General features: G+C 37.3%; 1 protein-coding gene and 1 pseudogene across 1 annotated transcript; both read right to left on the reverse strand.

Annotated features, from left to right (window-relative positions):
- Positions 1-358: 358 nt before the first annotated feature.
- Positions 359-81621, reverse strand: SCN7A (sodium voltage-gated channel alpha subunit 7). The gene is made up of 25 exons (XM_070357854.1): positions 81290-81621; positions 63205-63443; positions 59990-60102; positions 59556-59645; positions 58393-58521; positions 56551-56642; positions 51184-51390; positions 50710-50779; positions 47830-47971; positions 43035-43238; positions 34383-34479; positions 33467-33711; positions 30565-30738; positions 28630-28986; positions 24041-24481; positions 20898-21000; positions 18559-18713; positions 15865-16038; positions 14076-14183; positions 10573-10851; positions 9507-9560; positions 8646-8783; positions 6704-6808; positions 6120-6390; positions 359-3204 (listed from the first exon to the last, which is right to left on the reverse strand). The coding sequence occupies exons 1-25, from the start codon at positions 81297-81299 to the stop codon at positions 2138-2140; spliced, it is 5064 nt and encodes a 1687-aa protein (XP_070213955.1). The 5' UTR covers positions 81300-81621; the 3' UTR covers positions 359-2137.
- A 48443-nt stretch (positions 81622-130064) lies between these two features.
- LOC102275462 (DNA primase small subunit pseudogene) lies at positions 130065-130625 on the reverse strand (annotated as a pseudogene).
- Positions 130626-144179: the final 13554 nt, after the last annotated feature.

A 144179-nucleotide genomic window follows, 5' to 3' on the forward strand; every position in this document is an offset into this window, starting at 1 on the left:
GGTTGGGAAGATCCCCTGGAGAAGGGCATGGCAACCCACTCCAGTACTCTTGCCTGGAGAATCCCAAGGACAGAGGAACCTGGCACAGGGTTGCACAGAGTATGACACGACTTAGCATGTATGAATGCACATTATTGGAAACGTGAACAGACTGGTTTGATGGTATATATGAGACAGTCTATGCTATCAGAATTTTAGCACAAAAAGAAAATGAGATGCTATTTTCCATATTTTCAGGTAAAGTCTAAGTGAATAAGATTTAATTTACAGCTCATCTTAAACAGTTCTTATTGTACAAAGTGCCAAACTAATTTACCAAAGAAAAAGAACCAAAGCTTACATAGTTAACAAGTAGTATTTACTGTTTCTTTAATATCTAAAAAGTACAATATTGTAAGATTTGCTAAAAATAATTCTTTACATAGTTTTTGGAAGGTTGGTGGCAAACATGATTTATAATTAAAAGACATAACTTTCAAACCAAAATCAGTTCATAGTCTTTATGGATTTTACAGAAGCAAGTTAAGATTCAGTTTAAGTACCTGAAGCAGTTTCCACAATAAAGCTTTTCCAAGAAATAGAAAACTGAAAAGCTTAAACAAAGCACCATCTGTTACCATGTCACCAAATTAACACTGACTCCTCACTGGTCCCCATCACATGATGGAGAATGGGAGGAGAGAGGAAAGGAACACTTATAGTAAGAAACAGAACCCTGAAATTACATTTGCTTAGGGAATCCCCCAAAGGCATCTTGGTCAGGTTAATACATTTCTGAGGAGCAGAAATAGATTATAATAGTTAAGGCTCAATCAAGATCATGCACTCATAGTAAAATATAATTACCGATATTTAAGTAATATTGAATGCCATACAACATATTTAAAACTTGTCATTAAGCCAACAGTGTACGTATTTTCTTTTTGAATCCTTTAGCACTTTGTAGGCACAAAGAAATCAGTCTTAAGACAATGGAGTAAACAACAGAATCCCAAACTATAGAGATGCCTGTGACTAAATTTTATTACATGAAAACAACTATTTGTGCCTATCTTTAAAATTAATTTTACTAGTGAAAATTAATGCTTAGTATTTTAAAGTTTTTCAAACAGAAAGTATTTTACAGAGTATTATGTATGTGATGAAATAAAAGTAAGACAAAAAATTTGGAAAAATAAATGAGAAAGGAAAACTTAACTTGCATACACTAATGTTATAAAACACTACCACTAACAAACTCACATTTTGATCTCCTAGTTCAGAGTCCACACGGTTTTAGTGATTCATTTCTTTCTTAAAGTTATATATAAAGAAAATGAAGTGCCGTGAAAAGTAGTTAAAGTGATTACTATTTTCTAAGGAGAAATGAGAAAAATTTGAAAATGTAAGCCATAAATTTAGTTCCCTTTATGTTCTAGGAACCTGTTCTCTTAAAAGAGCTGGTCCTTAACTGAAACTGGCCAAAGAGATGAGAAACTGGGAACCCAAGAGCAATGAAATAACTAACTCCCAGACCAAATGTAAAATAAAAACAAAACAATCAAAAACAAAATCTGGGCTCTAATCAATATTTTTCCAAAATGGTTTGGATCAGCAGCCCAAGAGTCTCTCTGATTGATCTCAAAGGCACTTCTAAGAACTGCATTTTCCTTTCCCCTGACTGGTATCTGTCTAGGCTAGTTTATGATTCAGTGGCCTGTAGCACTGTATTATTTTTTAAAACACCACTTTAAGAAAGTACTTGTTTATTTGTAATTAAGTCCTATTAGTGGTGACTTTAATCTCATCAAGTTAAAGTAGACATAAAACATATAAAGAAGTTCCTTTTCCTACTAATTTCTGCCATTATTTCCTTCTTGTTCAAGAAGAAGTATATACCATATAAGCCATATAGAGAAACCAAGTATTGGAATATTAAACAACAATTTTAACCTAATTAACTCTGCAGTAATATTAAGGGGTTGTCTTGGTTAGATTGAATATTTAGGGGTAAATGTAAGTTGGACATGGGATCTTGTGAGCACAAGCTAATCTTTCATGGGTTATAAACCAGTTGATTATTAAGTGAAATCTTTACTTTCTTAAACTTTTAACATTTGGGGGACATGTAAAAAAGGTGAAAAGGAAGTAGGAGGGATTATATCTGGCTTTGAAGTATTGACACTCCCTCAGCTTTATCAATATAGGAATCTTCTTTGATAGCTTGAACTTCCCTGTCACCATCTATCATATGAGTATCTGAAGTATTTTTGTCATTCTGCCTCAAACGGTAGCTTTTGTAAGCACGCTGAATGATGGTTGCTGAGACTACCTCTTGTTTTCGTTTCAGAGTAGTTGTAATTGGCTCATATGTGATCTTAAAAGTGTTAGCTAATGTCAATCCTGATTCCATCTCTGAAAGAACTTTCTCCATGCTCAGATCTTTACCCAAAACTCTCTTTGTTAAAGCAAGTAAGACGTCAAGGCAATGAATTCTGTCTCCAACAGCCATGGGAAGATCCATGGCAACAAGCTGGCCCTTGTTGGGTTTTGCCATGAAAAGAGGAGGATCAAGAGCAGCTGCAAAGTCTGAAAGCTTGCTAGAGTCTATGTACTGGGTTCTCTCAGGATCGAACCTCTTCCATACCTGAAAGAATTTCCTAAAATCTTCCTCACTCAATGTCTTGGCTTTTTTTTTAGAAGCAATATTTAAAAACTCCATGACAACAACAATGTACATGTTTACAATGATCAGCCTAGTTAAGAGGATGTAACTGACAAAATAAATAATCCCAAGAAAGGGATTGCCACAATCTCCTCTAACCTGAGTCCCAGGGTTAATTTTATTAGGATCACAGTCAGACCATTTACTATTGAAAACTGCATTGAGCATCCCATCCCAACCAGCAAATATTGTAACTCGGAAAAGACAGAGCATACTGCTGCTAAAGGTTTCAAAGTTGGACATATCGTCAATTCCAGCTTCCTTTTTAACATAGGCAAAATTGTACATTCCGAAGATGGCGTAGATAAACATAATCAGGAAGATGAGAAGACTGATGTTCAACAAGGCGGGGAGGGACAGCATCAAAGGAAGCAGCAGATTATGGAACAACTTTAGTCCTTTCTCAGGATGCAGAATGTGGATGATCCGTGAGAGAAGTATCAGTTGCACAAGGGAAGGAGATACAAGGTAATATCCTACCATCAGAGGCAGAAATAGTCCTTGGTGTAGGAAAAAATAAAGCAGGCAATACAATTATTTAGAGGAATATAAATTATTTTACATTTGTTTTTTTCTACATGTTCAGATAATTAATCCTTCCCCTATAACATTTGGCACACATTGAAAGTTTGGCTAAGCCAAATACTAATAGTGGCAATATTCAGCATCTAACAAATTTGGATGAGGATTTGGATGAGAATTATTTCTACCATAATTTCCAGGGTATTAGGGATCAGACACTTCTGGAGTCACAGATGGCATATATCCATAATGTAGGACAGTAGTCATATTTTTTTTTTCTGATTGCAGTTAGACCCAGTAATTTAGTTCAAATCAACTTTTACTGGATACCTAACAAAGGTACCATGAAAATATGCAAAGATAAATGACATGACTTCTATCCTCAAAGACCATATGATATACACAGTAGAGGTAGACATTTAAACTAATTATCATGCAAAGCAGAAAGACCAAGTTGATAAATATAATTGAAAAAATACTTTGCATTCAGATTCATAGATTATAATTTGGTTTATTAACTTGATAAATACCATATGGACCCTTAGGAACTTTAAATGTGAATAAACAAGTTTCGGTCTAGAATTTTTCTTTCCTGCTGTGGTGAAAAGAGAACTATGAGAGTGAGACATATAACTATAAAACAAGGTGAAATTATAATTACCATAAAAAAAAAAACCATAAGGAAAGTTCTCTGGAAGTACGGAGACAGTGTGGTTCATTTTGAGTTGAAAAGATGGAGAAGGGGAAAATCTTATGGAGCTTCTAAATGAGATGGTATATTTGCTGAATCTGGAAGGATTGTGTCTCACATTTCTGTTGATATGGTTATATCTTACATATATCCCCCTCTCCATTGTGCTTTAGTAAACCTGCTGCTGCTGCTGCTGCTAAGTTGCGTCAGTCGTGTCCAACTCTGTGCTACGCCATAGACGGCAGCCCAACAGGCTCCTCTGTCCCTGGGATTCTCCAGGCAAGAATACTGGAGTGGGTTGCCATTGACTTCTCCGAGTGAACCTTCTACTCTGACTCAAATGTTCATTTCTCCTCAATCTTCCAAACTCTTACATTATGCAGGAGGTTTCCCTCTTTAATTGTAAACACATCTTTACTCCTTGTTCACTAAGATTTTAGATAAGAAAGGAAGTGAAGAAAATTGTCTATCTTGAGGACACTACTTCCCCTCAAGCACAGACAGCTCATTCTTTCCCACTCAACATTTCTCAGTGTAGAAAGATGGAACGAGCAAGCATCTTTCCTTCTTTCCAATGTGATTTCCAGATACTTCTCTTTCACATTAATTTTATAAAGAAAAAAAATTTTGACAGTTTGTGGATCATGCCATTCAACTATACCATCTCCTACCATTCCTTAGCTCTATGATCTGTTCATTCCCCCTCCTTCATATTCATTACAGACTTTAGTACACGGCTCAGTGTTGTCCATACCACCAGCACCCATCTTTCAGTCTTTGGCTTTGTTAACTTTAAGACTCTCCATCATTTTACTTTAGTTATACCTATCTATCAGTATGTTCTGAACCCAGGATAGCTGACCTTCTGAGATCTCAGATTTAAACATTTTGTCTCAGACTGCAATTTCCTCTCCTTCTATATGTCTGATTCAATTACTCACTCTCATTTCAAACCACATGGCTCCTTACTTTCATTTTCCTCCGTTTTCCTCCTTTCAGCTCTCTCCTGACTTCATGTACTTTTCTAGGAAGCTTCTTGCTACTGTCTATCAGTGTTGCCTGCACTGCCTCTATTACCTGCTGAATGAGTTAATTTTCTGGAGGTACAACTGGGCAGAAAGTTTATCCACATTTTCACTACTGACTGCACAGAATAGTACTTGACAGTAACACTGAGGTATTGTCCATACTCTTATGGAGATAACATTCTAGTATGTGTTTATGGGAGGCAGACAGTAAGCCTTTTCTGCCTAGAACACTTTTATCCTAGATTCTTGGCTACCTCCTTAACCAGTGGGTCTCCATTAGTTTTCTGCCTCTTCTGTGAAGCTTTCTCTGACCTCTACTTACTGATTATGTGCATCTCACTTTGTTGTGCTGCCGTGGCACCCTGTGCTTCTTCCCTTACCAATACCTTAATAGCACATTAAAATGTCCTATTTAATTATCTGTATCCTTTGATAGATTATAAACTATGTATATACAAGAATTATGCCTACCTCATTTGCTACTGAATTCTTTGCATATAGCATAATACCTATTCACAAAGAGGATAATCAAATATATCTGTTAAATAAAGGACTGAGATCTCCAGAGTAAGAGAAAACTTGTGACCATTTCATAAAAGCCTAAAACTCTAGTGTTGTGAAAGTAGTAAATGATTTTAGAGATTAGAGGAAAGAAAACAATGAGTTCGAAAGGTTCTATCACACTAAAACATAAAGGTCCTGCTGGTGTCATCTTAAATAATGTATGTGATATACTGAAGGGATAATTAAGCATTTATCGGGTGGTCTGTGTAATAAAGTCTATATATTAACTCAGAAAGTATTTTTCAGTATGTTATATATCTTTCAGGCATGTGTACATATGTAAATGTGAAAATGTAAGGCGTTCCCTGGTGACTTAGACGGTAAAGAATCTGTCCGCAATGTGGGAGACCTGAGTTTGATCCCTGGGTCAGGAAGATTCCTTGGAGAAAGGAATGGCTACCCACTCCAGTATTCCTTGGGGGAAGTTGGGGCTCTCCTGGTGTCCCAGATGGACTAACACTTTCACTTTTTTCAAGGCATTCCTGCTGGAAATAAAGAGTCTTCCACCTCCTGTGTTTATTAAGAGACTATACCTCAGAAGATGATTACTATAAGAGGTTGACTGAATTAATATTATTACAAGTGAAAATCTGAGTAAACAAAATCTTACCTGTAATAGAGAAAACAACCACCATGAAGTCAAAAATGTTCCATCCACTGGTGAAATAGTTACAATGGAAAACGATGAGCTTTAGTACACATTCTCCAATATATAGCATAACATAAACTGAGTTAATCCAAAACAGAGCAGTGTCGATTTTTGGGCTCTGTTCTTCACTTTGTATCATAATGGTTATTGCTTGGAAACATATAAGAGTCATAATGATGATATTAAAAACTCGACTTGTTACCAAGTCAAAGATGAATCGTTGGAACTTGTTCTGTGTATAAAGGAAAAAGGTGTAATATTCTTATTAATAAGATATTTATACACATTGTCTTTAGATTTACAACTTCCCTCCCAGCATAAATAGTAGAATTCATGAAGCCAAAGATGTTACCAAACTATAATTACAGCATATAGTCAAAGCAAATAAACAAAAAGACCATGAAAAGCTGTGTCAATGAACACTTTTAAAAAATTATGTCAAAGCATTTATTGTTAAGAATTTTAAAAACACATCTTCATTTGTAATACAGAACATATAAAGGAAACTTTTTCAGAAAGCTAAAAAAATCTAGATGTTTCCTTACTTCTGGGAGAGGTACTGGTTGTTGAGAGTCTTCATACATCAGCTTCTTCAGTGCACGATACTGTTTCTTCTGTTTCACTGTTATAAAGATATTTGAGCCTCCCTGGTAAAGCAATGAAAGAAAAAGATACTAAAATCATATTTAATCCACACTTCACCTTATATTAATATGCATTTTCTAAAGCTTGGCAATTATTGATTTAATCCTCTAAAGAATGCTTAACTGCAATGAACTATATAATGTTTAAACATGTCTGACTTTCTGCACAAAAATCCATACAAAATACAGAGTATACACTGGAAAAGATTGATATTCAATTATATTTTGCTGTGGTAGTCAACCCTATTTTAACTTTTTAGTTACTGGGACCTACCTCTTGTTAGAGACAAAAGAGAAACAGCAGAGGATATCTGGAAAGGTTACTAAGAATAGTTAACCTCAAAAGCTGACCTTGATTTGTACCTTTCAGTAATCAAGAAAAAATAGAACTGGTCATATACTTGTTTTTATATGTTCACAGGTTACTTAATTTTCAAAATACTATCAGAAGATATCTTTTCATTATTATTCCAAAAGCAGCTAGTACTTACAACCCTTCATAATACCTTCTAGGAATTATTCATTTTGTGTTTCTAGTGTTAATTTCAGTATCTTATATAGAAAAAGCAAAGTGAATAAGAGGTGAACATTTAATGAGTTAATCTAGGAGTTAGGAATTGTTACTGCCCATGTCAGGACTGCTGCTGCTGCTGCTAAGTTGCTTCAGTCGTGTCCGACTCTGTGCGACCCCATAGATGGCAGCCCTCCAGGCTCCCCTGTCCCTGGGATTCTCCAGGCAAGAACACTGGAGTGGGTTGCCATTTCCTTCTCCAATGCATTAAAGTGAAAAGTGAAAGTGAAGTCGGTCAATCATGTCCAACTCCTAGTGACCCCATGGACTGCAGCCCACCAGGCCCCTCCGTCCATGGGATTTGCCAGGCAAGAGTACTGGAGTGGGTTGCCATTGCTTTCCCCGATGTCAGGACTGGGTCACTTAAGTTGACGCGGTTCACCAATTTGAAGCCCCTGGGCAAATCCTAGGATGTTATTCCATTGGGCTGAAATCCTTAAGAAGCTGAAGTATACAGTCCAATGACCACTGATCCTTCTGCATGCATGCATGCTAACTAGCTTCAGTCCCTCTAAGCCCATCTAAGTACTCTAACCCCATCTAATTAGTGCAGACTCAGAATGGTTTGTTCACCAGATTCTACACCAGATTGATGACTTTGCTAAATACAAAATTTCAAGATTAAACTATTCTTTTCTTTGATTCACTAGAAGGCATTTCTACACTTAATAGAAAGTAGATCCCTGAGGTTAAAATAAGTGGATTTATATGACATTTGAGGCATTTGTATTAACAGAAGCCCTGAAGGGAGTCTTCATGTGGAGATGACACTGAATATGGGTTTTTGAATTCTGCCTCTGAATTTTCTTATTTGTTTCAAGGAACTCCTATTTAGGTCACCTAATTAGGATTTATGACCCTCTACTTCTAGCAGAAAAAGCCATTTCAACTGACAAAGATGTCTCTGCTGGGTACAATTTTGAACCACTTTGAGTACATCAAAGAATAAAAAAGTGTGGTTTATTTTTCTTGAACATCTTCACATATTTGTGCAGATGCAAAAGAATGCTATTTTTCAGCATGTCATGATTTACAAACACATACACGGAAACAGTTGTAATGTTTAATGTTTAAACTTGTCTGTGCTTATTTGAATATAGAAAATAATGTAAAGATAAACATTTTAGCAATATTCAATCTGCAGGAACATAAATAATTTTTAAAGATAAGTACCAGATAAAAATGCTATTAAGCTGAATCTAAAACCAATTATTTGAAGCAGGACATTTTCCCCCCCATGGGCACTGATTGAGAAAGAATATTTATACTTATCTTTATTTTATGCTTGTGGAAATTGGCAACAATAGCACCAATCAACATACTCAGAGGAAGAAATAATCCAATGATAATAAAGTCAATAAAGTAACAATACATATAGATGTTGTTTTCAAAATTAGGTTGCATATCTACCTAAAAATTAAAAAAAAAAAAAGCAAAATAAGGCAGAGCACAGAGGATTTTTAGGTCAGTGAAAATATTCTATGTGATACCCTTATAACTAAGGGTATATGTTATTACACATTTGTCCAAACCCATAGAATGCACAACACTGAGTGAATTTTGGGGATCATGGTGTGTTAGTGTAGGTTTATCTTTGGTAAAAAATATAGCATTGTGGTGAGTGATATCAATAGTGAGGAGGCTATGCATTTGTGAGGGTAAGGGTATATGGGAAATCTCTTAACTCCCTCTCAATGTTGTAGATCTAAAACTGCTCTGAAAAAAAAAATACGTGAAAAAGTGAGAAAATAGCAAAATATTGACACTGACTTTTTAAAACGTAAGATTTAGAAAACATTTTAGGACAAGAAAATCCAACAGTGAGGCAGTATTTCCTCTTTGTTCTTTGGTGAAGAGTTATCACTGCTTTTATTTGAATTTTAAAGTTTACTGCATTGGTTTAATCATTGTTATGATAATCTTCAAATGTGCCTACTGGGCCTCAACCATTGTATATAATTCTGGAAGGAGTTCATTGTTCATGAAATAGTCAGTCTGAATGAACTTTCTCTCTAGCACAAGCATTTGCTATTATCATGTTAATTACTCAATTATTGCTTGTGTCCTGTCCTTGAATTGCAAAAATGACTTTAGCCAACCTTAAGGATGGTTCTAGGATTGTACTGTACTTACATCAGTAGAATCAACTGCTGAATTCATAATAGTGATCCATCCATTAAATGTTGCCTGTAAAAATGGCATGTATTTAATTCTTATGGAAATCTTATGCTTTGAGGCAAATAAAAATTAAAAGTCAATGTTATTAATACAATAAAACATTTGATTAGTAAGGTTAATCACACTTCAAAATACTGTGTAACTGAGATCTTTACCACTTTCATTATTACATTTATATTGTCTATTAAAAACTATTTAAAGCTATGAAGTTTATTTGTAGTAACTTAAAATATTTTAAAACAGTATAAATAAAAAGAGAGAGCTGGTTAGATAGATGGATAAATGGTAAATAACTACATGCTGCCTAAGTGTCATGCTGCTGCTGCTGCTAAGTCACTTCAGTCGTATCCAACTCTGTGCGACCCCATAGAAGGCAGCCCACCAGGCTCCCCGTCCCTGGGATTCTCCAGGCAAGAACACTGGAGTGGGTTGCCATTTCCTTCTCCAATGCGTGAAAGTGAAAAGTGAAAGTGAAGTTGCTCAGTTGTGTCCGACTCTTCTCGACCCCATGGACTGTAGCCTACCAGGCTCCTCTGTCCATGGGATTTTCCAGGCAAGAGTACTGGAGTGGGGTGCCATTGCCTTCTCCGCCTAAGGTAATTGCTACATGTGTGCTTTACTATGAGGGAGGTAAGACAGGAAGGATGGTAGATGTTGGGGGACTGAAGAGTCATTCTTCAAATCACTGAGTTAGAAACACAACAGCAGTAACCTGAGCCGGATCTGAAATTGTGTACATATTGTCTGATCAGTGGTGGAGGTAATAGGTTTGGTCAATATTTGTCATTTCTTCTGTTCACCTACTTCTATCTTTATCTCCACTTCCTTTTTCCAACAGAGCAAGGACTATATTTCACTTTTGTCTTTCTAAATGAGCTTAGTATACTATGTCCCATAACCTGTATCTACTAACAATTGCTAAGATAATTTAAAACTAACTTTATTAAGCATCCACATTTTGTCCTTTATGTTCACCTACAATTTGAATACACATAATTCAAAAATTCAAACAGGTACTTACTACTTGAAGCAGTGAAAGAAAACTGATTCCAACATTATCAAAATTTAGTTTTGCATTCTCCCATGGCATGGATTCATTAAATACAAGGCTTTCACATTGACTTCTGTTCATGACTTCAGATAGAGGAAACCTTTCTCCACTTGTTGGGTCAATGCACTCATAGAATTTGCCAGCAAATAAGTGTACTCCTATGATGCCAAAAGCCAGCCAGATCATAAGGCAGACCAGAAACACATTCAATGTGGGTAAAGTTGTTTTAATCAAAGCTCTCACTACCACCTGGCATATAAAAGACAAACATATAAACTTTCAGTAAGAAATGTGAAAGTATTTTAATCAAATTGGGAATATTTATTAATGTAATGTCATATTGAAATAACAACAACAAAAAGGCCATCTTTGAAGATGTAATAGGTCACTTGCTGGTATTTGAATAACCTAAATAACAATTTATATTTAAAATATATATTAAAAATTCATATATTCTCAAAAAATTTTGCACTAAAATTATTAAAATACAATGGAGCTGATTAGTATAAATACTCAAATAAATAATTATTTCACTGATTTAACATGTTTATCCATCTCCTATATTGTACCAGAAATAAGCAAAACAAGTGAACCCGTATAAATGTATGAGATTATTTAGAAAGCACATAAAATGAGAGTGAAAAGAACCTAGGCCTAAGTCTTGGGGATTCTAACTTCAGGGATGATTAACCTACACAGTGGAGGGAAATTAAGAGGAAGACCAGAAGACTCTAGATCAGTGAAGCCAAGGCAAGTGACTATTTAAAGAAACACTGAGCGGGCACTGTGCTTCTCAAAAATCACTGACCTCTCTGAACCAGTGTCTCTGGAGAACCACTTCAGAGTAGGAAGTCTAGGAAATGAATCTACTGCCTAAACTTAAATAAGCAGCAATCTCCATTTTCTCAGGTTCCTTTATTCTTTATTCAGAATTTTATTCCTATCATTCCACTAAAGCTCTTATGAAAATGTAAACCAGCAGCTATACTCAATGCAGTATTCTCCGTCTTTGCCTTCTCTGTATCTTTATCATTTACACTTGACTCCCTTTCCACAGCCTCTCTTCCTTCTCTCTTTTCCCCCCACCCTGAGGCACCATTCTCTTTCCTATCATTCTAATCTTTCCTTCTATCAGCCATTACTGAAAATGTAGCCATTTGTCTGTAGTTTCTTGTTTATATTCCTTAGACTTCTGTCCTTGAATTAATATTTTTACATTTAATTGTACTTCTAATTACATTTAGTTTCATTTCTAAAACTAAGTCACAGATCCTTTGCTGACACTAGATATTTTGAAAGATCTGCTGATGCCTCTGATGAAAACAAGTCTGTGTCTATTAGAAAGTATACACAAATGTTAAGAATAAAAGAAAGAGATATGGTTGAAACAAATATTTAAAGAATAAGAAGACCTGAAGCTTATTAAATACATAAAACTTTAATTTTGTAATCATGTACCTTCTGATATATCTTCAGAATTAATTCAACTACAGAACTTCCAGAGGATGAGATGAAGATTAAGATCTGGATCTGACTTTGACCTAAACATAATTATCTGATCTCAAATTATCCATGGCTACTATTTCATTGCCATTCTAATTAATGTATGGCATCAAATAGTACAGGACTTGATTTCTGACAGAGGCGCTTTCCCTAGCAAATCATTTCCTAAAATTGCTTGTGTCTCTATAAATTGAGGGAAGACAATTTGCTGACTTTGAAACTCTCTTTTCCTCTCTGTGTATCTAAATTGATCAGGAAAAAAATCCACAGTATGTCGGAATGTTTTTAAAATTAAAAATGTTATTTTAGTTACATTTCTTATCTAATTTGTGTGTGTTAGTATATATACGTATATGTATTTCACTTTCAGTTCAGTTCAGTCACTCAGTCGTGTCCCACTCTTTGCGACCCCATGGACTGCAGCATGCCAGGCGTCCCTGTCCATGACCAACTCCTGGAGCTCACTCAAACTCATGTCCATTGAGTTGGTGATGCCATCCAGCCGTCTCATCCTCTGTTGTCCCCTCATCCTCTTGCCTTCAATCTTTCTCAGCATCAGGGTCTTTTCAAACAAGTCAGCTCCTCGTGTCTGGTGGCCAAAGTATTGGAGTTTCAGCTTCAGCATCAGTTCTTCCAATGAATATTCAGGACTGATTTCCTTTAGGATTGAGTGGTTTGATCTCCTTGCAGTCCAAGGGACTCTCGAGAGTCTTCTCCAACACCACAGTTCAAAAGCATCAATTCTTCGGTGCTCAGCTTTCTTTATAGTCCAACTCTCACATCCATACATGACTACCGGAAAAACCATAGCCTTGACTAGACGGACTGTTGTTGGCAAACTAAAGTCTCTGCTTTTGAATATGCTATCTAGGTGGTCATAACTTTCCTTCCAAGGAGTAAGCATCTTTTAATTTCATGGCTATAATCACCATCTGCAGTGATTCTGGAGCCCTAAAAAATAAAGTCTGTTACTGTTTCCACTGTTTCCCCATCTATTTGCCATGAAGTGTTAGGACCGGATGCCATGATCTTAGTTTTCTGAATGTTGAGTTTTAAGCCAACCTTTTCACTCTCCTCTTTCACTTTCATCAAGAGGCTCTTTAGTTCGTCTTCACTTTCTGCCTAAGGGTGGTGTCATTTGCATATCTGAGGTTATCGATATTTCTCCTGGCAATCTTGATTCCAGCTTGTGCTTCATCTAGGCCAGCATTTCTCATGATGTACTCTGCATATAAGTTAAATAAGCAGGGTGACAATATACAGCATTTACATACTCCTTTTCTTATTTGGAACCAGTCTGTTGTTCCATGTCCAGTTCTAACTGTTGCTTCCTGACCGCATACAGGTTTCTCTAGAGGCAGGTCAGGTGGTCTAAACTAAAATAAAAAATGTTATTTTAGTTACATTTATTATCTAATTTGTGTGTGTTAGTATATATGTGTATATGTATTTCACTTTATTTAGGCATAATTGAGAAAAATTGTGTATGTCTAAGGTGTACAAGATGATGTCCAAATATATGTATAAAATGTGAAATGATTCCCACAATCACACTAATTAACACATCTATCACCTCACATAGTTACCTTTCGGGATAAATGGTGAAAAACATTTAAGTTATTCTCCCTTAGAACACTTCAAGTATATAATGTAGTATTACTAACTGTAGTCATGATACTATATACTAAATTCCCCAGACCTTATTCATTGTATATGTGAAAGTTTTGGATCCTTTGATCAACATCTCCCCATTTCCTTCACCCACAGCCCATGTTTTAATAGGCTATGTGTAGTTTATAGCCCTAGAATATTGTATGAAATCTTTCTATCACTAAACTGAATGTGCATTGGAAATTTGGCTTTTGTATTAATAAAGACACAAATGAGAAGACAACAAAGATTATGAGTTTATGGACATTTATTAATCCCAAATAAAAACCTGTAGTTTAGATTAGAAACTTTTCTCTTACCTTCATTTTTTCAAATTGAGATAGAACTCTGAGTGCCCGAAGGAATTTAATGGAAACAAGCGGTTTTAGTTCTTCCCGAGATTTGCCTATTAAACTAAGACAGAACACCTGGATATATATAAATAAAAAATTGAATAGAATTTAATTTTAAATTTAATCAAAACAATCTGTAAATGAACATTTCTTACAGAAAATTACAGTTAAAGCCTATTAAAATTTTTAAAAGTATTCTAAAGCTATTTAAAAAAGTGTTTTAAAAAATTCAAAAGTATTTTTTGGTATGAATAATAAATGTTACTGAGATTTAAAAATTGTGTATTTGAGATTCTTTATGGTCAAAGATTAATATTTACATCATTTTTATTTTAAAATTAGACTAAGAATCAGTTTCATGATTATTTGCAATATAGTAATAGTACACAGTATATTCTTTAAAACAGAATTTAGAATATGTTTTCATATGAATCCAAATATATATATAATTAAGACAATATGCAAAATAGGGTTTCAGAGAAGAGGCATCAAGGAGGAAATGAATATTGTTAAGTTCAAATACTAATTACAAAAAAATAAGGATTCTAAGGTGATTTTTTTTAAAGTAAACATACATGCATAAATATGATTCAATATTAATAAAAATGAATGCTGATTGGGCAAGGTGGTATAGTTATGATTAATTTTGTTGTACCTTCATTTTTCTATATTTTCAAGGTAATATAAATGAAGAAAATTATTCTATTTTACCCTGTACTGAAGAGGCTCAAAGTGGGCTTCAAAGTAAGGATATCATTTATATACACATGGAAGAATGCAGATAGAAAAGAACGATAACCAAGAAACAGGAAGGTGGGTTGCAGGTATAGTGTGGTATCATTGAAATAGAAGGTTTTTTCAAGAATTAATTTAGAAGACAAAGGTCAGATATTGTAAGTCATTATTTATTGACTGAGAAGCTTCAATCATTGTTGATAGAATGGGGAGACATTTGTTCATTCAACAAAAATTAATGAGCACCTACTATGTGACATGAATGGTTCTAGGCATATAGGGTAAGGAGAGAACAAAATCGAGAAAATATTTTGGCTTAATGGAGCTTATTTTTCTTGTTATGTGGAGAACAGAATACATGTGTGCAGTGGTGGAACTACTGTAGCGATTCACATGTTCTGGTACCTTGGATCAGTGTGCTACTGGTGAAGTTTATGATGGAAAAGTGTTCAGATGCTCAGTTGTATCCAACTCTTTGCAATTCCATGGACTGTAGCCCGCCAGGCTCCTCTGTCCATGGGATTCTCCTGGCAAGAATACTGGAGTGCGTAGCCATTGCCTCCTCCAGGGGATAGTCTCAACCCAGGAATCGAACTCGTGTCTCTTAAGTTTCCTACATTCAGCAGGTGGATTCTTTACCACTAGGGCCATATGGGAAGCTTGAAGTTTATGTTAAGCAGTCTAATTTTAAATGTATGATTTAAAGGTAGAGCCAACAGAATTTGAATATTTTATAATGATGATATTTTCAAAATATTGTTCAATAAGCCTGTTCTCTTAGCAGCAGGTTTATAGGTAATGATTAGAAAAAACCAGGAGTTAAGTGCTGAACTGTTAAAATTTTAATATGAAAAAGATGGATGTTAAACATTACATATAAAGAAATATGGGATATTGGTGACTGAGAATGTATAGAGAAAGGTAAAAGAAAGATACACATAAATCAAAAAGAAAGTCAGAGTAAGAGTAAAGAAGGAAGAGTAAACAAATAGCCTTTAAAATTTTTCTTTAAAATACATACGATAACAACCATGAAGTCTAGTTTGTACCAGCCATTAGTGAAATAGGCTTTAAAACCATATGCCATCCACTTTAGAAGCATTTCCAGAATAAAGATGTAGGTGAAGATCATGTCAGCATATTCTAATAAGATTTTAATAGTCTTTCTCTGATCAATATATATATCTTCAAAAGCCTGTGGATAAAATATTTAAAGATCAGTGTACATGTAATTTCTAAAATCTCTTCTGGCAAAGTGGGGAATGAGATCCCATCTCCAGATGGTGACCACTGTCATAGACTGCAGTCTCAACGGCTTCTACACTTGATGTGAGTTTATTCACATAATCCATATCCATTTTCTGATCCATGCCTGTAGCAGACATCATTAATTGATTCCAGAACCTCTACTTATAGAGTCTGAACTTGACCTCATAATTGTTCTAAACAGTGAACTGAAAAGTCTCTCTCAAATCAGTTATTCAAACTTAGATGGAATCTTTAGTCATATCTGACCTGGTTCTTATCTCTTATAGCCATCTCATGCTATTGTGAATAAAGGAGTGAAAGTGAAGTCGCTCAGTTGTGTCTGACTCTTTGCGACCCCATGGACTGTAGCCTACCAGGTTCCTTTGTCCATGGGATTTTCTAGGCAAGAATACTGGAGTGGGTTGCCATTTCCTTCTCCAGGAGATCTTCCCAACCCAGGGACTGAACCCGGGTCTCCCGTATTGTAGTCAGATGCTTTACCGTCTGAGCCACTAGGGAAGTCTTGAATAAAGGAGTAGAGATAAGCAAACAAAGAAAACCCCTAAACCTGTGTTTTCAGAAATCCATACAGCTATTACAAAAAAAGTCACAAAGCGTGTCAGATAAACCAGTGGAAATAAATGAATATGAAATAAGACTATAATGTTTTCCCAACATTTCTCAGTTTTAATAGATCAACCTCAGTTTTACTGTGGAGGAAGCAAAGTCTGATAATGTCATTCAAATTAATTTCATAGTAATTTTTTAGCATTGAAAAAAGGCAGTAAAGTATCAATAACCTCAGGCAGACTTGTTGCAAAGTGCAATGGAGGTCAAAGATTAAACATGAATGAAAATAATCATATGTAAACAAAGGTGTGATTCTTGAAAACCTATTGTTAAATAAAAGTATATATAAAATAATAGAATTAACTGGCTCAATTGAACCAATTATGGACTAAAGTATCCTTTAAAACAGATTATAAATACCATCCAAAGTTATTCTAAAGTACTATTTATTAAATGGATTTACCTACTGAAAAGGTACATAATGCAAACTAATACAAAAAGATATGCAGAAGCCTCTGTTTCAATTAAAACATTGAAAGAATAGGCAATCTCAGGACTTTGCAGGTGGCTCAGTGGTAGAGAATCTGCCTACGAATACAGGGACACAAGTTTGATCCCTGGTCCAGGAAGATCCCACATGCCACAGGAAAGCTAAGCCCATGTGCCATAACTACTGAGCCTGAGCTCTAGAGCCCAGGCTCCACAGCAAGAGAAGCTACCACAGTGCGGAGCCCGGGCACCTCAGCAAAGAGTAGACCTCACTCACAGCAACTGGAAAAGCCTTTGTGCAGCAGCAAAGAGCCAGTGCAGCCATAAATTAAATAAATAAATAAATCTTTTTAAAAGTAGGCAATGTCAATATATGGCAGTTGAAGCCCACATGCTGGCTACCCATGCGGAACGGGGAAGTAACCGTGAGAGGTCAGAGTGTGGTTCTGGAGCCCTGGTAGTGTCCTCCTTCACGAGGCAAGTGATGGTTACGTGGGTATATTCACTTGGTGAAAATCCTTTATGCTGTACACTTACGATCTATATGCTTTCCGGTATGTGTGCTAAATGTCAATACAAAGTTTACTTTAAAAATATATGCAGTACAAAGTCTGGTTCCCAACCATCTCACCATCTTCTCTGTTTCGTGTATCTCACAATTAACTATTTCTTGTGTATCAGTCTCTGATCTTCTTTAATCAGACGCAAGCAAATATCAATATACATTCTATTTTTCTTCCTTTCCTACATAGAATGCAGCATGCTGTATACTTAATTCTTTTTTTTCACTTGTTGCCATATCTTGGGGAATTGCAATATCAACATGCAGACAGGTCTTGCATTTTCTAGCTAACTGCATAGTATCCCACTGGATGACTATACCATAGTGTATTTAAACAGTCACCTAATATGTATTCTTTTTGCATTTCAATTTTTTGGTATTACAAAAAGTTCTTCAGTGCACAGCCTTGTAAATGCACTTAACACGTGTGAAGATTCTAAGATAATTTTCCAGAATTAAGATAGTTGTGTCAATGAGTAAATATATTTGTAGTTCAAAGGTTCTTAAAAATATATACAGTATTTCTCTTTTCTTATGGAACAAGTACCAAAGTACTAGCACAATAGGTGCACATTATTAAACTTTATTAAAATAATATGGTATTTATTAACATTCTTTTTCCTGCTATCATTCACATATTTTGAAATTATTTATTTAATACTGAATGAGGCATATACGGACCTTCTAAGAAATTGCAATGTATATATTCCAAAACTAAAATCATAGAATATAAAATTTGGTACTATAATAAGTATTCTGGGGAAAAATAATTTGGCTTGGTGACCTTATGAATTAATAGACAAATGATGCATTTTTCCTATAAAAATATCACATACGCTCACTTACCAGAGCACCTGTGCTAAGCAGAGTGACAAGGCCAATAAAACACTTAAAGCAATTGTTTTCTACTATTTTGCAGCAAGTTTTCCTTATGTTCTTCCAGATTTTTCCTTTTTTGGGGCCTCTACCGATTTGAGCAGATGAAGATCTTCGTTCATAAACTGTCAAGAATGAAACTATTAAGAACAAAAATCTAGAAATCGTTGAAAAGTTAAACATTTCAAATGTTTTAACAATCATTTATTTACAGTATCTAATATAGATGTTCTCTGACTTATAAACATTAGATTCATACCCCTACTGTAGTGACCACTGCAATTGCTAAGGAAAAAAAAGAAAAACTTGTGAGTTCCATAATAGGAAGGAAGAAAGGAAAAAAACCTTGATGCTGGGAAAGACTGAGGGCAGGAGAAGGGGGTGACAGAGGATGGCATTACCAACTCAATGGACATGAATTTGAACAAACTCTAGAAGATAGTGAAGGACAGGGAAACCTGTTATGCTGAAGTCCATGGGGTCACAAAGTGACCCACGGGCACAAATCAGCGACTGAACAAGTAAGTAAGTGTATGTTAATCGTGTCCAATTCTTTGTAATCCCATGGACAGTAGCCCATACCAGGCTCCTCTGACCTGGAATTTCCCAGGCAAGAATATTGGAGTGGTTTGCCATTTCCTGTTCCAGGAGATCTTCCCAACCAAGAGTTGAAACCCATATGTCTTGAGTCTCCTGCATTAGCAGGGGGATTCTTTACCACCGCACCACCTGGGGACCATAGCCGGAAAAAAGAAACTGTGAAAGGTGCAGATGACTTAGAACACCCTCTTACCCTATTAGACAGAACTGAGAATAGAAGCTACCCCCACTCCTACAAAACAAACACACCCACACACACCATCTTCTGATTATTAGATTTTTTTGGCATAATGCCTGAAAATTCATTCTTTGAAGATTCACATGGCATAACAAGCATTTTCATTTAAATATACAAATATTCATGACATAAGAGGTATAATATCAATTAAGTAAATTAAATTTATCCCAATTCTTCAGTGGCATGGGATAGAAATTTTGAATAAGACTATTTAAGGAGCTAAGCTTGGATTATGGAGTATTTTATGGGTAGGGTACAGGTGTAATTCTATCTTCTGGTCAAGAGAGTTAGCATAAGGAAAACCTGAGGCTTGAAAAGGGTGTGATTAACTGATAAGAGAATGAAGCATGGAGTGGGTGGAGTTTAAAGTCAATACATTTTAACATTTTCCCTAGAACCAATTTATACATTCTTGGTCAGAAAAATATAGGAAATGTTTTCTCCCTGGTCTTGTATCATACAAGTCCTAGAACTCAGGCTACTGAGAGCAGAGTCTTATTTCTGAGTATAGGAATTTGAACATTAGGAATTGCCATTTTGATGATTTCAGTGATTTTAAATATTTAGAACCTATGGTTATGTGTCAGTCTTGATAGACTAATACACCAATACACCTAATACAGACTAATGCACAGTGGCTCAGTCATCTCCGACTCTTTGCAGCCCCATGGACTGTAGCCCAACAGGTTCCTCTGCCCATGGAATTTTCCAGGCAAGGATACTAGAGCAGTTTGCCATTTCCTACTCCAGGGGATCTTCCCCACTCAGGGACTGAACCCATATCTCTTGTGTCTCCTGCACTGGCAGGTGGATTAGTTACCACTAGCGCCACCTGGGAAGCCCCTTTAGGAAACTAAATTATAAATTATAGAGAGGTGCATGTTACATGTTTAATAACTTAGTCAACTGAATGAAGCCCTATATAATTCTTAATATTCATGGAGCTTAATATTCAATAAATGACTTATACATTTGTTTTCCTATGAGTATTTTAAACATTGACCCCATTCTATGAGGTATAAGCATGCGCACACACACACACACACACACACTAATTTAATCTTTCTATTAATCCCATGAAGTAAGTCTTATTCTTATCCTCATTTTATGTATTAGGAAATGAATCAGAGGAGGGTAAGTAAAAGCTAGCAAGTGGTGGGCTGGGATCTGAACTCAGTATGTCTGATTTCAGAACTAAAACTTTTAACTACTTCATGAGACCCCCTAGGAAGCAGCCCCTTTTCTCTGTTCCAAACATTGACTTTTTCTTTGACATTTATTATAAGTTTCTATTAGGATATATATGAGCATGAGTGCATGTGCACACGCACAAACACATCTGCATGTGTATATTCCTTAGTCAAATTAATAAACTCTTTAAAATTAAAAGTGTATTTAATAGTATTATTTAGGTTAAGAGAAATTTAGCTTAATGTTAATATAATGATTAAAATAACTTATTTTTTCTTACCATTTCTAAGATGCTTTGGCTTTTCACATTCGTAGACCATTTCTTCTTCAGAGAGAACAATATCAACAGTACTACATTCAGATGAGCTCGACTGCTTTACTTTCTGAAAAGTAAGTCCCACCAAGAAAGTTGCCATTAAAGTTTCATTTACTCACTATAGCTAAAGTTTATGTCATTTTCAGGAAAAAGAAAAATTATGTACAGAAAAACTACTGTCAAAGTAAAAGACTTTATGCCAATTTCATGATTGATATTAAAATGCATACAGAGACTTCCCTGGTGGTTAAGACTCTGAGCTTCAAGGCAGGGTGCAGGGGTTCGATCCCTGGTCAGGGAATTAAGATCTCACGTGCCATGTGGCATGGACAAAAAGTAAAAACGAAATTAAAAATAAATTTTAAATGTATACATATCTCTGGGAGTCGAAATGTTTAAAGATATTTTAAAAATTAATTTAAGATAAAATAATTTTCACATTAAAATGAATATATAGTGAATAACACTGTTCTAAAAGATGTATAGGCTATCCCAAATTTCTGAAAAATCTAGCTAGAATATATAAAAAACTACAAATATTTTGTTCTACCTCTGTCTTTTGCACAATAAATGTCAAAGAAATAAAATTAGCAAGTTTTGTTTGCTTTAAGCCATATATTGTCAATTTTAAGACATTATACTGCTCTATTAAAAACATAAAATAGTCAGCAGGATATTACTTTTAAACAAACAAACCTTTTAAAAGGTTATTTGATTTCCCTTTGTATTCTCTTTATTATTGATAAAATAAGGTATAGCAATGCATTGATTTGGGAGTAGATAATAAATTAATAGTATGTAATATTCAAGCATACAATAATTGAAAATCATACACTATATATTTAAATGATTCATTAGAGTATTTAAAACCCTCACACATAAATTATTTGATATGATTTTCTCAAAATCCTGTATTTATTATTTTAAATTTATAAATAAATCAAAATTCAAAATTATAAACCATTTTAGTAAAAGATTACTTAGTGACCAATATATATGGCTACATTATGAAAAAAAAAGTGTTTCAAAATCTGATTTAAGTTTGATGTTATTTTTATGAAATTTATATAATTATATATTTGTACTAAAAGATAAAAGTTCAAATACCAAAGGAACAAGAACATGAATCTCTGAATGATCATACCACTTGTAATTTTTATATTTTATTCTTTGCTTTTTTAGATCAACATCCTAAATACTCTTGGGCTACATAATCTGGAAAGTGATTAATTAAATATATAATGAAATATATAAATGATAAAATCTTCTTTGAGTAGTTAATCAATCAAAAGAACCAAATAATTATGCATCTTAAGTAATAACTTCTAAAACTTCAACATTTACAGTTATATTAAGTTCCATCTTTCCTATATATTTCATATCTCAGACTTTCTAATGAGACTGACAAGAAGTTTTTCAGATTGACAAGAAGTTTATCGCAACATATAATGTGTTGCGATAAATAGCAATTTTACCCAGAAATGTATGGTAGCACATGCCTTATAATGTTGTTATAGTTTAAATAAAATCTGTGTGCAAAAGAAGAATGTTTTTCATTTCCTAATAATGCTATTAATTGAAGGAAAATGGACCTGACAAGATTAGGTATGATAAGGAGTGAAAATGTTTCTCTGAAACAAAGATGCCTTTACCAGAAACTAGAAGGGCTCTAGATAATTGAAACTTAATTCCTGTTAGAAGGGCAATTTGATAAGCTATTACAGAGAGCAGCTGATAAGGTGGAAGAGGTCTGGGAGATAAGATGGTGCCAGAGACTTTGAGGATCTGGAAAAAGACATTATCTTCCCTGCCCCATGCCAGTGAATGAAATAAAACAATTCTTTAGTGAAGTTCAATGGAAGTGGCTTACACTGCACGTGATCCCTGTAGATTAAATGGCACCTCCTACTAAGACACTGTGCTACTTGCAAATGAAGACAGTAAGACTGGATTCACTAAGGTATACATTTTTAAAGCTAAGTGAAAGGCAGTATCTGCCCTTCTTTAAAGGTGATCCTTTTTTTTTTTCCTTTGGGTTTCCTGGTGGCTCATTGTAGGCAGTAAAGAATCTGCCTACAATGCAGAAGATGTGGGTTCAATCCCTGAGTCAGGAAGATCCCCTGGAGAAGGAAATGGCAACCCACTCCAGGATTCTTGCCTGGAAAATCCAACAGACAGAGGAGACTGGTGTGTTACAATCCATGAGGCCACAAAGGAGTTTGACACGACTTAGTGTCTAAACAACAACAACAAATTGTTTACATTTACAACTGATGTTTCTTTTACCCTTTGGTCTTTAAGTCCAACTCAACTGCTGCTGCTGCTAAGTCACTTCAGTTGTGTCCGACTCTATGCGACCCCATAGACGGAAGCCCACCAAGCTGCCGTGTCCCTGGGATTCTCCAGGCAAGAACACTGGAGTGGGTTGCCATTCCTTCTCCAATGCGTGAAAGTGAAAAGTGAAAGTGAAGTCACTCAGTCGTGTCCAACTCTTAGCGACCCCATGGACTGCAGCCCACCAGGCTCCTCCATCCATGGGATTTTCCAGGCAAGAGTACTGGAGTGGGGTGCTATTGCCTTCTCCCATGTTATAATATATGTTGCAGAAATAAACTGACAAGAATCTTAAAATATTAGCAAGTAGGAAAATATCTGTATCTTAGCACTCTTCTAGTCCCATCTTATATTTTAAAGATGATAAAGCCTAGGACAGTTTAGTGACTTCTCCAGTAGTATGCATTAATTATAAAAATCTAGGTTTCTTCAATATGCTTTTTATCACCCCATTAACTGAAGATATCACAATTATGTTATCTAATGTTTGCTAAGTGCCTCCATATTTTAGACATTATTCTATGCACTATTGAACTATTTTTCTTAATCATTCTATCTCTTCTGAGAAATAGATACAATTTTATCCTCATTCACAGATGAAGAAACTTAGGAAGTTTAAGAAACTGGATCAGGAGCAGAAAATCAGGAGAAGAAGTGCTACAGCTAGGACTGAATGGATAATAATCTAACTTTGGAACTTCAGCATTGCTTCACTTCCTTGTCAATAGTGCCATCAATCAACAGTACAAAACCATAATGTTAAAACAACTTACCTCTTTGCTGCTTCCATCACCTGACTTGCTCTGAATCTCCTTATTGTCTGGATTTTCTATATCAGATTCTTCTGAAGCAATGGGTACAGTTTCTGAGACACTGGGACTGGGGATTAGTGACTGACTCTCATTTTCGGTCATTGTGTTTTTCTCTGTGCCGCTGCTTTTTTCCTTATCCTTGAGGAAATCTTGGGTGTTGCTCAATTCAGAGAGAGTATGGTCAGAAATATTCTCTTTAACATAGACGTCACTTATATTGTCCATTGTTTCCTCTAGAACATTTTGTTTTTTGCATACTATTTTAGAAAGCAGATAATTTATTCCTTTTTTAATTCTTGCCATTGCACGCTGGAGATTTTTTGCTTCTTCAGAGAATTCTTCAGTTGTTGCAGGCTTGTATGAACTAAATGAGATGATCAACGCCAGAAACAGGTAAAGTATCTGAATGAGGAAGTAAATGAAGCTAAATGCATCTCATTTTTTGTTTTCTTTCAAACAACAACAACAACAAATATTTTTAAAAAGCTGGCCTGCAATCTGAAAACAGCATACACACTATGATGCTCTTTAGGCTATTCAGTTCTTCCTCATCTACAGAGGATCAGTTGCTGTGTTAGGAATTTGGATAGCCAGAAGGTTACAATGTTCTATGAAATATCGTTTGTTTCTCCTTTACAGATGAAAACCACAAAGCTTACAGATGCCAAGTATCAAAGATCACAGAGTCTGAACTTAAGTCTGTCTTACTCCAGTTTGTTTTCTTTTCTACTAAGCCAGGCAGAGTCTCCCAAGGTGAGAAAATCAATTGCTACTCCAGGTGGCTGAATTCACGTCAACCTAACTCAGAAAGATATGAATGACATCTTCATGGGTACTGCAAATTCATGAGGACTCTCCTGGGGAGAGAGCTATCCCTAGTTTTGAAGTCCACATCTAATTTCCTTGTGATGTGCAAGCATAGGGTTTAGGTAGGTTAGTTGATTCTCTGTGGTAATAAATTTGGTCAAATAAGAAAGAGATGAGTAATGGAAGGATCACTCCTAATATACGCAAATTATTTTGAATTTGAAGATAGTGTGTATTTTAACCTTTACTATCACTGAGAAATAAGATCAAGCCACGTCCAATTTCCAGAGAATTAGATTTTAATTTTGTTTCTTTTTGTAGAGTATAAATTATAACTTTAGATTATAAGATTGAGATAATTAGAGATACACTGATTATTCTTTTAAAGTAATAATTTAGGCATTTTGTCCATTCTGGAAGTTTTCTCTCTTCTCTTCAAATATTTGAGCTTTTGGAAATTTAAATTACTTTATGCTTTACATATTATTTTTAAAGGGAAAATACAGTAGGAATTCTTACACTGACAATTTATGTGTACATAAAATAATTAAGTATATGGAGATCTGCAACATTCATTTGTTAAAATATCTTACAGAATTTTGGATCTATCTGAAGAGATGAATTCTCAAACACTCTGATAATTGCTGAGTTTCTCATGCACATATACACCTAGAATATTATGAAGTACCCACCAAATTGTGTTCATTTCTAATGGATTACCTTTAAATCTCAATAACGAAATCTTTTTATCTCTTAGGAATATAGAAAGCTCAAATAAGACTCACTTGGGGAAAAATAAAAATACTTTTGCAGATAATAAAGTCATAAAATAATCTTAACTGCAACCATAGTTTGGTGTGTAAAATAAAATGGAGGGTTTAACATTTGGCTCAGCATTGGAAATTTCTTACAGGCAAGATCTCCGGAACAACTAACATATATTTTCTATAACCTACAATGACAGAATCTCAATGGCTGAAAGACTGAACACTGAAAACCAATGACTGAATGTCAGTATGGCATCACCAATGCAACGGACATGAACCAAGGCAAACTTCAGGAGATGGTGAGGGACAGGGAGGCCTGGCATGCGGCAATCCGTGAGGTTGCAAAAAGTCTGACACGACTGGGCGACTGAAAAACAACACCTACAGACTAGTTTGATTGTTCTCCCACTAGTGTCCCATTTTGCTATCAAGGTTTATTTACACAGAATCTGGGCAGGGGCTCCACGGGCCTTGTAGAAACTACCTTATAACATCTCTATCATTCTCAAAGGACAAAGAGCAAGAACAAGCATAATTTCAGGGTGGTGGGTGTTTTCCCTTTGTTTGGTTAAGTATTGTTCACAGTGAGAAAAAAGAAAAGGGTGTTAATTAAGAATTTCATGACTATAAGCTTCATATGAGTCGGAACCATTTTTTCTCTTCAGTAGATAACTAGCACAATGCAAAGCACTAAGTACATGATAAAGTATGAAATATTTGTTGAAAAATCAATTAATTATGGAACTAACGAAGGATTTCTATGTCAGAATTTGGAGAGGAAAAATTATAATACAACAATTATATTTTTAAGAGCCTATGATCTAACATTTCTTATATCTTAGACATGTGTATACACACTCCCTATCACGCATATATACATATGCAATGAGTGTTAAAAGACTGAAAATTAAGTTGAAAATGCCGTGATGTAAAGAAAGAACTGTGTAACACTGTAAAATGCAACCACTTTCTGGGACATGTGATCCCTTCCTTCATGGAAGTTCTTCATGGAGGTTCTAGCTTAATAAGGAAGATAGACAAGTACAGGAACAATTAAACACAGTGTCAGTACGTACTTAGGACAGGAGTAGATCCAGGGTAAATAAAAGCAATGAGAAATGCACTGATACAATGGATTTTACTCTGTGATTTTTTTGTTCCCGTCTTTTGGGAGATCCGCTTGATCTCTGTGACTTAGGAGTAAAAAGTAAATATTGAGTCTCTTTTTTTCCCAATAAGAACAAATATATCTTATAAGCCATTTTTTTTTCCTGAGAATTATGAAAGTGAAAGTTGTTCAGTTATGTCTGACTCTTTGCAATCTCACGGACTACACAGTCCATGGAATTCTCCAGGCCAGAATATTGGAGTGGGAGGCTTTCCCTTCTTCAGGGGATCTTCCCAACCCAGAGATCAAAGCCAGGTCTCCTGCATTGCAGGCAGATTCTTTATCAGCTGAGCCACAAGGGAAGCCCTAGAAGAAGTATAAGATACTTCAATTAATGTAATCACTCCAATTACTGGAAATTTAGGAGTGAAAGTGTTTCCTCTTGGTTAATGTATGATAGTTTCAAAGATCAGTGGGTTTCAAAATTTGCTGCACAATTTAATCAAATTGGATTTTTTTTTTTAATCCTGATGACTAAGCTATATCCACATAACAATAAAATCGGAATCTCTGGGGATGAATCCAAGACATTAGTTTATTTTTATTAGTTCTCCAAGTAACTCCAATGTGCAGTCAAATTTGACAACCAGTGCTACATTTAAGTGCTTCTTAAAATTTAATGTGTACACAAATCACTTAGGGATATTGTTAAAATGTAGATTCCACTTTCACAGTTCTGGGATGGGGTCTGAGAGTCTACATTAATGACTGTCTCCCACATAAAACCAAAGCTACTTTGAGAAGCAGGTTATAACCAATGAAAATATGATGAACATCATGTATGCAATTTTTCAGCAGCCACATTAAAAGTATAAACAAAAACAGGTGAAATTAGCTTAACTAATCCATTTTATTCAACTAAGTGTATAAAAATATTATAATTAAAATGTTTTCACTTCAGTCATTTCCAACTCCTGATGGCGCCATGGACCGTAGCTCACCAGATTCCTCTGTCCATGGGATTTTCCAGGCAAGAATATTGGAGTGGGGTGCCATTTCCTTCTCCAGGGGATCTTTCCAACCCAGGGATTGAACCTGCATCTCTTGTGTCTCCTGCACTGGCAAGTGGATTCCTTATCACTAGTGCCACCTAGGAAGCACTTTCAATATAAGAATTATAAATGAAATCATTTACATTCTTTTTGGGGGGAGGGCAGGAGGAGAGGGGGACAACAGAGAATGAGATGGTTGGATGGCATCACTGACACAATGGACATGGGTTTGAGTGAACCCTGGGAATTGGTGATGGACAGGGAGGCCTGGCGCGGTGTGGTTCATGGGGTCGCAAAGAGTTGGACACGACTGAGCAACTGAACTGAACTGAACTGAAGACTTCAAATTCAGTGGGTATTTTACACTTATGCTATGCTAAGTCACTTCAGTCGTGTCCGACTCTGTGTGACCCCATAGACGGCAGCCCACCAGGCTCCTGCGTCCCTGGGATTCTCTAGGCAAGAACGATGGAGTGGGTTGCCATTTCCTTCTCCAATGCATGAAAGTGAAAAGTGAAGGTGAAGTCGCTCAGTCGTGTCTGACTCTTAGCAACCCCATGGATTGCAGCCTAACAGGCTCCTCCGTCCATGGGATTTTCCAAGCAAGAGTACTGGAGTGGGGTGCCATTTACACTTTTAACATATCTCAAAGTGGACCGCTCATATTTTAACTGATTAATGGCCACATGTGGCTAAAGGCCTCCATATCAGACAGCACAGTTGTAGACCACTGGCTTCCACAAGTCTACATTATGAAAATGCCAGACTACAATACATAAGTTTTTCAAGGAAAGTTTTAAAGCATGGATTACTTACCAATAATTTTCCAATTAAAATCACCATCATGTAAAAAGGAATACAACTGAATTGGCCTGCTACCTTAAAGCAATCCCATAAAGTTTCTATCCACTCTCCACAGAGAATCCGGAATACATTCAGGAAGGAATGGAAGAAATCATGCATGTGCCAGTGTGGAAGCTGACAGTCTTCATTTATGTTGCAGACATATTTTTTATATTTTGAACCATACAGGTTAAGGCCAACCACAGCAGAAAAGAATATAAAGGTGAACAACAGCAGGACCAAGTCTTTCAGGGCCACAATTGAGTTACAAAGAGTCAGCATCAGAATCTTAAATGTTGGCCAGTATCTTCCCAGTCTAAAAATTCGTAACTGATAGAGCAATGTAAAGACAACAAAAATAAGAAAAAAATGACAAAAACTCTAGTCACTATTAATTACACTGTACATTTACAATTTTTATTAGCATTATACACATAAACGTGTAGTCTCTAATGTAATATTCACTCGTGAGCATTATTAATACTAAGCACTGAAAATTCAGTTTATATACAATTTTTAATACACTTACATATTCTATAGTTTTTTACACTAAATTGAAGTATACTTTCTATTGATCTGTCAATTCCCTTTTTTTTTCAATATTATACTATTAATAATTACTCCATTTTGTTTTAATATCTGGTAAAGCAAGTATCCACTCTTTATTTTCTTTTTCCAAAATATATTGAATATTTTCCCACATTTCAACATATAGATGATATTGGAAAAGTCTCAAGGGTCCGTTGAAGTCCCTTGATAGCTCTATTGTATGCATGAGTGCTAAGTTACCTCAGTTGTGTCTGACTGTGACCCCATAGACTGTAGCCTTGCCAGACTCCTCTGTCCATGGGATTTCCAGACAAGAATACTATTGTGTATTTACCTTTAAAATTAACATGAGAGACCAAATGAAACATTCTAGGTTTAGTCTAAATATTTCACTTAATCACTAGATTTAAAAATTTTTATTCACATGGCACAAAATCACTTTAATATTTGAGTCATTTAAAATCCACATATTGTTTTTGTATGTGCTATACCTTCCCCAACTTTTTCTGGTATGTAGTTGGCTTTTGGGACTCAAGGGTTAGGACTTAATACTTATCCATGTAAAACTTAATCATCTGAGGTTCAATCTGTTACTAGTCTTTCAGATATTTTGATACAATCTTTTATTATATTGTCTGTATTTCCCAGTCTTGCTTCATTTATAAATTCAATAAATACAACTTTTATATTTTCCTCTTACTCATTAGATAAGCCTATGGATAAAGACAGGGTTCTGAAGAATTATTTGGATAAGATTAAATCTACCTAATTGTTCTCATTTCTGCTACATTTCTTCAACTTGTTAACAGAATAAGACAGTAGATTATTTATCAAATACCCAACATTTACATAAATATTATTCTAATAACATTATTTCTTTGCTTAGTTTTCTGATGTTTTTACTACGACCTACATTTTATGCATATATTGATTCTGACTTAATAACCTTCATAGCAACATTCTATTAGCCTGACAGTCCTTCTTTTATAAAATTTTCAAATTTACATTTAGATATACTCACCTGATTCTAATTCTTTAGTTACACATTGGCATTCAGCTTTTTGGACTCTGTATTACTCTGTTTCTCAAAACTGACCCAGTAATCCTGACCCTGCTTTATAGAACTATATCTCAAATTCACTGTATATATGGCTTGTTTCTTTTAATGCCTGGGCCAAACAGCATTAGAGACTACTTACTCTTTTCTGGGTTACTTTCTAAGCTTGTTATATATGAATTATTTCATTTAACAGTTCCAACATACCATCAGGATAGGTATTACTATTCTTCCCACTTTATGCCTGAGAAAACTGAAATGAATTTTTATAAAATAAAATTTAGGTCTTGTATTCTACTTACCACCCTGAATGATCGTAAAATAGCCAGTCCATGAACATTTGTTAGATAAAGCTCTGCTAAACCATGGAACACAATTAGGCTATCATAAATGTTCCAGCCTACTTGGAAATATCCATATGGATACATGGCAATTATTTTAAAAATCATTTCTGCTGTGAAAATTCCAATAAACACCTAAATAAAACAAAACACAGGGATAAGAATATGATTCCAATAGCTCTATCAGAACCCTCATACACAGAATAAATTTTCACTGTTACTTTCTTCATATTTTCTCCGTCAAAATATGATTAGTTTTGGAGTCTACATCACAAGGACAGGTTCATATATTTTGTTTGGCAATCTAATATCAAACATTGTATATAGAATCTTCAATTACTTTAATAAAAGCCATCTTGGAAGAAAACAAAAGAATATTTGAGGGTGAAAATCTTTTCATTTTGAATAGTTCCTTTGGGGATAAAGAGTACATATTCAGTTCAGTTAAGTTCAGTCGCTCAGTCGTGTCTGACTCTTTTCGACCCCATTAATTGCAGCATGTCAGGCCTCCCTGTCCATTACCAACTCCCGGAGTTCACTCAGACTCATGTCCATCGAATCAGTGATGCCATCCAGCCATCTCATCCTCTGTCGTCCCCTTCTCCTCCTGCCCCCAATCCCTCCCAGCATCAGAGTCTTTTCCAATGAGTCAACTCTTCGCATGAGGTGGCCCAAGTACTGGAGTTTCAGTTTTAGCATCATTCCTTCCAAAGAAATCCCAGGGCTGATCTTCAGAATGGACTGGTTGGATCTCCTTGCAGTCCAAGGGACTCTCAAGAGTGTTCTCCAACACCACAGTTCAAAAGCATCAATTCTTCAGTGCTCAGCTTTCTTCACAGTCCAACTCTCACATCCATACATGACCACAGGAAAAACCATAGCCCTGACTAGACGAACCTTTGTTGGCAAAGTAATGTCTCTGCTTTTGAATATGCTATCTAGGTTGGTCATAATTTTCCTTCCAAGGAGTAGGCGTCTTTTAATTTCATGGCTGCAGTCACCATCTGTAGTGATTTTGGAGCCCCCAAAAATAAAGTCTGACACGGTTTCCACTGTTTCCCCATCTATTTCCCATGAAGTCATGGGACCGGATGCCATGATCTTCGTTTTCTGAATGTTGAGCTTTAAGCCAACTTTTTCACTCTCCACTTTCACTTTCATCAAGAGGCTTTTGAGTTCCTCTTCACTTTCTGCCATAAGGGTGGTGTCATCTGCATATCTGAGGTTATTGATATTTCTCCCGGCAATCTTGATTCCAGCTTGTGTTTCTTCCAGTCCAGCGTTTCTCATGATGTACTCTGCATAGAAGTTAAATAAGCAGGGTGACAATATACAGTCTTGACGAACTCCTTTTCCTATTTGGAACCAGTCTGTTGTTCCATGTCCAGTTCTAACTGTTGCTTCCTGACCTGCATACAAATTTCTCAAGAGGCAGATCAGGTGGTCTGGTATTCACATCTCTTTCAGAATTTTCCACAGTTTATTGTGATCCACACAGTCAAAGGTTTTGGCATAGTCAATAAAGCAGAAATAGATGTTTTTCTGGAACTCTCTTGCTTTTTCCATATTAAGATATTTAATTTTTAAAAATATAAAAGGAAAATTTAAAAATATAGATGATCTAAAAAAAGGTAAACCTATGAAAACTGTCATTTGAAAACTATACTGGTAGAAATAACTAAATTATTGTTTTGGTAGCAAATAAATATATAGTTCAAAATTCATAACAACTGACAGTATTAATATCAAGCAACTGTGCTGTGCTGTGTTTAGTCGCTCAGTCATGTCTGACTCTTTGCGATCCCGTGGACTGTAGCCCGCCAGGCTCCTCTGTCCATAGGGATTCTCAAGGCAAAAGTACTGCAGTGGGTTGCCATGTCCTCTTACAGGGGATCTAAACCCAGGTATCCAGCATTGCAGGAGGATTCTTCACCATCTGAGCCACCAGAAAAGCCTACTATTCCTGTTGTTTAATTACAAGCAACTAAACAACAGCAATAAAAGCAAACAAAATTGAATAATATAGATTGAACAAAATTGATTGAATAGGACTTGTTTTTAAACTCATGTAAATCTTTTTCTTTTGCCTTTTTTTACATGGAAAAAAAAAAAAAACAGGTGAATTTCTAAAATACCTTGCCAGAAAGATAAGCTCCAGTCTAAGGCAGCTTCAGTTGTAACAGGATTCAAAATTCAAGTGGCAGTGAAGTACTTTTTCACTGTTACTCTTTTATTTCACCTCTGCCCTTGTGATCTAGGGGCTACCATATTAAGACAGCGGATATTTGAGATGGGAGAGGAAATAAATAATTTCTATTTAACTTGACTGCATTGCAGCTAGCTAGAAATCTTAAATTTAAACAGACTCTAGGTAGAAATCTCGGAGAAGGCTATGGCACCACACTCCAGTACTCTTGCCTGGAAAAATCCCATGGACGGAGGAGCCTGGTAGGCTGCAGTCCATGGGGTCGCTAAGAGTCGGGAACAACTGAGCGACTTCACTTTCACTTTTCACTTTCCTGCATTGGAGAAGGAAATGGCAACCCACTCCAGTGTTCTTGCCTGGAGAATCCCAGGGACCGGGAAGCCTGGTGGGCTGCCGTCTATGGGGTCGCATAGAGTCGGACACGACTGAAGTGACTTAGCAGCAGCAGCAGCAGCAGCAGCTAGAAATCTATTCAAAGATAAGAACATTTACAAAGGAGGGCTTGGAGAGGTAAGGAAGCATGAAAACAATACTTCATTTAATACTCATACAATGTATTTGCAACATTTTGGAGTTATAAAGTAAAATAATGAGGATAACGGTGACTAAAGAAAAGCTGAAATTGCAGGAGAAAATAACTTACAATGAGAGCCTTACCACGTTTCCAATGCTGAGAATATTGCTGGTTTCCAGACTCATTGGATAGTGTTCCAAGGCCAAAAAATGTATGTTTAGAATAATGCATATGGTAAGGAAAAGATCGGTAAATGGGTCCATTATAATCCTGTGAACAAACTCTTTCAGTTTTAACCAACAGGGAGAACAATCCCAGATCAAGAAAGTTTTAGCAAATTTATACCAACAAAATGGGCATCTCTGCCTGGATTTTTTAAGCTCTGAAACTGAAAGAACAGAAAATTATACATGAGTTAATTGTTTATGTAAGCATTAAGCATCTAATTAGTAGAAAATTTTGCATGCAAAGGGAGGTTATAACGTAGACTTCTGATTTTGAAATAGCAAACAGAAATATTTTGAATTAATGAAAATCAGAGCAAAGTAAATTTCCTCTATTTTGCTCATGCTTGCTGAGTTAGACAAATGAAAATGAAAAAATTATGTACTAGAATTAAAATATAGAAGTACTTCTCAAGAAAAACTAATATGGAATATAACAGAGTACCATGTGTATAATTTTAGATTTATATGCTTTACAAAATAATGTCTTTCAATATTGTCTATAATAATGATTACTGGTTATATACATATTACATAGAGACAAGTATAAAAAGAGCCTTAAGATGTTAATGTTATATACCCCAACCTGTATTTTTAGTTAAAATGCTCATGTCACTTTAAGTGTTAAAGAAAATTCCTTGGCAGTTTTTGGTGGCCTTTTCCAGTGTTTAAAACATTATGCTTATGAAATTTGGAACTGTTAACCCTAATAGTCTCAGGTTCTTCCTTAAATTTTAGTTATTATCAAGTAAAATTCTGAAGAAACTGGAGGGTTTCTTGAAAGTGAGTTATACGAATGATACCTTTCATCACGTCTAAATATTTTTTACTTTACCTTCTTTATGGCTGATAGTAGCATCATCCAACACATCCAAAGAAGTAATCATGGAAGTTGATGATCTTTTCTTCATTTCTATTTGTATGGTCTTGGTCTAAAAAGAAATTTGATGAGTCTAATTCTGGCTTCTCCCTTTTGTAGATTCAAGACTAGAGTTATAAGAAGGTTTATAACCTACTTAAAAATGCCAATTCTTACTTACCAAAACCTTTCTGGGTTCCATAATTTGCCACTTTTTACACTATAGGTACTTTTTTTTTTTTTGGCTGTGTGGATGAGAGATCTTAGTGCCCCAACCAGGGATCAAACCATCGCACTTGCAGTGGAAGCACATGTCCTAACCACTAGACTCTCAGGGAAGTCCCACCATATGTACTATTAAACCGACTTAGGATTGTTTGGAAAATATATCTGCATTACTTGTAAGTCAACCAAATCACGTTATACTATGAGGTCAACTATAAAAGGAGTAAACTAGAGAATGTTAGTGCTATTACCCATATTTGACAAAGAATTCAATGTCCAGTTTAGAATTATTGTGGAACATCCAGTTGGCAGATATGCTACTGAATATTAACACTTTACATTTCTCTAACACCTTATATTTTTAAGGTGTTGCTGCTGCTAAGTCACTTCAGTCGTGTCCAACTCTGTGTGACCCCCATAGACAGCAGCCCACCAGGCTCCCCCATCCCTGGGATTCTCCAGGCAAGAACACTGGAGTGGGTTGCCATTTCCTTCTCCAATGCAGGAAAGTGAAAAGTGAAAGTGAAGTCGCTCAGTCGTGTCCGAGTCTTAGTGACCCCATGGACTGTAGCCTACCAGGCTCCTCTGTCCATGGATTTTCCAAGCAAGAGTACTGGAGTGGGGTGCCATTGCCTTCTCCGTTTTAAGGTGTTACTTGAAGATATGTTAACTATGACTTCATAAACTCTCTTGATTAAATCAAATTATTTGGTGTTGAAATGATAAAATATGTCTCATGTAATATTGGGTAACAGAATGAATTTTAAAGGATGGGTCTGATTAGAATACACATAATAATCCCAAAAAGAAATCATTTCTTTCTGTCCCTCTTGTCTCTTGTATAATGGTTTTAAGACATCCTGTTTGGCTGATACAGTTACAAAGTTTAAAAGAACCCTTGCACTGGAAAGGCATTCAAAACTCTCAGGTTTTGATGTAGGTGTTACAAGTTCTACACATTCATGATTATCACAAGTATGGCCCCAGAGGTTTCTAGTGATCATGAGTAAATTTTGTTTTTGAATTTAAACTGTAAGTAACTGACAAGGGGTGGATGATATTGCACCATAGAACTCCCAAGGATTTTTACATTCAGCACACATAAAGAATAATAATATTTGTATGTTTGTTAATTTGGTAAATAGGTGAGCTTAATAGGTGAAATAGTGTGTGTTAGCCACGCAGGTGTGTCTGACTTTTTGTGACCCCAGAGACTGTAGCCCACCAGGCTCCTCTGTCCGTGGAATTATCCAGGCAGGAATAATGGAGTGGGAAGCCATTGCCTTCTCCAGGGGATCTTCCTGACCCAGGGATGAAACCCGGGTCTCCCTCATTGCAGGCAGATTTCTTTGCCATCTTAGTCACCAGTGAATAAACTTACATAAGTGATGTACCTTTTGAATAAGGATAACTGGCATGGGCACTGAGGGAATTAATGGTTGAGGTTCACTGATAACCCAGAACACCCTGGCTGGCAGGCTCTGCTGTGGTCTATCTGAAGTCCCAGAAGAGAGATCAAGGAAATCATCAAATTCGTCTCACTCGGTATCAGTCAAGTTCCCCGTAATTTCAAAAATACTAGAGCTCAAAGAGGTAAAATCCAACTCCACTACATACTGAGTTCCATCAGAAAAATGACAGGTTCTTTAAGTCTACAGATCTCTGTTGCCTCACTTTTTTCTTAATTGAAAAAATAAGCAAAAGCTCAGGATGCAAAACTAATTTATTTATCTGGGCTTCCTTGGTGGCTCAGATGGTAAAGCGTCTGCCTGCAAAGTGGGAGACCTGGGTTTGATCCCTGGGTCGGGAAGATCCCCTGGAGAAGGAAATGGCAATCCATTCCACCACTCTTGCCTGGAAAATATCTAAACCATGCTTATTCCAGAAAGTATTTTCTTATCTGACTTACAAGGCTACATACAATATGTGATACTTTATATAATTCCAAATTTCTATGAATTAAAATCCAACAGAACTATAATTTTTCTCTTATTAAAGTCCAAGAGGAATTTGCCAGGTGTTTCTTCATAAAGATACTCTGTCAAATTGTTAATAATATCCTCCAGTATAATCTTAATACTGAATAATTATTTCTCACAGAGTAATTCTGCTTCTGATAGTGACAACGTTCGATGAATTTACATCAAAGAACAATCCAGTAAAGATAATCATCCGTGGTTGGAGGGCAGTGGAGTGGGGAGGGTAATAATATTATTGTTGATACAGTCAAGGCTCAATTCCTTACTGATTTAGCTTGAACTGCCGTCTATGGCGGAGAAGGCAACCCACTCCAGTACTCTTGCCTGGAAAATCCCATGGACGGAGGAGCCTGGTAGGCTGCAGTCCATGGGGTCGCTAAGAGTCACACACGACTGAGCGACTTCACTTTCACTTTTCACTTTCCTGCACTGGGGAAGGAAATGGCAACCCACTCCAGTGTTCTTGCCTGGAGAATCCCAGGGATGGGGGAGCCTGGTGGGCTGCCGTCTCTGGGGTCGCACAGAGTCGGACACGACTGAAGCGACTTAGCAGCAGTGGCAGCAGTGGATACATTTGGGCTTCCCCGGTGCTGTGTGGTAAAGAACCCACCTGCCAATGCAGGAGACTTAAGAGACGTGGGTTCGATCCCTAGGTCAGAAAGATCCCCTGGAGGAGAGCAAGGCAACCCACTCCAGTATTCTTGCCTGGGTAATCCCACGGACAGAGGAGCCTGGTGGGCTACAGCCCATATGGTCAAAAGAGTTGGAAACAACTGAAACGACTTAGCATGCACACATGCAAGGCTGTATTTTAGGATATAAAATGAACAAACTACATTATCAGTCTAGTAATATATTTACCTCAATTGAGCCTTTCAAAAATATTGAATAAGTGCCCAACTACTAAGTTGGCTAACTACTAAAGATATTGCTATTTTATAATGCAAATTGAGAGGACTATGATGGGAAAAAAATCTTTTTGAAAGTATAAGAGCTAATAAGGGCATATGTCTGAATTTTAGACAATCCAATGTTAAAATTAGACTGGAAGGGGCTAAGATTCTTCTCAGCACTGGTTTCAATTTTCTCTGGAAGGGAGCTATTAATAAGGAAGAACTCAGTCATACTTCTGGTGTTAAGCAATGAACACCTGGAGTGTTCTATCTTGGACTCAGGCTCACTCTCCTTACCGAAACCACACTGGCCTATTTCATTCTCAACTCATCCTGTTCCTGCCCACCAGAGAGCAAGGACTCATTCTTCAGATCTCAACTCAAGTGCCGGGACCTCATAAAAACCTTTTCTGACTCAGAGAAAACTTTATTAAAGGCTCTCAAACACTATGTTTCTCACTTTTATAGCAACTTCCACATTTTCATTTAATTTTCTTAGGGAAGAATAATATGCACCAGGTACCCAATAGGTTGCTTCAACCATTAATGGCATTATACTTTCCGTTTTTCATGTATTACCCACCCTACTTTTTTCCTGAAGTATTGTAAAACAAATTTCACACATCATAAAATTTCAGGGTAAGCTCTTTTAAAAAATAATCACAACACCATTGCCAAAATCAAGGAAAATTAGTAATTCCTTAATATTATCCAATACCTAGATCATGCTCAATTTTCTTTCATTACTCAGAAACATTCTATTATAGTTAATTTGTTCCAATCAAAATACAAAACAGGTAAAACTTTTTTTGGTTTGTAGTTCTGTTGGTTATCTTATATCATTTTATTTATCCTATATGATTTGTTAAAAATACTGAATCACTCATAGAATTTTCCACATTCTTAATTTGGCAGATTATATCTTTTTAGTGTAATTTAATGCATTCTTCTCTCCTATAGTCTCTAGAAAGAGATGGTTAGATTTAGAAGCTTATTAGACAGTGCAGATTTTGGCAAGAACATATTGTGGTATTTTATGTTTCCTATTTAAAAACATCAGGAAACATGATGCCTGGTGGTCCCAGTCACAGATATGCTATAATAATTTTATAGTTTATCTCCCCATTAGACCACTAGCTTCATGAAGATAGACAGTGCATTTGTATTCACTAATTTTTAAATCTCCAATGTTTAATACAATGCCTAATACAGAAAATTGCCAATGATGTTTTATTTAATTATACAGGTGAATTCTAAGATTGTCATTTTAGACGGGCAAATATCTTTTAATACCTACATTCTGCTGTTGTATATATCTGACTCTTTTCTGAAGTTTTGCCAATAACTGAGAATTCATAGACAAATTTCACCTAGAAACTGTGTAATTGATGGAATAATAAGGTTTCAGTGTTGATTCTCTAGAACAATGATGAAAAATGTGCTCTTTCTCACTGTTGAGAAATCAAATACCTATAAATACAGATCGAATTTTGCAACTGGAACTCCTCAATAAGAATTAAATTGAGAATCTGTGAAGACACTATTTATGTGTCCGGCACATGATGTTGTTGTTCAGTCGCTAGGTCATATCTGACTCTTTGCGACCACATGGACCACACCATGCCAGGCTTCCTTGTCCTTCACTATCTCCCCGAGTTTGCTCAAAGTCATGTCCATTGATCAGCGATGCTATCTAACCATCTCGTTCTCTGCCGCTCTCTTCTCTTGGCACATAGCTGACAATAAGTATTATATACTATTATTATTATTGTCATTATTATTATTTTAATTATCCCTAAAAGGGGGACACAGTCAAAGACTTGAGAATTTCATATTGATGAGTATTCTCCATATGGACTGCTGTGCCTTCTTGCAGTTGTCTTCCTGTGTTTCCTATAATTAATCAATACCATTTTTTCAGTTGCTTAGTATACTCTAAGCAGTGCTAAGTGCTTTATAAGCATTTATTTAATTTGAATCTCACAACTTATGACAGATATTATAATATACACCTTACAGATGAAGAAGCTGAGGTTTAGACCGGTTAACTTCAGATATGTAAATGATACACCCTAATGACAGAAAGTGAAGAGGAATTAAAGAGCCTCTTGATGAAGGTGAAAATGGAGAGTTAAAAAGCTGGCTGAAAACTCAAAATTCAAAAAACAAAGATCATGGCATCCGGTCCCCTCATTTCATGGCAAATAGATGGGGAAAAAATGGAAACAGTGACAGGCTTTATTTTCCTGGGCCACAAAACCACTGTGGCTGCAGCCATGAAATTTAAATACACTTGCTTCTTAGAAGAAATGCTTTGACAAACCTAGACAGCATATAAAAGGCAGAGATATTACTTTGCTGATAATGGTCCATATACTCAAAGTTATGGTTTTTCCAGTAGTCATATACAGATGTGAGAGTTGAACCATAAAGAAGGCTGAGTGCCAAAGAATTGATGCTTTCAAACTGTGGTGCTGGAGAAGACTTATGAGAGTTTCTTGGACTACAATGAGATCAAACCAGTCAATCCTAAAGGAAATCCACACTGATTATTCATTAGAAGGACTGATGGTAAAGCTGAAGTCTCAATACTTTAGCCACCTGATGTGGAAATCCAACTCATTGGAAAAGACCCTGATGTTGGGAAAGACTGAAGGCAGGAGGAGAAGGGGGTGACAGATGGCATCACTAACTCAATGGACATGAGTTTTACCAATCTCCAAGAGACAGTGAAGGATGGGGAAGCATGGCGTGCTGCAGTCCATTGGGTTGCAAACAGTTGGACCAGACTGAGTGACTGAGTAACAACAACAACAAAGAAAGGTTAACATACTTGGCAAATATCATAAATCTAGTAAGCAGCTAAAATGGACTGAAATCTATATTAATCTGACTGCAAAACTGTGATTTTAGCAAATATAATCTACTGTTTTCTTGTAATGTGAGAATATTAAACACATATGCAATTTCCCAGTAATTTCAACATAGGAATTAGAATTTGCTGAGTGTTACATCAGTCACCTAAAGAGTCCTCAGTATGTTCCATTTAAAATTCTTCATTCTCCAGCATTTTCTTATGTGTAAAAAAGGAAAAGAAAATATATCTTGTAAAAATGACTTTTACTCTCATTTTCCCAGAACACTTTTGCATGACAAAATGTTCTAGTACTCTTCCAGGAAAAGAAATCTTTCATAATTGAAAGACTTTATTTAAATCCAGAAAGGGTTTATGTGGTCCAGAATAGCTAAATGAATGGAGATATTGGGAAATTACAAAATACTCTAAGTTTTTCACAGGCAGAGTTAATAGGGCATCTCATCTGAAATAAGAGAAGAATCGTGCTCTTGGATATATCTGTGTGTAGCTCTTGTCATTTGAAATGCCACTTCAAATTATACATTCCACATATCATTTGGACTAAAATCATTCAATCTGTAGGATCTCAGACTCATTTCTACAGACAGAAAGCTTTGTAGTTTATCTGTGACTTCCTCATGAGTGATATAATGGCTATAGTCAATAGCTTCTTTTGATTAATATACATCCTTTCTTCATACCATCTACAATTGCTTCTTCTTTCAGGGGTATGCACTGACCTCGTAGATATATGTATCTATCAATAACTTGTCATTTGCTATGATCCTACATTATGTCATTCAGGTCCTACTTTTTAGTGGAGTGACTTTTCTTGAGTTTCTTCACTGACCACAACAACTTAATGAGAGAGCTAGTTAATAGAGAGTTATCATTTTTCCCTTTTGGTCCAGCAGAGGCCTTTGGGATTAAAGAACTTCTTAGCCAGTCATACCACACATGCCAGAGTGAATCATGGCCCTTTTCCTCAATTTTTTTTTAATCCTTTCTATATGAGGGATAAGCAAGATACAGATCTTTTCTATCCTTTGCTCCCTCAATCTGTCCTTTTTACATCTACTAGAAAATGTAGTTCAAATACTTATTCCCATGTAGACAATCTTCATTAGCAAGTCAAGAGTGAAAATAGTAACAAACCCAGAGGGATGGAAGAGAAGGCAAGGCATGGCTCCCTTCCCGCCCCTGTAACCAGGTCAGTGGGTGAGGGCACTGGACTTGGTTGTGACCACTCTGGGCCGAGCACCTTCCGAAGGACAAACTCTGAGGCAGTGGGGCACCTCACAACACCGGGGAAGACAGCAACACCTCAGAAGAGGCATGAGTGCCACCCCCTCAGGCTGCTCTGGCCCTTGCCCACCACACACCTGGACAGCTCTGGGGAGGGATACTAGGCAACTGAGCTAAGCCTAGGAAGAGGTGTGAGACAGCCAGGTCCCGTGGAATATAAGAAAGCTGCTTCTGGTTGCTTTCTGGGGGCCTGTTCTCCCTTTTTGCACACTTACAGCAGAATTCAGATTTTTTTAAAGACAATTTTCTGTAACTGTAGTATTACTTCTGCCAATACTTTTAGATTCATAGACCAGATCTTTTGCTGTGAAGCTAAACATCCAAAAGTACATTCAAACAGAACACCAGGGTAATTGAAAATTAGAGTAAAACTGCATTGTTTTACTTATCATGAACTTAATTACTGCACAGATAACATAACTTCTTATGCCAGGATGGACGGTGCATTTCCTCTTGAAAGAGCCAGAAAGTCATTATTTTTTTTCTCTTTTTACAACTTCTCTACTATACTTTGATCCATGGTTTTAGTACTTTCTAGCTTCTAAATTGTGGAGGGTGCTATCACTTGAGTTGAACACTGAAAATTTCCAAAGTCAATTCTAATGTGCTGTATGAAGTAAGTTTAAATTAATAAACTATGCCTGCGTTATAAGAAAAAAAAGTGTGTACTGCATTACGAGAAGTTCAAATACATATATACATATATATATATACACACCCATAGTTTATTATATATATAACATATTTTAATATAATATATATTGTATATATATATATACACAGACAGACAGACAGACAGACACACACACACACACATATATATATATATATATATACACCCGTAGTTTATTAGCAGTAGTAAAGGCAATGGCACCCCACTCCAGTACTCTTGCCTGGAAAATCCCATGGACAGAGGAGCCTGGTGGGCTGCAATCCATGGGGTCACTGAGGGTCGGACACGAATGAGTGACTTCACTTTCACTTTTTACTTTCATGCATTGGAGAAGGAAATGGCAACCCACTCCAGTGTTCTTGCCTGGAGAATCCCAGGGACGGGGGAGCCTGGTGGGCTGCCGTCTATGGGGTCACACAGAGTCGGACACGACTGAAGTGACTTAGCAGCAGTAGCAGCAGCAATATGCATTTTGGAACAAAAATATTGTATATATTAAGTGATCAAAAAATGGTCACTCTTACCACACCACACTCAGAAAAGAATGTTATGTAGTGAAAGTGAGCCCTTTTACTAAAATCACTTATGACCTTATCATGTACCATACATAGATACTGAACATCTATTAGAACACATATGCTCCAAGACTTCAGAAGATACATTCTGACTCTAAAAGAGCATTAAAAAAATCTATACCTCTGCTGTTATTTTTTCTTCTTGAAGTTCTGGCAAAGACTTCTGAAATTCCTGATCAATCGTAGCTTTTTCAGCAGCTGTCTGCTTTTCTTCTTCATAGGATATAGCAAGTAAGCCTAAGAACAAACTTGCCATATAAAAGGCAAACCAAAAACTTATCACAACAAAAAATATCATGTAGACCTTCCCAGAAGCATAAAGGATCTAAGGAGAGGTGGAAAAAAGACAGAGAGGAAATGTTATTTGTCTTACTGTGATCTCTTATTTTAAAATGAAGGAAAAAAAAAAAAGAAATTTTGTTAGAATTTAGTTACAAGTGGAATGCAATTACAAGGCAGTTAAAGTACTGGCTTTACCTGGATAAATAAGTGAAAAGCTCTTTAACTTTAAATTTTATTTTTTAAAAAATCACATGCTCCCATCCTGAACCCTCCTCCTCCCAACCTCCCCAAAAACTAATATACGGATACAAAATAAACCAGGAAGAATTTAGTAATTTAATTCAGGGTGAGCATTTGATGTTTTTGTCTTCATTAACAGATCAAACATAATGAAAGGAAAAAACTGTCATCTTTCAATAAAGAAAGCTGGATAGTCCAAATATGAATGATTGTTTTCTTTGCAATAGAATCTTTAAATATATGCTATGCTAAGTCACTTCAGTTGTGTCTGACTCTGTGTGACCCCATAGACGGCAGCCCCCCCAGGCTCTGCCGTCCCTGGGATTCTCCAGGCAAGAACACTGGAGTGGATTGCCATTTTCTTATGAAGTGTAATAAAGTCAAAGAATGAATGTCTGGATATTACTTTCCTTGGATCATTACTTTATGGAAACATCACAACAAAGTACAAAATCATGTCTGTTCAAAGAGAGGAGGAACAGGAATATTTGATTATCTGTCAGGATACTTGCTTTCGTGAAGAACCTCTAAACAAATCACATAGGAAAGTCATATAATTCACATATATTAAGTCATTTATGGATGCACGTGCATGCTTACCTGGTGGCCCAGACAGTAAAGAATCCACCTGCAATGCAGGAGGCATGGGTTCAATCCCTGGCTTGGGAAGGTACCCTGGAGGAGGGCATGGCAACCTACGCCTGTATTCTTGCCTGGAAAATCCTCATGGACAGAGGAATCTGTCAGGCTACAGCCCACGGGGTCACAAAGGGTCAGACAAGACTGAGACACTAAGCACAGCACGTGTGCCAAGTTGCTTCAGTCGTGTCTGACTCTATGACCCTATGAACTGTATCCTGCCAGGATGCTCTGTCCTAGGGATTCTCCAGACAAGAATACTGGAGTAGGTTGCCATGTCCTTCTCCAGGGGATCTTCCCAAGCCAGGGATCGAACCTGCATGTCTTATGTCTCCTGCATTGGCAGGCAGGTTCTTAACTACTAGTGCCACCTGGGAAACCCCATTTATGGATAGAAAAATATGAAGTAGTAGATTCCTAAACCGAGCATCGACTGGCTTTTATTTCAAAATAATTACCTAAGATATATCAGAAACTTTAAAAATTTGTAAGTAGATATTATAAATCCAAAATATAGTCCACTGATCTATCCTCACTGATTACAAGTAGATGAACAAATATCAGGAAAACATATGGATATGGAAATAGTTTTCATTTTTAAGCATTCATTTGAATCAATAGACAAGTATTACTTACAGAAAATATTGTGTTGATATAAGCTAAGAATGTTTACAAATTAACAGGAAGTTCTAACATTTAATCAGAAATAATTTCTTATTAATCTATAGTATGTTTTCCTTTAACAGTATTTTTAATAAACTCTATTATCCAAGTGAGTAAGCTATTTAGGATTTGGTTAAATATTTCCCCCACTAAATAACTGTTATCAACAATACATTTAGAAGTCAGTATTAGATATCATGAGTATTGTAGGATATACACATTAATAAATACTTTATGTTCATTATTTCCTTAATTCTAAATACTTTATGTTTATTATTTCCTTAATTCTATGCAAAATATTTACATTGTATTTACCATGTAAAAAGGAGATGAAATTAGATAAAGATCTCACAGCTGTGGGGAAATACCTGAATCCAAAATTTTTGCTCTTTCCACTAAATGAAGCTGATGGAGAATAAAAGCATACAATCTTGTAAGAATGAAAAAGGGTGCAAATTCAAGTTTTATTGTATTTTAGCAGAAAACAGGGGTTAATTATAGCCTGTTTACCATATATTTTTATGAAAATCAAATGAAACAATGTATGAGAAGATCTTAGATCATGGCAAGTATGTGATAAATGTCAACTATGGTTGAATATAACTCTACTCCATGAGGACTACGGAGAAGGCAATGGCACCCCACTCTAGTACTCTTGCCTGGAAAATCCCATGGAAGGAGGAGCCTGGTAGGCTGCAGTCCATGGAGTCGATAAGAGTCGGACACGACCGAGTGACTTCACTTTCACTTTTCACTTTCATGCATTGGAGAAGGAAATGGCAACCCACTCCAGTGTTCTTGCCTGGAGAATCCCAGGGATAGTGGAGCCTGGTGGGCTGCCATCTATGGGGTCCCACAGAGTCGGACACGACTGAAGCGACTTAGCAGCAGCAGCAGCATGAGGACTGACAACCTGCTTTGTTCATTTCTGTACCAATGCTACATCAGAGTACTTGAATTAAATAATGCTTGTTTAATGAATGGGGAATGATATTCTCCAAAACACAAGCTGTACTCTTTGGGAATAACTATTGAATTTACCTAGTCATAGTCGGTTCAATAGAGCAGTGCTGAGTAAAAAATTCAGTCCAAATCAAAGCAAACCTTATCTATACTAGTCAATAAAATCCTAGAGTGCAATAATGATAAAAGTCTTGAAAGACTCCAGAATCAGGGCACTCCCAGACTGATTTCTCATTTCCCTGCTGTGTGATGATATTTCTTTTAAACCGTTGCTAACAAGTAAATTAACTTATACACTTTGAAAGCTGTAAATAAAAGGCAAGACATTCACTATTATATAAAGTAAACAATTCATAAATATTCCCTTAAATTTTTTGTTTATTAAAATTTTATTAAGCATTTCTATATGTTAGATGCTGAGAATACAAAAATTAAAATCAGACTTCTTAGGTCGTTTATCTCCTAGTGGGCAGAAATGCTGAACAAGCAAATATGAATGCAGAGACTATATCTTAAAGGGAGCTATGGACCATGCATTTGGACACTGAACTTCATCCTACAGACATTTGGAAATCACTGGAGGATTTTGAAGAGGATAACATGTTAAGATTATTTCAGAAATAAGAAGTTCCTAGTGTTGTGGAGGAGGCATGATATTTGTCAAAAAGTTTGACAAATAACAATATACTACTCTTTCAAAATTAGAAAAATATAGTTTGCATAAAGAAAACAATCACTTGTAATATTTTAAGTACTTCTACTAGAAATATAATTTTCCTACAAGCATGTTTGGTTTACTTGATTTTCATTTAATAATATATTATGAATCTTTGTGCTAAAAATATATTACATTATTCTTATCATTATTAATGGCCTGTAAACACACACATATGCACATACACACCATAATTTATCTATTCAATCATAAAAAGTACAGTACATGTGTGTTTAAAAGAGTATTCTTCAACTGCACATACTTTTAAAATAATTATTTTATCTAATATCTTTTGATATTAACTGTGCTGCTGAAAAACACTGCATATTCCACTTTTATTTTCTTAAAAGAAAAGCTGAATCTACATTTTTAATGAGTATATATTATATCCTTCTGAGAAACTATGGCACACAAATCATCAGTTATGAAAGGAGACTCAGAATTTTTATTTAAAGTCTCATAACAGTAAGCTTTCTGTTACTATAACTGGAGCATGACTGACTATTAAAGGAGGATGAGAAGAAACAGAAGAATTAAAAAGTAATAGTACATTGTAGGCATGAATAATCTTTAGTTTCAGCATGTGAATTCTTGGTTGCAATACATGGGGTTCCTTGACCAGGGATCAAATTCACTCCCCCTGAATTGGGAGCTCAGAGTCTTAGCCACTGGACCATCAGGGAAGTCCCAACAATTTCTTAACAGATGGTAATATCATAGGTTCAAATTTTTTGTCTGGAGAATTAGCACCTAGAAATGCTCTCTGCTGCTGCTGCTGCTAAGTCACTTCAGTCGTGTCTGACTCTGTGTGACCCCATAGACGGCAGCCCACCAGGCTCCCCCATCCCTGGGATTCTCCAGGCAAGAACACTGGAGTGGGTTGCCATTTCCTTCTCCAATTCATGAAAGTGAAAAATGAAAGTGAAGTCACTCAGTTATGTCCGACTCTTCGCAACACCATGGACTGCAGCCTACCAGGCTCCTCTGTCCATGGGATTTTCCAGGCAAGAGCACTGGAGTGGGGTGCCGTTGCCTTCTCCGAATGCTCTCTAGTTAATGTCAAATATATAAGACCACAGAGTAGTACAGTGATCTCTGGTAGATACGTGTGTTTTAACTTTGGGGAAGTTATCTGCCTGCTTTGATCTTAGGGTCTTCATGTAAAAGCATATGCACATATTTATATCCTGACTTTGTAGGATTGTTTCAAAGATTAAATAAGATACCAATACATAAGAACACTGACGTGGGCTCAGTGTTTACATACAGTTTGACATTGAATAATTCTATTTCCTTCTGGCCTCAAATTCTTTTCCACACAAAAATTTAATAAAGTACATTACATTTGATCATTATTTTAGAAAGGAGGAGCATGGCATCATCCTTACGTGCAGTGCAGATTCTGTGTTCTTACCTGGTGATAAAGTGCTTCAGGGTAATCCTGCGTCATTAACCGAAATAGAGCTAGTAAGGCCCAGCCAAAGCTGTCAAAATTTGTGTAGCCATCATCAGGATTTACACCAGCTTTTACACACACATATCCTTCAGGACACTGACTAATTGAGATAAAGAAAAGAAAAACTGCTTACTCTTAGGTGACTTTCAGATCAAGGTTAAATCACAAATACAGAATATCTACCCATGAATAATAAAGGGCCCCCTCTTTCACGGGGCGTGGTTTTCTCCCAAACAATTTCCAGTGAAAAAAAGTTGCATATGAGTTAGATTTTCAGCTGATATAAGTGAACAGCATTAGTTAAGCTAAAAGACAACAGGGCCTCACAAATGGTTTTTGCCAAGTCTTTGTTAAAGATTTCTTTACGACCCAAAATCAAAGTGAAAGTATAACTGGTGGAAAATGACACTGATAAAAATAAAACTGCAGTAGTTGAGGGTTTAATTTTTAAATGATCTCACCTCAAACCCTTAGAAACCATTATTTAAAGAGTGAGAAAACATTGTTTATCAATAATTTATAAGCAGCTAACGGCACTTTGGTAGAAAGATCAGATTAAATATTTATTGCATTTCCTTTCATGGAGTCTTCATAATTTTACCTACTGGGGTTTGGTTCTTGTTGTCCATTATGAAAGTAGTGGCCCAATAAATCATGCTTCCTCCCTCATCACCTCTCTGTAGTTCCCTCCCACATTATTGGAGCTTTGGCCATGTGACTTGCTTTACATATATGTTAATGGCTAACAAATGTGATACAAACAGAGGTTTAAAAAGTACTTGTGTGTTGAGACTTGCTAATTGCTGACCTATAGAATCTGAACTGATGAATTTTTGTTCTTGTCTTAAAACACTAGTTTTTGGGATAGTTTATCATACGGCAAAGTATAATGGCTGCAGGTGAAACACTGACTTTCTCTTAAGGCCTTGATTTACTATATCATTGTCATTCTGACTATCCATGACTTGGTATCTTGAACATGCATGTCACGTCAAATCTAGTTTGGAATGTCCACAGAAAGGTTTAGCTCGAGTGGGATGGGGCAGATACAATGAGATGGATTCACAATCTGGGCTTGAAAATAGAATGGGAACCCAGCAGTAATGAGGTAAAAAGGTTGAATAAGCAATAAAATGTCCAAATCACCTTGTACGTGTTGTCGCTTCAGTTGTGTCCGACCATTTGTGACCCTATGGACTATAGCCTGCCAGGCTCCTCTCTCCATGGGATTCTCCAGGCAAGAATACTGGAGCAACTTGCCATTTCCTACTCCAGTGGATCTTCCCGACCCAGGGATTGAACAGAGTTCTAATTGGCAGGTGAGCTCTTTACCACCAGTGCCACCTGAGAGGCTCCCCCGTGTGTGTGTGTGTGTGTGTGTGTGTGAGTCACTCAGTCGTGTCCCGTCAAATGTAGCCTACCAACTTTTCTGTCCATCGGATTCTTTGGGCAAGAATACTGGAATGTATTGCCATGCCCTCCTCCAGGGATCGAACCCAGGTATCGAAATCCTGAAAGAGCGTCGGGTGGACTCTTTATCATCTCAGCCACAAGGAAAGCCTCTGGAAAGCCCCCTAAAGCACCTTAATGCAACTAAACTACATAACTCATTCTCCTGCCTCCATGTGCTTTTTCCCTATCTCGGGCCCAGAGTCTCTAAGAACTGAGTTTCAGATGGGTGCCAAGTCATTTCAGCTGAGGAAAGTAACACAAAGAATTAAGCCATTGTACCACTGAGAAGCACTCTGTTTCAACTTTATCTCTTCATTCGAAATTATCAGAAAATAAGTTTTTTCAATAGTCATGTATGGATGTGAGAGTTGGACCATAGAGAAGGCTGAGCACCAGAGAATTGATGCTTTTGAACTGTGGTATTGGAGAAGACTCTTGAGAGTCCCTTGGACTGCCAGGAAATCCAATCAATCCATCCTAAAGGAAATCAGTCCTGAATATTCATTGGGAGGACTCATGCTGAAGCTGAAACTCCAATACTTTGGCCACCTGATGTGAAGAACTGACTCATTAGAAAAGACCCTGATGCTGGGAAAGATTGAAGGCAGGGGGAAAGGGGGACAACAGATGATTGAATGGCATCACTGACTCGATGAACATGAGTTTGAAAAAGCTCCAGAAGTTGGTGATGGACAGGGAAGCCTGGCGTGCTGCAGTCCATGGGGTTGCAAAGAGTCAGATATGACTGAGTGACTGAACTGAACTGAACTGAAGACTTGAGAGTTCTGTCATCTCACTGAAGAATTATTTTAAGTCCTATTGTTGTTTAGTCACTAAGTCGTTTCTGACTCTTTTGAGACTCCATGTAGCCCACTAGGCTCCTCTGTTCATGGGATTTCCCAGGCAACAATACTGGAGAGGGTTGCCATTTCCTCCTTCCCGACCCAGGGATCAAGCCAGCATCTCCTGCACTGGCAAGTGGATTCTTTACCACTAAGCCACCAGGTTCCCATAAACTGTCATAATTCCAAGAATTGGTCTCAAGGAAATTGAAACCAACCAACCCTGGATCTGAAGATTAATCATACTTAAAACAATCAACATGATGCTGGTCAGACCATGGATGACCGACTTCAAGATGACTGTCAGAGCTGACTGTGCTGTTTCTGCATGTAGCTCCCTCCCTCTTGCCCCCTGATTGTCGGGGCAGATGGAGAGTCAGCCTTTGAACAAGAGTCTACCCTCCAGTCAGTTGCTAGCATCTAAAATAAAACAAACTTTCCTTTTCACTAAATGGCCTCTTATTGGCTTTTGAGCAGTTAAGGGCCCGACTCCACTCTCCATTACAATACAGATTTGATAGAAGAAAACATTAATACTACTTACCTAGCATCTGATCTGTTGCCACAAAGAAGAGCATATCTTTCTCCTTCCAAATAATAAAAGTTTTCTGTTTCTGGAAAAATAGGAAAGACATGAAATTTTGTATCTAGTTTTGAGTGAACAGCATATCTAAAACCCAATTACATCTGTACAGATGAACATCCTTCTCTACAGTAAGAAGGAAGGAGTTTGTAGCCTACCATTTTCTCTCAATCTAGGAGGCTTTGGTCATATTTATTTATTTTTGAAATGATAAAATTTGTGAGTTTTAGCAATTCCAAACTTAGGTTTCCCTGACATAACTGTCTGAAGACTTGGAACTTTATCATCCTGATAAAGGAAACCGATTCAAATTAGCACTTGGGCATAGTTAGGTATTTACATGAAGATTGTTCTGAAGTTGAATTTGTTCTGAAATTGAAGGTTCAACATTTCTGTGAAGAATGCTTTTTGATATAGATGGCAAGGGATTCTTACCTCGAATATAATATGGGTTTCCAGTTCTATTATTCAGCATGTCAGTTTCATTTTCTTGGGGCCATCGCAAACATTTATGCTTCAGATTGCCCATGAAGAGCCCCATCCCAATTAGAGAAAATACACTCAGAAAAAAGAGAGTTAGGATAATGACCACAGTGAGTTTCTTCAAACAATGGATGAGTATGGCTACAAAAGACTTCAGTCCTGAAAAGACAAAGGTTTGTTTTTGGTAAAATAAAATACCTTAGTAAAGCAGCATTAGCAAACTTCTCTCATGGCGAATGCAGATGCCATTGAAATTTATAGCTTTGTGTTTTATAATTTCATTTATCATTACCTAGATCTGATAAATAAAACAAATAACATGCTAAACTTTGAGATTTCTGTATTATTGCTAATCTATTACGTCTGGCAATAAGTCAGACATACTTTAGTACTCTTACTTATTTGTTTGTTTCTTTTTACTACATAAAGAACAGGCCTCCTCTCTTGGTTACTATTTTTCGTACTAATCACCATTATTTATAAGCACAGGTAAAGGCATTGAGTTACAAATCAATATCGGTTGCAAATGTTGTTGAAAAAAAGAAATAGTTTGAAATAGCAGTATTCTATACATTTTTATTATCTTTTGATGAACTCAATCTTTGAAGCTCATTAAATAAAACATTAAAAATTTTATGAATAGAAATGGAATAACATACAACTGTGATTATATATCACTGTATTTATACCAGAATACTTTTTAATTAAGAATTCAACTTCAATGTTAGTTTTATTTAAGGACACTCATTTTTTTAACCATTAAATAATACATGCTCAATTCTGAAAATATAGAAATCAAGAAAAAACAACAAACACCCTATAACTACACTTCATAGATAAAACTACCATAACTCTTCTTTCCTCCAATAATGGATGAAAATAAACCAACTCCATAATGTTGAGCAAGTTATCAACAGTTTAATGTTTCTGTTTAATTATTTTTAAGGGAGTTTAAATATACTTATTTCATACATCATTGTGAGAATTGAAAATCTATTTTTTAAAAAATGACACCCTCAAATGATTAGATTTCTTGAGTGTAACAGAAAAGTTATTAGAAAAGAGTGTCCTCAAATAAAACTAACTTTAAAATACTTGGGTGTGATCTCAAAAACAACAGAATTATCTCTATTTTGTTTCCAAGGCAAACCATTCAATATCACAGTAATCCAAGTCTATGCCACAACCACTAAAGTTGAAGAAGCTGAAGTTGAATGGTTTTATGATGACCTAGAAGACCATCTAGAACTAACACCAAAAAAAGATGTCCTTTTCATCATAGGGGACTGGAAAGCAAAAGTAGGAAATCAAGAGAAACCTGGAGTAACAGGCAAGTTTGACCTTGGAGTACAAAACGAAGAAAGGCAAAGGCTAACAGAGTTTTGCCAAGAGAACACACTGGTCATAGCAAACACCCTCTTCCAACAACACATGAGACGACTCCACACATGGACATCACTGAAATCAGATTGATTATATTCTTCACGGCCGAAGATGGAGACTATACAGTCAGCTAACAGACTGGTTCCAAATTGGGAAAGGAGTACGTCCAGGCTGTATAGTGTCACCCTGCTTATATAACTTATATGCAGAGTACATCATGCAAAATGTTGGGCTGGATGAAGCACAAGCTGGAATCAAGATTGCTGAGAGAAATATCAATAACCTCTGATAGCAGCAGATAGCACCCTTACGGCAGAAAGTGAAAATAAACTAAAGAGTCTCTTCATAAAAGTGAAAGAGGAGAGTGGAAAAACTGGCTTAAAACCCAACACACAAAAAACTAAGATCATGGCATCTAGTCCCATCACTTCATAGCAAATAGATGAGGAAACAAGGGAAACAGTGACAGACTTTATTTTTGGGGGCTCCAAAATCACTGCAGATGCTGACTGTAGCCGTGAAATTAAAAGATGCTTGCTCCTTGGAAGAAAAGCTATGACCAACCTAGACAGCATATTAAAAAGCAGAGACGTTACTTAGCCCACAAAGGTTTGTCTAGTCAAAGCCATGCTTTTTCCAGTAGTTATGTATGGATGTGAGAGTTGGACCATAAAGAAGGCTGAGAGTAGAAGAATTGATGCTTTTCAACTATGGTGTTGGAGAAGACTCTTGAGAGTCCCTTGGACTGCAAGGAGATCAAACTAGTCAATCCTAAAGAAAATCAGTCCTGAATATTCATTGGAAGGACTGATGCTGAAGCTGAACCTTCAATACTTTGGACATGTGATGCAAATAACTGATTCACTGGAAAGGACCCTGATGCTGGGAAAGACTGAAGGCAGGAGGAGAAAGGGACAACAGAGGATGAGATGGTTGGATGGCATCACGGACTCGATGGACAGGAGTTTGAGCAAGCTCTGGGAGTAGGTAATGGCCAGCGAAGCCTGGCATATTACAGTCCATTGATCACAAAGAGTCAGACATGACTGAGTTACTGAACTGCCTGAAAGTTACTCCTGTGATTAAAGAAATGTGATATCTAGAATAAACGTATAATTTTAATTGCTATCATCCTGAAATACATATTTACAGCTACTTTTGCCACTTATTATAACAATTATACTATGAATTGTTTTGCTATATGCAAGTCTTTTAAAAGTATTACTTTAAAAATGGAATTTCTGTGTCATGGTATATGAGATATTTAAGTATTAATTCATATATTCATAATTTTAAAGAAATTTTGAACCAATGCATAAACCAAAGACTATAAATATATAGTCTTTATATATTATATAAATATATATAAACCAAAGACTATAAATATATGCCTTTACTAAAGGTAGGACATTTTTAAAAATATCACTGCCAACTTATTAGAAGAAAAATGGGATATTTTAATTTGATATTATTGCCGTGATCACCATAAAAATCTTTTAAAATATGTGTATTTGAACTGTGTATTTTTTATTTGGTCACTGTCATGAGTCCTGTGTATATTTTGTACTGAAAAGAATTTTCACACTGTTTTATTGAAATTATCTTTAGGAATGGAAATTCTTAAATATAAGTAAGAAGGTATGTGTGCATATAAACATAAACTCATGCAAATATTTTATCTATAATAGTGATATTATAGAATATATATAAATTAAAATATACATGTATAAATACAAAATATTGTTATTAATATTGCTATGACATAAATATATTCTATACAGAATATATAAAATCAAGCTTCTTATGGAGCTTTAATTTTAGTGTCAATTTTTTTTTTTAGTGTCAATATTTTAATCGATGATAAAAAGAAGTCACCATCACACTTTATAGACTCAAATTTATTAATAATTTTCATTGCTATCTTCCATTCACTGCTACCTACCATTCAAAGCTCTGAACCATATGTCAATTTTGATTTTGATTTCCTGGTATAACTTTTTCCTTCTTTTTACTTTTAAACTTTCATTTTGTTTTAGTTTAGTGTATCTTTTGTGGATTCTAACTTATGTCTGGTTTAATTTTAAAGTCTATATGTTTCTTTCATTAATTAATGTTTAATTTGGCTCTGCTTGGTCTTTGTTTCTGCACACAGGTTTTCTCTAGTTATGGCGAGCAGGGGCTACTCTCCAGTTGCGGTGCATGGGCTTAGTTGCCCGGTGCCGTCTAGGAGCCTCCTGGGCCAGGGATGGAACCAGTGTCCCCTGCCTTGGCAGGCAGATTGTCAACCAGCACTTGGACCCCAAAGAAGCTCAAGTCTCTACATCTTGACAGACAATTTTAACTCAGTTATACTCACTTTACTCACTTTTATAAACTGGCTTACACTTTATGCCTTAGAGTACATTTTTAAGAGGAAAAGGATTATTTTCATTCTCTTGAATAGTGTGTTTTCCTTTCTTCCTTGTTTTCATACACACTTGTATAACCAGTATGTGCCTTGGTCGTTTTCTCCTTTGAAAAAAAAAGAGCAATTCATACCAGCCTGTATGCTCCCAATTCTAGTTACTATATTCTACTTGGATTTACCTGAATTCCTCTATAATCTTTACCTCTAATTCTAAGATGAAGATGAAGGAGATACAACTTACGTTCCAGTAATTTGTGGAGAGTAGTAAAAGAACTAAGACTGTGGAAATTCCTGCAAGGACATTTCTCATTGCTGGTTTCTTCACTGTGCTTGGTGAAACTACCATGCCACAGACCATTTTTATCAAACAGGTTTATTGAGATATAATTTATAAACCATACAATTCACCTGTTTAATGTGTACTATTCAATGTTTCAGTATATCCACAACTGAAGTGAAGTCCCTCAGTCATGTCTGACTCTTTGCAACCCCATGGACTGTAGCCTACCAGGCTCCTCCGTCCATGGGATTTTCCAGGCAAGAATACTGGAGTGGGTTGCCATTTCCTTCTCCAGCCTATCTTTCCGACCCAGGGACTGAACCTGGGTCTCCCACATTGTAGGCAAACGCTTTACTGTTTGAGCCACCAGGGAAGTCATATCCACAAGGTTAGGCATCTATTATCACATTTCCCCAATGTTTTTGCTGTTTTGCCCAGCCTGGACTCCAAGTACAGAGTATGCATTTATCTGGCCTTCTTCATACGTTCCAGTGGACGAACGTTGCTTGCAGATCTTATTTTTGGTGTTATCACACTACTTCGTGGGTTTATTCATTCAATTATTTGATAAAACCTCTGACTCATAACAGCCAAAAAAAAAAAAACTCTGAGTGAAGTTTCCTATCTTATTGTTTTTATTCATTCTGAACAACAAATCAGAAGGTATTAGTAGGCTTCCCCAAGACACATTCAGTAATGGGATGTGTAAATTACTCCTCTGCATCTTCCATCAATGTGGTCATGGCTGTACATTATTTAACAGAACCTTCTTGAATGTTGTGGCATGTGGAATACGTCCTATCCAAGCACTGAGAGTAAAAGGGTACTTATTTTATATAACTTTGTTCATTTCAACTGGCTCTTAGATTCAATGAGGAAAAGAAGAGGATGGATTAGATAACTGTCTGGACTGCTAATTCATTCAGAAGTCTAAGGACAATTTTAGTATTTCATATTTAAGACATAAAATTAAAGAAACAGGAAAAAATAAGGAAGTAACTTATTTTGATTGAGTTCTACATTTTGTTATCATAAGCATTGAAATCACTTCAAATAAGTAACAAATGTATTTTTTTCCTTTCCATTCCAGGAGTGACAAATAAATTTGATATTTGATCTTATATTCATTTATTTCAAAGATGAAATGTTGTTTAACAACATTTCTCTAAGCAATGGCAAGGCCGTTCAAACGAATACATGGAAGTACATGAAGCAAAATGAAGACAAAGAACTTGATACTTTTTCTTACCTTGGTTTAAAGGAATAATTTTCAAAATTCTCAAATTTCTCATAATTCTACATACTGAAATGAAATTTAGAGGTGAATATCTTGAAATATGCCTGTGGAATTAAATTAAAGTCGTTTATAAATCATATTGAGTTTATGTTACTGACATTTGGCTTTTTATAATATTTGAAGCTTGTTTCTAAAACCAGATATGCAAATATTCACTCGCTTTCATTATTGCATTTTGCAAACAGGTTTATTATTGATTGGAAGGCAAAGATTTCTACAGTGCAAGGTAATCAAGTAAACATTAATCTACAAATTATGAGAGTTTATAAAAGCTTGACACTTTAAGTGGTCAAAATTTCATCAAATACTCTATATTATGTTCATATTTTGCAATCTTATTGGTTTGAAAATATAGTTAAAATAAGAAAATACATAGCTTTTGAAAGGAATAAGATTTATTTTAAGTATTTAAACTCCTGGTGCTGATAATGATGGTGATGACGATGACAGTGGTGACGGTGATGGTCGCAGAAGTCAAATGTATGTTGGTTAAGGACACAGTCTCTAGAGCCAGACTGCTGGTAGAGAAATATAGACTCTACTATTTACTAGTTGTGTGATATGAAAAAATTACTTAACTTATTTTGCCTCAGTTTCCTCAAATGTAAAAAGTAAGGATAAGGGTACTTTCTAATTCTGAGGATTTGGGGGAGATTAAATTAGTTAATCAATGTATGCTGCTGCTGCTGCTAAGTCGCATCAGTCGTGTCCGACTCTGTGCGACCCCATAGACGGCAGCCCACCAGGCTCCCCCGTCCCTGGGATCCTCCAGGCAAGAACACTGGAGTGGGTTGCCATTTCCTTCTCCAATGCATGAAAGGGAAAAGTGAAAGTGAAGTCGCTCAGTCGTGTCCGACTCCTAGCGATCCCATGGACTGCAGCCCACCAGGCTCCTCCGTCCATGGGATTTTCCAGGCAAGAGTACTGGAGTGGGGTGCCATTGCCTTCTCCTAATCAATGTATAGTTCATAGCAAAGCATCTTCACATACTGAGAGCCCTTAGTTGCGTTAGCCAAATTTTAGCTAATAGCAATGGCAAGAAGAGAAATAATACTAGTGACTTCAGAAGTACTGATAATAATTTCAATGATATTAGATACTATTTTTTGACTGCTCACTACATGGAAGAAACTAATCTGTTCATTATAAAGGTTATTTCTTTTTTAAAAAAATTGACACTAACTCTACAAATAGAGTATTACTTTAAATTATGTTTAACAGGAATTTGATGCCTGTGACAATTTCTTTAGCCATAAAATAGAGTACATTAAATAGAAGGATTGAAAAAAATTAATACATGTGTAAATTATTAGAATTTAATGTATCATTCTAGAAAAATGTGCATGTATATAAAATATCTTATTCTGATAATTAGAATATTTCCTGTTCTTAAGCAATATAGATTAACAGAATCAAATATGTTGGAATCCTCTCCTAAGTCTCCAGGATATTTTCTGGTCACCGAACATAATCACCTCAAGTGCAAAAAATTCAACCTCTATTGTTTTTGCTTCAGGTAGAAAACAGAGATTATTATTCCTTTAATTTATTCCTCTATTGTTTTTGCTTCAGGTAGAAAACAGAGATTCCCATTCCTTTAATTTTCAATGCATAGTCAGGATTAGTTCAGTTGGAGCTGCCTAAGAGAACTCACTATGTCTATGATTTATGAATCGTTCTGTACTCATAGAATTTTACAGGCAGAAAATTCTGTCAACCTCAATGTTTCTTTATGAAAAGCATTTTCTTAGCAAGCAAATATTATGATGTTTGCAACTTAAAAGGAGTACTCACTCAAATAAAGTTACACTGAAATCAAGCCAGTTCCATGAATCACCAAAGAAATAAAAGGGTCCTGCCCAGATGCCTCTTGCAATGAGTTTTACAAGTATTTCAAATGTATAAATTCCAAGCAAAGTATTCCTGCAGAAAAAATTTCACATAATTTTCATATGACTTTTCATATTAAAAATGAAACCAATATTTCATAATTCTGAAATATATGTCTATGATAATTATTTGGCAATCAATCAACCAACCAACTAGACAACCATAGGATAGGGCTTTAGTTAGGGCTTCCTGAGTCTTAAAACATTAACCATGAGATTTGGCTATCAATTTTTTTTCAACAAATTTTAGCCCAGGGTTATGTTTATATATATTTAAGTAAAGAACAAACACAAAATATCAAATTTATCCCACATTGGGAGTCCAGCAATAAGTAACAAAATGTAGGCAAGTATGAAAGAACTTATTATCTACATATACAAAAATTTTTACAGTGAATCAGTATAATACATATTTACCTTCCAAAGTTAACTAATTTTAAGAATAGAAACCTTGAGGGGTGGCATCAAGAAGGTTTTCTTCTCTAGAAAACCTAATGGGCCTTTCCATTTTTGTATTCTAATGCAAGGTAAGCTACTCACACCCCCAAGGAAAGAGGAGTAGAACAGAAAGGAATAAAAAGATATCTTTCTAAAGAATAGACAGGAAAATTAGACAGGAAAATGTTATCTGAGTTTGAAACAAATTTGGTGTGGGACTGCAATAGTAAAGAAAATCTGAAGCACTGAAATATATCAATCATTAGAATAAAAATAAAGCCTCACTTACATGAAGCCACAGACATAAACACATATATAGCTAAAGGCTCAAGCATCTCTATCTTGTGAACCTAACATGCTGGGAAATAGAAGCATTTAAAATCCAATTAAGAGTAATGATGGGAAGAAAAACATTAAAATTGATTAACAACATGTGTATATATTTTATTCAGAAAATTTATCAATTGTGGAATATGTGTATTATATTATGTACAATGTATATTACATGTAAATTATAAATATTAATTTGTACCATGTCATAATATGTAGTATATAATGTACTATAACAATGTGTTAAATATAAAATATAATCATATATGCGATTATACACAATAAAATTATATAACTTACTGCAATGCTGGCCCCCATTTTGGCAAATCAGTCATGGACATATATATGCCGTCAGTCAGGACGCTGACCAAAATGAATAGTCGGAAAAAGGTAAGTTACAGTCAAGGAACAATAGTAATAAAAATAATGTTTAAAATACATTTCTATAATCTGTTTATATGTATGTACACACATGAGATCACACAGTTTCTTAAGTTTCAAAAATGTACTATTTATATTGAAAAGCAACGAGGATTAAGATTTGCTACCACTACTTGTGTGCACTAGAAAATATATTTTAAATGTATTTTCAAATATGGAACACACTGGATTTATAACCAAGATTTCAGTTTGACATAAAATGATATGTTAATTAAAAAGTTTACTGCAGCAATATTTGAATAGAATAGTTTCATTTGATGTTAGTACAGTTTAAAACCAACAGAAAAGGATATGGATGTACCAAAATCTTAATGGTTGCTCTTCTGATTGAATTGAAAGGAGACAATGTACACCAGGTAGCATTGAATCTGAATATTGTTCTCTTTTTATTTAATACTATGAAAGTCTATAAGAAGAAAAAATGAAAATCAAGTGAAATTAGAACTGAGAATTATGATCTTATCAATTATGCAACATTTTCCAATGACCATTTCAGTCATGAAGTCTAACATTTATACTTAAATTTTGATATCCATTCACAGATTAAATCAAATGGAAAGGTTTTTAAGCTAGTTTTATTCATATTTAGGCTTATCTACCACACATTTTTTGCCAGTGTTCTACCTAAGAAAACCATTTGCCACACACCAATCTGTATTTTTCCTGCAGAATTGATGTAATAGAAAGAAATCTATAGCTTGATGGCTCAAGAGTATCCACTTTAGCATACTAAAATTCAATAAATGTAAAATAAGTTAATTTTATTTTGAAGCAAATAAGGTATGAGACTGCAGTAGCAAAAGTGACCCACCCAATTCATGCAAACATTATCTTAGTCATCAGTAATTTTCTATGGTATGTAACCATGCTTGTATGTTATCATTGACATAAATATATTTAACACAAAAATTTATATCATGTAAAACTAATCTGTTGGTATACTGAAGTATTAACTGTCCAAAAAAAGAAAAATCAGAAATGTCTTAAAAAGCACTTATGTGTGTAAAATACAGATACACATAATATATGTGTGTATGTGTCTGCATATATAAACACACAGAATTGTATACACACACATATATGCACTTTTGTTATACATACATATCCATTTGGAAAATTCATTCATGTGTTGTATGCATAACCATATTATACATTGCTGTTGTTGTTTAGTCCCTAAATCCCATCCAACTCTTTTGCAACCCCATAGACTGTAGCCCTGCCAAGCTCCTTTGTCCATGGAATTTCCCAGGCTAGAATACTGGAGTTGGTTGCCATTTCCTTCTCCAAGGGATCTTCCTGACCCAATGACTGAATCCATGCACCATCAGGGAAGCCCTCATATTACACATTGCAAACATTATATAGACTACAATATAATAACATTATATAATGTATAGCATAAAAGGCATATAAGGATATTGGAATCTTTTTAATATATACACTTATACTGTAAAATGTCAACATGCTTCCACCATGCAAAGTATTTGAAAGAGTTGTGATTAACAGAATGATCTCTTTGCCTTCCATCCAGCATGCATGCTAAGTCCCTTCAGTCATGTCTGACTTTGAAACTCTATGGACTGTAACCCGCCAGGCTCCTCTGTCTTGGGATTCTCCAGGCAAGACTACTGGAGTGGAAGGTTGCCATGCCTTCCTCCTGGGGATCTTCCTTATCCAGGGATCGAACCCACATCTCTCACATCTCCTGCATTGACAGGTGGGGTCTTTACCACTTGTGCCACCTGGGACTGATTCATCTTCTTTTCACCCATTTGGTAAAAGTATTGAATGTACTACAATATCAAAGAATATCAAATTACATTTGTCCACAATGGGGTTAATTCTTACCTTCCCCAAGTTTGACCTTTTTTTATAATTACTTCATTTTTGTCAGAAGCTTTCAGTCATGTCTGACTCTTTGCAACCCCATGAATTGCAGCACGCCAGGCCCCCCTGTCCATCACCAACTCCCAGAGTTCACTCAAACTCACATCCATCGAGTCGGTGATGCCATCCAGCCATCTCATCCTCTGTCGTCCCCTTCTCCTCCTGCCCCCAATCCCTCCCAGCATCAGAGTCTTTTCCAATGAGTCAACTCTTCGCATGAGGTGGCCAAAGTACTGGAGTTTCAGCTTTAGCATCATTCCTTCCAAAGAAATCCCAGGGCTGATCTCCTTCAGAATGGACTGGTTGGATCTCCTTGTAGTCTTTTGAACTGTGGTGTTGGACAAGAGTCTTGTCCAACACCACAGTTCAAAAGCGTCAATTCTTTGGCACTCAGCCTTCTTCACAGTCCAACTCTTACATCCATACATGACCACAGGAAAAACCATAGCCTTGACTAGACGGACCTTTGTTGGCAAAGTAATGTCTCTGCTTTTGAATATGCTATCTAGGTTGATCATAACTTTCCTTCCAAGGAGTAAGCATCTTTTAATTTCATGGCTGCAGTCACCATCTGCAGTGATTTTGGAGCCCAAAAAGATAAAGTCTGACACTGTTTGCTCTGTTTCCCCATCTATTTCCCATGAAGTGATTAACCAGTCTTCAAATCCTGCTGTTTCTTCTCAAGTGTGTCACCTCTGTCTCCAAGGCACTCTTAGAATCCAGACTTCTTGACTTCAGGCCTGGATTAGTCTCTTTCCTATTTCATCTTTCTGACTCTATCATTACCACGAAATAGTCATGTAGAAGTCTCTAGATTAATCTTACTTAAACATTGCTTTGATCACATCAGTACTTTGGCCATCACATTAAAGCCATGTTGTCATCTCCATTCTCTCATCTTATTTCCCACAATTTACAACAACTACAGGGTTCCAGTTCTATCATCAGCCCACCTCTTCCTTATTTCAGAATTAATCTCTGCTCTTGACTGTTCACAGAAGATTTTTGCCTTGTAAAAACTGAAGTGTTCCTGAAGCTGTAATTCAAGATTATTCCAGCTTTGTCAGTCCGCACAGATCTCTGTCTTTTCTAAGCATAATCGTTTTTATTTTCATCATTTTGTGCTTCTTGCTGAATTGTCAAATATTTAGTAATTTTCTCAAATCATTCTGGGAATAAGATAGGATGTGACTGTATGAGTGAATAAAATTTATGAATGAAATATAGTTTGGTTTTATTTCCCTAACTACTGAGTAAGCACATCAAGGTGAACAGTTGAAACTGGTGTACATATAATTGAAATTTTATATTATAGTTATTTTAAAATCAATACCCTTAAATAGCCAACCATGATGCTCCCATAAAATGAAACATTAAGGTATGCCAGTATAGCTTATTACATACAAAGTACAGTTATCCCAAACAAACTAATCTACCAGGCAAATAATCAGTTTTGACAAAAATCTCAAATATATGTGAAATGTTTTGTCCAGTTTTCTGTAACTTAAAATTACCTCTTCACTTATTCTTCTGTCTTTTTTCATTCTTTCTCAATTACAGTTGTTTGCATGTCTGGAAAATAAATAAAAATATAGCCACAGTAAACCTAATTAATCCTTACCCTTTTATTAGTGTAGTATGGGTCCACATCTTCCAATGGCTCTGACACCATTGCTTGAGGAAGATTTCCATAAACAAATGGAAGCTCTTTTCCAACTTCCAAGTCACAGTTCGGTTTTAAATCTTCTTTGTCTTCCTCACTGGGCTTTTTAGCACTATGCTGTTCCATAACTTCAAGAGACTCTCTGGTGAAAGGGACCAGGCTCTTAGGTTCTGGGGAAGCCATTTTCAATTTTGCCCCTGCAAGAAAAGTATTTTCTTCATTTCTATATAAGATTTGGATATAATAAAGGAAAAAATTAAAGTACAGAAGGCTAGGATATGAATGAAAGGGAATGGCAAACAACGCACTCCATGAAAATTCCTGCACTTAAGAGAAATCTGAGTTATTAATCTTGGTTTTTTGTTTTTTTTTTTTTAATCTTGGTTTTGTTTCCCTTAATATTAGGATTTCCCTGGTGGCTCAGACAGTAAAGCATCTTGCTTACAATGCGGGAGACCTGGGTTTGATCCCTGGGTCGGGAAGATCCTCTGGAGAAGGAAATGGCAGCCCACTCCAGTACTCTTGCCTGGAAAATCCCATGGACAAAGGAGCGTGGTGGGCTACAGCCGACAGGGTTGCAAAGAGTCGGACACGACTGAGTTAAACTTGGTTTTGTTTCCCTTAATATTAGACTTAATTTGTAGTTTCATCAATAACTCATTCTATTTCATTTACTCATCCATTGAGTCCTCTTTCATCTGCTGAAATCTGCCTTTCAGTTTCTCCCCTGTAATGAAAAAGTTCTAAAGTGGCTACAGATTGTTGGAAGACCAAACCCAATCATTTCACTCTCAGCTGTATTTAGTCATTGACTAGACTTTCCTTCTCTAAACTCAATTTTCATTGGCTCTGTGACCCACTCTTCTGTATCTCTTCCTACAGCTCTGATCACTTCCTTTGACTTAGTTTTTCCCCCAAAATTTCAACTTTGATATCCTTTAAAGTTTTGCTTTTCCCTCTTTTACCTCATCTTTTTGGTAAATATATAGGCAAACACAGAGTTTAACTACTATAAATAGGTATTCACCAAGTACATTTCCCAAAACACTCCCTTCCCTCAATCATCTATGTGTCAACCCACCAATGACAGCAATTTAACAAGTAAAAACAAAATTTGTTGTTTTTTCCCAAGACTAAAACTACTTTTTAACCTAACAGTCATTGTAAAATTACATATAAACTCATTACTTTGAAAATTACTCATAAAATGTTTTTCTTTGTCACTAATTCCTTAGAAAAAAATAATTTTCTTACAATAGTTTTCCATCAGTTATTTAAATATTATCCATTGTTCATACACCTACATCAAGGTAGCCACTTTTGTAATCCTATCTGTGGATTGCTCCAGTAGTCTTTACAGGTTTTTCTCAATTCTAGTCTTTATCTATTTCAAGTTATTCTACAGGCCACTTGAATTAGCCTTCATTAAATATAATTTCATGTATCAATTCTCCATTTATGAAACATTATTTCCTTTTACATAGAAATATGTTCTTTTGCTGATTTTTTCCAGCCCAATTTCTGTCAAAACCAACTCTTCAAGTGACTCTACTCAGTGACAACTGACTATTCTTTATACATTCTCTTTAACCCTCACTGCAATTCTACTACTGCAAGCAGTGATCAGAAATTTTGTACTTGATATTGCAGCATTTTCTGTATATATAGTCTCTTATAGTGCCAACCTTAGGTAAATTTATCCTATTGATATGGTATGTCATAAGACAGAAATCACATACATATGTAACATACACACAGATACACTAATCCAGAATTTTCCTCTGTTGTGCAAAATTGAGTTTTTTAATAGTTGAATCCATTACTTGCTATTAGTGGAAAGTAAGGGAAAAAAATAACTTGGTTAACAATAATGGAGTATAAATCATTGTGAGAATCAAACTAGTAACAGCTTTAAATAAGTGGCTTGTAAGAGATATTTTAACTACACAGATGATAATCTCCAGACATCCAAGGAGAGGATACATAGTCCATTTCTTAATTCTGAAATGTAAAAATGCAAAATAATCACTGGGACAACTCCTTATACCTTTCATGACATCACAGTTTTCTTGGCTTTTCTTTTAATTCCTACTGCATTAGGTATCTAAAGAATGACTTTCTATGCTCACTTCTAAGAATGTATATAGAACAAAATGCTACCCCTGCTTCAACTTTATTTGATTTTTCAATTTAAACTCCCACCTATAAATTCTATTTCCAAAAATGTAAATAAAAAGATACTCAGTCTATCCAATGGATTTATTTTCCCTTGGTTCAGTCATTTGTGACCACAGAGAGGGACATTTTCATAATAGCAATGTCTGCTTATGCCCAAGACTCTCAAAGAATATTGCAAGGATGGGGTGTTAAGCAATTTTAAAGAGAGAAATATGGAATAGAAATATTAACATATATCAACTTGGAACCCTCTTTGTAAATTAGTGAAAACTAATAACTGCACATCAAAAAATTTACCTATTTTTCAAATAACTTGCTTCAGTCATGCACAAAATACTTATTAAAGGACCATTAATAATTGTTTATACACACCATATGCTCAAAATCCTTCAAGCTAGGCTTGAACAGTACATGAACAGTACATGAACCAAGAACTTCCAGATGTACAAGCTAGATTTAGAAAAGGCAGAGGAACAACAGATCAAATTGCTAACATGCACTGGATCATAGAAAAACTAAGGGAATTCCAAAAAAAACATCTACTTCTGCTTCACTGATTACACCAAAGCCTTTCACTGTGTGAATTACAACAAACTAGAAAATTGTTAAAGAGATGGGAATACCAGACCACCTTACCTGCCTTCTGAGAAACCTGTATGCAGGTCAAGAAGTAACAGTGAGAACCAGACATGGAAAGAGGAGAGTGAAAAAGCTGGCTTAAAACTCAACATTCAAAAAACAAAGATCATGGCATCTGGTCCCATCACTTCATGGCAAATAGGGAAAAAATGGAAATAGTGACAGACTTTATTTTCTTGGGCTCTAAAATCACTGCAGACAGTGATTGTAGCCATGAAATTAAAAGACATTTGCTCCTTGGAAGAGAAGCTATGATAAACCTAGACAGTGTATTAAAAAGCAGAGGCATCACCTTGCCAACAAAGGTCCATATAGTCAAAGCTATGGTTTTTCCAGTAGTCATGTATGGATGTGAGAGTTGGACCATAAAGAAGGCTGAGTGTCAAAGAACTGATGCTTTCAAACTGTGGTGTTGAAGAAGACTCGTGAGAGTCCCTTGAAGAGCAAGGAGATCAAACCAGTTAATCCTAATGGAAATCAACTCTGAATATTCACTGGTAGGACTGATGGTGAAGCTGAAGCTTCAATACTTTGGCCACCTGATGCAAAGAGCCAACTCATTAGAAAAGACTCTGATGCTGGGAAAGATTGAGGGCAGGAGGAGAAAAGGGTGACAGAGTCGGGTAAGATGGTTGGATGTCATCACTAACTCAAAGGACATGAGTTTAAGCAAACTCCAGGAGATACTGAAGGACAAGGAAGCCTGGCATGCTGTCATTCATGGGGTGGCAGAGCCAGGCACGCATGAATGAATGAACAGCAATAACATAGTAATACCTCACATATCAAATTTTGTTGAGGGGAATCAAAATGCTTTGAATAAGTACAATTTATGAAGACACACTACAAACAACTGAAGTTTTCTCTTACTTACATAGAGAATCTTCCTTTAAAAAATTTAAAAGCTTTCAAAATTGTACTCCTTACATGGAGTTCCTTGAATTGTTCCTTAATGGCTCATGGTTATAGGCTAATATAAACAAAATCACAAACTTAGGAATTAGACTTACATTGAAATCCTAAATTCTGTTACTAATTCTGTTCTGTTCTTAGAGGTTTCAGTTAAATTACTTATATTCTTGAAACTGTCAGTCATAAAATTGGGATCCTATTCACGTTAAGTAAGGATAAAATCAAATAATGTGAATGAAATGCCTAGTACAGTGATTGGCACATAATAGGTTCAAGTAAATAAAAATTTTTAACTGTGATATAATGTCATATCTTAGAATGATTGGTCAAATTTATTAGAATAATAGTATAGTGGCAATATGCATCAGGTTTTGAAATTTGAACCAAAACATCCTGTCTGCACAAATGCAGTCAGTATATATTTGCAGCAGAGAAAACTGCCAAGGGGATTTACTTAATAGTAATTGCAATATAAATCAATGCTGATTTTGTCTACCAAGAAAGTTAATATAACCTTTATTTATACTGAAGGAAAATGGAGGAGGCAGTTACTCTCTCTTCTGCTGTATTCCATGACCGCACCCAAAAGGCATGCATGTAAACTGGAAGGTCTTCAAATGGGATCAGAATGTTGATAAAATTCAAATCATTCCATCTATAGAAGAGTTATTCATTGACTGTGACCTTATAGTCTTAGAACTTTCCAATCCTAGAATCTTTGAATTGAATTTTCACAGAGTATCATATGACCTAAAAGTTTGGGCTAAATATTAGATAAACTAAACCTATGCAGCATTGAATGAACAAAATCAAAACATTTTACAAATATCATTTCATATTAAGTAAAAATGTTTCTTTTATATTTTTAGGGATATATTCTAACTACTAAGAAACATTATTAAGTTTATGTATATAAAAACTATTGTCCTTAAAAGTAGATACAAAGGGATGTCATAAACTTATTGCAAAGATGCCAGCATTAATGAAAATATTTTTGCCACAAGGCTTCCCTTGTGGCTCAGATAGTAAAGAATCTGACTTCAATGCAGGAGACCCAGGTTTGATGCCTGGGTGGAGAAGATCCCCTCAAGAAGGGAAAGGCTACCCACTCCAATATTCTTGCCTGGGAAATCCCATGGACAAAGGAGCCTGGCAGGCTATAGTCCATGGGGTTGAAAAAGAGTCAGACATGACTGAGTGACTAACATACACACACATATTCTATATGTATAGTCCAAATATAGTCTTCTTTTTCTTTCTGTTATCCCTTCACAGCACAACAATCTTTGATTCCTCAGTCTGCCACCTACTAGCTATGAGACTTTAATGGTAAACTTCGGAACCCCTCCTGTATCTCACAGGGTCATCAACATGAAACCAGACTATATATGTGAGCCTGCTCCACAGTACTGACTGCCACTGTTAATTCTCTCTCCCTACCCTGTCAGTGATACCAAAAGACTCCTTTAGTCATGATTTTGATGTTGAATGAGACTACATGGTTGTTGACTAGATGAATAAATAGATAGCGGACACTGGCTTCTATAGTATGACAAAGAAATGGAAGCACTTAATCAAATGAAACTGGCTTGCCTATAACTTTTAGACAGCTGAGTGCAGACTGTAAATTATTAATCATTAAATCATAATTCAGTAAAAGCATTTCTGTGGGGAATTTATGAAGTATGATCCAGGCACTGTGTTTTCTGGTGATTGATCTTAATATAGCACAAGTGCCTGGAAAATATAGAAAGATTAATAGTTAATCTGTCCATTAGACTGCTTTTCTAAAAAATTGAATTGCTAAAGTAAGATTTTGGCAAGAATTGTATCAAAGTCAACTCAAGTTTGGACTGTAACAAGTATAATTCAAAACATGCCACATTTATAACCTGATGATTTAAAGTGGCACAGCTAGAAATATTTCTACATATGAGGACAACAGAAATATTTCTACATGTGAGGACTGACTGAAAGGCAGCTGTTAGGGCAGATCAAACATCTGATGAAAATAGCTACTGTATTCCCATGTGTATATAAACTCTAGCTGCCAAAAACTGGTTCAGCCTTCACTCCACTTGCTGCATAACTAATATTCTTGGATTTTTCCTGTGTTGGAATATCTTTACTCCGGTATAGCTAACATTTTCTTTAATACAACTTTTTCTTGCCCCTGAGATTATTTCACCCTTTCCTGACTTAAATGATTTGATTTTTGGCTCTTGTCTTTATAATCTCTACAGTTGTGTTCTGCCCAGGGTTTAGCCAATTTTGGTTAATTCTCCTCATTGTGTGTGCCAACCCCTTCACAGATCACTGCCTTGTCATGGTGAAGGGGCTTGTATAACTCAATGAAGCTATAAGCCATGCTGTGTAGGGCCATCCAAAATGGACAGGTCATAGCAGAGAATTCTGACTAAATGTGATCCCCTGGAGGAGGGAATGGCTAAATGAAGCAGCGCAAAGGCTAACTGAATTCTTCCAAGATAATGCACTGGTCATAGCAAACACCCTTTTTCAACAACACAAGAGATGACTTTACACATGGACATCAAAAAATGGTCAATACCAAAATCAAATTGATTACATTCTTTGTAGCCAAAGATTGAGAAGCTGTATACAGTCAGCAAAAACAAGAGTAGGAGCTGACTGTGGCTCAGATCATCAGCTTCTCATAGCAAAATTCAGGCTTAAGCTAAAGAAAACCAGGAAAACCACTAGGCCAGCCAGGTATGACTTAAATCAAATCCCCTATGAATATGCAGTGGAGGTAATGAATAGATCCAAAGGATTAGATCTAGTTAACAGTGTGCCTGAAGAACTATGGACTGAGGTCCATAATATTGCACAGGAGGCAGTGAACAAACTATCCCAAAGAAAAAGAAAAGCATGAAGACAAAGTGGTTGTCGGAGGAGGCTTTACAAATAGCTGGAAAAAAGAAGAGAAGTGAAAAGCAAGGGAGAAAGTGAAAGGTACATACAACTAAATGCAGAGTTTCCAAGACCAGCAAGGAGAGACGAGAAGGCCTTCTTCAATGAACAGTGCATAAAACAGAAGAAAAGAGCAGAAGGGGAAAGACTAGACATCTGTTTGGGAAAATTAGAAGTATCAAGGGAACACTTTGCCCAAAGATGGGCACAATAAGGACAGAAACAGCAGAGACCTAGTAGACAGTGAAGAGATCAAGAAGACATGGAAAGAATACATGTCTTTCCTCTGTACAAAAAAGATCTTGGTGAACCAGATTACTAAGATGGTGTGGTCAGTCACCCAGAGCCAGACATTCTGGAGTGTGAAGTCAACTGGGCCTTAGAAAGCACAGCTATTAATAAAGCTAGTGGATGTGATGGAATTCCAGGAGAGCTATTCAAAACCCTAAAGGATGATGTCACCAAAGTGTTGCATTCAGTATGCCAGCAAATCTGGAAGACCCACCAGTGGTCACAGGAGTGGAAAAGGTCAACTCTCATCCCAGTTCCCAAGAAGAGTAGTATCAAAGAATGTGCTAATTATCCAACAACTGCACTCATCTCCCATGTGGGTAAGGTCATGTTTAAAATCTTTCATGCTAGGCTTTAGCATATGCAAACAAAGAACTTCCAGATGTCCAACCTGGGTTTAGAAAAGGCAGAGGAACCAGAGATCAAATTGCCAACGTTTGCTGGATCATAGAGAAAGCAAGGGAATTTCAGAAAAACACCTGTCTCTGTTTCAATGACTACACAAAAGGCTATGGATCATAAGAAACTGTGGAAAGCTCTTAAGATTTGGGAATACCACACCATCTTACCTGTCTCCTAAGAAACCTGTATGCAGGTTAGGAAGCAGTAGTTAGAATCCTGTATAGAACAACTGATTGGTTCAAGATTGAGAAAGGAGTACAACAGGGCTGTCTGCTGTCATGCTGTTTATTTAACCTATATGCTGAGCACATCATGAGAAGTGCTGGGCTGGATGAGTTACAAGCTGGAATCAAGATAGGCGGGAGAAACCTCAACAGCCTCAGGTGTGTGGATGATACCACTCTAATGGCAGAAAGTAAAGAACTAAAGAGTCTCTTGATGAGGGTGAAGAAGGACAGTGAAAGAATGGCTTAAAACTAAATATTAACAAACCTAAGATCATGGCATCCAGCCCCATTACTTCATGCAAAGAGAAAGGGAAAAGGTGGAAATAGTGACAGATTTCCTATTCTTGGGCTCTAAAATCACTGTGGATGGTGACTGGAGCCATGAAATCAGAAGACAACTGCTTCTTGGCAGGAATGCAATGACAAACCTAGACAGTGTGTTGAAAGGCAGAGACATTACTCTGCCAACAAGTGTCCATACAGTCAAGGTTATGGTTTTCCCAGTGGTCATGTATGCTTGTGAGAGCTGGACCATAAAGAAGGCAGAGTGCCGAAGAGTTGATGCCTTTGAATTGTGGTGCTGGAGAAGACTCCTGAAAGTCCCCTGGACAACAAAGAGATCAAACCGGTCAAGCTCAAGGGAAATCAACCCTGAATACTTGTTGGAAAGACTGATGCTGAAGTTGTAGGTCTAGTATTTTGGTCATCTGATGTGAACAGCTGATTCACTGGAAAAATCCCTGATGCTGGGAAAGATTGAGGGCAGAAGGAGAAGAGGGCGTCAGAGGATGAGATGGCTGGATGGCATCAACGATGCAATGGACATGAACTTGGGCAAACTTTGGGGGATGGTGAGAGGCAGGCCTGGTGTGCTGCAGTCTATGGTGTCACAAAGAGTTGGACATGATTGGGAGACTGAACAACAAAAACATGTGTGCCTAACTTAGCCTTGACCTACTTCAGGTCCCAGTTCTGGGCTTTTTGGTGGCTTCAGATTTCCTGATTGCTCAACTCTATCCTCCCTTAGTTTCTTTGTCCTAACCCATCTCAGACGCCTTGTTAACACATTATTGGAATATGTTATCTTGCAGAAGACTTCCCTGGTGGCTCAGATGGTAAAGAATCTGCCTGCAGTGTGGGAGACCTGGGTTCGATCCCTGGGTTGGGAAGATATGGCAACCCACTCCAGTATTCTTGCCTGGAGAATCTTCACAGACAGAGAAGCCTGGCTACAGTCCGTGCAGTTGCAAAGAGTTGGACACGACTGAGCGACTAAGCACAGCACATGTTGTAGAAAGTGTTTGCAAGCACTCTCAAAAATATATCTCTCAAGTCTCTCAAAAATATCTCTACAATCATATATGTTTATAATTCTATATTTTAGCTTTTTGGTTTCAGCTATGTTTTTAAAAAGTGAGCTCTAATTTTCCTTTAAAGATTGTTACTGCAGTTTGACATGTCATATAGGGCAATAAGTTTAACCATGGTATTTGCTTTTGATATTCATATATTTATCAGTCATTTGTGGAACATGTATTTATTAAGCGCCACTGAGCTAGGTATCAGTGCTGTAAATATTAATAAGTTATAGTTACTGAATTTAAGGGCAATGGGAGACAGACTTGTAAACAAATAAGAATCAAGTTATCTTGGTTATCTCTGAAAAATATTATTTCAAAGCAAAAGAGATGCAAATTCAAATCATCTCCAACACTAGTGGGTCTGGATTCTACAGGGAGTTCATCAAATTTTCCAACAATGAGAATTAATATCTCTCTTCTTGAAGAAAGAAGTACAGTCAAGGACCTTAAACTTCAGAATGACACAGTCAATACACACAATAGGAAATCCCAGCCAGCGTCAGTTAACAGTCTATCTGCATCTGATTGCAAATTGTCTAAGAACAATGAACAGGAAGCTTAGTGGCAGCTGAAATGCCAAGTGGGGATGCAGATCACTGGGTATAGGATCCCAATGAGCGTCTCCAAGCTCAACAAAAAATACTATTCTGACAGTGATAAAGGCAACAGAAAGCCCAATTTCCAGGAACATAAAAGGTTAAGCTAATTCTACCCTAACTAGTCTTACTTGAATCTTCTAAGAAAACAACTGCTTTGGTTCCCTACCAGTGAGTCTAGGAAAGTGGTCTAACTCAATATTCTAAAGCACTCAATGTTCCCAATTTTTCTAGGTATTCTCAAAATTTCCACTGCTTTGTGAAAGTGGCCTCTGGGATTTCTGAATTACCCCTTGTTACACTGAAAAAATGAGCACATTGTAATGGAACTGGAATCTTCCTAGAATTGTACTTCTCACGAACCCAAAGATCTATTAGATCATTAACCAAAAATTCCTGGCCAGTAGCCATATTAGGAGTTAACAATACAAAATAAAAAATAGTACTCTTTGCCACTTCCCAAAGGAATTCAAAGGGGCTCTGTCATGCAACTAGATTCTATATGCTGTCTTCAGTCCTAATGTCCTTGATGCAACTTGTTCCCCTGACGTATAAGATATGATCTCAATATTTGTTTTAAAAATACAGAACTAGAACTATACCTTGGCGCTTTTGGGATCGTTCACAACCAGTTGACCTCCTTAAGCATCCTCTCAATCTGAAGTGAAACTGTGGATTTTTTTTTTTTTTTTTGGCCCTTCATTTATGCTCAGCTTCTGACCAGTGGAACTAAGCTCATAGATCCACAAACAGTGCCCTAAATCTGCAAATCAGATGGAAGAGCTCTGGACCAGTTGTCATCTAAGGCCAACCATAAGCCTCCAGCACCTACTCTGGCTCTAGGTTAGCTTGAGATGGGCACAAAACTTTCAATAATGTGGTCCTGGGTGGTTGACTAGATGTGAGAGTGTCAAACATGCAGTTTATGAATCCTGAGGCCTCTGAGAAGAAGGGGAGAGGATGGTGGCCTTGGATCAACATCCCGATACTGAGTTGTAGGGAAAGAATACCTTCTTGTTGCACCTGATTTGAATTATATCAGCTCTTGACTGGATATTAGTGCTAATATTGAAAATGTAGGAGTCAGCAGCCCAACCCAGACAGACAATTTCAGAGTATCTTGGGCTAGGGCCCCTTGGGATGAACCTGATGCAGCCTGCTAGAGAGAAAGATTCCTTGGCTGATAGCCATGCTTCATCCAACCACCCTCATAAAGCAAGCAGAGACATCATTACATGTTGTTTTATGTTCTCTGATATCCCAAGTATGAGAGACAAACGAGGCTTATACCAGAATTTCTGAGGCAAATACTTGCTTTAGAAAATCACTTCTCCAAAGGATCACATGCTTTTCACCTCTCTGGACCCCTTATCTCCCTCAGCTCTAGAATTTTTCTGATTCTGTGGGTGCCTTGACCTTACCAGATGTTGCCATTCTACTACATATGTCCTGGTGCAAAACAGGTCTAAAGTTTGAAATAAAATATGCAACCGGAACATCCACCTTATCCTGTTGCTCCCAGTTCCCCCCAAGATAATAAATCTAACTTTTCCCTTCCACCCTTTCCTTTTGTTTCTGACCCACTCAGTTTCATAGTTCAGTAGCATGACCAGGAATCACAGGGTTCTAGGGACAATTTGAGTGTATTTATGTTGTTGAGAACTAATTATTTATGTCATTCACTGTCCTTTTCAAAGGAAAGCCTCTGAGTTAGATGATGAACGACACAGTCACTCAACCAGTCATCTCATGCTCGGCCCCTCTGCAGCTTATTTCCCAGGGAGGAGGCTGTGTGGATAAGCAGCATTCTCAGTCAGCAACTGCAGCTGCATCGTCTTAGAGATCATGAAGGCCAGGGAAGAAAGGGGCTACCGGAAGTCAGTGTTTTCTTCTCTCCCTCCATATCCCGTTACGCATTGCTTCCCTGTCCCTCAGTTTGATTCCCGGAGCACAGCCTACCAGTAATGCAGTCAAGCTGGGAAGACAGATATTGCACATGTAGGAGGTGACTGTCCAGAGCACTCACAGCCTCTTCACTTCCATTTTTCCCACCTGAGGGAATTAAAACTACTGCATCTAAGTAATCAACCCATATGCTTTCTGGGAAGGTAGACTTGATCCTAGGCATGAGAAACAGATGCTAGAGTAGCTTTGCCAAAGAGAATTATGAAATGTTTTACTCTGTAAGGGATAATATATATATATATTAATTCTCTTAATACATTTACCAAAAGATTTAGCATAACCTACAAAGATGTAGACCTGTACAGCAAGATAATGCAAACTAAAAACAATGAAGCAAAAATTAGCACCATAGATCCATAGAGAAGTGATAACAGCAAATGTCAATTTCACTCTGACAGGAAATAGGAAATAAAGGGTAAAAAGACTTCTCACATGTTTTCCAAGCTATTTTGAGACAATTATGCTATTAGACATGGATAATGCAGCAAGCCTCTTGTACCAATTACATTCAGATAATTGCAAAAAAATGTAATGATAGTAGTAACAAGGCTGTAAACATTTGGAGACTGGAATGTACTGCATACATAAGTGAGGGATACAGAGTTAATGTAATGATTAACTGGAATCTCTGGATTGTTGAGAATATAGGAACCACACCTGCTTTAGTGAAGTGAAGAATTTAGATCATATTTCTATTCATTGGAGCCTTTTGATTGTACTTCATAGATGTATTATGGCTTATATTTCATCTTTCCCAGTTTCTGTAATGACTCACAGCTAAATTCTCTGATGCAAAGCCCTTTCACCAAGAGTTCTCAATTGTATTTTCTTCCCCAGGGTTTAGAACTCAAATGATATTAGATGCATTGCTTTTTTCTCATGAAGGATACAAAAATATTTTAATTGTCTTTAAGGAAGCACCAGGAAAGATGAGTCACGGTATTTTGAAAGATATGGTAAGATTAAAACAATCAATAATTTTAGCAGTAAAACTCTAGAGACATACTTGAGATTCTTCCCAATGGATGCCATCTTTGGCAGGCTAGGATACAGAAGTAATGGGCCCTCTCATGGTTCAGCTGAGAGTGTAAACAACTGCATTTTTTTCTGAAAGACTGCTTGATAATACTCCCTAAAATAATGCTGAATGAACTCTTTCACCCAGCAGTTAAACTGCCCTATGAATATGTTGCTGAAGTTTAAGTTCATATGGAAAGATTCACCAAATAAATTATTTAGTGAAAATACAGTGTTGAGAACAGCTTGCACTGCATTCAAAGAACATCTTTGACTAAGATGTTTTATGAGGATTAGTTACACAGTGGCATATATGCTTGCACATGCATGATGTTTTCCCTCTAAAACGAAGAAACTGCTACGTCTATGGAGAGGGACTGAAAAGGTGTCAAAGAGCTCTGTTGCTTTCTTGTTAGTATTTCTATACTCATGAGTGCTTGCTCAGTCACTCAGTCATGTCTGACTCTGTGACCCCACGAACTGTAACCCACCAGGCTCTCCTCTGTCCATGGGATTCTCCAGGCAAGAATACTGGAGTGGGTTGCCATTTCCTACTCCAGGGGATCTTCCTGACTCAGGGATTGAACCCGTGTCTCTTGCGTCTCCTGCATTAGCAGGCAGATTCTTTACCACTGTGCCACCTGAAAAGTACTATCTGACCATAATTTATTGTGTACATGCATTATTAAAATCCAGAAATGTAAAGTTTACACACTGAAGGCTTAGGAATAAAGGAGATTGACCAGAATAATGCCAATCCACCTGGAATTTTATAGCTGTCTGTTCCCTGTGACTTCAGCCTATTTCTTTTTCTGCTTTGGGATCATATTTTTCACTACAGTTGCTTACTTCCTGTTTAGCTTTGATTATCTGACTTCTACACTTGAATCTAGATTCTGCCTACAGCTGTGGTCATCCTGATTTGGCTTCAATACATACACTTAATTCTGGACTCAACTCCCTCACTGTGAAAATTTCAGCCAACACATTCCTAGAGTATGTTATTCTGCAGAAGAAAGTAATAAATAAGTAATTTTCTCAAAAATATAAGTATGTATTGCCACTTTGCTTTGATTTTATTTCTTAAGAATTTTTCATTCTGGGCACTTTTCTGAATTTAAAACTTAGGAAAGAAGTCTTGGAAATAAATAAGTACCAGCAAAAATCCAAAGGAATATGTTCCATCTTTCCCCCAAATTAAAAGTTCTTCTTTGAGAACTGAAGTGAAAGGTGAAAGGGTTAGTTGCTCAGTCATATCCAACTCTTTGCAACCCATGGGCTTTAACCCACCTGGCAAGAATACTGGAGTGGAGTCATTCCCTTCTCCAGGGGAATCTACCCAACCTAGGGATCAAACTCAGGTCTCCTGCATTGCAGGTGGATTCTTTACTGTCTGAGCCACCTGAACTCTCCTCAAATCTAACAGACTCGAATTCTAGTGATGGTTCACTAATATAACCAAGAGATCAGGTCTTTGGAAAAGTCATCTTTCCAGAGAGAGGCAGTTCAGGAATTTAGATACCACACATTCACAGTGTTACGATTTATACTGAGGAGAAGAAATTCGGACAAGAGTGTCTTATGAGAGAGTCTTAGCACCCAGTCTCTTTTCACATCCACTTAAAAGAACAAGCCTAAGGAAAGGTCAATGGAAAGGTCAATGCATGCTTTGATAGGATGCAGGAGAGAAAGTGTCTATGGGAAATGAACTCCCACCAGGGTTAAGAGTTAGAACTGGCAGTGGAGGCAGAGAAGAGTTCCAGGAACATGAAGGAAAGTTGCCTGGGTTTTAAGTAGGCCCTCTTGAGCTTCTCTATGGCAACCTCATGGTTCACTAGCAGGGTCCCTTGTTTCCTTGTTTCTATGGATATGATAATAATTTATAGCTGTGCCTGTCCAGGCCACCAAAACAAGCACACTGGGGAAAAGCCAGAATCTTTCCAGAACTAGCTATTTTTATGACCCTAGTCAATCAGACCCTTGATCAGAAGAAATGGCCAGAGGCCACCTAAAGAGCTAAGGTCTCAAGAGGGAGGAAAGTATTCTTGCTCCTATGAAAATAATACAAAGGAGAGCTTGCTTTGTATGTAACTTCTAGACTCATTAGCAATCCTGAGACCCTCTGGCCTATGGTTTCAGGCTCCACCAAATCTGTGGAACACAAATTTTAAAAACATTCTAGAACTCGAATAGTCACTGGAACCCTAGAGGCTTCTTAGTATTGGCTCTTTACCTCTGCTCCTGGTCACTCTGAAACCATAGGTCTGCTTTTACGGGATCTACTTATACCACCCTGAAACTACTCTAGCTTTTCAAATGTAGAACCAAATACACAGACACTAACTCCTTCTCAAATTGGAAAGCAACTAGAGAGGAGCCATAAAACAGACTAGGGTGAGACCAGATATGGACCAGAACCAAAGCCTTATCAGGTGCTTAGACGATGCAGTCTCAGCAAAAACCCAAAGAATGAGAGGTTGGTGGATGGGGAGCCTCACTGTGTCATTTAAAGAAGGAGAGAAGGAATATTCCACTCAGCACCATATATTCAACCAGGGACTATGGCCCCCCAGTCAGCATCCTCTTATGTCCTGGTTTAAAACCAAGTGCCCTGGACGGAGTAATCTTTGATCTTTAAAATCAGAAATTTCCCTGAGGGGGGCTTCAACATTTTCATTAAGTTTCTCTTTGATGCTGATACAATCCAGCACCTGGCTGTCACCACAATCAAAACTGTCCACAGAGCTGGCTGTCCTCAGTCAGCAACAAACTGAGTCAATCCAATCAGAAATGCTGTGTACACAATAGAGATACGTTATCTAGACAAATGAGAGTTCCCCGTATCGGCATGGAGTACAACCTCAAAAATTTTCTCTAATATTAAAGGTTCCCTTTTTCAGTGTACACTGAAAAAGTGTACCTTTTTCAGAGGTAAGACCTAGTTTGCATGGCCTTGGTTAGCCCATATTAATAGAAGAAAAGGGGACCAACTCAGGGGAAAATGAGGTTTGTCCATACAAGTTAGTGTCGTATGATGGTGGGTGACAGCACATGGCGGATTGCTTGTCAGGGTGGAAAGAGTTTGTAGATGTCCTGTCACAGTGGACCAGGTGTGACAGGAGTTAGCTGAAATCATGGAACCAGACTCCCAGGAATAAAAGAATGTCTCTTTCAGGCTTATGCCTCCACCATAAGTTTTTAAGAGAAAGTCGTGATGGTAGGTTGAGGGTTGACTATCTCAGTGGTGTTACAGATCCTGTCATAATGAGATCTAGGACTAGGGCATATTAGGATACTTCTTTCCTAAGTGCGACATTGAGTAAAATATGGTTGCTCCCATTTCCACTGTGCTTTAGGCCTGTATTCATCCTACCTGCACAAAGTTAGTGGGAATGTGTCAACTATCCTCCCAGAGCCTCTCCCACAGCAGAGGACCCAGTTTCTAGGTGCTTAGCTCCAGGGCTCCCTCTCCAGTGGTAACTGACATGGCAACACTGTATCCTGTCATCTGAAATCTGTTGGTTCCTTTTCCTGAGCCTGTCCTATTTCAGGTTTTTCTCCTATTGTTTTGAATACACTGGTAGTAAAAAGGAGCTCACAGTACCTCTCCTCTCAGTGCAGAATTTTAATAAATCCTAGCAGTCAGGAGAAGGCAATGGCACTCCACTCCAGTACTCTTGTCTGGAAAATCCCATGGGCGGAGGAGCCTGGTGGGCTGCAGTCCATGGGGTCGCTAAGAGTTGGACACGACTGAGTGACTTCACTTTCACGCTTCACTTTCATGCACTGGAGAAGGAAATGGCAACCCACTCCAGTGTTCTTGCCTGGAGAATCCCAGGGATGGGGGAGCCTGGTGGGCTGCCGTCTATGGGGTCGAACAGAGTCGGACACGACTGAAGCGATTTAGCAGCAGCAGCAGCAGCAGCAGTCAGGAATAGTGTATTTATGCCTAAACTTTGACTTCCCCTGTGTTAATTAGTGGACCAAATAAATTCAGCAATATCCAAATATTTGATGGTTTCATTCCAAGGAAGTAAGAACATATACCCAAAACAAAATTTAAAACTAAAAAGAAAAAGATAATAAAGCATATTTTGAGAATATTCAAAAGTGTTTAAATATGAATTGTTATCCAAGGCACACAATTTTGTAAGGATGGAGGCTCACAGGTTGAATATACTTTAAATTGTACTGGTGGCAACAGTTCATGACTTGAATTTGAATTTTGCTTTCTCTAGTGCATTCTAGTGAGGCCTGTCAAAACTTATATTGAACTGGACTTTAATTGAGAGCCAGAGAGTGAAGTGGATGAAAATGAGGAACAATTCCTTATACAAGCAGTAGTTATACATGGTACTACCTTTACATAACCCTTCATGTAATCTCTGTCATTTGGTCCTTATCAGGATCTGTAATTTTTTTTTTTATTATTTACAAATAAGAAACATAAAGCTTAATCAAAAGTTAAACTACTTCAATTTTACATAAACAAAAATAAAGTTCTGCCACATTAAATTCAAAGTTATTTGTCATATTAAATTCAAAGTTTTCTTCAATGATTCGCTCATCAGTGATTAACCCAAGTAAGCTCATCAAATTATTACTCATGGGTCTTGTCTTCTCTACTTGTAAAACTAGAGGTTGGGTTATAGAAACTTGAATTAGGCCTGGTCATAGCAGGGCCCAGCTTCCTTATATTTGCTACAGACTACATGATAGCTAGGAAGAAAAATATTCACAAAAAGCACCACCCAAACTCCTTCCCATTTCAAGAGATATTTCTGGCCAATATCCAAACTTGACTGTATGATTTCCATTAATGAAAGGAACCCATTAGTGTGTTATTCCGCATGAATTCATCATTTATCCTTCTTAGACTGATATCCTAAGTATTAGAAGCAACATATAACCAGAGTTGTCATGAACACATCATCATCACTTTCAAAAGAAAACCTTTAGAAGGTATGCATTTTACAGAGCCAAACAATGGAAAAATGGAAACAAAAACCTGTTGATCCAAACAGTACCAAAATGCCCAGCCATGAAAATTGGGCATGCCATTTCCTATCACATTTGTGCTGCTAATTTTATACTATTGATTCTTACAGGAAAAGCACCAACCTTGAAATCACTAAGTTACTTGGAGTAAGAGATAAGATTTGTTAGAAGTATACTTTATCCGGCATAAGCTTTTATTCCTTCTGTTCTATTATTGTACCATGTAACCAAAAAGTCATTGCCATATAAGGTGTTTAGAAATTTTACACTACCAGAGCATCTTGCTTTTTCAGAAGCTTACCTGGTGAGATGAGAAAACTGACCACACACAACATACAGTGCAGGGAAAACATTCAGACGGTGGCTGCTGTTGAAGCAGTTCTCTTAATCTGAGCCCAGAATTTCCTACTGGGGACCCTATGGGTGTGTATGGGGTGGGGCAGGCAGGGTGGGTCGGAAAGGCTGGCAGCAGAGGACAGCTATCACCAACCCGGGACTGGGCACTCAGCAAGAAAAAGGTACTTACTTGCTGCCATGTGACAGGTTTCCACCAGCACCTAAGGGAACCCTGAGCAGCTGGGCTCCCTGGACCCCCTTTCTCCTCTTGGGTTCTCTTTCCTCCGGGATCTCTGGTTTCCTGAGTTCTGGTTGCTCAGGAGGTGGCGTCTGCCCTCACCAGCTGATGCCACCCAGATCACGACAGCTCAGCAGTCAACGGACCCCACCGAATTGCCGGCTAGAAAGTGTCTCTGGGGCGGCTGTCCAGTCAGTCACCCAAAGACCTCTCCAGCGCAGAGGCGCAGTGGAGTCCTGCCCGCCGCGGGGAAGCTGCTTTTGAGTCCTCCTCACTCCTCCCGCCCCTCTCCCAGCCACGCCACGCTGGTCGACTCCCTCATCCCCAGGCCAGTGCGCGACCTCAGCCTCCGCACCGGGCGTGGGCGGGGTGATGATGACCCGGACGGTCCGCGGCGGCTGCTGCGGCTGGAACAGCAGCAGCTGTGGCGTCTCTTCTACCCGCTGCTCGGGAAGGGAGGGCGAGAGGAGCAGGTGGGGTGAGGAGGGGCAGCGGGGAGAGGACTGAATGGAGAATAGAGGAAGGGCAGGGATGCGGTTGGGGGTGGGCCAAGAGAGGCGAATAGGAGGGACAGGAGCGGGAGAGGAGGAAAAGGCAGCAAACTCAGGTCTTTACCTCTAGTTGCTTGCTCTCTCTCCTTGCCTAGCTGTCCCCTTAGAGCCTGCCAGGGGCAGTTGTGAGCCTGCAGCGTTCAAATCTGGACGTGGCTGTAGAGGTGTGCTCGCGCTCCTGTGTGGGTGGAGGGAGGGGAAACGGTGTGTGGATGTTTAGGAAAGAATGGGTTGGAGTCCCTACAACCTTCTCCCAGGAGATGAGATTTCGTTCCCATTCTGGTGACTTGAAACACAAGGACAGAGGAACAGTTATCCACATCTTGAAAAACTAGCGCACAATAGCGTACTTCAGGGTCGCGAAAGAAAATGTTGGACCCGCTTTCCCAGAGGGAGTTTGGAAAATTTTGCTGCATCACAGAACATTCATTTTATAACCCAATCTTGTTCAATAGTGAAGTTTCCTTAACAACAACAACAACAAAGAGTCCTACAACATATATAATAAAAATAAGGAAAAGGTAAAAGAAATTATGTGTATTTATAAGAGGCTCAAATTTTATGTTCCAAGGCATCAGACAGAAAAATAAAGGAGAACTAAGCTAAGTTCTGTCCAAGCCATGTCAGAAACAGCATGCTTCATCCATGATTCAAAGAAAAGGTTTTATTACTTCTATTTTGTTTGCTTGTTTAAATTATACATTTGCTATGGAAAGTTTCCAAATATATACAAAAATAGAAAGCATAATAAACTCCTATGTACTCAGCCTCAACTATTGTCAATATGAAGTCAATTTTATTTTATCTATACCCACATTTTTACCTTGGATTAATTTAAAAGTAGTACGGTTATTTCAATATTTTGGCCACCTGATATGAAGATCTGACTTATTTGATTCTGGGAAAGATTGAGGGCAGGAGGAGAAGGGGATGACAGAGGATGAGATGGTTGGATGGCATCACCGACTCAATGGACATGGGTTTGGGTGGACTCCGGGAGTTGGTAATAGACAGGGAGGCCTGGCGTGTTGCGGTTCATGGGGTTGCAAAGAGTCAAACACGATTGAGCGACTGAACTGAACTGACAGTTATTTCGTTTTATCCAAAAAAAATCATCACATGTCTCTGAATGATAAGGGCTTCTAAAGAATAAAGCCCCCCCAGAAGACCAATACAATTATCATACCAACAACTAATAATCATTATTTTGGAGTCAAACATCCACTTGATTTATTTTTAATAGACAACATGTGAATTACCAGCCTCTCTTCCTCACACTTTGTGGTTACATTCCAAGTAGATTTTCTAATTCACTGAACTTTTCTTGAAGCAATTCAACTTACACATCCTCCTCACCCAGTAAAATTTGATGCATCTTTCTGTACATTCAATCATAGTACAAATGATAAAAATTTGATAAAATTTAAAATAAATAAATAATAAAAACATGATAAAAATTTAACCAATATAAAATATCGAATACTTTAAAGTTTAAATAAGATGTCTGACATAAAGAGAAATACTGCTTTGTATAATGTGCAACTAAAATAAGCAACTAATCCCAAGAGGTTGTGCAAACCAGTAATAGAAACCAGAGGCAAACAGAAAGGAAACCGATGATACTAGATTTACCTTCTGAGTTGAGCAACCAATTTTTGTTGTTATTCTGGAGCAAATATTTTCTTTCTACTATAGATAATATTGCTATGCTAATCTGACAAATTTTTAGCAATTATTATGCTCCTAATAATAATAATTATAGCTGATAATCACATTTTGGCTTGCTGTGCCGGGGCAAATGTTTGGTGGGAGGGGTTATTTGCAGTTTGTTTTCCAGGCTTCTGCCTTAGGAATCTTATATATTCCAACCTGTGCATCCAGAATATGTACTCAGAAGGTAGACTCTCTAGACCCACTTGCCCTTACTGCTCATCAGGAGAAACCTTTTCTATCACACTACACTTGAACCAGATAAATCCCTGGGGGAATTATTTCCCTCAAAGCCTGCTTCAGTGGAGGCTGTTTATTCTAACCTCAAAGATGTTAGTGTCGGGAGTGTGAATGGGCCTGATATTTTGATTCTCACTCCACATCACCACATCTAGAGTTGGTAAAACCTTAAACAATTGCCCCAAAATACAAACAAATCAAAACATATCTTCCTTTGAAAGTATGTCTTTTAGGTGTATCATCCTTTTCTTTTTTCGGTCGAGCATTTATCTTTGGCTTCCCTTGTGGCTCAGCTGGTAAAGAATCTGCCCGCAATGCGGGAGACCTGGGTTCCATCCCTGGGTTGGGAAGATCTCCTGGAGAAGGGAAATGCTACCCACTACAGTAATCTGGCCTGGAGAATTCCATGGACTATAGTCCATGGGATCACAAAGAGTTGGACACAACTGAGCAACTTTTACTTTTCTGACTTTATAATATTTTTATTAATTAAGGATTTATTTTCTGGTTGGCAGTTTCCCGTGCTGTCTGGACTCTTAACAAATTTCTCATCCATTTGGATGCTGATAACCATTTTAATAGCCTAGTTTCGAATTTCCTTCCTAATAGGTGATTTTTCTCTAGTCTGTTTTGGCTATTAAATCCCACACTCACACTTTGAATCTTGTCATAGCTAGCAACTTCTTGTTTTTCTCTGTAACATTTATCTGACATGCTAAATATCAGTTCCTGATATCTTTTTTCTGTTTTTTTCCCACCAGAATCCATGCTGCATGACAAAGGGGAATTGTTTATTCCCTGTTGTAAGATGCTTAGAACAGAGGGTGTAATACAGTAGGTACTCAGTAAATCTGCTAAAAGAATGAACCCCAAGCATACTCTCAGTTAACTGAGTGCTTCTTGGAAAAATGTGGTGATTCACCACAGTGATAAGTCATAGGCCACATGTAATATGAAGAATGTGAAAATTGTTTGTTGATCTGCTTTCATTCTGCTGAATTTGTGATACTAATGTACTTTAATGCTTCTGTGATACTCAAGTGTGAATATTTCCCCTGGCTGCAGAATCTCGATGCAAAGCAGAGAACTGTCTAAAGAGAAGTGATAGAAATAAGAAAGTCCAATTTTGTCTGTGGGGAATGCCAAGACACTCGGAGACATAAAGCACTCAGCATCAAAGTGAAGTGAAAGTGAAGACACTCAGTCTTGTCCGACTCTTTGCGACCCCATGGACTGTAGCCTACTGATGGGATTTTCCAGGCAATAGTACTGGAGTGGATTGCCATTTCCTTCTCCAAAACAAAACCCTTATTCTAACCTACTAAGGAACAGACATTGGTTTGGGATTGTTGTCAAAATCCAGGCCTAGATATTTTTAAGAATGAATATAAAATAAACTATATTGTAGAAACATGTCTCTGAATAACTCAAATTTTATGATTGTTAAGAGTTCATATTTTCTTTTGCAAATACTAGTTAACTTCCCACGTCATGTGTAATATCACAAGCAAATGCCTATGATCCTTTTTGTCTTAGTCAGTTAGAGCTGATATAAAATATATCACAAACTTGGTGGTTTGTAAATAACAGAAAATCATTTCTCACAATTTTGGAGGCTAGAAAGTGCCTGTGGAGTGAGGTTCTGTGTTGCAGACTGCAGGTTTGTCATTGTATCCTCCTATGATGAACTGAGAGAAGACAAAAGCTCTCTCATGATTCTTACAAAGGGATTAAATCCACTGACAAGGGCTCAACCTCTATGACTCCATCTAATCCTAATCACTTCTCAAGGACCCTGTCTCCTAATGCTGTCACATTGGGGAGTAGGGTTTCAACATGTGAATTTTTTTGGAGGAGTACACAAAGATACTATCTGTAATAACCTTCCTTTCAGTTTTTATCATTGTAACGTACCTACATCGTCAGTGCTGCAAAACTAAAATCTGTTCCTTATGATTATTTTTCTTTGTATATTCTACTTATGATTCTGACTATAGTTGAACTCCTTAGAACTGTCCCAAGAAAACCTTGCCATAGTTTTCAATTCTGTCCCAAGTTCCAGAACTATAAGAATTTGGAAAGTGAACATAACTGTAAAAAGTTGCTTAAACAGTTACAGAGAAACAAAATAAATGTTTTGATTCTTAAGGACTCTCAGAATTGAAAGAGCAGACCGTAGATGGTGAGAGTCAACTGGAGTCCCGGTACAAAAAATGTGGGCAAAAATCCTTTTAGAGCTTTAATTATCAGTTGATAAATTACTAAACTGGTTCTAGTTTCTCAGATTGCCTGTAATATACAGTATATGTATATGTAAACAATGTCCCATTTTGGACTCTTTCCCAAAATGTTCCAAATAGTCAACAGAGACTATCAGTGAAAAGCAAAATTAAATATTGGAAATCAGCAGGGAAAAATACATCAAATATTTCATTTGGAAAACACATTCATATAGTATAAGGTGGACCATTCTGTGCCTGTATTCATCTCATAGTTTTCTATGGTGCCAAGAATCAGATTGGACAAATCACAGACACACCTGGAGTCTGTGTTCAAAATGTTCCTGATCACTGTGAGCACTGATGTTTCAGTGGTATAATCCTCACCTGCCAAAGGTTATTGATCACAGTGCATTCCATCTTGTAATTTTGTATTTAAGATTCATCTACTAAGTAATTTCTAACCAGTCTTGGCAGAAACTCAAAATACTTTCTAGTGAAATAATAAAACACAAAACAAAGATAATTACAAAATCACAATTTGTTGTTATCTGAATGTTCTATTCTAATTTTTGTGTCCATATGTGAAATAGTTGAATATATGCATGTAGTATATAAAAGTAGTATTTGACTACAGTAACAAAAACCTAAAAAACTGTGGCTTAAATATGGTATAATTTATTCCTCTCAAACTTAATAATCTATATAGAGGGGAGTTCAGGACTATAAAATATCACCAAATCAGGCTCTTTCAATTTTGTTGATCTGTCATCTCTACTATATTATGCAATTATTTGAAGGATTCAGGATTGTTCATCAACATTTGTATTACAGTAGGAAAAGGGAGTAAAGAAAATGTAATTCACACCCATTTCATGAAAGATAGCACTTCAAAAGATAGCACATTCTTGAGCTCATATTATGTTGGCCAGAACTTAAACCCATAGATACAAACTAGTGAATGTCATGTGTATTCTGATGTCTATTTGGTGAGCCAAAAGTTGAGGCTTCTACTAATGTAGACAAAGGTAAGAATAAATATTGGGGATGACCAGTAACTTCTGTCATGCCATGTCTGCATCTGCAGTTAGCATTCTGATTGGATTGAATGGCCTCAACACACAGTAAATTAGAGGGAAAATGTGGACTCCTAAAGATTTAAGAACTTATCAAAGTATAACTAAATTTACCAATAAACATTTCTTCCACCTAAATTAGAATTATCAGGAAAGAAATTCAGATTGAAAAACAATCATTTGAACAGTTACAATATTGGATGCTAGTTTGTTTCCTCAAATGCATTAGGTTTCTTACCCATCAAGAGTGATACTGGTGGGGTTCCCTGGTGGCTCAGTGGTGAAGAATCCACCTGCCAGCACAGAAGACATGGGTTCGATCCCTGATATGGGAAGATCCCACATGCTGTGAAGCAAATAAGCCCCTGCACCACAACTATTGAGCCTCTGCTCTAAAGTCCAGGAGCTGCAACTTCTCAAGCCTGTGTACCCTAGAGCCTATGCTCTACAAGAGAAGCCACTGCAGTGAGAAGCCTGCATACCACAACTAGAGAGTAACCCCTGCTCTCCACAAGTAGAGAAAAGCCCATGCAGCAACCAAGACTCAGCACAGCCATAAATAAATAAATAATAAATAATAAAAAAACACGAATACTGTGAATGCCCAGATAATCATCTCTGCAGACAGCTAGAAAATCTCAGGAATTAGGGAGAGAAGGGAAACTTGCACCTGGGCTAAATTGGGTGCTGAAAATAGGGAGTTGTTTGAAAATCTGTAGGCCATCAGAGGTCCAACTCTAGCCTATCCCACTAGCTGCTCTCTTTCTCAACTCAAGGTAGGAAGTATATTCTCTAGAAAATTTGGATTATAAAGACCTGAAATCTCAAATATTAAACAGAGAGAAGAATAGAGAGAGGTGCTGGACTGAAAGGAAGAACACTAATAAAAAATGTTTTTCTAGCAACTTAGATACCCATCAACAGATGAATGGATAAAGAGCTTGTAGGACATATATACAATGGAATACTACTTAGGCATAAAAAGTAATGAATTTGAGTTAGTTGCAGTGATGTGGATGAAACTAGAGCCTGTTATATAGAGTGAAGTAAGCCAGAAAGAGAAAAACATATATAGTATATTAACACATACATATGGAATCTAGAAAAATGGTACTGATGAATCTATTTGCAGGGCAGGAACAGAGAGGCAGATGTAGAGAAGGGACTTGTGGTCACAGTGAGGGGAGGAGAGGGTGGGACAAATTGAAAGAGTAGGATTGACATATATACACTATTGTGTGTAAAATAGATAAGCTAGTGGGAAGCTGCTATACAGCACAGGGAGCTCAGCTTGGTGCTCTGTGAGGACCTAGAGGGGTGAGATGTGGGGTGGGAGGGAGGCTCAAAAGGGAGGGCATATATGTAGTTATAGCTGACTCATACTGTCGTACAGCAAAAACCAACAAGACATTGTAAAGCAATTATCCTCTATTTTTTTTTAATTTGCATTCTAGATGATGAGACTCTCCGCTGTGCTCCAGGTAATTTCCCTTAATTAGAATCAATATTCTGGTAATCACATTTTATATTTCAGAAAGAAGATTCTAGGATCTCCTCCTGCAAAATTTGGCATATCCCATAGGATAGACTCATTGCTACTGGTACTTTGATACATTCAACAACAATTAACTGATTACTGGATCATCCTAGAATAAAGTCTTCTAGTCTGCAAGATTTACTTCATCAATCCTCAGACCTATGCATAAATATACAGTGTATCTGATTAGTTACTTAGTGATCACTAAACAAGAATCACTTGACATTTGAGGAATGACTTCATCATGGCAGAGAAGAACTCAATCAAATCTACTGAACAAAATAACTTTTTGAAGGTAAAGACAGAGTAAGGCACAGAAGAAAATTCAAAGAAAATATAATTAACATGAGAAATGAGTTATATGTCCATGGAACAAAGATAGGATGTACTATTTTGAAGGATCAGTATATGAAATAGCTCTTGAAATCTTAATCTATGATTGATGGTGATGATGCTGATAATGATGGAAGAGTTTGATAATAATATTGTGGAAATGATCAAGTATGTACAAATAAAGAGACTGCTGCTGCTGCTGCTGCTAAGTCACTTCAGTCGTGTCCGACTCTGTGTGACCTCAGAGATGGCAGCCCACCAGGCTCCCCCGTCCCTGGGATTCTCCAGGCAAGAATACTGGAGTGGGTTGCCATTTCCTTCTCCACTGCATCAAAGTGAAAAGTGAAAGTGAAGAGACAACAGTATATTAAAGATAAAATAAGAGACAAAATTCCAAAGGCTCAATCTTCAGCTTCCAGAAGGAAAATATGGTGAATAAGTGAGAATAAATAATAAAATAAACAACACAAAGAAATTTCTCAGAATTGAAGGACCCAAGTCTCCCAACTGAATGGGCCCAGAGATAGCCAATCCATTTAAGTGGAAATAATTTCTCAACAGGGAAAATAACCATGAAATACTAGAATTTTTAGATAAAGATATTAAAGTTCCCAGACAGAAAAAGCTGGATTAAAACTCAACATTCAAAAAACAAAGGTCATGGCATCCAGTTCCATCACTTAAGCAAATAGATGGGGAAACAATGGAAACACTGACAGATTTTATTTTCTTGGGCTCCAAAATCACTGCAGATTGTGACTGCAGACATGAAAGTAAAAGATGCTTGCTCCTTGGAAGAAAAGCTATGACAAACCTAGACAGCATATTAAAAGGTAGAGACATCAGTTTGCTGACAAAGGTCCTTATAGTCAAAGCTATGGTTGTGAGAGTTGGGCCATAAAGAAGGCTGAGCACTGAAGAATTGACGCTTTTGAACCATGGTGTTGGAGAAGACTCTTGAGAGTCCCTTGAACTGCAAGGAGATCAAACCAGTCAATCATAAAGGAAATCAACACTGAATATTCACTGGAGGGACTAATGCTGAAGCTGAAGCTCCAATACTTTGGCCACTTGATGTGAGAGTCAACTCATTACAAAGACTCTGCTGCTGGGAAAGATTGAAGGCAGGAGGAGAAGGGGATGACAGAGGACAAGATGGTTGGATGGAATCACTGACTCAATGGACATGAGTTTGAGGAAGCTCCAGAGTTGGTGAAGGACAGGGAAGCCTGGTGTGCTGCAGTTCATGGGGTCCCAAAGAGTTGGACATGACTGAGTGCCTGAACAACAATAACAGACAGAAAAATAAATGAGTTACATATCTTTCTCCCAAATCTCGGGTGTAATATCATTCTCCAACAAAATCAAGCAGATTCCTTTGAGAGAGGGCTGATTGTAGGACTGGGACATGTAATATATAAGATGAGTCTGGAGCATCTTGCTTTTCTAGAAAATAAAAGCTCAAAAAACTTCACAGTAAATAGGGCATATCAAAACAAAGAGACATGAGAGCCAACTGAAAGCTACTAATGACCAAAGCTAGAACAAATTGAGCAATGAAATAAGTAAAGTAGTGTTGGATTATAACCCAAAGTATAAAATATCCATGAGTTCATGCTGATATAAATAAATGATTGAATATGATAATAAATGTGGGAGAAGAGACAAATCTTCCATGCAGAGGAATTCTAAATAATTTATATAGATTCTCCACACTGAAGGAGAGGGAGCATAACTCCTTACCCCTTAAGTCTGGGTTTCACATAGATACTTCTGTCCAAAGTGTACAGTATTGAAATGGGGGGAAAGAGTAACCTTAAAATGCAGAAACCTGACAATCCTACCTCAGCCAGGTGATCAACATCAACATCAACAGTCATAAACCTGTTAATAGTATACAGTCTTATGAAATGACTTGATGGAAATAGCACTTTACCTCTGTGATCTTCTTCCCAAAATTTGTATCTGCAAACACAAAGAAAAACATCAGACAAATCCCAATAGAGGAACAACTTCCAACTTATCTGACTGGTACTCTTCAAAACTGTTTATGACATTAAAGCAAGGAAAAGTCTCAGAAACTGTCATATCCAAAAGAAGCCTAAGGATACAACTGAATATAAAGATGATAAGCTGGATGGGATCCTGGAACAGCAAAAAGGACATGAGGTTAAAAACTATGGATTCCAGTTAATAATTTTATCAACATTGGTTCATTAATTGTGACAAATGTACCATACCAATAAAAAATGTAAACAGTAAGGGAAACTCGTGTGTGTGTGTGTGTGTGTGTGTGTGTGTGTGTGTGTGTTGGAAGGGGTGGGGAGAATGTATATAGAACTGTTTGTATTATGTTTTCAAAAAATTTTTTATAAATCTAAAACTACTGTATAAGAAATGCAGTATTATTAGGACAAAATAAAAGAGAAACAGATATTTCCATATTCTCAAAGAATCTAGTCACAAAATAGACATTGATTACAAAGGAAAAAATAGTAACTTCACAGTGGAGTTTCTTTATGTTGGCCTCTGTCAGGCCAACATAAAGAAATAATCAAAATGAGGCAGCCTGGATGGGAGGGGAGTTTGGGGGGAAAATGGATGATGTATATGTATGGCTGAGTCCCTGTGCTATTCACCTGAAACTACCACAATATTATTTGATAATTGGCTATACCCCAAGACAAAACATTGAAAAAATTAACGTCACCAGTAATAAGACATGTAATATTTTGTCAGAATATTCACAAATTCAATTTAATCAGGAGAGCACACAAAGCAAACTCAAATGGAGAGATAAACTAAAAAATAACTGGTCCATGTACATCAAAGGTGTCCAAGTCACTCAAGGCAAAGACACACCAAGAGGCCGAGATAGATTGTAGAGACCAAGGGGGCTTGACAAGTACAGATAATGTGGAATTCTGGACTTTATCCTGAGTTATTAATACAACATTGGTGGAAAAACTAGTGAAATTCTAGCAAAATCTGTAGATTAAAACCACAACACAAAGAATTGTGCTATAGGAATCCAGAAGGCAATGGGGTGCCAAGTTCAAATATCTAGAGAAGAATCCAATCTAGTATTTTAGACACAGCTAAACAATCAGTTTAGCTTATTGCCAAATTCAGACTTAAATTGAAGAAAGTAGGGGAAACCACTAGACTATTCAGGTATGACCTAAATCAAATCCCTTATGACTATCCAGTGGAAGTGACAAATAGATTCAAGGAATTGGATCTGATAGACAGAGTGCCTCATGAACTATGGATGGAGGTTCCTGACATTTTACAGGCAGCAGTGATCAAAACCACCCCCAAGAAAAAGAAATGCAAAAAGGCAAAATGGCTGTCTGAGGAGGCCTATGAAAAAACAGCTATGAAAAGAAGAGACGTGAAAGGCAAAGGAGAAAAGGAAAGATATACCCATCTGAATGCAGAGTTCCAAAGAATAGCAAGGAGAGATAAGAAAGCCTTCCTCAGTAATCAATGCAAAGAAATAGAGGAAAATAATAGAATGGGAAAGACTAGAGGTCTCTTCAAGAAAATTAGAGATACCAAGGGAACATTTCATGCAAAGATGGGCTCGATAAAGGACAGGAATGGTATGAACCTAACAGAAGCAGAAGATATTAAGAAGAGTTGGCAAGAATACACAAAACTATACAAAAAAGATCTTCATGACCTAGATAATCACAATGGTGTGATCACTCACCTAGAGCCAGACATCCTGGAAGGCGAAATCAAGTGGGCCTTAGGAAGCCTCACTATGCACAAAGCTAGTGGAGGTGATGGAATTCCAGTTGAGCTATTTCAAATCCTGAAAGATGATGCTGTGAAAATGCTGCACTCAATATGCCAGAAAATTTGGAAAACTCAGCAGTGGCCATAGGACTTCTGGAAAAAGTCAGCTTTCATTTTAATCCCAAAGAGAGGCAATGCCAAAGAATGTTCAAACTACAGCACAATTCCAGTCATCTCACATGCTAGGAAAGTAATGCTCAAAATTCTCCAAGCCAGGCTTCAATAGTACATGAACCATGAACTTCCAGATGTTCAAGCTGGATTTAGAAAAGGCAGAGGAAACAGAGGTCAAATTGCCAACATCCCTTGGATCGCCGAAAAAGCAAGAGAGTTCCAGAAAAACATATCCTTCTTTATTGAATATGCCAAAGCCTTTGACTGTGTGTATGACAACAAACTGGAAAATTCTTCAAGAGATGGGAATTCCAGACAACCTTACCTGCTTCCTGAGAAATCTGTATGCAGGTCAAGAAGCAACAGTTAGAACTGGACATGGAACAACAGACTGGTTCCAAATAGGAAAAGGAGTATGTCAAGACTGTATATTGTCTTCCTGCTTATTTAACTTCAATGCAGAGTACATCATGAGAAACGCTGGGCTGGAAGAAGCGCAAGCTGGAATCAAGATTGCCGGGAGAAATAACAATAACCTCAGATATGCAGCTAACACCACCCTTATGGCAGAAAGTGAAGAAGAACTAAAGAAACTCTTGATGAAAGTGAAAGAGGAGAGCGAAAAAGTTGGCTTGAAACTCAACATTCAGAAAAATAAGATCATGGCATCTGGTCCCATCACTTCATGGCAAATAGATGGAGAAACAGTGGAAACCATGGCTGACTTTATTTTTTTGGGCTCCAAAATCACAGCAGATGGTGACTGCAGCCATGAAATTAAAAGATGCTTGCTCCTTGGAAGAAAAGCTATGACCAACCTAGACAGCTTATTAAAAGCAGAGACATTACTTTGCCAACAAAGGCCTATCTAGTCAAAGCTATGGTTTTTCCAGTGGTCATGTATGGATGTGAGAGTTGGACTGTGAAGAAAGCTGAGCGCTGAAGAATTGATGCTTTTGAACTGTGGTGTTGGAGAAGACTCTTAAGAGTCCCTTGGACTGCAAGGAGATCCAACCAGTCCATTCTAAAGGAGATCAGTCCTGAATATTCATTGGAAGGATTGATGCTGAAGCTGAATCTCCAATACTTTGGCCACCTGACACGAAGACCTGACTTATTTGAAAAGACCCTGATGCTCAGAAATATTGAAGGTGGGAGGAGAAGGGACAACAGAGGATGAGATGGCTGGATGACATTACCGAGTCAATGGACATGAGTTTGAGTAAACTCCGAGAGTTGGTGATGGACAGGGAGGCCTGGCATACTGCAGTCCATGCTGTCACAAAGAGTCGGACATGACTGAGTGACTGAACTGAAGTGAGCTGAAACCATCATTAACATAAGAGAACGATATAAGTAATTTTCAGACATGGGAATTCTCAAAACTTTATTTTCCATGTTTTTATGAAATTATTAAAAAATGTGATTTATCCAGAAAGAATAATACAAAAATATTCCTGGGATCTGATAAATAGGGTTTCAAAACAGAACACATGTGCCAGAATGAGAGATACACTGCAGACTACAAGAGATCCAGTTCAGACTGGATATAGAAGTAAATGAGGTATTTTACAGAAATTTTGAAGAGTGTGAGAATATTTGGTGGATTCATGTTGATATATGGCAAAACCAACACAATATTGTAAAGTTAAAAAAAAAGAAAAAACATAAAAATAAAAGAGGTAAAACCTGAAAAAAAACCCAACAATTTAAAAAAATCAGGAAATTTAAAAGTGATTTGAGTATTAACCCTAGCAAAACAAAATCTCTCTCTCTCACACACACACACACACACACACACAAGGAAATATGTTTATGGTACTCTCCTTGACTTAGCAGAATGTTATTATCAAAGCAACCAATGTGGATTTAATCTGTGTCATATAGCAATGTGATTAGGATGTTTGCATGGGCAAGGGGTGAAAGAGGGGGGAAACACTAATTTTCCATAGTAGAAATCTGATAAATAATATTTTAAATTGATGAGTCAAAAAACAACATTGTCCACATATTATTTGTAAATTTGGAAGAAGATTATAGATGAAAGCTAAAATAATTTAAAGGGTTGCCTGCCTAAAGTCAAGAAAATGAATTTTTATACATGTCTTTGAGGACTATTTAACATTTTAATCAATGTTTATGTTTTACTTTAGTAAAACACAAAATTAATTGAAAATAATGTTGATATATAATTTCCCATCAAGTTACAATATCAACATCAGGATATAAATATTGTCCCACCTCTCCTCTTGACTGATGCTTTAACTCTTTATCCCATCTGAAAAAAAGACAAACTTGAGTGAGAGATTTCACAAAAGAAGTATTCAAGAGATGATTCTCTGAAGAGATGCTGGCATCCCCAATTTGTCACATCATCAGAAATGAAAGAAATTTCCAGAGTCACCCAATATTCAATTGGCTCTTCTCTTGTTAAGTGAATATTGCATTGATAGCCATAGCCTGAGAAATTCACCTACACATTCTTCCAGACTCCACTCTCACATTCAAGAAAGTCTACTTGTAAGTGCCATCTTGTAACTCCCTGCAAACAAAGAAAAACAAGGTGTGTTGTTCACAATCAGGTTCTACAAGGATACGTTGTTAGACACAGCAAGTCTCTGACCAACAACCATGAGAGGAATTCAGGATGAAAAATAGCATGGGACACCCTGTGCTCTGGGTAAACAGGTCCCATAGATAGATGTGTATATCTCAGGAAGAATTTATTTTAGTGGACCCAGATTCTCACATCTTTCTAAATAATCAAAAAAGCAGTAAAATCATTAACCTGAGATATCTGTTATTTGTAACTAGAAGTAGCCTTTTACCAAGATGTATGCTTGACTGCATACATAGCCAAAAATCATATATAAACTGGCTTCTCCTCTACTTCTTGGGAGCAATTTCCTCAGAGCTACTGAGCAATTGTCTTTCGGCTATCGTCTTCTCTAAGGTCCCTGAATAAAACTTAAACTCACAGCTCTTAAGTTGTGTGTTTTTCTTTAAGTCAACATTCCCACTGGAAACTGTTCCAGAAGCAACTACATCTCTTTGGAAACAAAAAGCAACTGCCTTTCAGGACCCCCACCTCCCCATGCCCCAATATTCCAGCTGATGGAGGGAGCAAATCTTTTTTTTTTTTTAAATTGGAGGCTAATTACAACATTGTAGTGGTTTGTGCCATACATTGACATGAATCAGCCATGGGTGTACGTGTGTTCCCATCCTGAACCCCTCTCCCACCTCCCTCCCCATCCCATCCCTCAGGGTCATCCCAGTGCACAAGTCCTGAGCACCCTGTCTGATGCATTGAACCTGGACTGGCGATCTGTTTCACATATGATAATATGCATGTTTCAATGCTATTCTCTCAGATCATCTCACCCTCGCCTTCTCCCACGGAGTCCAACAGTCTGTTCTATACATCTGTGTCTCTTTTGCTCTCTTGCATATAGGGTTATCGTTAACCATCTTTCTAAACTCCATATATATGCGTTAGTATACTGTATTGGTGTTTTTCCTTCTGGCTTACTTCACTCTGTATAATAGGCTCCAGTTTCATCCACCTCATTAGAACTGATTCAAATGTATTCTTTTTAATGGCTGAGTAATACTCCATTGTGTATATGTACCACAGTTTTCTTATCCATTCGTCTGCTGATGGACATCTAGGTTGCTTCCATGTCCTGGCTATTATAAACAGTGCTGCAATGAACATTGGGGTACACGTGTGTCTTGCAATTCTGATTTCCTTGGAGGGAGCAAATCTTGAATGAAACAGTAGTCCAGCAGGGTTCATATCTTGCCAACACCATCTTTTCTGATGCACAACAGACATCAGCTAATGTGAATAGATAATCATCTAAATCCAGAATTCTGAAGTTTTATGAAGGGAAATAAGTCAGGTATTTTCCCTTCACCATGTTATAAAAAACAAAAAGAATTATTATTTCATTCTTCTTTCTGGATCTGCTTCTTCTACATTTGTCAAGCCATTTTGCCTCTTGTTTTATCTTCCCTTCAATAGTTTATCCTTCATTTTAAAAATCCTTAGGAAACCCTTTGCTGTCTCCTACCAGATCAAATTAATTATCCCAGCTATGGGCTTTCACATTACTTATTGTAATTTAGTTATTCATTGTGCCACTCTCTTTTTGATTTTTATCTTCTTCTCAGAATGTAACATCCAAGGGGTCAGTGACTGTGTCGTCCTTACCATTGTGTCTCAGTATGAGCTCTGCAGATTCAAGAATTTTTGTATAGTTTATCTATAAAACAAAATAATAATGTACCAGAGTCTAAAGTCATTGGGATGGTTAAATAATGCAATCTATATAAGGCTCATTAATTTACAGTAATTACTTAATAAATGTTATATTTTATTGCAATTAAATTTTTTATTATAGATTATTAAGGAACAATCACAACAACAGAACAACAATGCAATTTCCAAACACCTACTTTAGAATAAACTAGAAGGGTCAAAAAAAATAGTATCACATTGTAATTAGACAAGCTTCCTAAGAACTGTGGCTACATAATGTAAAGTATAATGAGGATTTTGGCCACACTAGAGAAGGCAGAAAATAAATTATGCATGATGAATAGGAAAGAAAAGTAAGATTCCCAAGTGTACTAAACATATAAAATTATTAAAGTCATATTGAACAAGGCTTTTCTTTGCACAGTTCTGGCCTTGGTACTAGGAAACATATGTAAGAATATTAAAACATAGTACCAAGTGTAATCAGCTTATATTAAGTGCTTAATTAGTATTTATTGATAAAATAGTTTATAACTAGTGGTTTTACATATTTCCCACAAAATGTAACATATCGTTTAACAGAAACATTTCTCTTCTTAGAGGAGGTCTAGTGAAATAAGAGATTTAAAGCTCTGTAAATAGTTTTGCACTCTTATGGCAGAAAGTGAATAGGAACTAAAAAGCCTCTTGATAAAGTGAAAGTGGAGAGTGAGAAAGTTGGCTTAAAGCTCAACATTCAGAAAACGAAGATCATGGCACCCGGTCCCATCACTTCATGGGAAATAGATGGGGAAACAGTGGAAACAGCGTCAGACTTTATTTTTGGGGGCTCCAAAATCACTCCAGATGGTGACTGCAGCCATGAAATTAAAAGACGCTTACTCCTTGGAAGGAAAGTTATGATCAACCTAGACAGCATATTCAAAAGCAGAGATATTACCTTGCCATCGAAGGTCCATCTAGTCAGAGCTATGGTTTTTCCTGTGGTCATGTATGGATGTGAGAGTTGGACTGTGAAGAAGGCTGAGCGCCGAAGAACTGATGCTTTTGAACTGTGGTGTTGGAGAAGACTCTTGAGAGTCCCTTGGACTGCAAGGAGATCCAACCAGTCCATTCTGAAGGAGATCAGCCCTGGGATTTCTTTGGAAGGAATGATGCTAAAGCTGAAACTCCAGTACTTTGGCCACCTCATGCGAAGAGTTGACTCATTGGAAAAGACTCTGATGCTGGGAGGGATTGGGGGCAGGAGGAGAAGGGGACGACAGAGGATGAGATGGCTGGATGGCATCACTGACTCGATGGACGTGAGTCTGAGTGAACTCCGGGAGTTGGTGATAGACAGGGAGGCCTGGCGTGCTGCGATTCATGGGGTCACAAAGAGTCGGACACAACTGAGCGACTGAACTGAACTGAACTGAACTGAAATAGTTTTGCAGGACTTCTCAATGTGATTATTCAAGTCTGTCTCCACATATACAGCCTTTCTTCCCTAAGATGACCAAAACTGAGGCTTTTTTACTTTTCCCTAAGATTTACATATCCCCTCTCTTCCTGATCTTCCCCCCTCCCCCACCCCCCCTTTTTTTTTTTAAAACTTTCTTCCTTTGGGACCTTGCTCAGTTTTCTGCTTTTTCTTTATCTTTGAATTTTCCCATTAGGCTATAGACTGTAGATGCACTACACACTCCATCCACAGAAAAAGGCACATAGACACAAGCCTAGAACGTTTTGCACTTAGTTTCATAAGATTCATGAGCCAGAGAGTCATTTATGAATCTTAAAGTAGACAGCGTTTCTGCAGAGCACCGCTCTCTTTCCTTTCTCTATCATAGTAAAGGAACAGCTTGTACTTGATATTTTGCTTCCTCCCCATTCATTCCTTCATTCTATTCTGGAATTTGGCTTTAGGCTCTTCCTGTTGAAATGCTCCTGCCAATCACTAGCGTATCTTATATAAATAAAATCCCATGCAATGGACATGGTGTCTCCATAAGAGCTATAGTGTTCACTCTTCTTTCAGTTTATATTTTCACAAACTTTTTGCAAAGTTTACACTACGAAAATTACAATTGTACATGTTTCAATGCTGATTAACTGAAATTGTATAGTACCATACGCTATAATTCAGTAATCTCATTCTGTTACAATGGTTTTCCCTCTCTGGGAAATCATATTATGTTAGGATTCTGGGAAGTGAGCAGGCACTGTATTAAAGCTGTAAAAAATGATTTGCTATATGTCAGAATCAACAGACACTTTTCAGTTTCCATCTGCCTAACACCTCTGTTGCATCATTATTTCCTTCTTGAAGCTATATTTTTCTTTGTGTTTGCTGATCCTACACTTTTCTAATCCAATTTCTCTGGCCCATTATCTCAAGAGACCTGGTTTTATTCCAGTTCTTTCTCTAGTCCAGGGCCTTCCAAAATAATTCTCTTTGCAATGACGGAAATGTTCCATAGCTGCCTAATACAATAGTCATTCACCCTGTGGAGCTATTGAGCACTTGAAATATAGCTAGTGAAATTGAGGAACTGCACTATAAATTTTTATTCTCTTGAAACTGATTTAAATTCAAATAATGACATGTGGCCAGCTGCTACCTCATTAGGCAGTATAGCACTAGGAAGTAGTGTGATTTTGGAGAAGATATATTTTTTTTCTCAGTTGCTTTAGTTGCAAAAAAGGGGGAGGGGCATCAGAACAGCTGGCTGCAAAGATTTTTTCTGCGTCCAGGTTTACATTCTGAAAATAAAATAACATGTCATGAAGAATGACATAAAAATATGTCATTTTCACATAAAAATTTCATGATTTCCTGAAAACATAAACCCCAAAGATTTTTTCCCTTCTGTGATATGAAGCAGTTCAAATACTAGAGAAGACAATTACTACTCAGTTAGTTACTGGAATTTATTCAGAGCATTTGCACAGAGGATGTAGGATGCCACTCAAGAAATTATAGTGTGCTAAGAGAGTAGGTCTTAAAGGTTTTCAAAAAGGAAAAAAAAATGTAACTGTGTGTGATGATGGATGTTAACTAGTTTTTTGTGGTGACTATTTCATGATATATACATATATTGAATCATTGCTATACACTGAAATCAATATAATGCTAAATGTCAGTGACAAAAACGAAATTATAGCTTGCTATTACAAGAAGCATATATATTGGCTACTTATATCTTAATTGAATTAGAAAGCATTGGCTTAAGTTAGATATGTGAACTTAAGTTCTATGTGAACTGATTTTGGATTTAATAATTATTCCATTTTAAATGTTTATGAACTGTGTACATTATTTAAGGAATTTCCTCACATATTTTTTCAAGTGTTTGCACATAGTGGGTGTTGAGTAAATGTGACTTATTGAAGAAATGCTTTTTTGCATCTGTGCCTTATTTTATTTGGGGCTTCCAAGGTGGTCAGTGGTAAAGAATCCACTTGTAAATGCAGGAAAGTCAAGAGACACAGGTTCAGTCCCTGGGTTGGGAAGATCCCTGGAAAAGGAAGTTGCAACCCACTCCAGTATTCTTGCCTGGATAATTCCATGGACAAAAGAGCCTGCTGGGCTACAGTGTATGAGGTCACAAAGAAGAGGACACGAATGAAGGACTGAGCATGCATACATGCACTTTTTAAATTTATTTTTATTGGAGTATAGTTGCTTTACAATGCCGTACACTTATGTTGTTGCTGTTGTTTAGCCTGACACCACTGCTGTTGTAAGTGGTGTCTGACTCTTTTGCAACCCCATAGACTGTTGCAACAGCAACCCACTCCAGTATTCTTGCCTGAATCCAGTATTCTTGCCTGAAGAATCCCGTGGACAAAAGAGCCTGGGGAGCTATGGTCCACGGGGTCACAAAGAGTCGGATACGACTAAAGCAACTTAGCATGCAGACTGTAACCTGCCAGGCTCCTCTGTCCATGGGATTTCCCAGGCAAGAATACTGGAATGGGTTGCCATTTCCATCTTTGGGTAAATCGTCCCAATTCAGAGATGAAACCCAGGTTGCTTACTTGGCAGGAAGATTCTTTACCACTGAGCGACATGGGGAGTCCATATGTGTACTTTTATCCCCTCTTTTTGTATTTCCTTCCCATTTAGGTCATCACAGAGGATTGAGTAGATTTCCTTACGCTATACAGTAGGTTCTTATTAGTTATCTATTTTATATATAATAGTGTGTATATGTCAACCCCAATCTCCCAATTCATTCTATCTGCTTTCCTCCTTTGTATCCATACATTCATTTTCTGCATCTGTGTCTCCATTTTGAAGAACAATTTTAAATTAAGTTTTTTCTTTAAACACATCACATTTTAAATAAGAAAATACCCTATTGCCCCCTGGTGGTCAAATTAAGTCTTATATTCTACACAGTTTACCCCCTGCCCTACATTCCCAGTGTTTCATTCAAGCTTTTTCTTATCAAAGGCAGAGTTTTGGTGCATAGTTATTTTCATTTCAGCTGTGACTTTTTATAATTAATAACTATACCTGACATGTCTGAGCTGATTCAACCGCTGTATCTAACGTCATGCCTGCCTCAAATCTACATTTCTCAGTCTCTATCTGTTCTCCCTTTACCTCTCTTTCCTTCCCTTGCTCCCTTTCTCCTCCCTTCCTCTCATGACAACACATTCATCCACATTTGCAAGGATGCACATAAATTTAGCTTCCCTTCTGCACTTCCTGTTCAAATTAACTTGGAAGGATAGCAAAATGAAATTATTAGACAGCCAAAGCTGACAATGATCTCTAGTTCAAATCTCTCATGGAAGAAGCTTAGATGTATTTCACAAGAGGCATTTAAGATAACAGTGTTAATAATAAGATATTAGATATCCTGCCCACCACTCAGGCCTTTCCCTTCTGTATTCCTTCTTAGTTTCCTTCTTAATTTCCTGCTCAATTGCCTTAAAGTCAGGGATTTTTCATTGTTAATTTTATACACAAATATTCTTACATTTTGTGCCACATATAGTTAGATACAAGGCAGACAATTTTTCCCTTATGAAAATTATAGCCTAATAGAGGATACAGATAAACAGGATTTACAGTACGATGTCATAGTGCATTAAAAGGACAAATAGAAGTTACTCTGGAGAATCAAGACAAAATTGTTCTGAATCAGGATGCCAAGGATCAAACAAGAGCATTTCTCATCAGAAGCAGTGGCTAAGTTTTGGCCAATGTTGCAATTCCAATAACCCCATAGTAGTCAATTTGGTGGTAGCGATAAGAAATTTGTCCGTGTGGTATAAAAGCGAAGCAACTTATCTTTCTATGGGCCAAGTTTGTTTAGTAATAGGGATTGATTTATAAAGAGAAAACAAAAACAAACTCAGAACTCAGTCTGCTCCAGATTAAATACCTGAGCATCCTCTAACCCAGGCATAGAGAAATGTGAGGAAAGAAGAGAGAGAAACAAGTAAGCTGGCAGGAAGATCATTACATTTTACAATCAATTGAGTAAAAAATAATAGCACTAATGTGCTTCAGAAAAAAACCACTTATGAAATTCTAGGCAGATAATAGGGAGTTTTTATAAAATAAGTGCTCAGACTTTATTTCAATAAGATAATTTTTTTAAGAGCTCAGAATGTATGGAAATTTTTGCTACATTTTGGGGGAGGGTAGTTGCAAAAAAGTGACCATTTACATTGGAATTTAGGAAAAAAGAACAATATTTTGAGAGTCAGAATTAGTTACAAGTTTCAGATTTTGTTTTAGAAAACAAAATGGTTTTATGAAATTATATTTTATATTTTAATGATAATGGAGAATTTGTCTTTTGAGACATATACAATTAAGGATTTTAAAGTTTACACAAATACCATAATTGTGACTAAAAGGACTTTTTGTGTAGAATTTATTGCAATTGCTTTTTGGCTTCCACTCTAGTAGTCATTAAGAATAAATGTCAGTATTTGTAAAGGCACAAAACTTCGTCTTGCTGCAATGGTAATGATTTTCAATAGTCCAAGAACAGGGAAGGAAAACAAAATGCATTTAGAGAGTGAAGATAATTTATGAAATATATTACTTCTCAGGAAATTCTTAGAGTCTTGAGGACCTTGAGACTAAGAATACTATGACTGAGAACTGACATTTGTATCTGAAACACAATGGTTTTATTTTATTTTAAATCAGCTAACATTATTTAGAGTTAAAAATTTTATCGAGGACATTATATACAATACATTCTTCAGCTCAAGCTGAAACTTATGGTAGGTATTCATTTTATGGAGGATTAATTATTTATTGAAGTCAGAGACATAATGGAGTATGTGAATAATGCAGTGTATTGTACTCTCCAATAATTTGTTTGCTTGAAAATAGCCCAGATTCTCTTTTCAGTAGGATTCCTCACTCTTCACTCAGTTTCCTTCCAGCTAAGATATTCTACACTTGTTTTTAAACTCCAGAGAATTCTGAATTGCTCACTGGGTCCCAATTATTTCAGTTATTTGGGGATAACTCAGCCTGCTATCCTCTGACATTTATTGAGGTGAACAATGATGCTTCTACTTTACATAATTCTACGCTTCCGCATGTGTAGAGAAGTAACGAGACCATGGTAAACAGGCCCTTGACTCCAGAAAAATGCAAAACATCATTTTTTTCAATTAAAAACCTCCCCAATTGAAATGCAATTAAAATGATCATTCGGGGTGTTATTAAAGGGGAAATGAACTTATTAAAAGGCAGCACACAAAGAGCAAAGGCAGTGACAGCATGGAACTATGCTTTGACAACTGTCATTAGAGCCCACATCGTCCTGCACATATTATATGTGGAGTTAAAGGCTCATAAGAAAAGTACAATTACCGTCTCAACACACTTAATGAGTCCAGGTAGAGCTAATTCAGGGTCCATGTTCTTAACCCCTAGTGGATAACCTCTTAACCTCTATATTCCAAGCCAATTTACAGTCTCCAAACTTTAGTTTGCTTTAAAATTAGTTTAAACAAATTATTGCAAATTTAATATATATGGAGTGAGGTCCGGGAATCAACGTTTTAACTGCAGCCCAGATACAAGTGTAGACAGACCAAAGTTCTGGGATATCCTGGCTTGGCAGGAATCATGAATATAACAATGGAGTTATACCTGCGAGCATCAGGTATTTGGTTTGTGCAAGTTGGAGGAGCCAGCTTCTTTACTCAATACCCTTCACTCACCATCAGCAGCCTGCATGCATCACTTGCCGAGCACCAGGCAAGTTCCCTTCTAGGGATTCTCTGTTTAGCTAAGCAAAGTGGCACTGCCTTCTTTCAAACATTTACTCTTCCTAATGTAACTGCTTTGGCTAAGCATTGGCATCTTCTTAGAATATTATGCCAAGAAGAACATAATACTCTTCCCAGGTCCTCTGGGACTGCTGAGTGGGGAACATCGAAAAGCAATTCTTTCCAAGCTTTACTAAGAGCCATCAGTGACAAGTTAAATTCTAATCCATCTTCTAAACACAATTAATGGATATGCTGATAGGAATGGACTCAGAAGTAGCCACCTCTTATGTAATAACACAATTTCCAGTTTCATTGTAATTTGTCTATAAAAGTGTTAAACAGCATATAAGCCAGTTAGCATATTGATCTTTTTTTTTCATTACTTCTAATCACCCAGTCTTCAATTTCACTCTTCTCTAAATTTATTTCATTTTGTACTCAGTTGCTCAGTCATATCCAACGTTTTGAGGGCCGGTGGACTGCAGCCCTCCAGGCACCTCTGCTCATGGAATTTTCCAGGCAAGAATACTGGAGTGAGGTGCCATTTCCCACTCCAGGGGATCTTCCATACCCGAGGATCAAACCCATGTTTCTAGCATTTCCTGCATTGGCAGGTGGATTCTTTACCTGCTGTCTATGGGGTCGCAAAGAGTCGGACATGACTGATGTGACTTAGCAGCAGCAGCACCATTTGGGAAGCCCATTTCATTTTACAGATGCTATTATTTATAACCACATAAACTTGATTCAGTTTTAGTTATCATACCAAATTTTACAATGTCTGAGAAGTACATGGGGCACACTTGCTAAAGATAGTTTAGCACAACTAATGAGTCTACTCTAAGAAGTGCTATAAAATATGAAACAAAAATGTGTTTGGGTAGAATTACTGATTTTGAGAAATCTTGCTATTAGCATTAGTATTATTAATGCATAATTAATTATATTAATATATAATTAATAAATTCATTAATATAATGAATTTCAACATGTGATATATTTTTTGAATGATAAATTAGTTGGAGATACTAACTTGAGGGTGCTCTGCTAGGACTAGGTCCCAGATTTTTAAAATGTAGTAGCATGGAATATGCAAAAAATCAGACAGTCAATCTAATGGTGTTCTTGAGTGTCAAACTATATACCACTAAAAATTTTTGTTCATTAAAAGGCTAACACTGGAAGTATGGACTGATTTCTGGAGCTTAAAAGGCTGAGTTGGGGTTCATGAGAATACTGGATACCACTGATTGCCACCACAGATCTAAAGCTCACCCATATTTCCTAAGCCAATTATGTTGTCCAAGTTACTGCAAATCCACTGATTTTACGTGGACCGTGTTCAAATTACTACAGAACAATCTAAAGCTAAATTTTGTGATGTTTGCTCACCCCACCACTTTTGACAAAAAAAAGTTCCACGCAGCAGATGGAGGAATTTGGCTTTCTGATGGGAGTCGAGACAATCAGGTGAGACACCTGTAAATGAAGGCCAGATTAATCCCCCATGGGGACAACTTTGACCAATGAGGGATGAGAGTCCAGAGGGAACCAGGATAAATTCCCTCTCAACATCCTCCTGGTTTGGACTATTTGAGATGCAGTAGTTCCACACTGCTTCTAGGAAAACGCCCACTAAGCTAAAGCAAAAACTTAGCCTTGTTACAGAGCTGTGGCTGCCTCACTCCTGTATATCTGTACACTCCCTTTTATAACTGAGAAATCAGAACCTGAAGCAAAATCTATTTGCTTATGCTTTATTGGTACTGTGGTCCCTCAGACCTCAGTTCCCATGGTATTGCTATCACCAATAAAAAGCAAGCATATAAACTTTTACTTCAGATACTATTTTCTATGTAATCCTATCAAAGAAAATACAGCTGACTAGGCAGTGTTTATAACATCATTTCAGCCCTAATGCAAGTTTCTAAAGGTTTAAGAATTTGTTCAGCTCCCATAGGAGGGAACACAGGAAGCCATACAGAAAAATACTTCACAGAGCAGGCTGAGTTAGGGAACTCAGAAATTGCTCCAATAGGGAGAGTTTTATGCCTGAAACGGTTTACTCAAGGCTACCCAAGCTTTGCTAAAAGGAGATTTTGAATTGAAGTTAGTAGGGACAATTACAGACTTAAATAAGATTAAGATTTCTGAAAGTCAAGGGAAAGGAAACAGGATAATATAAAAAATTAACTTGGAAAAGTCAAGAAACATGAGGCAAATCATTTAGAATTCAGCTGAGAAGGAAACGTGGCTTAGTAAAGGGCATCTAAAATAAACTGCTTTACTAATGTCCCACCAGCTTTCCATTCTTGAAAGTAGATCAATATAATAATGGCATATTATTCTTTTTATTTATTTTTTGGATTTGATATGCTAATATTTTGTTAGGGTTTTTGCATTTATGATTATGAGAGACAGTAGTATACAATTTGACTTTCTTAAAATTTTCTTGTCAAATATCGGACACATGTTTATGCTGACTTCATACTAGAATTCAAGTCTTTTTTCTATTTTCTGAAAGAGCTTTTGTATATGTCTAGAAAGTTTACTGTTCATGGGGTTCTCAAGGCAAGAATACTGAAGTATGGCAGCACTGACTCGATGCACATGGGTTTGGATGGACTCCAGGAGTTGGTGATGGACAGGGAGGCCTGGCATGCTGTGATTCATGGGGTCGCAAAGAGTCAGACACCACTGAGCGACTGAAATGAACTGAACTGAGAAACCTTACATGTGAAACCATGGCTTTAATTCCTTATTCAATTTCTTATGTAAGACTACTCACAGACTACTCACATTTTATATTTCTTCTCAAGCCAATTTGAAAAAATACATTTTTAAGAAATCTGTCCATTAAATGTTTAACTTCTAGAAATAGACCTGTCCATTATATTTTGTCTTTGCTTAGTATACTAGAATATGTAATGATTTTCTGTTTAAAAAAATCTTGATTTGGTAATTTCCTTCCTTCTTAATCAGTTTTGCTATTTTTAAAAAATAGCTTAGTATTTTTAAATAACTAATTTTGGTTCTATTGGGTCCTCTGTTGCTGCTAAGTCACTTCAGTTGTGTCCAACTCTGTGCGACCCCATGGACTGCAGCCTACCAGGCCCCTCCATCCATGGGATTTTCCAGGCAAGAGTACTGGCGTGGATTGCCACTGCCTTCTCCAATTGGGTCCTCTGTTGTTCATTTATTTTCTATTTTATTGCTTGTGCATTTTGTCTTTATTATTTATTTTCTTCTCCTGTATTTTCCTTTGGTTTGCTGTTATTCTCTAGCTTCTTTAGATGGACTCTTCAATTATTAATGCTTAGGCTTTCTTCTTTCCCCAATATGCGTCTCAGTCTATAAATTTCACATAGCACCACTTCAGCTACATACCATGAGTTTGTTTGTTTTCTTTTTATTTTCATTTAGCTTAAAATATTTTCCGATTTCCTTGACAATTTGTAGAATAGGTTATTTAGAATTGTGTTATTTACTCACTATAGTGTTAGATATTTATTTGGGATGGTGTTGTTATTGTTTGCTATTTGTTACTTGCTTAATTTCATTGTGGTCAGATAAATATTCTGTATGATTTTTAAACCTTAGGGGCTTTATGATTCAAGACATGGTCTTTTTTGTTAAATGTTTCATGTGCCCTTGGCGGAAAAAGCGTATTCTGTTGTTCATGGGTAGAATGTTCTGTATGTCAGTAATTTTCATTAATGGTGTTGTTCAAATACATTATGTGCTTCCTCATTTTTGTGCCCTTCTGTTAAGAGTAACTGAAAGAGGTATGGCAAAATATCCTACTATGATTGTGAATATGAGTACTTACATATATTTTTGCCAATATTTGTTCTCTACATTTTAAAGCTATATTTTGGATATCAAAAGATATTGACTATAATATCATGATATCTCCTCAGTATGTTCAACCTTTTATCATTATGAAATATCATCTTTAAATGATGCAATTTGTTTTAAAGTATTTTTGTATGACTTTAGTAAAACTAAACATTCTTTTGGTTTATTTTGCACAGCATAATTTTTTACATCATTTTACTTTCAATCTTTCTTAAAGTGTTTATTATAATCAGAAAATAGTTAGATCTATTTTCATCCAGAATGAACATCTTTATCTTTTAATAGTATCACTGGTATATTTGGATCTAGATCTATCAGCTTACTGCTTTTTCGCTTTTTCTCATTTCCTTCTTCTTCTTTCTTGACTTATTATGAATTAATCAAATGCATTTTTAATATTTCTATTTTCTCTTTCTTAACTATGTGTTGGAGAAGACTCTTGAGAGTCCCTTGGACTGCAAGGAGATCCAACTAGTCCATCCTAAAGGAGATCAGTCCTGGGTGTTCACTGGAAGGACTGATGTTGAAGCTGAAACTCCAATACTTTGGCCACCTGATGAGAAGACCCTGATGTTGGGAAAGATAGAGAGCAGGAGGAGAAGGGGACGACAGAGGATGAAATGGTTGGATGGCATCACTGACTCAATGGACATGGGTTTGGGTAGACTCTGGGAGTTGGTGATGGACAGAAAGGCCTGGCGTGCTGCGGTTCATGGAATCAGACACAACTGAGCGACTGAACTGAACTCAACTATACTATATGTGCTCAGTTGCTCAGTTGTGTCCGACTTTTTGCAAGCCTGTAGACTGTAGACTTCCAGGCTCCTCTGATTGTTGGATTTTACAGGCAAGAATCCTGGAATAGATTGCCATTTCCTTCTCCAAGGGATCTTTCTGACCCAGGAATTGAACCCACTTCTGCATCTCCTGCATTGTCAGGCAGATTCTTTATCACTGTACCCTTATTAACTATATATTGTATTATTATTTGGGCTCCCCTGGTGGCTCAAATGGTAAAGAGTCTGCCTGCAATACTGGAGACCCGGGTCAATCTCTTGGTTGGGAAGATTCCCTGGAGAAGGAAAAAGCAGTCCACTCCAGTGTTCTTGCCTGGAGAATCCCATGGACAGAGGAGCCTGGTGGGTTACAGTACATGGGATCACAAAAAGCAGGAGAGATTGATTTCCTAGAGATTACAAAGTGAATCCTTGATTTATTGAGTCTACTTTAAATTAATACTCTATCAATGTAGTACACATAGATACATATTATAGTATATTCAAATTGCTGCTCTATACAGCAATTTGGATAAATCTCTAAATCATAATATTAAGATATATACAAAAATACATACTTTAGGATATTATTTATATAAGATACTACTATCTGTCAAACTAATTATGGTTATATAAGTCAAGATAATGATTTCTTTGGGGGGAAATTGGCAGAGATGGGGCACAGAGGGAATTTCTCGCATCCTGAAATTTTCTATGTTTTTATCTGTGTGTTGATCGCATAGTTGTACTATATCCCATGGACAAAAGAGCCAGGAGAGTTACAGTCCACAGAGTTGCAAAGAGTTGGACACGAGTGAAATGACTTAGCATGCACGCATACACTATGCCCATTTTAACGAAAATTCACTGAGGTATGCACTTCCATTAGCCTTCCCAGGTGGCACTAGTGGTAAAGAACCCGCTTGCCAATGCAGGAGATCTAAGAGATGCAGGTTCGATCCCTGAGTTGGGAGGATCCCCTGGAGGAGGGTATGGCCACCCAATCCAGTATTCTTGCCTTGAGAATCCCATAGACAGAGGAGCCTGGTGGGCTACAGTCCACAGAGTCACACAGAGTCAGACACAAATAAAGCAACTTAACACACATACACTCATCTGTACACAAATAAATTAATATATATTAACCTTTAATAAATGTAAATAACCTAGTTTTAACATTGAATCAGTTCTAATGAGGTGGATGAAACTGGAGCCTATTATACAGAGTAAGCCAGAAGGAAAAACACCAATACAGTATTGATATATATGAATTTAAAAGATTAATATATGTATTAACTCTGTTAAGAATAAAACATGTAAAATGTAAAACGAGATAAGGTTCAATGCAGGATTTTGGTGCAAAAAGAAAAAAAAAAAAAAAAAAAAACACTCCTTCTAACTTCTGTAAGTTGTCCAGACAGGGTGAATCCACCCTTCTGTGCTCATAACACAGTGCTCATATGTTTTTGAGTACTCATATAGCTACCACATTGAAATGTGCAACCATATTCAGCAGATGAATTATAGCCATTCAGTTTTCAAGGAGGGTTCTGGGAAATGTAAGGCCATAGGTCTTTAAGCAGTCATAGTAATCCATTTTGTAATCAACCTTGATTTCAGAAAAAAAAAATCTTGTAAATCATATTCTCTTCAGCTCTGCATTAGGCTTGCTCTGGTGATCCTAGAGATCATGGGGTCCAACTCTTTGAGACCCCATAGACTATACAGTCCATGGAATTCTCCAGGCCAGAATACTGGAGTGGGTAGCCTTTCCCTTTTCCAGGGGATCTTCCCAACCGAGGGATCGAACCCAGCATTGGAGATGGATTCTTTACTAGCTTAGCCACAAGGGAAGCCCAAGAATACTGGAGTGGGTAGCCTATTCCTTCTCCAGCAGATCTTCCCAAACCAGGGTGTCCTGCATTGCAAGCGGATTCTTTACCAACTGAGCTATTAGGGAAGCCCTAATCCTAGAGACAGAGATTGGAAAAACAGCCTGTGAGAGTCTTGGGGAGTCTTTCTTCAAGAATCTGAGGCTTATCTGCATGACATCTATTTCCTCAAATCTGCCTGTTTCTTTTTTCTAAGTCCTAGAATCCTGCCACAATTGGCCTCCTTTTTTTCTTCATTATTCACTAACTTTACTAAGTAATCAAGATGTATGCTAGGTGTGTGATTAAGACAGGAATCTTGAAGAAAGATTCCTTCTTATCTTGGTTCAACTTTTAGCAATCTTCCAAATACCTGCTCCTTGCCTTGTCACTCAGAGTAGAACTTCTTCTCTTGAAATTCATAGGTAGCTTATTTCTACTGTCCTTGTTTAAAGCATTGTTATAGGGACCTCCTTGGTGGTCCAGTGATTAAGACTTCACCTTCCAATGCAGGGGGTGTGGGTTTAATCCTTGGTTGGGGAGCTAAGATCCTACATGCCTTGTGGACAAAAAAACAAAATAGAAGCAATATTGTAACAAATTCAATAAAGACTTTAAAATAATGGTCCATATCAAAATAATTAAAAAAATAAAGAGTTGTTATAAATTATGCATGTGAATCCAAATAACTGCACCATCTCTAGTGCAGTGAGGACAGCCTCTGCTGAAATATTGTCTACTAGAGCCTGACCTTGCAGACTTTTCATAGTTGACAAAATTTTCATTTTTCTTTGATGGTTTCCATCTTTCTCTTATAACAAGAACTTATTGGGCTTACAAACAAATTCGTATTCTCCTCTTTGCACAATATTTCTTCAGTTTCCAGTAGAAAACAACCTTTACTATTTTCAGATTTATAGCAGAAGCCAAAGTCTTCAGCCTCAGCCAGCAAGGTAGTGCAATGGCTTTAAATTCATTCAGACATTATAATAATGACCATTACTTTCCAACCAAGAAAAGTCCTACTGCTTCAGAAATTGGGTTTCCATGCAGATTGTGTTGAAAATGTTGTTTAGTCTGCAATATTACAGAGAATTTTTCTTGGCTCCCTCTGTGCAGTGAAAACAAATAAACAAAGAAAACAACCACGATGCAGAATGTTTTTTATTTTCTGATTGAATAAACAAATTTTCCCTCCAAATCACAACTCTAGTGTTGTCAACTTGCATACCTTTCAACAGTAAATTTCAATATCATGTTTGTAGTTAATTTTTACTTTTGACTCATTTCTAGGGAGATGATTTTAATTCTAGATAAACTCTGCTTTCATTTTGAGGACAGAGTTTTCAATGAGTCAGAAATAAATCCAACACAATTTCTAGTCCTCTCCAGTCTTCCCAGGAAATAGCTGCTATCTATCCAGTTACTCAAGTCAGAAATTAGGAGTCGTCTGTGTCATATTCTTATTGGTCCTTCACTCACTCAATCATTATTAGTGAAATCTGATGATTCACTTTTGAATAGCTTTTAAAGTCATATTCACATCCACATTTACAACATCACTAACCTATTCCTAGTCATTATCGCCTCTCACCATTACTAATACAATAGTCTCCAATGAGTCCATCCACAGATCTGCTTCTATTCCAAGCAGTTTCTGTTTGAAGAAAAATCCCTTCACGTTGGAAATCTGGTTATACCAATCCATTTTTCCTAAAGTCAAGATCAAAATCATTACTAAGATCCTCATGACCCTGCATGGTCTGACATCTATCTACCCCTTCAGTCACCTTTCACTGCAAGCACTACCTCACTGAAAGCACTTCAGCCACATTTCTTCCTTTTGTCCCTAGCAAAGTCTATACTACTTCACCTAATCATTCTTCAGATTCCAGGGAATGCTTTGTTGACCATCCTGTGTATTTTAAACTATCAAACTCCTCTACTTTTTCAGTTGTAGCAGTTCATTTCAGTTCAGCTGCTCAGTCGTGTCCAACTCTTTGTGATCCCATGGAGTGCAGCACGACAGGCTTCCCTGTCTATCATCAACTCCTGGAGCTTCCTCAAACTCATGTCCATCAAATCAGTGATGCCATCCAACCATGTCATCCTCTGTCATCCCCTTATCCTCCTGCATCAGGGTCTTTTCCAGTGAGTCAGTTCTTCACATCAGGTGGCCAAAGTATTGGAGCTTCAGCTTCAGCATCAGTCCTTCCAGTGAATATTCAGGACTGATTTCCTTTATGATGGACAGGTTGGATCTCCTTGCAGTCCAAGAGATGCTCAAGAGTCTTCTCCAACACCACAGTTCAAAAGCATCAATTCTTCGGTATTCAGCTTTCTTTATAGGCCAACTCTCACATCCATACATGATGACTGGAAAAATCATAGCTTTGACTAGACGGACTTTTGTTGACAAAGTAATATCTCTGTTTTTTAATATGCTGTCCAGGTTGGTGATAGCTTTTTTCCCCAGGTGCAAGCATCTTTTAATTTCATGGCTACAGTCACCATCTGCAGTGATTTTTGTAGCAGTTAGAACATTAATAATTTAACATCTGTACGACTGATTATTCAATAGCATTTGTCATCTTGCTTTTACAAAAGCTAAATGCAGACGGAAACCCAGTTTGCTTTTTCTCTCAGGCCTGTCAATGAGTACCTAGCACAGGATATAGATGCATAGTGTTACCTCATCAATCATTTGTTGAATGAATGAATGAAAAAATGATCTGGCAACCTTAAATAAAAGCAGTTTTAGTCTCACAATATTTCCTTAAAAATTCTTAAGTCAGGAGGCGGTCCTAAGATGGAGGAATAGGACAGGGAGACCACTTTCTCCCCCACAAATTCATCAAAAGAACATTTAAACGCTGAGTAAAATCCACCAAACAATTTCTCAATGCTGGCAGAGGACATCAGGCACCCAGAAAAGCAGCCCATTGTCTTCAAAAGGAGGTAGGAAAAATATAAAAGACAAAAAAAGAGACAAAAGAGGTAGGGACGGAGCTCCGTCCTAGGAAGGGAATCTTAAAAAGAGAAAAGTTTCCAAACTCCAGGAAACACTCTCACTGCTGAGTCTGTGCTGAGCCTTGGAAGCACAGAGGGCGACATAATAGGGAGGAAAAATAAGTAAATAAAACCCACAGATTAGGAGCCTAAAGGTAACTCCCCCAGCGGAGCAGTGCAGACGCCTGCGCCCGCCACTAGCACGCAGGGGCTGGGCAGGGAGGTGCGGGCTGCATTGCTTAGAGTAAGCATCAGGCCACAATGCCCCCGAGGGTAAACAGAGCGAACTAATTTGTGCTAGCAGACCAGACTGTGGGATAGTTACCACGCGAAAAGCCCTAAGACACCGCCAGGCCCGGGCACAGAACAAAGGGCGGAGCAGAACTAGCCGGCTGCAGACCATCCCCCTCCGGTGACAGGCAGCCAGAGCCAGAAGGGGGCAATCGCAGCCCCAGAGAGACATTATCTACCAAACTGCAAGCAGGCTTCTTTGCTTACTAATACTTCTTGGGGTTCTGGACAGTCATCTGCCTGAGACGGTGCGCCGATTGTACACCCAGAAAACTGAGCGGCAGGGACGGGAGAGGCGATAAGTCGCAGTGACTGCACTCATCAAACACCTCATCACCCGAGCTACTCGGAGCTGGGAAGGGCACAAAACGCAGGCCCAACGGAGTCTGCGCCTCTGAGGACTACCTGAATGCCTGAACCTGAGCGGCTTAGACCTGGGAGGTACATGCAGCCCAGGGCCAGCCTTGGATGGTTCCTGGCAGAGTAACCCAGAGCCTGAGCAGTGTGGGCAGGGAGGGTACACGCGCCGTGAGCAGGGGCAGGCCCAGTGTGGCTGAGGCACTAGGAGCATACGCCAGTGTTACTTGTTTGCAGCGTCCCTCCCTCCCCACAGCGCGACTGAACAAGTGAGCCTAAAAAAGTGTCCACCACCGCCCCCTTGTGTCAGGGCGGAAATCAGACGCTGAAGAGACCAGCAAACAGAAGCTAAAACCGAGGGAACCGCCTTGGAAGTGTCAGGTGCAATAGATTAAAACCCTGTAGTTAGTACCGACTACATAGGAAAGGGCCTGTAGATCTGGAGAAATATGTCGGACCAAGAAACTATCTGAAAATGAACTGACCCCACACTGCCCACAACAACAGCAGGAAAGTCCTCAGTTCAGTTCAGTTCAGTTCAGTCGTTCAGTCGTGTCCGACTCGTTGCGACCCCATGAATTGCAGCACACCAGGCCTGCCTGTCCATCACCAACTCCTGGAGTTCACTCAGACTCACGTCCATCGAGTCAGTGATGCCATCCAGCCATCTCATCCTCTGTCATCCCCTTCTCCTCCTGCCCCCAATCCGTCCCAGCATCAGAGTCTTTTCCAATGAGTCAACTCTTCGCATGAGGTGGCCAAAGTACTGGAGTTTCAGCTTTAGCATCATTCCTTCCAAAAAAAATCCCAGGGCTGATCTCCTTCAGAATGGACTGGTTGGATCTCCTTGCAGTCCAAGGGACTCTCAAGAGTCTTCTCCAACACCACAGTTCAAAAGCATCAATTCTTTGGCGCTCAGCCTTCTTCACAGTCCAACTCTTCCTAGATATATTTTTACTATTTTTACAATCATTCTTTTCTTAATTTTTCTTTTTCTTTTCTTTTTTTAACTTTTTAAAATTTTTACGTCCTCTATTACTCCTTTAATTTTCATTTTTATAACCTACTATTAATTTTCAACAAAAGACTTTTTTAAAGCAAACTTCATATATATATATATTTCAGTAACTTTTGTGACTTTGTTTTTTTTCTCTTCTTCTTTTCTTTAATATTGTATTTTTGAAAATCCAACCTCTACTCTAGAATTTTAATCTTTGCTTTTTGGTATTTGTTATCAATTTTGTACTTTTAAGAACCCAATCTTCAGTACCTATTTTTACTTGGGAGTGAGATTACTGGCTTGACTGCTCTCTCCCCCTTTGGACTCTCCTTTCTCTCCACTAGGTCACCTCTGTCTCCTTCCTCCCCCTTCTCTTCTCTATCCAACTCTCTGAATCTCTGTGTATTCCAGATGGTGGAGGACATTTAGGGAACTGATTACTGGCTGGATCTGTCTCTCTCCTTTTCATTCCCCCCCTTTATCCTCCTGGCCACCTCTGTCTCCTTCCTCCCTCTTTTCTTCTCTGTATAACTCCATGAACATCTCTGAGTGGTCCAGACTGTGGAGCACACATAAAGAAGTGATCACTGGCTAGCTTGCTCTGTCCTCTTTTGATTCCACCTCATCTCATTCGGGTCACCTCTAACTCCCTCCTCCCTCTTCTCTTCTCCGTGTAACTCTGTGAACCTCTCTGGGTGTCCCTCACTGTGGAGAAACTTTTCATCTTTAACCTAGATGTTTTATCAATGGTGCTGTATAGAAGGAGAAGTCTTGAGACTACCGTAAAAATAAGACTGAAAACCAGAAACAGGAGGCTTAAGTCCAAATCCTGAGAACATCATAGAACACCTGACTCCAGGGAACATTAAGCGATAGGAGCTCATCAAACGCCTCCAATCCTACACTGAAACCAAGTACCACCCAAGGGCCAACAAGTTCCAGAGCAAGACATACCACGCAAATTCTCCAGCAACACAGGAACACAGCCCTGAGCTTCAATATACAGGCTGCCCAAAGTTACTCCAAATCCATTGACATCTCATAACTCGTTACTAGACACTTCATTGCACTCCAGAGAGAAGAAATCCAGCTTCACCCACCAGAACACTGACACAAGCTTCCCTAACCAAGAAACCTTGACAAGCCACCGATACAACCCCACCCACAGCGAGAAAACTTCATATTAAAGAGAACTCCACAAACTGCCAGGATACAGAAAGGCCACCCCAAACTCAGCAATATAAACAAGATGAAGAGACAGAGGAATACCCAGCAGGTAAAGGAACAGAATAAATGCCCAACAAACCAAGCCAAAGAGGAAGAGATAGGGAATCTACCTGATAAAGAATTCCAAATAACGATAGTGAAAATGATCCAAAATCTTGAAATAAAAATGGAATCACAGATAAATAGCTTGGAGGCAAGGATTGAGAAAATGTAAGAAAATTTTAACAAGGACCTAGAAGAAATAAAAAAGAGTCAATATATAATGAATAATGCAATAAATGAGATCAAAAACACTCTGGAGGCAACAAATAGTAGAATAATGGAGGCAGAAGATAGGATTAGTGAAATAGAAGATAGAATGGTAGAAATAAATGGATCAGAGAGGAAAAAAGAAAAACAAATTAAAAGAAATGAGGACAATTTCAGAGACCTCCAGGACAATATTAAACGCCACAACATTCGAATCAAAGGAGTCCCAGAAGAAGAAGACAAAAAGAAAGACCATGAGAAAATACTTGAGGAGATAATAGTTGAAAACTTCCCTAAAATGGGGAAGGAAATAATCACCCAAGTCCAAGAAACACAGAGAGTCCCAAACAGGATAAACCCAAGGCGAAACACCCCAAGACACATATTAATCAAATTAACAAAGATCAAACACAAAGAACAAATATTAAAAGCAGCAAGGGAAAAACAACAGATAACACACAAGGGGATTCCCATAAGGATAACAGCTGATCTTTCAATAGAAACTCTTCAGACCAGGAGGGAATGGCAAGACATACTTAAAGTGATGAAAGAAAATAACCTACAGCCCAGATTACTGTACCCAGCAAGGATCTCATTCAAATATGAAGGAGAAATCAAAAGCTTTACAGACAAGCAAAAGCTGAGAGAATTCAGCCCCACCAAACCAGCTCTCCAAAAAATGCTAAAGGATATTCTTTAGACAGGAGACACAAAAACGGTGTATAAACTCGAACACAAAACAATAAAGTAAATGGCAATGGGATCATACTAATCAATAATTACCTTAAACATAAATGGGTTGATGCCCCAACCAAAAGACAAAGACTGGCTGAATGGATACAAAAACAAGAGCCCTATATATGTTGTCTACAAGAGACCCACCTCAAAACAGGGGACACATACAGACTGAAAGTGAAGGGCTGGAAAAAGATATTCCATGCAAACAGAGATCAAAAGAAAGCAGGAGTAGCAATACTCATATCACATAAAATAGACTTTAAAACAAAGGCTATCAAAAGAGACAAAGAAAGACACTACATAATGATCAAAGGATCAATCCAAGAAGAAGATATAACAATTTTAAATATATATGCACCCAACATAGGAGCACCGCAATATGTAAGACAAATGCTAACAAATATGAAAGGGGAAATTAACAATAACACAATAATAGTGGGAGAATTTAATACCCCACTCACACCTATGGATAGATCAACTAAACAGAAAATTAACAAAGAAACACAAACTTTAAATGATACAATAGACCAGTTAGACCTAATTGATATCTATAGGACATTTCACCCAAAAACAGTGAATTTCACCTTTTTCTCAAGCGCAAATAGAACCTTCTCCAGGATAGATCACATCCTGGGTCATAAATCTAGCCTTGGTAAATTCAAAAAAATTGAAATCATCCCAAGCATCTTTTCTGACCACAATGCAGTAAGATTAGATCTCAATTACAGGAGAAAAATATTAAACATTCCAACATATTGAGGCTGAACAACACGCTGCTGAATAACCAACAAATCACAGAAGAAATCAAAAAAGAAATAAAAATATGCATAGAAATGAATGAAAATGAAAACACAACAACCCCAAATCTATGGGACACTGTAAAAGCAGTGCTAAGGGGAAAGTTCATAGCAATACAGGCATACCTCAAGAAACAAGAAAAAAGTCAAATAAATAACCTAACTCTACACCTAAGCAACTAGAAAAGGAAGAAATGAAGAACCCTCCTGCAGTAGAAGGAAAGAAATCCAAAAATTAGTGGAGAAATAAATTTGAAAAAACAAAAGAGACCATAAAAAAGCAACAAAGCCAAAAGGGATGTTTCTTTGAAAGGATACATAAAATTGACAAACCATTGCCAGACTCATCAAGAAACAAAGGAGAAAATGGCAGAGACTCAGAATACAGACAACAAGAAATAAAAAGGATCATAAGAGACTACTATCAGCAATTATATCTCAATAAATGGACAACGGCAGGAAGAAATGGAAAAAGGATTTTTTGAAAAGTATCCTTTCCCAAACTGGACAAGGAAGAAATCCTTTATCTTAACAGACCCATCACATGTGGTCAACATTGAAACTGTAATCAGAAATCTTCCAGCAAATAAAAGCCCAGGTCCAGATGGCAGCCCCAGGCTGAATTCTACCAAAAATTTAGAGAAGACACTGGATGCCTATCCCACTTCAAACTCTTGCAGAAAATTGCAGAAGAAGGTAAACTCGTGTCTGATTCTTTGAGGCCACCACTCACCCTAATACTCAAAATCCTGACAAATTTCCCACAAAAAAAAAAAAACTAAGAGGCCAATAAATTTGAGATGAACATAGATGCAAAAATCTTTAATAAAATTCTTTTAATCAACAATCAGAAGCTCAACACATTAAAAATGATCATACACCATGACCAAGTGGCTGGCTTTATCCCAGGGATGGAAGGATTCTTCTGTATCTGTGCTGGTCAATCAATGTAATACACCACACTAACAAATTGAAAAACTAAAAAAGCTGTCCTGATTATCTCAATAGATGCAGACAAAGCCTTTGATAAAATTCAACATCCATTTATGATAAAAACTTCCAGAAAGCAGGAATAGAAGGAACATACTCAACATAATAAAAGCTGATATGACAAATCCACAGCAAACATTATCCTCAACGGAAGAAAAATTGAAAGTCCCTTTCCCCGCAAAGTCAGGAACAAGACAATCCTGCCCATTCACCACTATTATTCAACATAGTTTTGGAAGTTTTGCTACAACAATCAGAGCAGAAAAAGAAATAAAAGGAATCAAATTGAAAAGAAGAAGTAAAACTGGGAAATTTGCAGATGACAGGAGGAGAAGGGGACGACATAGAAAACCCTAAAGACTCACCAGAAAATTACAGAGTTAATCAATGAACATAGTAAAGTTGCAGGATATAAAATCAACACACAGAAATCCATTGGGTCTTAAGACACAGGAATAATGAGAAAACTGAAAGAGAAATTAAATTTCTCTTGTTCCATTCACCATTGCAATGGAAAGAATAAAATACTTAGGAATATATCTACCTAAAGAAACTAAAGACCTATATATAGAAAACTATAAAACACTGATGAAAGAAATCAAGGAGGACACTAATAGATGGAGAAATATACCATGTTCATGGATCGGAAGAATCAATATAGTGAAAATGAGTATACTACCCAAAGCAATCTATAGATTCAATGTAATCCCTATCAAGCTACCAACAGTATTTTTCACAGAGCTAGAACAAATAATTTCACAATTTGTATGGAAATACAAAAAACCTCGAATAGCCAAAGCGATCTTGAGAAAGAAGAATGGAACTGGAGGAATCAACCTGCCTGACTTCAGGCTATACTACACAGTCATCAAGACAGTATGGTACTGGCACAAAGACAGAAATATAGATCAATGGAACAAAATAGAAAGCCCAGAGATAACCCACACACCTATGGACACCTTATCTTTGACAAAGGAGGCAAGAATATACAGTGGAGAAAAGACAATCTCTTTAACAAGTGGTGCTGGGAAAACTGGTCAATCACTTGTAAAAGAATGAAACTAGAACACTTTCTAACACCATACACAAAAATAAACTCAAAATGGATTAAAGATCTAAACGTAAGAACAGAAACTATAAAACTCTTAGAGGAGAACATAGGCAAAACACTCTCCGACATACATCACAGCAGGATCCTCTATGACCCACCTCCCAGAATATTGGAAATAAAAGCAAAAATAAACAAATGGGACCTAATTAAAATTAAAAGCTTCTGCACAACAAAAGAAACTATAAGCAAGGTGAAAAGACAGCCTTCAGAACAGGAGAAAATAATAGCAAATGAAGCAACTGACAAACAACTAATCTCAAAAATATACAAGCAACTCCTACAGCTCAATTCCAGAAAAATAAATGACCCAATCAAAAAATGGGCCAAAGAACTAAACAGACATTTCTCCAAAGAAGACATACAGAGGGCTAACAAACACATGAATAGATGCTCAACATCACTCATTATCAGAGAAATGCAAATCAAAACCACAATGAGGTACCATCTCGTGCCGGTCAGAATGGCTGTGATCCAAAAGTCTACAAGCAATAAATGCTGGAGAGGATGTGGAGAAAAGGGAACCCTCTTACACTGTTGGTGGGAATGCAAACTAGTACAGCCACTATGGAGAACAGTGTGGAGATTCCTTAAAAAACTGGAAATAGAACTGCCAATCCCACTGCTGGGCATACACACTGAGGAAACCAGAATTGAAAGAGACACATGTACCCCAATGTTCATCGCAGCACTGTTTATAATAGCCAGGACATGGAAGCAACCTAGATGTCCATCAGCAGACGAATGGATAAGAAAGCTGTGGTACATATACACAATGGAGTATTACTCAGCCATTAAAAACAATACATTTGAATCAGTTCTAATGAGGTGGATGAAACTGGAGCCCATTATACAGAGTGAAGTAAGCCAGAAAGAAAAACACCAATACAGTATACTAACGCATATATATGGAATTTAGAAAGATGGTAACTACAACCCTGTATGCGAGACAGAAAAAGAGACACAGATGTATAGAACAGTCTTTTGGACTCTGTGGGTGGGGGAATGATTTGGGAGAATGGCATTAAAACATGTATAATATCATGTAAGAAACGAATCGCCAGTCCAGGTTCGATGCAGGATACAGGAAGCTTGGGGCTGGTGCACTGGGATGACCCAGAGGGATAGTATGGGGAGGGAGGTAAGAGGGGGGTTCAGGATGGGGAACACGTGTACACCTGTGGCAGATGCATGTTGATATATGGCAAAACCAATACAATATTGTAAAGTAAAAAATAATAATAATAATAAAAAAATTTAAAAAAAATTTCTTAAGGTCAGTATCTTACTAAGGCATGTTCTTAAAAATCATTTTTTTTTCACTTTCCATATTTCTTATACCTCTTTGTTATTTGTTTCTTTTCTCTTTCCTCTCTTCATTCCCAAGAGGAATCCTGTGATTTAACTAAAACAAATCCTACTGTCCTCTTCTTCTCCAGCTTTCTCTTTTACTCACTATTAGGATAAGTATGGGGATCTTTGGTTAGTAGATAATTCTTAAAGAAAATAAGTGAGGACTGGGAAATAATAACAGTTAACATCTGTTGAGGGCTTCTTAATGTGTCAGGTGCTGATTTCAGTACTGTACATGGATTGCCTCACTTAAAGTTCAGAAACACCATTATGTAAGGTCTGAAGCAATTCTCATTTTATTTAGGAAAGATATGAGGCACGAAGGAGTTCGTAATCTGTCAAGACAAGAGGAATGATAAATGGTTGAGCCCTGTCTAAACTTAGACATTTTTGAGTCCTGTCTATCACCAAGCAGTATGCTGCCATCTCCCAAAGGTAACAAAATAATTCTCAGTGGTGATGAGTCTGGAAAGGACTGTAAAAAACCCACATATTTTATACTGTTTGTGCTTGTCACACACACACACGCCCACCCAGTATCTAGCATAGGCTCTAGGATATGGCCAATAAAATATCAGTAGATGGAACTAATGAATGAAAGAACTGATTATCTAATATACTAGTCCATCAAAAGTGATAAGTATGTTTTATGGTGTGTCTTGAAAACTCCAAACTAGACACCTATAAAAATTACATAGATAGGCCGGGGATAGGTTCCACGCGGAGGGTGGTGCCGCCGAGCTTGAAGAAGACGGCGCTCGGGGCCCGCGCCCCAATAATCTGGGAGGCCGGCCAGCGTCTTTCCCGCCCTTCAGCAAAGGTGGCAGGGGACCGGGCAGTCTTGAAAAACTCCACCACCGCGAACTAGACACCTACAACGAATTACATATATGAAGTGTTAAGATGGATGCTTTTAACAAAATTTCTTGAGTGTGAAGTACTTTTCCTTTTTCTCCTTCCACCACATATCTGTAGAAGGACAGATAAGGCAGATAATGAGAAAGGGAAAACAATTCATATCTATAATTTTTAAAATACATTATGGTCCAGAATAAAAAAAATCTCTCCAAAAACAGACCAGCTTATGCCTCAACAGAATTTATTTCCCATTTAATATCTCATAGGGATTATATTAACCTCTTTCATTGTAGTTTTAGTGATAATGAAGGAATGCAAACTGTTTCCTAAAGGCCTTTTCCTTTTACCATCTCTATTACCATTTTTCTCTTCCAAAACCACATTAGATTTAGCCTCAGGGTTCTAAATGTTACTATAGTATACAGAACTCTGTCTTCTTCCTCTTTTGCCAAAGATGTGCACATCCCAATGCTCAGAATGTCAATGTTACTTACCTGACATAAGAGACTTTGCAAATGTGGTTAAGTTAAGGATCTTGTGATAAAGGAGAGCATCCTGGATTATCTGAATGGGTGCAGTATACTCATAAGGATTCTTATAAGGGAGAGGCAGGGATGTCAGAGTCAGCGATAGTTTTGGAAGATAGAAGAGGGACCATGAACCAAAAAGTGCAGGAGGCTTCTAGAAGCCGGAAAAGGCAAGGAAACAGATTCCTCTCTAGAGCCTCCAGAAAACGTGCAGCTCCTATGACACTTGGATTTTAAGATTTCTGACCCCACATAATGTAACAGTCACCCTAAGCCACTGTGTTTGTGACAATTTGCTACAGCAGTGATAGGAACGTAGTATCCCTATAGTATGTCCATAATTTTTTTTTTAAGGTTGGCAAAGGAGTGAAGCACTGATATTGATTCACCTCAAAGAGTCAATTATTTTGCTATCGCTGAGGACAGAGACAAAGTAATTCTTGCAGCATTGTAAAGTTCAAGTCATTCAGTTTTGTTTTGTTTTCAGGGATGCTCTAAGTGGCTTCAATAAAGTATCTTAGTTTTTCAAAACTAGGTTACCTCTGGAGGAGTAAAAGATTGATAGGAGGAGAAGGGAGAGAGGCCATGTATATGTAAAAATATGTAGACATTGATTTATATATGTGCTTAATCTATAAAGTACCAATTTTTATTCCATTGTTTAAGATTATCAAAGGGAAAAAAACCAATAGCTCCTGAAAGTTAATCACATAAATCCAAGCATATATATACCATTTTGATATATTAACTTGACTATATAAAAAGCATTCCAGAATTATATTGTTCAAAAAAAGTTTTCTAACAAGTTAGAAGCAATGTTTATATTTTACTCTGGGTTAATTACTCCATTTATCCATATCCTAAACCACAATTTATATTTAAAATAGTATATTTGAATATAATACAAATATTATATACAAATATTGGTACAATTTGTACAGTACAAATATTCTGTACACTTCTATACACATTGACTGTACACTATAGTTTGGTCTTTCATTAATTTACTCATAACCTGAAACTCAATTTCTCTATTGTATCCAACTAATACATGTTTATCTTTTTCCATTTATTGTATATCTATGCTATGTACTTATTGGTCAGAAGCTTTCCAAGGCTGACTAAATTTATATTTAAATAACAGTAGAGAGAATTCATAGAATTCAAATTCATAAGAATTCATATTCATAAGATTATACCCAATGTTACTATAGTAGATAGAACTCTGTCTTCCTCCTCTTTTATATTATACCAAGTTATGGTATAATCTTATACTTAAATATGACAGACTGGGAAGAAAACCTGTATTATTACTGATGCTGTGTAGATAAACCAGGAATAATTCCAAATTAGCTTGTGACTGTGCCTCTTAAATGATGTGTGATTAACAAGTTTTAGTCCTCAAAGTAATTTAAGAAAAAAATACCTTCTACCTGCCAGACATCCCTCTCCCCTCTATTGCACTTCTTACTCAGGGAGAATTTTCACAACCCAAACAGAGTTTTGCTTTCCCAGTAGCTGTGAAGTGTAAACTGACAGGCTGCAATCTCACTAGATGATGCCAACAGAATCTGTTATGTCTGTCTGATTGCATGAAAACATAGTCCTGGTGAGTCTCTCAAGTCATAGGCTTAGATAATACTTCTAGAATCTAGACTCTAAAAAAAGAAAACATATGACATTTAAAATGTCATAGACAAATGAGCTTTTCCCCTCATCTCAGTAACTTATTGGCCTTGCCACCATTTTTTAAATTAAAGACTACTTTTTGGTCTGAATTAAATTCTTCTTACATTAAGGATGAACATTAAAACTCCATGAAAACAGAAAATTGGTGGTTACCCTTCCTTTTACTTACATGTCCTTATATCAATCATCTCTTTGCAGTTGAACTTCATCATGTCAAACAGTTCATTTAAGTGGTGGTGACCACTGACCCTTGTAATTCATTCTACAGTCTTTTGCAATTTCACACTGTTTCATTCAGTTCAGTTATAGCCTGTTTCATGATCAGACTGCAATTTGTTCATTTTCTACTTAGCTTCATTATAGGCAATCATTTAAGAAACTCAAAGAGTTGTCAAATGGAGAGAGATTCAGCAGCCTTTAGAGTTACTGTGCCTTTGGGTATACTTTGGGTAGATAACACTCCAGAAACAGTCTGGACTTGTTCTTAAGCAACCTCAGACATGTACTGTAATTTCTATGGTTTCTATTGTCAAGAGTTTGAGGGAGCCTAATTAATCACTCTTTCCATCTTTCAGAACTTAACCAATTTGTCAGACAAGGAGCCAGTAAATATTAAAATAGGCTCAGAATTTTTCCAGTAAAGCTGGATTGAAGAGTATAGCAGAGTCTTTCTATCTTCATTTTGATCTTAGAATTTGAGATCTTCAAGTCTCTGATCTGTCTCATCACAGCTGGATAATCTGGACCTGAAAGAAGCCCTGCTTCTTCAGCTTACTTCATGGAATTTACAAGTGCAAGCATTAGCTTTGCCTGCACATAGCTCTCTCCAAAAAGTGAAAGAATTGGGTTCATGCTGCTTAAATCATAATGGTTCAGTCTTAACCCCATAATTATGTGATTCAGGAAAGTACAGGCTTTAATCGGAATGATCATTTCTTCTATCATAGGGAGAACTCCAAGCTGAAATAAGGTGGAAAGAAGGATGAAACAAAGTGCTCCTTCCTAGGAAGTGGAGTGAAATTCCTTTGTAGAAAAATGAACATTGAGAGATAGTTCCTTGCACCCAGAATAGGTTCCCTGCACCCTAACTTGCCAGGTATATGACAACCTGAATTGCAAGTATTTCTATTAAGCTATTATGGAGTTTTGGCTGTGCGCTGAAGAATTGATGTTTTCGTACTGCGGTTTGAGGGAAGACTCTTGAAATTCCCTTGGAAAGAAAGGAGATCAAACCAGTCAATCCTAAAGGAAATCCACTTTGAATATTCATTGGAAGGACTGGTGTTGAAGCTGAAGCTCCAATACTTTGGCAACTTGACGCTAAGAGCTGACTCATTGGTAAAGACCCTGTTGCTGGGCAAGAGGAGAAGAGGGTGACAAAGGATGAGATGGTTGGATGGCATCACTGACTCAGTGTATATGAATCTGAGCAAACTCAGGGAAATAGTGGAGGACAGAAAGCCTGGCGTGCTGCAGTTCATAGAGTCACAAAGAGTCGGACACAACTTAGCAGCTGAACAATAGCAACAATTTACAACTTGGACTCAGCAGAGATTACCTTAAATCCCAAACTGCTACCTTTCAATTAGAACACTGAATAAATGTTAAGTGTCTAAACTCTTGTTTTTTCATCTGCCATAGGGCAATGATAACAGTACCTACTCACAGGGTTGATGTGGATATTGAGGAATTACGTTAAAACACTACGTAAAGTGCCTGACCTATGGAAAGGTCCTTCCAGAATGATAACTATTACAGTAATTGTGATTATATTATCACTATTATATCCCCAAATGAATTTCTTTTTGAACTGAACTTGCTTATATATTCACATGCATATTAATGGTGGCTATGCACTTATTGAAATCAGAGTTTAACTATAACCCAGGATCAGCAAACACAGCCCATAGACCAAATTCAGCCCATACCCCTCTTCTTTTTCTTATAAGCAAATTTATATTGGAACATTGTCTTATTTATTCATTTCTATATTGATTATGGCTGCTTTGGAATAACAGTGGCAGGGGTGAGTGGTTGAGACAGATATGAGACTGTGAGACTGAACACCAACCAGCTCACAAAGCCAAAGATGTACACTTTTAACCCTAAGCAAAAAAATGGCAATCACTCCTAACCTTTGTGCAGGAATATAGGCTTCCCTGGTGGCTCAGATGGTAAAGGATCCACCTGCAATGTGGGAGACCTGGATTCAATCCCTGGGTTGGGAAGATTCCCTGGAGGAGGGCATGGCAACCCACTCCAATATTCTTGCCTAAAGAATCCCCATGGACAGAGGAGTCTGGCGGACTACAGTCCATGGGGTCTCAAGGAATCGGACACGACTGAGCGACTAAGCACAGCACAGCACATGTGAAACATCAATATGGGCCCAACTTGGGTAGTAAGAAACACTTTGGCAATTCAAAATTAGAGCATCAATACATTTTGAAAAAGGTAATGGTTAAAAATGTGAAAATACCTCTGATTTGGGTTTGCGAGGCAGTCAAGACTGAAAACTTTGCTGGGATAACTTTGAAATAATACTGTATTTGGCTCCTCCAACCAGACACAAATAGGCATGTTTTTGTTTTATATTATTGTTTCTTAATAAAGCAAATCAGTCCTTTTCACCTTTACTAGTTCTCTTCTCTATTTGGGATTGTCATTCTTTTTCTAATACTTTAAGATACATACCAACTCCTCTATTTTTCATCTTTCTTTATTAATAACAATTGTGAGGATATTGTGAGGGTTCAATTTTTCCTCAATCCTGCTTTTTTCTGTAACCCCTATGTTCAGTTATAAAGTATTCTCCTTTTCACTGATTTTTAGTTTTTAATTTTATTTTTCTGTTTCCATAGGTTCAAGAGTTGGGTATGCTTAACACCCAAATAATTATGATAAACTTAAAATTCTTTCTAGTTTATATTATGGGAATGTGATATATAAATATTTCACTTTTTGGATATTCATTTTGGCTAAATGCATGATTTTTAAAAATTTCCATTGATATATAGTACAGATTATTCTCCATTTGGTGATTTTAAGCCCCTTTCCATATGTAGCCATAGTTACTCAATCAGATATACCAGTTGCATCATAGCAACTGTATAGTTTTACCTGTTTTTTGTGTACTATCTCAGTCCAATTTCAAAATGGGTATATTGAAACCTTCCACTTGTACTAAAAGAAAGGGGAAAAAACAGCACAATGTGACCTCATTCAGCATATGTAAATTTATCCTTAGATATGTGTAAACTTTCTTATTCCCAGGTGTTACTGCCATTCTGCCTGCCATCACCATCCATTCCTATTTCTACCAAATCAGGGTTTCTACTTCCTATTTTTTATTTTATTTTATTTTTTATTTTTAAACTTTACAAAATTGTATTAGTTTCACCAAATATCAAAATGAATCCACCACAGGTATACATGTATGAAAGAGTACATCTATTGATTGGCCCTGTAAGTATTTGATGAATTCCTTAGATCTAATAGTAGCTTCTTTAGCATGGTTGTTTTTCAGGATAGTAACAGAGAAGCACAAAACAACGTCTCTTTGACTGTACCTGCTTTGAGTCAGTGCCCAACCTCATGCTAGCTGCCTCATCTTTGAGTTGTGAGATGTTAGTTTATCTCTAAGAAGTGATTCCATGTACTGGACACTAGATGGGGCCAAAACCTCACTTAATGCTTCTATTGCACACTGATTTGGGTTTTGTCCAAAATAAACTCTGATTTAGGCCGTTTCTTACTGAGCCATTTTTTTGATCCTCATATACAGACCACAATCCAGAGCATTTGCTTTTTTGCACACAGTCCTCAATGTTTCTGTAAAAAATTAGGAAGGAGAAAGAAATGCAAGGCATTTCGATGTATTGACTGTTGACTGCGTGACAGACTTTGTTCTACATAAACTACAAGATTAAAAATTTAAAAAAGACTGTGTGCCTATAGAAAAAAACAACCTTAAAGGAAATACAATTTTTATGAAGCACTAGCCCAATAGGCCACTTCTCAGTTTCTCAGAAGATAAAATGGAAACCAGAACAACTGTTCTGTCCAGACTGGTTGTAAACCGAGGAAAATAAATCTGACACTTCAAAATCAATCACACAAAATAACATGGGAGAAACCAAACCTTTAAAATTCAATTTAAGTATCTAAATAAATGGAAAGTCCAAGTGTTTTGACAAACACAACAGGTTTTATATTGATGAAATGAAGTTGGTTATTTTTTCTAAGCTGCTTCTTTATAGTAGGCTAATCTAATTGTTCTCTGAGGGAAGAAGTTAGGAGCTACAACTGTGATAGTTGTAAAAAAAAATAACTCGACTAGCCCCTAATGTTGTAATCTAGTAATTTATATCTGTGAATTGAAATTTTGGTAGGTTTAGATGTTCAGTTCAAAATAATATTTAAAATATGGACAGTGAGGTATAGTCTAACCAATAAAAATATTAGTAAGCAAAACTAGGGAGTGACTGAATGCACCTTCCACATATAAATGAGTGTCTAAGACTTACGGACAAAGCCCTCATTGACCTAGAACATTCACTCCAGAAATATGGAAGCTGTATTCAATGAGCTGAGATTAAAGTCTTAAACATATTACTGCTTATTTACCTTTGTAAATGGCAACTGGCAGGACTGTATATTCAAATAAGAAATCTTAGAATTATCTTTGTATAATACTAAATTTTACAAGTTTATCTGCAATCCACTTAACTTTTCTATTATGGCTCCTTCCAGGAAAACTGATACTCTCCTTCGGTAGTCTCAGGAATATTTTCAACATAATCATTTAAGAAAAAAGAATTGCTTTGAGCATTAAAAATGCATACATAGTTCTGTCCTATTTATGAAATGGTTCTTGAAGTATATGATTCTTGGTTGAAGGTAGAAGATAGCCACACTGGTTTGAAGGGAGTTGTTATCTTCAGAAGTCTGTTTGTAAATCACTCTTCTGAAAGATAACTCTTTGGAGGATTTATCTAAACTTTCAAGAAACTGTTCAGAAACTTTTGCATAAGGAGCTAGATTGGTTGTCTTATAATCTCTGATTCTATGCTTGATATCAGATTCAGCTTACTTCTCTTTTTCCTCTTCACTAATGGAAATATCCAGTTCATGGCAGATGGAGCTTATGGTGGAAACTGTAAATTGATCTACTTTCTGTAAATCAATAAGCATACTGCAATATGTATTAGGATGAACACTTAAAAGGGCTCTTTAGTCAATGATTGATTCCTTTGCTAACATTGATATCCCACTGTGGCAAACAGTACTGGAGCCTCTCTCACTCCAGCCAGAGTCCACATTTGTCATTTTCAATGTTATTCTGACATCTATGGCTACCTTCTTCAAATGCTCCCAATCCTCAAGTGAACTGTGATTTTGGAAGCTCTGTTGAAGTTCATCATGAATTGTTTCAGAAACAAAGGCTAAAATCTTATTCCAGCTTTCTTGTTTTCAAGAATATTTGATCAACCAAGCCATATCAAGTCAATGTATTTTTAAAAGTTATGTTTATTGGCACCTCATTCCAGTACTCTTGCCTGGAAAATCCCATGGGCGGAGGAGCCTGGTAGGCTGCAGTCCATGGGGTCCCGAAGAGTCGGACATGATTGAGCGACTTCACTTTCACTTTTCACTTTCATGCATTGGAGAAGGAAATGGCAACCTACTCCAGCGTTCTTGCCTGGAGAATCCCAGCGACGGGGGCGGGGGCGGGGAGCCTGGTGGGCTGCCGTCTATGGGATCGCACAGAGTCGGACACAACTGAAGTAACTTAGTATAGCATAGATTTTCTGACAAAACAGTGCTTTCTTTAGTTAAGTGAACTTTGTAACCTTTGTGCTTATGCTAAGCTGCTTCAGTCCTGTCTAACTCTTTGCCACCTCATGGATTGCAGCCCATGAGGGTCCTCTGTCCATGAGAATCTCCAGGCAAGAATACTGCAGTGGGTTGCCATGCCTTCCTCTAGGGGATCTTCCCAAGCCAGGGATCGAACCCCGCTCTCCTGCATTGCAAGCCTATTCTTTACTGCTGACTCACCAGGGAAGCCCTGACCACCTTCAGCTGCAATAACTCAACTATCCCAAAAAGTATTTCAGAGGACAATTTTCTGTTTAATCCCAGACCCAGCAATGAAAACCTCTCCTTCCAGAATACATCCAGAAACGATGCTTAAATCTTTCAGCGCTCTGTCTATGGTGCATATCGCCAACGTCATGAGAGCCCAGCACTTAGAACACTTGTCTACATCGTCCTTTCCATCTCTCTGGTTGATGAAGGAGTGATAGCGAACGTAAATATCCTCTTCAATGAGAATGAAAATCCATGGTCTCAAAAGTAACTCAGTAATTCTTTATCACTCCGCCATATCTGAGCCAGCGATAGTACCTTGCATTTGGAAAGAGCCTCTGGTAATACAGCTTAAGCAGCTCCGGCAGCTGAGGCACGTTCAGTTCTTTCACAGAATGCAGAACTAGTCCCAGGCCAGGTCGCACCGAGAATTGGCAGGAACCGCACAAGGCCGCGGAGAAGGCAATGGCACCCCACTCCAGTACTCTTCCCTGGAAAATCCCATGGATGGAGGAGCCTGGTAGGCTCCAGTCCATGGGGTCGCACAGAGTCGGACACGACTGAACGACCTCACTTTCACTTTTCACTTTCATGCACTGGAGAAGGAAATGGCAACACACTCTAGTATTCTTGCCTGGAGAATCCCAGGGACAGAGGAGCCTAGTGGGCTGCCGTCTGTGGGGTCGCACAGAGTCGGACACGACTGAAGCGACTTAGCAGCAGCAGCACAAGGCCGACTTCGCCCACTGCGCAGGTGCGTCGCGGCCTTGGAGACCATCTGAAGCAGTTACTGAGAATTACATTTCCCGCTTGGGAGATGGCCTGGCGACTGGCTCTGCGGCATCTCGGCTCATCCGCTCCGACAGTGGGTCCGGCGCACAGTTGGAGGGAAGGAGGCCATGCCTGTTCCAGAAAGAAGTTATTCTGAGAGAAGGTGAGCCCTTGAGCATGTTGAATGAAGATCAGCCCTGTGAAGAGAAATGTAGGGCCAGGCGTGTAGGAAGGGGCAGGAGCTTCAAGGTCCTCCCAACTCTTCTTCCTCTTCCTGAATCTCTATTCGATTCACCATCCCGGAAGCTCCCAGAGTGATTTATCATACACTTGCTTTCTTGCTGTAATAACTTGTGTATGCCTAAGGATGAGGAGGTTGAAACAGAGGGGAAAGGATCAAGCTTATTTGCCCCTCAGCCGAGGTGGAACTTTTGTCAGGAGTCTGAGCTGCTCAGAGTATGAATTAACGTGAGATGGGGTTCAGAATTTACTTATTAGTCTCTGAAACCTCATGGCCGAAATGGCTTAGAAATTGATGAAAATAAGACACGGTTTCTCTCTGAGTAAACTTAAGTCGATTCTTTCAGACCTAGTAATCTAAATTTCAAAACAGTGAGGAAAAGAAACCAGCCAATTGGTACTTGACTCTAGTTCATTTCCTGTCTGAAACAATGTAAAAATTTAGCATTACTCCCATTTTGGGGAGAGGATCTGACTTAAGAATATTTTTCCCTATCCTGGGACCATAAATATATACTATATTTTCTTGAAGAATAAGTTATTCATTAACCTGGAATGCTTTTTTTTTTCACTTTGTCTATTAAAAAAAAAAAGAACTTACTGGGGGAGAAGGCATGAAAGGGCTTGCGTACCATGGAAGACAGAATATATTAAATTATTCATATTTCAGGAAGATAGCGATGTTAAATTAAAAAAAATGAAAGGAGTGGCAGCAAACAGAAAAAAGTTGAAGGATGAGTGAATGACATCTCCATGACTTATTTATTTTAAACTAGAGGTTTCTACCTTTTAACTCAGTTCATGCATTTTGTCCACCATCACCCCATCACCCTCGCTCAACCTCTGGCAACTACCAATCTTTTTCTCTGTATCAATAAGCTTGTTTTTGTTGTTGTTGTTTTGGTTTGGTTTTTATTTTTTTTTTCCCAATGTCATTCTTCACTTTTCTTGAAGAATAATGCATATTTGTAGGCGTTGCACAAACGACTCTGTGAAGCGACTTAGCATGCATGCCTGCATTGGAGAAGGAAATGGCAACCCACTCCACTATTCTTGACTGGAGAATCCCAGCGACAGAGGAGCCTGGTGGGCTGCCGTCTGTAGGGTTGCACAGAGTCGGACACGACTGAAGCGATTTCGCAGCAGCAGAGCAGCAGCAGTAGATGAATAGCTTTATTGTCCTGTCCTGTGGAATCTAAGAAGTCCAGTAGCCTTTTGTTATTTTATATGGTCTTTATCTTCAGTTCAAACTGGCTGTGTTTCTGCTTATATACTCTCATAATGTCTTTATCCTCGAGTAGGAAATGGAAATCCACTCCAGTTTTCTTGCCTGGAAAATCCCATGGACAGAGGAGCCTGGCAGTCTACAATCCATACGGTTGCAAAAGAGTCGGAGACCACTGAAGCGACTTAGGAATGTCTCTATCAAGTGATAGTCCAGCCATATCCTTGGTGTTGTCTTCTGAATACACTTGCTCAGTTTTTGAAATATGAACAGGCTGAGAATTTTCCAAATCTTGTAAAGTCTGGTTTTTCTTTGTATAACAGTTCTTTCTTCAATTTATCTCTCTTCTTCACTGTTATTATAAGGAGGCAGGTGGAAACAAGTCTTTCTAAGCAACACTTTGCTTAGAAATGTCCTCAGCTAAATATCCAATATTTATCCAGTCGTCATTTGCAAATTATAATTTCCACGAAACACTAAAATACAAATGCAATTCATGCAAGTTCTTTGCCACTTTGTAACAAGTATTACCTTTCCTCTGATTTCTAATAACCTGTTACTCATTTCCATCTGAGACCTCAAAATGGCCTGCCTTTAATATCCATATTTCGGCCAGCATTCTACTTATTATTTATGTATTTTTCTAAGAAGATGGAAAATTTCTGTCCATCTCTGTTTCGTTTTCCCCTGAGTTCCTCAGAATCACTCTGACTGTGATCTCAATTTTTCTAGCATGTAGTACAGAACCCATTACCCAGATCCAAAGCTACTTCCACAATTTTAGATATTTGTTGTAGTAATACCTCCCTTCTTGGTATCAAAATTTATATTAGCTCAGCCTCATTTCAGTTCAGTCACTCAGTCGTGTCCAGCTCTTTGCGACCCCATGAATCGCAGCACGCCAGGCCTCCCTGTCCATTACCAACTCCTGGAGTTCACCCAGACTCACGTCTATCGAGTCGGTGATGCCATCCAGCCATCTCATCCTCTATCGTCCCCTTCTCCTCCTGCCCCCAATCCCTCCCAGCATCAGAGTCTTTTGCAATGAGTCAACTCTTCACATGAGGTGGCCAAAGTACTGGAGTTTCAGCTTTAGCATCATTCCTTCCAAAGAACACCCAGGAATGATCTAGGAATTTATTTCTCACAGTTCTGTAGGCTGGGAAGTCTGAGATTAAAGTGCTGGCCCATTTGGTTCCCCCTTGAGTCTGGCTTGTAGATGGCTGCCTTCTTTCTGGGGTCTCATATGCAGAGTGAGAGGAAGTGAGCTCTGTGGTATTGATTTCAGGTGGCCTCAGCCTGCAGTGGCTTGAAACAGGATTTTGGTTCCTGGCCAGAGATTGAAGTCAGGCTGCAGCAGTGAGAGTGCTGAATCCTAGCCACTAGACCAGTGGCCAGTGACAAAACCCCTGGCCCACTGACTTTGTAGAAATGAATTCCCACAAAGAGACAGTAGTGAAACAAGTGAAGAGTCTTTGGGGGAAAAAAAAGAGTGTGTGTGAATAGACACACAGTGGTTGTGCCCTTACAGTGATTTGAATCACTCATATCAGGCATTTCTCCTGGGTTTCCTTTAGCCAGTCATCTTGCTTTGCCTAGTTCTGAGTCCGTATTTGGCTTATGGATACATCTCTTAGCCAAGAAGGATTCCAGCAATGAGGCCTAAGAGTAGAGTCACATCACTTCATTTTTGACCTTCAAGGAGCCTTTCTGCACATGTATAGTCAGGAAGGTCTCCTTGACCTCAAAGATGAGAAGTAAGTGGTCTCTGTCTCTTATCTAGGTAGGGCTCAGCCTCTCCTTTTAGCCTCCTGCTATTATCTTCATCTTGGAGTATCTGTTCATAGGTGACATACTGCAGCTCCTCAGCCTGGAACTGTCTATCTCTTGCCTCAGTATATCCTCCTATGTGTGTGTGTGTGTGTGTGCGCACGCACGTGTGCAAGCATGAGCATGCATGCTCAGTTGCTCAGTCATGTCTGACTCTTTGCAACCCCATGGCCTGTAGCCCACCAGGCTCCTCTGTCCATGGGATTTCCCAGGCAAGAATATTGCAGTGGGTTGTCATTCCTTCTCCAGAGGAAGCACCACATGGGAAGCCCATCTCTTTCTATAAGAACACTAATTCCATCTTGAAGCCCTTCACCTCATATATGATATGTAGGATATTTATGTATAAAAATGCATGATATATAATGTATAAATTTATATTTAATATGTGCTATATTAAGTTTATTAAACAACTTTGAATAAATAATAGGTATATCACACCCATAGTGAAATGATATAACATACTAAATGTGTTAAATATTATTAAGTTTCTCTGAATTATTTTACAAATCCAGTGCAATCTCAAAATAATTATGCTGGATCTGTAGTATAATTGAACAGATTCATTAAAAAATTTATGTTGGAGAAAAAATAAACACTTAGAGATTGCTAGGTTCACTTTAAGAAGATAAGTGAGAATACTGATCAGATATTAAGGGATCTGCAAAGCTATAGTTATAAACCCAATATTATCTTTATACCCGAAGAGACAAATAGAAGCTCTTTTCTTTTGGAATTTGGTTTGCAGGCCTGTCTAGGATGGCATTTGCTTCCTCTCATCCCCTCTCTATACAGGTTCCTTTGCTTCTAGTTTTGTGTTTCTCATTTGGCCCTAAAGTCCTATTATATAGACAGATCTTATGTTATTGATCAGAGTTAGCACTTTAACCTTCTGAGGATATTGGGAACACTCAGGTTAAGTAATGATCTAGCAAGTGATTGGGTACCTTTCTCAGTGGGAAGATTTTTCTATTTCTTCCCCATGTCCTTAGGTATGTCTCTTCATATGTCATTTCCTTGGGAAGAGTTAGAGTTTTTTTTTGACCCCCTTTGTAGGCCTCAACTCAAATAGTGAGTCTGTATTTAGTGTCTACGTCTGTGAAGCATTTTTAATTTCTGCTTCTCCCTATCTACTCTGCCTGCTGCTGAGGCAAAGCCCAGGAGATTTGAAGTTTCAACTCTACTTCCCGCTTTACACATCTGATTCCATTTTTGGTTCCATAGATGTTTATCTTATTTTTGAAGACTGCTATGCTTAAAAAACCTTTTTCCTTTCCCTATTTTCTCTGTAATTGAAATTTGTTTAATATGCAGAGACTGTCTCAAAGAGTAAACTGTTTTTTAGTCTCTTTTATCATTAAAAACAAAGCAAAAAATAACTGTAAGAGATTCTTTTAAAGTCATGAAAAAGAAATTATTTTCTCAAAGTCTTAAAATATATTCTAAAATCTTCCAGAAGAGTGATGTTTTAAAAATTATTTTCCTAAAATGGTGCAAATTATATTTAATCTACAAGATGCTAATCAGTTTAAAGATTTAAATGACATAATTACTAGTTTTTAGAAAAATTATCTCTTTTTTGTGGTTGATGACATACTAAAAACACATAATTTCAAATAATATTGTTTAATAGACTTATTTTAGTTGAACTTATTCTCATATATTCATTTTATATATATCAAACTTAGGTTCTGAGTATACTTTATTTGAGTCTTAGTTTAGGCCAATGTCTTAACTGAGGGTGCAGTTTCACACTGTGGTTCTGTGCTGTGCTCAGTCGCTTAGTCATGTCCTGCTCTTTGCGATCTCATGGACTGTAGCCTGCGGTTACCTCTGTCCAAAAGGGGATTCTCCAGGCAAGAATACTGGAGTGTGTTACCCTTGTTAAAAAATAAAATTTTGAAAGTGGATTAAAAATAATGAAGTACTTACAATTTTGCATGAATATTTTGGTGACAGAGAGATAAACTTATTTTAATATCAATAAGAAACATGTACTGAAAAGAATCTTTTCAATAATGCTGTAAAATTATTCATTTCTATGAATCATTTTTTTCAGATTTTTTTACCATAAAGACAATTTTCCATTTATTTGTGCCTGATATGATTATAAAATACTAAGTACATATTTTTTTAACAAGTAAGTTGCCAACTTTACTTAATAAAAGGTAGCAATGTTGAAATTAAAGATATGAAAATATATCATCTTACTCCCTGTGAGGCAAAATCAAAATAGATTCCTGTACTAAATTATGGCATCTGAGTGATTTTAATTCACTTACACTTGAGCAATTAGTTAGTTTTGACTTCATATGTCCTTTAATCCCAACTTTATTCACTTTATTAATTTAGCAAGTTTAGAATTGTAAGTATTTTAAACCATCTTCAGTAGCCTTTAGCTTACTGTTTTAATCTACCATTACTCTGGAAGAACAGCTCAGTCAAAAACTGGATGCATACAAATTTGACCAACTTTACATAAATAAAATATGAAAAGAACATGGGTTCTGGAATTGGAGAGACCTGAATTTGTTCTCTGGCTTCACCACTTAGTGCCTTTATGACCTTAGGAAAGTTATTTAAGTCTCAGTTTCATCATCTGTGAAATGCTGGAAATAGCACATAATTCAGAAGTTTGTTGAAGGATAAAATGAGATAATGTAAAACTATTGACCCAACTCATACCCCATCACAGAGACTCTGTCAGTGATGCTTCTCTCAGATGTGAGAGTCCTAAATTATCTATTTGACTCCTTGGAACCAAAGTATCTAAGCAAACTAATGTCTTTAAAAAATACATGTTATGTGTAGTTTTATATATAGTTTTAAAAAGTAATAGCCATTTTCAGTGTTTACTATAAGATCTATATAGTCCTAGTTGTTGGAAGTGCACACAAGAGCTTGAATTTGACTCTGGTAAGGAAGAACATTTATAATGATCCTATTTTACCTAATTCCAAATGGAATTTAGTCAGGGGAATAAGAACCAAGAATGATAAAATAATCAGACACTAAGAAGACTGTTACCCTTATTTTTTGCTCTGTCTCTGTTTCTGGGTTCATATTTTCTCTCATTCCTACTTCTCTTTGAAATCAGCTTCTTTAATATTTCTTTTTGCACATCAGATTTCTTTAAGTTCCTCTGGTAGCTCAGAGACAGCCGTATAAGACTCTCTTAGTGCAGAGACTGCATCTTCTTGTCTCTTTGGTTAATGGCTCCACATTCCTTGGAGGCATTCCCGTTGACTCAGTTTTGGTTGACTGTCTTCCTAGTTCAGTTGGCTGTGGCAAGTGGCAAGGTCGTGGAGTAGGCTACTTATTCAAAAGAAGCTGAGAAGGTACAGGATATAAGGATGTGGTTTATACATCCTGGAATAGGTTAGTTTCTAGTCACTGGTAAATATTCTTAAGGAAAAAATATCTTCATGAGAGAAAAGGAGCTTAAAAAAAATAGCATAGGTTGATTGAAATAAGATCACTGTGTCATAGCTGAAAGTGAAAGTGAAATCCGCTCAGTCATGTCCAACTCTTTGTGACCCCATGGACTATACAGTCTATGGAATTCTCCAGGCCAGAATACTGGAGTGGGTGGCTTTTCCCTTCTCCAGGGGATCTTCCCAACCCAGGGATTAAACCCAGGTCTCCCACATTGCAGGCAGATTCTTTACCAGCTGAGCCACAAGGGAAACCCAAGAATATTGGAGTGGGTAGCCTATACCTAGGAGAAGGAAATGGCAACCCACTCTACTATTCTTGCCTGGAGAATCCCATGGAAAGAGGAGCCTGGTGGGCTGCTGTCTATGGGGTCACACAGACTCGGACACGACTGAAGTGACTTAACATGCATGCATGCATTGGAGAAGGAAATGGCAACCCACTCCTTGCCTGGAGAATCCCAAGGATAGAGGAGCCTAGTGGGCTGCCATCTATGGGGTTGCACAGAGTCGGACACAACTGAAGTGACTTAGCAGCAGCAGCAGCAGCAGCCTATCCCTTCTCCAGCGGATCTTCCCAACCCAAGAATCGAACCAGGGTCTCCTACATTGCAGGCAGATTTTTTACCAACTGGCTGTCAGGGAAGCCCATTGACTTATCTAAATTTTCCCACATCAAAATGTCTTATTTCAATGCTGTGATAGAAAGAGAAATATTTATGAGAGTTGAGAAACTTTTACATGAAACCAAGAATTCCCTGGCAGAGACTTTTGGCATCTTGATAAAATCTTATGATTGTACAAAACCTTCTTAGGCACTTTTATGAACCACATTTATTTGTAAACTCATTTACTTCAATCACCTTGCTAATGTGACCAAGGACACAACATTTGGTTTCATCCTACTCCATTGATACAAATTGTCCCCCAAATCCCAGCCAAATAGAGTCTATTGATCTGAAAGATGAATAGGTGAGACTCTGTATATGTGTATGTTTACATATATGTGTTTACACAGCAATATTTGAGAAAGGATTTATAGTAGTTCATTCAATATTGCATCAAAAATTATAGCTTTGCTAGAAAAGTATTTTCAAATAGGATGCCCTATTAAAAATTGATAAAAGGTACCTCTCTACATTACACACACACACACACAAATCAATAGTATTATCTGGAATTTAGATTTAGGAAAAAAGAGTTGAGATATTTAAGGACAAAGGGTAGGTCAGATAGAAGTAGAAACATAATTTGAATTCTTAGCACTGCTTAGTGTTGAGTTCTGAACACTAATTCTATAGTGAGCACAGTGGAATTTAAAACATGGTAATGGACTCAGAGGGTAATTTATTTAAATTAAAAAAAAAAAAAAATTTCTCAGTATGCTATGGAGAATTAATAATATTTGGTTCACATGGCCAAAAATCATATGTTTTCTTTAACAAAAGTATATCTTTAGTAAAGTTCTTATCAGCTAGTACTGAATGCCTACCATATATAAGATTTTATTTTCTGAGGATAAAGAATTAATGAAAGTTATGATGCCTTCCTTTAGGGATTTTAAATGAGGATATTAGATGACAAAGACATGAATACACATAATTTTAATTCACTGTTACTTTCAGAATGATGGAAATGTATGTACAGTGCAACAATAATATGAAGAAAGGTATATGTGTATAAACCACAGAGTGGTTCACCTATCTTGTAGGTTCCAGATGTATTAAGACTGGAGGTTTACCACAAATCCTAATATCACCTGGACGAGGTGAAAAGAATGAACAACAGATTTCTTTTCTAAGGAGAGTCAAAACTTCAAGCCACATGCTTGAGGTGTTGAATATTAAATCAGCAATCAGTCAATGGATAAAGGAATCATTTTTTTCCTTCTGTCTTATATAGTAGCTTCTTCCTAAGCATCTGAAATGAAGCTTGGTAGACAAGTAACTACATCATACCTTGCAAATGGAACATGCTCCTACTTGAGACTCCTTTTTTATGACAGAACTCAATGTTTCCGGCTTTCTCATTTCTTATTTTTCATTCCATAGCCCCAGTTTATTCTTGCCTATGATATTCTGTGATCTCCTTCTTATGGCCTTCCACTATAGAAGGCTGTCCTTTTGCCCACTCAGACTTGGCATTCAGGATATTCCTTTTGTTTTGTTCTAATGACCTCCGTTCTGCTTAAACTTTTTTCCAGTAGATTCATGTTTGTCTACATTATTACCTAGATTGTGACATATAATTTTTCATGCCTTGATTACCTGGCCCAGATTCTCTTCTTTTCTTCTTGCATCTTGCTATAAAAACTTTGGGATTATATTAGGGATATGTAATAATTCTCTTGTATTGCTCAAAAATCTGATTTGTATTTGATTATTTCATCTAAGTTTGCAGATTTTGAGCAAAGACTTTATTTTTATTCTCGGTGTATCCGCAGAGCCCATTGTGTCTAGTCCTCTGCTTCTCCCAGGGCCAGTGGGAAGCATCCTGACTAAGTCTGTGATTAGAGGATTAACATGGAGCATATTTGGAAAATACTTCCAGCAGGAGTGCAAGTGAATGCTTTGGTAGAGGATGAAAGACACAAGGTGAGTTCCTTGGTGTCAGGCTTTCCTCTCATTGCAGTGTGATCTTCTATGCTTAGGTACTTCACTTTAATAAGCTCCATTAAAAATACAGGTATTATTTAGGAGAATAATCCCCTAAGAATTATTGACACAACCTCTATTGTTATTATATACGTTACACATTGTTATATTCTATTGACATAACCATTGAGAGCACACTTGGAATACAGGACAAAGGCACAGAAAAATGGGAGGCCCTGTTAGAGGGAAGTGATGAAAGCATTTTATTAGTACCATACATACAAATTACCGGGACTGGCAACTGGGAGATCTCTGTCCTGATCTTAGATTCACCTCTGACTGTAATTGGCAAACCATTGATTCTCCATGTTTTCAACATTTTCATTTGAAAATAAGAGAAATTAGATTTGACACATGAAGGTGCCTTTCTCAATTATGCAAATTTTGGCAAGGGTGTTAGAGCTTCATGTGTTGCTTTAAATTATTATTATTTTTTTTACTGAAAATATGAGTATATTTATTGCTTAAAAGATTCCTCTGAAATGATACCAATTTATAAATTGTAAAGTGGAAACAGCAAGATATAGAACATCAAAATATTGTAAAACTTTTGAGATGTGGGAGTTACATTTTTTAAATATATTTTTTAGAATATGGACTATTGGTAAGAAACATACAGTGTAAAAATATAGAATCAACAATTTGGTGGCATTGAATACCCTCAGTTCTTGAATTTCATAGTCTTTCCATTCTCAGATATATTCTCTCTTCAAAATTTCAGTCAACAGTGCTCTCAAATTCTGAACTCATTCCTTTCTAGCCAAATGTTTACAAACCATATATAATAAGACATAAATGCATGATAGGAGTTGAATTACTTACTCTTCTCAGGAACATTTGCATTTAAGCAGGGTCAAAGCTTAAGCCAAATGACTAGTATTAAATGTGGGCATACCAAGAATTAGCCCAACATTAAAGGAATTTATTTTCTCTCTTAAACAGCGTAATCTTCCAGTGCATATGGAATAAAGCATGGTAGGCAATTAACTGTCAAGCATGCTATGACAATGTTATACCAAATTAATTATTCTCATATTTCAGAAAAATTTATATATGAATAATTCATAATACAGAATTTGTTTAAATGCATTTTTCACATCATATTTACAAAGACATTTTTAAAATGGGACAAAACACAAAAATGCACAAAAGATGAAGTAAAATGAATTTTATATATCTGTGCTTTTTGAACCCAAGACATATTATTAGACAAATCAGTTTTTAACTTATATGCATTTGCATGCTAAAGGGATGGAAGAAACATTATTTTAAATCAAGGGAGTTAGAGTATATTACACTGAGGACCTTAGAGAGTTGGACTGCTTCTAGGACCATTTCATGTCTGTGATTTTCAAAGGTGGTATAGAGATCTGAACCTGAGAAAACAGTTTTTCTGAAATGGTAAAGACACTATTTAGAATTAGCCCAAGATTAGAGATTTGACAGAATGTGGTCCACTGGAGAATGGAATGGCAAACCACTTCAGTATTCTTGCCTTGAGAACCCCATGAACAGTATGAAAAGGCAAAATGATAGGATACTGAAAGAGAAACTCCCCAGGTCAGTAGGTGCCCAATGTGCTACTGGAGATCAGTAGAGAAATAACTCCAGAAAGAATGAAGGGATGGAGCCAAAGCAAAAACAATACCCAGTTGTGGATGTGACTGGTGATAGAAGCAAGGTCTGATGCTGTAAAGAGCAATATTGCATAGGAACCTGGAATGTCAGGTCCATGAATCAAGGCAAATTGGAAGTGGTCAAACAAGAGATGGCAAGAGTGAATGTTGACATTCTAGGAATCAGTGAACTGAAATGGACTGGAATGGGTGAATTTAACTCAGATGACCATTATATCTACTACTGTGGGCAGGAATCCTCAGAAGAAATGGAGTAGCCATCATGGTCAACAAAAGAGTCCAAATGCAGTACTTGGATGCAATCTCAAAAACAACAGAATGATCTCTGTTCATTTCCAAGGCAAACCATTCAATATCACAGTAATCCAAGTCTATGCCCCAACCAGTAACACTGAAGAAACTGAAGTTGAATGGTTCTATGAAGACCTATAAGACCTTTTAGAACTAACACCCAAAAAGATGTCCTTTTCATTATAGGGGACTGGAATGCAAAAGTAGGAAGTCAAGAAACACCTGGAGTAACAGGCAAATTTGGCCTTGAATACAGAATGAAGCAGGGCAAAGACTGATAGAGTTTTGCCAAAAAATGCACTGGTCATAACAAACACCCTTTTCCAACAACACAAGAGAAGACTCTATACATGGACATCACCAGATGGTCAACACCAAAATCAGATTGATTATATTCTTTGCAGCCAAAGATGGAGAAGCTTTATACAGTCACCAAAACAAGACCAGGAGCTGACTGTGGCTCAGACCATGAACTCCTTATTGCCAAATTCAGACTTAAATTGAAGAAAGTAGGGAAAACCACTAGACCATTCAGGTATGACCTAAATCAAATCCCTTATGATTATACAGTGGAAGTGAGAAATAGATTTAAGGGCCTAGATCTGATAGATAGAGTGCCTGATGAACTATGGAATGAGGTTCATGACATTGTACAGGAGACAGGGATCAAGACCATTCCCATAGAAAAGAAATGCAAAAAAGCAAAATGGCTGTCTGGGGAGGCCTTACAAATAACTGTGAAAAGAAGAGAGGAGAAAAGGAAAGATATAAACATCTGAATGCAGAGTTCCAAAGAATAGCAAGAAGAGATAAGAAAGCCTTCTTCAGCGATCAATGCAAAGAAATAGAGGAAAACAACAGAATGGGAAAGACTAGGGATCTCTT

The sequence above is a fragment of the Bos mutus genome, chromosome 2 (genome assembly GCF_027580195.1).
Source record: "Bos mutus isolate GX-2022 chromosome 2, NWIPB_WYAK_1.1, whole genome shotgun sequence".
NCBI lineage: Eukaryota > Metazoa > Chordata > Mammalia > Artiodactyla > Bovidae > Bos > Bos mutus.

What these genes read in the sequence shown, in the direction of transcription:
- SCN7A (XM_070357854.1), bottom strand. An exon ending in CTGAAGCACTTTATCACCAG is followed by an intron (nt 43,239 to 47,829) that starts GTAAGAACACAG and finishes ACCTCTCCTTAG; the next exon opens with ATCCTTTATGCTTCTGGGAA. An exon ending in CAGCAGTTGATTCTACTGAT is followed by an intron (nt 8,784 to 9,506) that starts GTAAGTACAGTA and finishes TTTAATTTTTAG; the next exon opens with GTAGATATGCAACCTAATTT.